Source organism: Python bivittatus, unplaced genomic scaffold, assembly GCF_059951505.1.
Source record: "Python bivittatus isolate LINGU-HERP-01145 unplaced genomic scaffold, Pbiv_v1 ctg000020_np1212, whole genome shotgun sequence".
Taxonomy (NCBI): Eukaryota; Metazoa; Chordata; class Lepidosauria; order Squamata; family Pythonidae; genus Python; species Python bivittatus.
This window is the reverse complement of record NW_028277030.1, coordinates 121329378-121455519: the sequence shown is the minus strand read 5'-3', so window position 1 is coordinate 121455519 and position 126142 is coordinate 121329378. Positions and strand designations below refer to the sequence as shown.

The window sequence follows — 126142 nt, the reverse complement described above, 5'->3', positions numbered from 1 at the left end:
CACTGCCTCCCTGAGTTTGCTCAGTTTCATGCTCATTGCTTCAGTGATGCTATCTAACCATCTCATCCTCTGCCGTCCTCTTCTCCTTTTGCCTTCAATCTTTCCCAGCATCAGGGTCTTCTCCAAAGAGATCTCTCTTCGCATTAGGTGACCAAAATATCTGAGCTTGAGCTTCATTATCGATCCTTCCAATGATGATCCCAATAACTTTTTCCTATCTATTTAAAGAAAGTGCCAACCTCATCAACAGACTTTAAAAATCCAAACATAAAATATTGTTATAAAATATCACCTCCATTTACATGCTAATTGACACTCTCAAAAAAATTAGTTGTTTTGTGTGGCAGGGTTTACTTTGATGGAATCCTTGCTGATTTTTTTTTTTTTTTTAATCAAGGCATGGTCTTGTGTGTGTGCAGTAATTTTTTTCTTTGATTACTGTTTCTACCAATGTGCCTGAAACAGATACAGTGTTAATTAGCCTATGATTTCCTGGATTTCTCACCAAGCTGTTTTTAAAAAATTGTGTCATACTGGCTGTTTTTCACTCTCCTGGCACTGCACCTAGTGTAAAGGACAAGTTACCTATTTTTACAAGGAAGTCATTAATTTCTTTATATATATATTTTAAAAAATCCCCTCTTGCCTCTATGGGTGGTATGTGTCTTCCTCAATCTCGGGTCCTGGGAGTTTGAGGGTTCTGCACAGTATCTTAGCTATTCCTAGCACTGCACTCTTCTGGACAGAGAGCTCTGATGTTGTTCCTAGGATCTGTTGGAGCCACTCTCCCAGCTTAGGAGACACAGCCCCGAGTGCTCCTACCACCATTGGGACCACTTTGGCCTTTACTTTCCACATCCTCTCTAGTTCCTCCTTCAGGCCCTGGTACTTCTCCAGCTTCTCATACTCCTTCCTGATGTTGCTGTCACTTGGCACCACCACTGGATTCTGGTCCTTGTCTAGTACCATGAGGTATCGTTGATTGGCCAGTTCATGCCTGTCTGGATCTGGAAGTCCAACAGGATCTTAGCCCTATTATTCTCCACAACCTTCTGTGAAATCTCCCATCTGGACTTGGGAGGGTCTAGCCCATACACTGTGCAGATGTTCATGTACACAATGCCAGCTGTTTGGTTGTGCCGTTCAATGTATGCTGTTCCTGCCTGCACCTTACACCCTGCCACTATGTGTTGGACTGTCTGGGAGGCCTCTCTGCACAGTCTGCACCTTGGGTCCTGTCTAGTGTGGATCTGATGCTTAGTGCCTGTTCTTGTGCTGCTATGATTAGTGCCTCAGTGCTGTCTTTTAGTCCAGCCCTTTCCAGCCACTGGTAGGATTTCCCAGTGTGTGTGTGTGTGCGCGCATGTGTATATTTCCATATATATAATTTTTATTAGAGATTTTAACATAATAAAAGATAAACATGAAAATAGATAAAGAAATAGATAAAAGAAAAAGTGCAGGAAACAGTATAGATAGAAAAAGAAAAAAATATATAAAGAAGTAACTTCTGAGTTGCTCAGAAGCCTTCCAAACAGTTGTGAGAAGGGCGCGCACAATTTGGAGAACTGCATGTGCAGCCTTGGGAAGAAGGCCTGGCGTGGCCAGTGGCTGTCTCACATAGGGCCAGGCCAGGTGCACCTTGTCAGCAGCGGGTGAAAGAAGATGGCGAAGGTCAGCTGGGAGCGGCGGGGCCTGTGGACTGCAGGGCAGTGAGGGCAGCTGGGGCTTTGTGCTGGGGTGGCTGGCCGCAGAGTGGGCTTGAAGCAGCACTCCTCAGCAGTTATGGTGGCACCAGGGCTGAAGTAGAGGCCTGGGTAAGCCAGCAGCTGTCTAAGACTGCAGAAGGCCCCGAGCCTCTACCTGAGTCCCAGTATTGGCACTGTGACTGCTGCTGAGGAATGCCACTGTACAGGACAGCCAAAAGGGCAGAGATGTGGGGGAGATAGGCAGGTGGGAGGAGTTCAAGAGGAGGCAGTCCCTTACCGAGGCTTGGGGCTGGGAGGGACGAAACCAGGAATGGCTTGGATTGCGGTGTGTCCTCGCCTAATGACCGATGGGATTCAGTTAATAATGGCAATGGAGACTTCCGGGATTTCTTGATGATTAACAAGAACACTAGCATTCAAAATACGCTATTGAAAATATAAATCGGGGAAAAAAAGAAGGCAAACTATGATTTTCTTGATGCAGAGAAAGCTTTTGATAATTTGGAATGGCTTTTCATAGTTATAATTGTGAACTGTGATGAACTGTGGCCTGAATTTCTGTATATGATTACCAAGGATTTATAAGGAACAAGAAGCCAATGTAATAGTATAGGATCTACTATCACAAAAATGTACTATAATGAAGAGAACAAAACAAGGTTGCCCCGCTCTCCTTCCTTGTTTGTACTGGTATTAAAACCATTGGTAAAAAAGATACAAGAAGAAAATAAGATTTCAGGAATTAAATTAGAAAACCAAGAACATAAATTTAAATGATATCCTGATTGTGTTATACTTACAGTTACTCATTCAAAGGACTCTTTAGAATTGATAATGGAACAAATACAGGAGTATGGTTGAGAATCAGAATATTGGATTAATAAGAATAAGATTCAAATGTTAACATGGAAGTTATCTGAAGAAGAAAAGCAGTATCTGCAACAAATAATGGGGTTTAATATTGTTACTAAATAGTTAAATCCCTGGGGACATACTTGGCAAAAAAATAAAAATAAAAATAATTATTCACCAATTTAGACAAATAGAATAGTAGATACCCTAAGGTGGAGAAAGCTAAATTAATCTTGGCTAGAAAGAATCACAGCCATAAAAATTAATATTCTGCCAAGGCTCAAATTTCTGTTTCAAATTATTCCAATAAAAATTGAAGACATGGTATTAAACAACTGGCAGAGATAAATAACTAACTTTATATGGTCCAATAAAAGACCAAGGATTACCCAGCTGGTTGTCTTACATGGATAACAGACTGGATTGTATCACTTTATGGTTGGGTTACTTCTGCTAGGGAGGAGGCTTTCCAGATGATTTACACAAATACCTTTGGCTTGATGCAAACAGAAATAAACAATTTATAAGAGATTGTTCAATAATAAGCAGCATATTAAAAGTGTGGGATAAACCTAAAAACAATTAGCCCAAATTTATCACCTCTTGCTTCTTTATTAAACATTTATTATCATGACAATGGAATTGCAAAGAAATTTGGTCAATGGAGAGATATAGATTGAAATGTTTAGTTTTTAAGATAAAGTAAAAATCTTTTGAGTTTCTCTTTAGAATAATCAGAACCACCTGACCAGTTTCAATATCTTCAAAGTATGGTTCTAAAGGAATTGTAAAAATAAAATGAAATACTCAGACTCAGACTCTGAAGAATCTGCTCCAGCTGAATCAGTAGAATGTCAGCCTCAGGAGGCATGAAGCCAGGAATCTCCAAGGCTGATCAAACACAGGCACCATCAGAATAGCTACAACAGTCAGATGATGACGTATGGCCTCCAACCCCTCGGAGTTGGTGAGTAGAGCGGAGAGCTGAGCAAAGATGCTCAATGAGGCTCCTTGCCAAGCAAGGGAGTAATTCTCTTAATTAAAGACAGCTGGCTGCAGCCTGATTTAAGAGACAGCCCTGATCCATGTTTCTCTATCAGATCTGTCTGATCTCCTGCTCTGGGGTGTCATTCCTGTGATTCTGCTTATGATTCCTGTAACCATAACCTTTGGACTGGCTGACAAACCTGACTTGGCTCTCTAAACTTTGAACTGGATTTAACTTCTTTACGTTCCTACTGAAAGCAAAACTACCCAGGCAAGCTTTCTTTCCCAGAGACTCTGTTTTGATTTACATTCCTTTCCTTGTCTGCAGTTATCTACTCACTCTTGAGTAAATTGCTATTTTCACCTCGCAACTGAGTGTGTGTGAGTTCAAAACCTGAAACAGGACACTTAGATGTTGAGTGAATTTGAAAACTTTATAATGCAGAACTTGGAGCTGGGTCTTATTTATGAGTTGTTGATGAAACATGAAACTGAAACTGGACAAATTAAAGATAGTATGATTAAATAGATGCAGAATTTAGAAGAGCAATTGAAATGCATTAATGTGGATTTCAATGGAAGACACATACTGTATTAGATTTACAACAAATATCACACTTATAGAAAATTGGTATAAGAGGTTTAACTAATGGTATTTTACTGCAGAGTTGATTGCTAAATTGACAATTCATTTTCTAAAAACCTTTAGAAATGTAATGATCAGGATGGATCATTATTCTATATTTGTTAGCAATTTTGTAAAGCCCAACAGTTTTGGAAAATTATTTGTAATAAAATGGAACAAATTCTAAAAATTGACTTCCCTTTCCAACCTGCCTTTTTTCTGTTACTTGCTACTAAACCTTATATTTCCATAAAGTATAGTGAACTAGTTTTGCACATGCTAACAGCCTCTAGAATACTCTATTCTTCTTTTTGGAAAGCACATCCAATTCCTGTTGGAAAAATGCTGGATCAAGTTGTGTGAGTATGTCTTGATGTCTAAGAGCCTTGTATCTGAAAAATAAATCCAATACAGAATTTAATATGGAAACCATTTTTGGTTTATAATTCTATCCATGGGCTTGTACCACAGCTGAAATTTCATTTTCTTTTAAGACAAACTTTTAACATTCAAGCCTTACTGTAACGTTTTCATTTTGACTTATAATTAATACTGATTTTAAAATGATCTGTAGTTTTAAAGTGACACAGGATAGTCAGACATGTAGAACTCATGTTACTTTGAAAATAAATAATCAGTTTATTCAGTTTTATGGTGCTTGTAAATCTCGTGTGTATGTACATGTACATGTGTGTGTGTGTATATAATATATACAGACATACATACATACAGGTAGTCCTCAATTTACAACCACAGTTGGGACTGGAACTTCTGTCACTAAGTGATGTAGTTGTTAAGTGAGTTGCACCCAATTTTATGACCTTTTTTGCCACAGTTGTTAAGCAAATCACCATGATCATTAAGTGAATCACACAGTTGTTAAGCAAATCCGGCTTCCTCCATTGACTTTGCTTGTTGGAAGCCCCCTGGGAAGATTGCAAATAGCGATCATGTGACCCCAGGATGTTGCAACTGTCATAAATACGTGTTGGTTGCCAAGCACCCAAATTTTGATCATATGACTGTGGGGATGCTACGACAGTTGTAAGTGCAACGACCAGTCATAAGTCACTTTTTTCAGCGCCATTGTCACTTCAAATCGTTAAACAAATGGCTGTAAGCCAAGGATTACCTATCTATATCTATATAGATATATATAAATATTACTATAATATTCTGTACACTAAAACCTTAAGCTTATATATTCATACCAAAAAATGACTCAAAACTTATTAAGGAACTACTGTACATAGGACAGTTTGGCCAAGGAAGACCAAAATGCTATCAGACCTTCAAAATAAAGATGGGGAATTCTCATTGAATGATAGGGGTGATAAACTCTTGAAATCTTGAGCAAATGGTAATAACCAAACTAGCGATGGCTATAGCTCAATAGCTGTGGTAGTAGAGAAGAACATGGACATCATACAAGGAACTAACTTCCTCTACTTTGAAATGTATACTACCTGTCCTTTTTTATTATTATTATAAAAGCTTAAGTGATAATCACAGCTATGTATTACAAATCTTGAGCATCTAAATTAAATAGAGAAAAGTATCATTCTTTGGCTCAAAAGGACTGAGTGCTATCATACTGTACTTTTTTCTCTGCAAGGAGAGTATTGTAATATAAGAGTATTTTTCCACAATCTCATAATTGCAGTATGATTCCAGGAAAATATGTGTTTGGTTTTGAGAAGTTAACAGGTGCTAGGCATGTACCATCTGTACTCCAAGAAGCTATTTTTTTCTTTTGAATCCAAAATGTTGCAAATCCTACTAGTGACTAGCTGTGGTCATCCTTGTTTCTGTGGAAACCTGTTAAAGCAAGGCCAGGAAAATCAGGACACAAAGCAATATTGTAAAAACTTAATCACACAATCAGACTTTCTGGAATGGGGGAATTCTACCCCACTGAAATTATTCTAGTCAACATCAACCCTACAGGATATTCAGCACAGTCCTAAATTATATAATTTAGAAATCAAACTATATTCAAATAAACCAAATATGCTCTGAAATTATATCTTGTTTGTTAAATTGTAAAAACAGCTAATAACAATTTTTAGAAAGTGCACTATTCTGTCATTGTTTTTAATAGCACATATTCTAAATTAATTTTCAGTAACTTGCTGTTCCAGGAAATGGCCAACAAGCAAGCTTCTCAAATTTCAACAAACCAACCGAACCCAGTCCTCATTACTTTCCCAGATACTATGTTATTAGTTCAAGTTGTTTTCAGCCAAACAAATACAAATGCCACAATTATGCAAGTGTTTAATAAGACTCAGCTGTGTAAGAACCCTCTTCCTAGTGACAAGTCCCTGGAGGTCATCCAGCAAGTTAGTATGCCAAGCAATGCCTCCTGCAATCTGTGCTTTGGACTGAGGCATCTCATTCAGAACTTGTGGGATAATTCAATTACTGTAATGCAGCAGCAGTCCCATTCAGTTCCAGAGCACCAGCAATTGTATAACTCTGGCAGACAATGTATAAAAAGATGAACTGATTAAAACCATTTTTCTTCTTCATATCCTCAAGGAGCAGAACTAAATGTACCAATAAATTCACTTTGCACAAATACAAAGACCACATCCAAAAGTTCACACTCTGATGTTCTTTGTTCATTAACCAAGAAGAGAATATAGTTAGCCCTTTATAGGAACGTTGAGACAGTCAGTGTTCACTTGATATCATGTGCAAGTGAAAGGAACTTTAGCTTTTCTTCAGGTATAGCTTGATTACTTTGTTTCAGCAAAAACAGAGATTCTTACCACCTCCAGTGCATTCTTTTTCTTTTTTTGCATGTCACATCCATCTGACTTGTTTTAATTTTTTCCCTCTGCATGTATACATTTGACACTGAAGACAGTTTTTCACATACCTTCTGATGTAAGCTCTACTCCGTTCAAACGTGTTATAATAAATGTGCTGGGTTTTTAAATGTTACAAGATTCCTTACTAGTTGGACTGCTCTGTTTCAAAGAAATTCATGTTTTCATATCAACCTGATCCTAGGAATGACCAATCAGGTTACTAAGCTACAGAATATAACAGCAGTTAATACAATACATGACCCCAAGAGAGGGCTGATCTCAGTTCTTTCATAAGTTTAAAAACTAACAGCTATGGATCAGTATTTTAAATCACTCAATATAAAATAGTAATTTTTAATCATAAGCATAACCTTTTCTCAGAGATGCAGCCCAATAATAACTTCAAAGCAAGATTACTGCACTGTTTTGTTGTTGTTGCTGGAAAGCCCTTGATGACCTTTTGGAAGCTTCAACAGACACACAATTCTGTGACTTTTCTTTTGATAGAGATGGATCACAAGAACATTTCACTACTACTTCAGTGTCTCCACACAATTTATGTTAATAGGCTTGGTTTCTGATGTTGCTTATGACCAATAAATCAAGCTCTAAAGGCCCCGCATTTGAGGCCATTTCCACTCAATTTTCCACCATGATCTTTAAATTTGTACAAGGTGTTTTCTGAAGTACATCACTGTTGCACCAAATTAGTATGTAGAGAAGTATTCTTCAACATGGAAATTATCTTCCCTTGGAAACTGCACTGCTCGAAGCAATGGTGTTTTTATATGCTTTTTTTTTTTTTTTGGTGATTGGGGCAAGAATGGATATGGCATAATTTTTAGTATCCCATTTCCTGTTTTTCCTTTGTTGGATTCATTGAGCCACTAGAAATTCTTGCGCAGTGTATCATCAGCAATGAGTATGTGGCTGTCTTTGTTACATGTCCTGCCATTTTCCTTGGTCGTTAAGGGGTCTTCGGGATACCCATCATTGACCCATAAAAAATGGAAGGAAGCATTCTTCAGAATAAATAATTGTAGGACAATGTTACAAAAAGGCTATGCAAATGCTAATAAAAATCTGAGTCACAGTTTAGTTTCATGTTGCCAGACAGCTAATTTGAAGACTCTTGATTTGAAAGAGCAGGGAATTATAACGTTGGAATTGGTCTTGTAAATCATATAATCCAATCCAAGAAATTCAGAACTAGAGCATCTTTAATAGATGGTTAGTGGCACTGCTGAACTTGTAGGGTGAAACTTTGGAGGTCTCAGACCTCCTCCCAGAAAGCCTCTGATTCTATACACCCTAATACCACCTCCTGCCTTGGTTTAGTACCTATTTTCCATAGGGGTGCCTTTGCCTAGCATTTTGCCCACAACAATGCACATTGCAGAGAGGGGGCTCCTACTTCCTATACACTTTCCTCTTAAAGGAAAGTGAAAGAGAAGAGGAAGTTAAGGAAATAACTTTCAGTAGCACTGAGGTAAATGTCTAGAGAAATCAGTCCCTCTCTTGTTTGTAGGGAGATAAATCAATCTCACAAGAAATAAATAGAATCAAGCTTTATTTTAAATAGGAAAGGAAAAGGTAAAAATAGTTACATGCAAAATATTAAATAATGGAGGAATAGAAATTGAGAACTGCTCAAATCATCTCCCCTCAGTAAGATCCCTCTGGAGACAGGAAAATGTATATCCACTTTGATAATTAGTTCCATTGTTGGACTGCTTTTACAGTTAAAGTTTCTCCTAATGTTCAGCCAAAAGTTCATTTCCTATCACTAACCCACCTTGGTCAGGGTTCTACCCTCAAGAGCAGCAGTTAGTAAATCTTTGTCCTTTTTTATATGCCATTCAAGTATGTCTTCCCTTCTTCCTTCAACCTCTCTTCTCATGGATTGTTTTTCCTATCCCAGTTAATCTTTGTTGCCTTCCTCTGAATCTATTTATATTTTCTGCTTTCTTCTTAAAGTGAGGACTCCAGAACTAGAACACAATTTTCCAAATGACCTCTCTTAAAGAGGAACTATTATTTCTCATGACTTAGATGCTGCTATTCTATTTATGTATTAGGTATTTTGTTGATGTCTTTTTCGGCCACATCATATGACCATGTTCAACAGTGAAAGTGTAATATATTGACAGTGGAAATACAGGAAAGGAGAGCCTCAACAAGCAATTTGTCATTTGCTTCATATAGGGGGTATCAATATCATATTGTCAGTCCCCAGATGAAAAGCATTGACACTCAGAAAAATGACTGCATGTTTGACAAGAGAGCAAGAAAAAACCCTGGAATCTACAAATGATGCTAATTCCAGAGAAAAAATCCAGTGTGAAAACTCCATTAAATAAAATATTAATTCCATTTTTGTCACCAGACTCTTAATCTCTTTTCAGGATGTTAATGAAATTAAATTCTTTGTAGCTCCTGGCAAGTAAGCACATTCCTACTGGTGACTTTGAAAAACTGCAATTTGAAATGAGCAATGAAATAATGAATAGTTAAATGCATCTCCACTAGGTGTCAGGCAACCTTCATCATGTTCTAGGATTTCTTACTACCTGTAAAGGACTTTTATCCTTGATGAACAATTCCTGGTCTGCTTTTCAAAATATATGTGCAGCAACCCATATTCTCCTTCCTGACAAATTTTGTACAGAAGGAAAAACAATAGAAACAATGGTGAGAAAAGAAAGCAAGGTTAATATCAAAGCAGCACTGAATTGGAAGAATCAATCTAAGCTGATGTTTCTTAAAGTGTGGTTCTAGGACCCCTGGGTGTCTCCCACGTCCCACTCAGGGGCCCACAAAGTCAAAATGATCTGCCAGCCTATGTTGAAAAAACAATACAATATTAAAATCCCGTCAATCATGAGCGAATGCATCAATTTTAATTTTTAATATGATAAATATTGATAAATATAACTCATATGAACAAAAGCTCTTTTGGGGCCCTCCATAATTTTAAAAAAGTGGGAAGGGATCCTGAGAGAAAAAGTTTAAGAAGCACTGATCTAAGCCATCCAGTTCAACTTTCTCCTCAGTGCAGGAACCCAAATTAAGCATTCCATCTCACTGGGTAAATGGTTCCACTGTTGAACTGTTCTCGCTAATTTCTATAACATTCAACTTTTTTTTTTCTAATTTAAGACTATTATTCTGTATCATACAGTTGGAATAATGGAGGACATATCTTGTCCTCCTGTGTGATACCTTTTCAAGTACTTGAAAAGTGCTATCAGAGGCATCTTCCATCCTGCTGAGTCTTCTCTTTTCAAGACTAAGCATTCCCAGTTCCTTCAAACTCTCTTCCTAAAATGTAGTTTCTAGTCCCCAGACTGTCTTTGTTGCACTACTTTAAATTTGTTCTGGTTTATTTGAATCCTTTAAAAATGTGGTGCCAAGAATTGGACACAATATTCAATAATGTTGTTGTTGTTCAGTCGTTAAGTCGTGTCCGACTCTTCGTGACCCCATGAACCATATCGTGCCAGGCCTTCCTGTCCTTCACTCCCTCCCTGAGTTTGCTCAGTTTCATGCTTATTGTTTCAGTGATGCTATCTAACCATCTCATCCTCTGCCGTCCCCTTCTCCTTTTGCCTTCAATCTTTCCCAGCATCAGGGTTTTTTCCAGAGTCCTCTCTTCACATTAGGTGACCAAAGTATCTAAGCTTGAGCTTCATTATCGATCCTTCCAATGAGCAATCAGGGTTGATTTCCTTTAAGATTGACTGGTTTGACCTCCTAGCAGTCCAGGGGACTCTTAAAAGTCTTCTCCAGCACCACAGTTCAAAGGCATCAATTCTTCGGCACTCAGCCTTCTTTATGGCCCAGCTCTCACAGCCATACATTACTACCGGAAAAACCATAGCTTTGACTATGCAGATCTTTGTCGGCAAGGTGACATCTCTGCTTTTTAATATGCTATCTAGGCTTGCCATAGCTTTCCTCCCAAGGAGCGTCTTTTAATTTCATGGCTGCAGTCTCCGTCTGCAGTGATCTTGGAGCCCAAATAAATGAAGTCTGTTACTGCTTCCATTTCTACCCCTTCTATTTGCCAGGAATTGATGGGTCCAGATGCCATGATCTTAGTTTTTTTAATGTTGAGTTTCAAGCCAGCTTTCGCACTCTCCTCTTTCACCCTCATCAAGAGGCTCTTTAGTTCTTCTTCACTTTCTGCCATTAGGGTGGTATCGTCTGCATATCTGAGGTTGTTGTTGTTTCTTCCTGCAATCTTAATTCTGGCTTGTGATTCTTCCAGCCTGGCATTTCTCATGATGTACTCTGCATATAGGTTAAATAAGCAGGGTAACAGTATACAGCCTTGTCATACTCCTTTCCCTATTTTGAACCAATCGGTTGTTCCATGACCAGTTCTAACTGTTGCTTCTTGACCCGCATACAGATTTCTCAGGAGACAGGTAAGATGGTCTGGTACCCCCATCTCTTTAAGAATTTGCCACAGTTTGTTGTGATCCACACAATCGAAGCCTTTTGCATAGTCAATGAAGCACAAGTAGATATTTTCTGGAACTCTCGTGCTTTCTCCATGATCCAGCAAATGTTGGCAATTTGATCTCTAGTTCCTCTGCCTCTTTGAAACTCAGCTTGTACATCCGGTAGTTCTTGGTTCACGTACTGCTGAAGCCTAGCTTGTAGGATCTTGAGCATAACTTTGCTAGCATGTGAAATGAGTGCAATTGTGTGATAGTTTGAGCATTCTTTGGCATTGCCCTTCTTTGGAATTGAAACGTAAACTGACCTTTTCCAATCCCGTGGCCACTGTTGCGTTTTCCAAACTTGCTGGCATATTGAGTGCAGCACTTTAACAGCATCATCTTTTAGTATTTTAACTCAGCTGGAATACTGTCATCTCCACTAGCTTTGTTGTTAGCAATGCTTCCTAAGGCCCACTTGACTTCACTCTCTAGGATGTCTGGCTCAAGGTCAGTGATCACACCAGCATGGACATCAGGGACTTTAAGATCTTTCTTGTATAGTTCTTCTGTGTATTCTTGCCACCTCTTCTTAATCTCTTCTGCTTCTGTTAGGTCCCTGCCTTTTTTGTCCTTTATCATGCCCAACTTTGCACTAAACATTCCTTTGATATCTCCAATTTTCTTGAAGAGATCTCTAGTCTTCCCCATTCTATTGTTTTCCTCGATTTCTTTGCATTGTTCATTTAAGAAGGCCTTCTTATCTCTCCTTGCTATTCTCTGGAAATCTGCATTCAGTTGCTTATTTCTTTCCCTTTCACCCTTGCTTTTCGCATTCCTTCTTTCCAAGCTATTTGTAAAGCCTCATCAGACAGCCATTTTGCTTTCTTGCATTTCTTTTTCTTTGGGATGTTTTAGTTGCTGCCTCTTGTACAATGTTACGGACCTCCGTCCATAGTTCTTCAGGCACTCTGTCTACCAAATCTAATCCTCTAAATCTATTCATCACCTTCACTGAGTACTCACAAGGAATATGATCTAAGTCATGCCTGAGTGGTCTAGTGGTTTTCCCTACGTTCTTCAATTTAAGCCTAAATTTTGCAGTAAGAAGCTCATGATCTGAGCCACAGTCAGCTCCTGGTCTTCTTTTTGCTGTCTGTATAGAGCTTCTCCATCTTTGGCTGCAAAGTATATAATCAATCTGGTTTCGGTATTGACCATCTGGTGATGTCCATGTGTAGAGTCGTCTCTTGTGTTGTTGGAAAAGAGTGTTTGCTATGACTAGCTTGTTCTCTTGACAGAACTCTATTAGCCTTTGCCCTGCTTCATTTTGTGCTCCAAGGCCAAACTTGCCTGTCATTCCGATTACTCCTTGACTTCCTACTTTAGCATTCCAATCCCCTATGATGAAAAGGACATCTTTTTTTGGTGCTAGTTCTAGAAGGTGTTGTAGGTCTTCATAGAACTGGTCAACTTCAGCTTCTTTGGCATCAGTGGTTGGGGCATAAACTTGGATTACTGTGATGTTGGTTAGCCTTGGATTCGCACTGAGACCATTCTGTCGTTTTTGAGGTTGTACCCCATTACTGCCTTTCCCACTCTCTTATTGACTATGAGTGCAACTCCATTTCTTCTAAGGGTTTCTTGTCCACAGTAGTAGATATAATGGTCACCTGAATTAAATTCACCCATTCCTGTCCATTTCAATTCGCTGATTCCCAAGATGTCGATGTTATTCAATGTAGTGTCTGACAAACTCAGAATGAAGTGGTATTTTCCCCCTTGATTTAGAAATCTCTATGTTGGTGCAGCCTAAAATTATATTTGTCTTTAAAAGAAAAAAAAACTACATCATACTGCTCATTCATACAATATTCAGTTTATAATACAGTACTATTTCAATATCCATGGACTGTTATGTCACTAGGTATCCTCCATTCTGGGCTTTTGATTTCTGGGTAAAGTGCATAACTTGTATGTGTTTCTGTTGAGTACTTTTCTGTTATTTTCATCTCCTTCTTTAGCCTATCAAGATCATTTTGAAGTTTAGTTCTGCTTTCTAGGGTATAGTTTTAACTATCCCACCCAATTCTATATAATCTTCAAATCTGGTAAGATTTCCCTCCATCTCCTAATCTAAGATATTAATAAAAACATTGAAAAGTATGAGCCCAGATCTAAATCTTGTGGAACCCCTCTTAATATGTGACATGGTGTAAATGGCCTTGGGGTGTTTTTAATTTATTTTACTTTTACCACTTTCATGGAGGATATTGTTGTATGTGTGCTAAGGAAAGACAGAGATAGCAGATTCCATCCTAAGCAGATTTCCTTATGTTTTGGTCTAAAGTCCTCTAGTTTATTTTCTATCTATGTAGGTTAGGGATTCATGCTTCTTTCCACATGGCATGAATATTGCATAGCAATATTAACTATTCCAAATTAATTCTTTCTCTGCCTCCCTGCAAGTAAACCAGAGTTTTCAAACTGTGTTGTAATAAATTGAGCAGGACCCTCAGAAACTTTATAGGAATTCTTTCAGGCAGAAAATCTGTAATGGCAGAGTATCTTTACTGATGTGGGGTTCCAAATTTTCAAGAGGAAGAATTTCATTATTTTTCATATAACGTGTAGACAAGAACACACTTGAAAATCATCTGCAACATGGAATAGAAATTCACTGGCAATTGTGCAGAGTAGGTAGATACAGAAGCAGTATCAGATGTTTATAAAATATTCAATCTTTAGTTTTCTATCATAAGATCCAGGAGGAATTGCAGTTTACTTTCCACACTGTTAAAACTATTGTACTTTCCCTATGGGTTCATCCTATGTTCTGTTTCCAGTTGGAGTAACGTACATGGACAAACCCAAAACTGAACAGATACTCCATAATATCTTTAACAGTGGGCATTGTTTTATAAAAAAAGATGTCTGCTTGGACCCTAGATCTGTCTAAAAATGCCACTCTTTTATTTGAAATCTCTTCCCCCATCCTGTGATGTGTGGAAGAAACAAGCTGCAAATGGTGTTAAAGAGAAAGCTCCAAATTTTCATTTTGTTCTGGAAAAAGCCAAGTTTAAAAGACTTGTGGAACTGCAAGGAACAAAAGCCACAGTACTTTACAAGAGGTGAATTATGATTATTCAAACTGTGTGCTTCTTCCGTTAACTAGGTTAAAAGGAACATTTCAAGGAAGATTCCAGTATCTGACAATGTGTATCCAATTGCAAGCATCCACTCTGCCATAAACTCCCTAAAGGCAACCTTTGAATTTGTCAGTCCTCAGCCCTGAGAGGAAAGTAGCCCAGCCCTGAAACTTTAAGACTAACATCCCACACCTAGCAGGTCATGAAGCTCAAAGTCTCAATAGAATCCTTTTACTGTTTACAGTGAGCCACTTTTATATTTTGAATGTGAAATTCAGCAAACTCAGGGAGGCAGTGAAGGACAGGAAGGCCTGGTGCGATATGGTTCATGGGGTCACGAAGAGTCGGACACGACTTAACAACTGAACAACTTTTATATTTAGCAAACTGTGTTATGTTATTTAAATTAAAATACAGTAAAGAAACATATAGCCTCTCTCCATATTTTTTCCACTTTCCAGGTTTCATCTATTGCTTTCTTTGCCTTTTCCCAAGTACCCTCAAACCACTGAGGCCTTTGAAGATTTTGTCCAAAATTGTATACTTATAGATTCTCTGTGTCTTGGCTTGGCACAGTATTAATCCAGGGAGACTATTTGGTCTCACCCGTTGGTCCTAGTGGTTCTTACTTGGCATTATCTTCACTCTATTATAGGGTTCCTCAACCTTGGCAACTTTAAGAAGGGTGGACTTCAACTCCCAGAATTCCCCAGCCAGCCTTGCTGGCTGGGGAATTCTGGAAGTTGAAATCTGCTCTATTACCTCACCCCACTTTGAAGGCTTCTTTTTTTCTTTTTACCATGCTATGGCCTCAGATACCTACAGGGAGAAGTTTGCCTTAAAAACACAGAGTAATCTGAGTTTTAGGGGATGGGCATTCTAAGTAGCCCATTTTGCTCTTTTGCCTTTGTATGCGTCGGTGAGTTTCTAAAGCCTATTCATCTACAAAATGGGAATGCTAATTATGTGGTAATCATTTGCCAAAGACTGTGAATCTGATTAAATATTTGAACTAACTCCTCAAAATGTTCAAAAAATAAGTGCATTATTGAATAAACCTGTTATGTACATGTTGTACTTTTGTGAAAAGCTCTCACATTCCAGCATCAGTCCATACACCTGCACATACAGATGTGACTGTGAGAAGAGGGTGCCTGCTAATGGGAAATATCCAAATGCATATGGCTTGCGCACAAAAGCTGATTAAGTTTGGTTTCCTGTAAAAAGGATCATATTATCCCCAAGATGATTTGATAAAGAGCTGCTTGCTGATAGTGTAGATTATTTCAAGCCAGATGGATGAATAATCTGACCCAGTAGAAGGCAATTTCTTATCTACTTCTGATATGCACATTTCTTCAACCTTAAGACGTCCAGGGTTGGTGTGTTCTTTGATAATGTTATCATTATTATCATCATCAACAGCAGCAACAATAAACCGGTTGGCTTTTAGGGTTTTTCCAGACTCCAATACGAATACTTGAGAATTATAAAAGCACAGCAAAACAGAGAACCTAAACTGAAAAGAAAAGAGAAAGGTCATCATAGTTTTTCCAATTATTTTGTTAACTAGCTTCTCATCTGTGAGGGCCAGCATGTCAATGTTTTGTCACTACATAATTTCCTACAAAGCAGGGGGGAGGGGGGTTAAAACGCAAGAGTGGGTGCTCAGTTACCCCTTCCCCAGCCGCCTTTTTCTGGTTGAAACTGCTTTTCCCAAGTTGTGCATTTCCCTCCTTATGGTATAGATTAGCTCACTGAGAGAAAAACAGCTGGGATTGGGGGGAAGAAATTCTGAGGAGGATCAGTAGCCCCCCTCCATCCCTGGGTTCTGTGCTTTATATTTATTTTCCCCTCCCTCTGTTTCAGAGGAACCTGGCAGCAACCCATGGCTGCTGCCACCACGTCTACTGTAGCTTGGCCCTTCCTTGCTAGCGGCGGCTCGTGCCTTTTCTGTGCTGCTGATTACTTCAAGATGTTAAACTTTTGCTAGGGCCAAAGGAGAGAAGCAGAAACTCAATACATTGCCAGTAGTACAGCTTGGAATATATACTGAATTTAGCATTTTTCAAAAGTTAAAAGGAAGAATGTACTAGTTTCCTTTCCCCATTTTTATTTGTTTGCTTTTGAAACCCACTTTGTAAGGCCCTACGGCCTTGATATTCCCTCTGTTTTTAGAGAGAAAGGTGTGTTAATCCATTGCAGCAATTATAACAAAAGAGTCTTGGAACCCCTAAAAGACTAATAAATTTATTACTAAATGGAGTGTCAAGGATACCTAACCTAATGCTAATCTATCAAAATTATAGAAAATCTTTCCCATCTAAAAATAAACATTTCAGATCCTATCAAAGTTCAGATCAGCGTTAAATTATATGTACCATTAATAAACATGTGATTATGTCTCTCACTCTCCCCTCCTCTGCTCCTCCTCCCCCCCCCCCCCATTTTACAGAAAATTAAGCATTGGGGATTTCATGCAGATTGGGTCTTTAATGTGAAAGCTGAGAGAGGGCTTTTAACCATTTACTCCCTGCTGGGTTTTCATTCCTGATTTATAATTTAGATTTGAAAAACCTCAAGTCGTCTTCAGGGGACCTTTTAGAAAGAGGACTGTTAGACCTCAAGAATTAGGTTCAGGACAGCATTGATTTGTATAATGAGTCCCATTTGAATCATTTTATAGTTCTCTGGAAAACTTTTTTTAAGATGATAGCTAAACTCCAGATCATTTATAGGGCCAGGGTTGTAGCTCAGTGGAGAGGCACATGCTTTTTATGATATCATGCGTTAGGAAGTATTATTATCCAGACTTCTTGTTTGGACTCTTTCAAAAAGTCTTTCTTTTTAATTACAAAGACCATTGCATGCTTCAGTTATGCCTCTTCTGAATTTCACAAGTACAGTATTAAATGTTCTGTAGAATTTCATATTAAAAACTTGTTTCATAAATTCTAGAGAATTTAGAATACCATATAGCTCTTTAGAAAGGTAATCTTTTACTCAGGTTATTGGAGGAACAGTAGAGGGAATCTGAATAAAGCTTATTAAGTCCCACCAGTAACTCCCCACAATTTTACATCCAAGACTATGAAAATAATTGTTGAGATTCAAGGGTTCTTTCCAATGCATAGTCTTTCAGCTGATGGTAAAATGCCCACACACAAACCTGCATACAGGAGGAGGATTTTAAAAACCTTGGGAAATACAGTGAACATTTTAGTGTTCATTTCTATAACAAGCTCAAGGGGATACAAAGATTTAAGCTTGGTGATATCAGGAGCTTGCACTTCACGGTTAGTGCTGTCTGCAGTCTTCTGCAATCACAGCCTCAAGATCATCAGGACGCTTATCCTCCTCCCCCAGCAGCCCAACTTTTGGCTGTGCCAGCTGGAAACGATGGGCAATACAAGGCACCAGGTGGTCACAGTTCCCCCAATTCATATTCTTTCTCTCTCTCCCTCCCCCTCTCCCTCCCCCCAGATGGCTTGGACTCCATGTCGGACTTTTGGATGCCACTTCCCTTTATTGGATCAGGCCCCGCGATCCCTGTGCAGGAATCCCACCCCCCAGCCCTTTCCTCCCCCATCTGCTCTCAGCCACAGGCCCGTCCTACTCCGCGTAACCCACCTCTCGCCACCAGCACCGAGCTGGAGGCGGGGCTTCCTCCTTGGCTCCGCCTCCCCGTGAGTTGCCCGAGAACTTTTGTTTTGGGCCGGCGATCTGGCCGGAGGGAAGTTTCGTGGCGGCGGCTCGGCGCCCGGGCACTGCTTGCCCTGGCGGCACCAAGACAACCGCGGCTCTGGGGGTCGGCCGGTGAGAAAGAAGAGGGGAGCCCCAGAGTGCACGGATCCGACTCTGAAGAGCTCTGTCTCGCCGCTATGGAAGGGGCTCGGGGGCTGCTGCTGTTACTGCTGCTGATGTCGGCCTCCTCCGCCGAAGGTAAGGCGTCCCTGCCGCCTGCTTGGCTCCCGCAGGCGGGGCGGGAGCAATTCTTCGGTTCCCCCCGGGCGGAGGTGGCGGAGGGACAACCTGATCTCTCGGCTCTCCGGCTCCCGCCTCTCAGCACAGGTGGCAGAAAGGCGCTGTGCCTCATCGGGGGCGATCCTAAACTTCGGGGGCCTCCCAAGAGACTGGCCGAAGCGGGGGTGGAGGGCTGGTGGGTCGCGAACCTGCCACCTGCAATTGTATAAGCAGCAAGGCTACTAGCTGGTCTCCCCCGAGGAAGTGCGTCTTCTCTCTCCGTAGAGGCTGGTGGACAGAGTACAGCCCTTCAAGGCAGGATTTTCAAAAACACCTGCATTGAACGCTGTTCTCCGTTTCCCACATACCGAGTATTCCTGGCTAGTTTCTGTCGCGGGGGCAGGACTCTGCCAGAGCCAGAAAGTAAGACGTGGGTTTCTTTTGAACGCACCGAGTTCTCAAATGTTTCCTAGTACGCGGCGCAAAGTCCAAACGCAGACCTCCTGTGGAGGGGCGCGATATGCTTCAGGGGATACCCGGGGAGACAGCTGCCTGCCTGGCGCCTTTTTTCCTTCCTCATTCAGGACGAGGCTCTAATCTTCAGGCTGCACTACTCTGCGAGGCGGTATGGAGTCCAGCGGGGAGCTGGGAAGTTGCGCCCTCGGTGAGGTTGCAGAGAGGAAACTGACATCTACAGAATAAGCCCCTCTGCTCTGCAGCCTGTCCCAATGGATAGGACTGAAGCTGGTTACTTATTTCTTCCACTTCCTTATTCGTGTGAATGTCCAAAAGACAGCTGAATCAGTAAAGGATAGTGGTTGATTGGCTGTTTATACCTATTTTGAGTGAGACAAACTTGTGCTGCGATAAGCCGAGTTCTGTGTTTAGAGCATCATTTAGTCAGGGTGAGATGTGTACAAAGATATTTTTATTATATTCAATTATCTTCCATGAAGGGCAGAATGTCCTAATTACAGAGATATGATTTAGATTAGTTTTATGATTAATTTTAGGTTTTACACACAAATACATTCTATAGACTGGGTTTATATTGATTTTACTGGCTAGCTGTTCTTATGAAAATAAAGAACTGGGATTAAGTTACCAACTTCAGCCTTTTTTTCCCAATGGACAGTGTGTCCCACAATACACTTTTATGTGGTGTGATGTGTTAAATGGTGTATAATGTGAGAACTCCAGTTTTAAATCCTGGTTAATCCATAAACCTCATAAGGTTATCTCCTCTCAGCTTTACCTACCTCACAGAATTATTCTCACAAAGCTTTGTTCTCAATTTCTTGGATTCAAATGTGATGAACTAGAATGGTAAAACATACAAAGAAATGTAGGTTTGGTGTACATAAACCAAACCAACATTTAACAATATATGTATGCAAGAAGGCTGAGATCCAGTACTGTGTTGTTGTAGCATATTTTAATTTATTCATTTTACCGTAAACTGCCCAGAGTTGCTCTGCAGTGAGATGGGCGGTGGCAAATTTAAAATATAAATAAATAAATATAAATAGATAAATAAATGTGAGCTGGTAATATGTTTCTTCCCATATCTGAATAAAAATGTGCCAAAGAAAAATAGAGCATTAAAAGGCTAATTTAACCTATTCTGGGGATAGCAGGGAGCTATCCCCAGAGACCAAACTAATTTATTCCTTTGGTGCATGCTTAAAAAAATCCTCTGAAACACCAAAACTATTTTTTTTTAATTTATATATCAAATTTGTCACCACGAATCACATTAAAACAACTCTGGGCGGTTTACAAAGTGGTTAAAATCAATTAAAATTACAGTATACAATAATCCTAAATAAATAGAAGATAAATAAATCCAAGGATAGATGTTAAAATTGGCAGTCACTCGGGGAGTGTCATTAAGACGCCAGCCACCCCCAGGATTGGGTAAGATTCTTGTCACCCCACACAAGCTAGCAGAGCCAGATATTTAATCCTTTCCGGAAAGCTGGAAGGGTAGGGGTCTACCTCACTTCTCGGGGGAGAATATTCCAAAGGGTGAGACAACTATCATATTACACTCTGGATATGTGCTTTTGGAAGTTTTGGGGCAAAGCTGGAACATGTGCTTCTTCATAATCTTTAGTTTTTTCCAAATCATAGTAATCCATAGTTCCCATGCAGTTAGTTGTCTTCTTCACAAAGGGTAGATTTGCCAGAAATGTTTTGTCCATTCATCCTCCCTAAAGGGAAACTGCCTGCTAGTTCTCCTCTGAAGACATCTTCAACCAATGTCTGTCTCCCTTTAAAGTAGAGTCACACAATCTATCTTCTCCAGATATTTTTGACTATATCTTCAATCATTCCTGACCATTAGCCATGCTAGCTGAACTGATTAGAGTGGGGGCCCAGAACTATGTGGAGGTTCGTGACTTGCCCATCTTTGATAAAATGTGCTTATTCTGCTGCTGTTGCTTCAGAAAAGGAGAACAGCTTCCCCCTTTTAACTAGAATATTCCATCTACTCCTGTTTCTAAGAAAAACTTTTCAAGATTTTCTGTCTTGTCAATTTCTGTTGCAACTCCATAAGGAAGATAAACTATTACCAGTTTTGTCAGTTTCACCTCCTTTTCTTTTTGTTCTGAAACTGTCAGCAATAGTGTTATGCCAGTTTCATTTTTCTTTAAATCAAAAGTGGTAAAAATGCAATGGCACTGAAAAGAAGCAGGCTATATATAGATACCTTTTTTAATTTGAATAAGGTGACGTGATAAAGTTTCCTCTTCATCTGTCCCATCAATTTCACCTTCTTTTTCTTTGAAACTCTAAAGGAACCCCTCCATTTCCAAAAATGGACTCTCCCAAATCCAGAAGGTAGCCTTGGAGTAGGGCAAAATAGTAATGGAGATAGGTGGGATTAGTTTATGCGCTATGCATGCAGTTAATCTCACTTATTATTGAATGAGTCACATGTCATATCTCCAAAACAAGATGAAATATTAACTATACTCCAGAACTCAACTGAAAGTACAGTCAAGTTGTGACAGAAACTTTTAAAATCTCTACCAACAGTTTCTTAAAAAATAAGATACCTGGGGCAAATTCTGGGAATACAACAGTTCAGAAGATCATGGATTCTGAGGAATAAATAAGTGAAGAAATGCAATTAATGCCAAAGGAAAAGGCTAGTGTAGACACCCCTCTCTAGCACCTATCTGGCTTCTCTGCGTTCTGGTAACGTAGATTATGGAAAGTTCAATTAACTGTTTTTATGGATGAAGTTTGCAAATATTCAGGGATTAATTAATCACAATGTTTGTGTTTAAAACAGTGAGTTAAAGATTTCTATAGATTCTATAGAATATAGACATGTGATTGGATTTGCAAAATAAACCAATGCAGAAATCTTAAGGTTTTTTAAATGCTATTTTTTTTCAGACCAGTGGGAATATGAAATCTGTGTGTCCCTGTCACAAATGCAAAAACAGTTCTAGTTTGGGGAAAAGAAACTCTGGCTATTCATTAGACAAGCAGCCATTAATAAACTCTTTCTGAAAGTAGTCTCTGGATTATTTAGCAGCTCTTTCTATATCAAAAAGGATTGTTAAACAGAAAAGGCTCTGAATACCTTGATCCAGTGTTTCTCAACCTCAGCAACTTTAAGACGTGTGGACTTCGACTCCCAGAATTCCCTAGCCAGTCATACTGGCTGGGGAATTCTGGGAGTTGAAGTCCACACGTCTTAAAATTGCTGAGATTGAGAAACACTGCCTTAATCAAAGGTCCAAAAAGATAAGCTAATAGCTAAATAGAACTGTGGAAAGAGATAAATTAACAAACAAAATGGTCATGTTGACCATTTATTGAGCAAAATTAGAGCTATAGAAATCAGGATCCACTTCATACTTAAAAAAAAACAAAACCTTTCTGCTGCCCCTCCCCTAGTTACAAAAAGGTTGCCCGGACCTACATTAACACACAGAAGTTAAAGTTCCCAGAAGCCACGTTTTACACCTGCCCTCACAGTCACTAGGTCTTTGGTACTGGATGTAATCTTACTGTATAGATCCAACCCTGCTATTGTTTTTAATCAGGATTGTAAAGGGATCAGGAGATGGAAAGTGTGAGTGGGATTAGATCAACTTCCCCATTCCTAACTTCTCTTAATTCAATAAGGTGCACATAAAATGTGGCTCTACATGCATGATTAGGCACACTACCTTTGCAGGATTCCTGATCACATAGATGTGATCTCTGCACATTCCATTTGTTCAGCCTCAGCCTTCACATCTTCTTAGGAATGAGCAGAGACAATTAATGAGTTCCCCTTTTTATTTTAATAGTGTATGTGTAAAAAACTCAATAGAACAATAAAACTGTACATTAGTTTTGGTGCCTTTCATTCAACATTCACATATGATTTTCTTTTGGCTGTTTAATGATTGCTGTTTTTGGTTTGTTAGAAATGGTGACTCTTCTGTCAAAACATATTTCTGTGTTGGTGTGTGTATGTGCTTTCGAGTCAGCCTTGACTCCTGGCGGCTGCCTGGACAAGTCCCTGCAGGTTTCTTGGCAAGATTTCAAAAGTGGCTTGCCATTGCCTGCTTCCTAGGGCTGAGAGAAAGAGAGTGCCTCAAGGTCACCAAGCTGGTTTGTGCTTTAGGTGGGACTAGAACTCATGGTCTCCTGCTTTCTAGCCTGATGCCTTAACCACTACACCAAACTGGCTCATTTCTTTGTTGGACCCCAGGCTGCTCAGTAATAATTTTTCAGATCAGAAAATGATCAGGAAAAACAATACAGAAAAAAGAATACTTACAAAACTATTGTAAAAGAGTTTTTATAAAGAACTGTTATAAAAGGTATTGTTAAGAATCTAGCACACATATGGAGAGCCAAAACTATTTGGCTGAAATATGGTGAGGGCAATAAGAAACTTTGAAGAGAATATGGGCGGCAATGTTTTCTGAAATTAAACACAAAACAAAACACATTGATAAAATCATAACTCTTAATTTACAGGTCTTGCTAGTGGAAAACAAGAAGCAAAGAAATCTGGCTTGTCAACATCTACAAAGTCATATTCACATGTGATGGACTCAGTAGGTATGCAACAGGTAGCCCAGTCCTTCCTGGCCCAGTTAAATTATACTTCTCCAGTCAGTGCATTTTCACCTCCCACGGATTCCAGTCTTGTAAAGATCAATAAGCTCACCTCATCAGAAGATCACGCAGATCACTTTCTCCAGTCAATTAAATTTAATCCTACAGTAGGAACTATACTAAGCGCTGAACATATGGACATCAGATTTAATTGCTCTATCAACGTTCCCAAGTCACTGGTCAACCAAGACTTCCCACTTATTTCCTTGTGGAAGAATGGGAAGGAAATTTTTGATACTGGCAAGATAGCCATCCACTCTTACCAGTTTGATTACAATGAAGTAACCACTATGAAATCTGCTTTCAGGTAATTAATGTTTATTCCCTTTAATTTTGATATTTAAAACTTTCTGGAGTTAAGAATATATGGAATGTTAGAATCCTAAGATTACAGATCATTTTCACATTATTTATTTATTTGTTTGCTTGTTTAGTCTCCCCTGGGGGACAGTTTTTCATAACCTGTTGCCTTCCATCTTCTGCCTTTTGTAATCATGAGTCTTCTTCAATGATCCTAAAATCAACTTACGTAGTGCCCTCCAGATACAGTGAGACTATCACACACTTGCTGGCTAGGGATTCTGGGAGTTCAAATACAACACATCTGGAAGGCACCACATTTGATAAATCTAATTTTAGGACTATTGTAAAAGGTTCAAAGATGAAACAAAATAGGAACAATAAGTGAGTTGCTTCATTCTCTCCTTTTCCTGGATTGTGGAACATTTATTTCACTGAACACCCATGAGACAAGATTAAAGAGATTCAGAAGCTACAACAAAGCAGAAAGTGTTCTCTTTCTAAAATATATCTGTACATTATGTGATGAATGTAGTTATTGTATTTGCAAAGAAAAGATTATCTAGAAATGTATTCAGAGAGCTTCTAACCAAACCCAGCATACATTACTTTGAGTTTGGATTGAGTGAGCAGATGTGGGAATGACCTTGGGAAATAGGAGGAAGAGCCATAGCCTAGACAATGGTCTGGTAAATGAAATTTGAGTCTGAAGGAAGAGGAGTAGCAAAAGTGTCTCAGAAGGGACTCTCCCTAGTTTTCAGGAGAGTAAAAGTGAGGGATGGGAGGGGTACTTTCAGACTTGCAAGATTCTGTTAATGTAACCTTACAATAATGATAGAGCTAGTGCTCCTGGGTGTGCTTCTTGTCTGGACTACCTCACAAGGCTAACACCCCTCCCCTATCACTCACACATCTTTTCCTTCTTCATATACCAAGCAAAATGAAATCCCAACCCATAGAGGTAATCTGGCTTGTTACTTCGTCGAGCCCAGGGGGACTTTCTGAAGACCACATCTTTAAAACTCTACCCTGTCCCCAAACCTGCTCCTTTACCACAGCTAATGAGAGCTGCCTTTTCATGTACCCATTTTGGGACTATGAAGAATGAGGATACACCCAGGTATTTCCAGTACTTGGGAACATTTTTAAGTGCTGAGAATGCTCTTTAAAAAGAAAATCCCAGGGTTATTTCCCTTGTGGATTGCCTTCCTATCCTATTTATTTTTAATGAACCTTAAAATACTGCAACATTTATTTCAATATGAATAAGGAATTCCAGAGCCTTGGCTAAGTGACAGAGTGAACATTGATGGCCTTATAAGTCTTTTTTCTTTTCTCCCACAGAATAACCAATGCTCAGCGTTCTGATAATGGGTCTTATAGCTGTAAACTGAAAGTTAAGAATAATGAAATTGAATCAGATCCTATTTTGGTTTTGTTAGAAGGTAAGTTTAAATTTGAAATAAATACTTGCTGGCTAAAGTGTGGGGTGATTTTGCAGAATAATATGACAGTGATAATTCCTAGAGAACTGGAGCTACTGGAGAAATGGATTACACTAAGACTGGGAAATTATTTATAGAATAAGTAAGGAGGTACATGGTTGAGGTGTTTCTCATCATGTTGATTCCTTGAAGTTGTTGAAGGAAATCTTTCTTTCTCTCTCCCTTTCAATCAACTTCTAGAAATAAGTGGGAAATTGAGTCCCCCCCCCGCCCTCCCCCACACACTTGGTACTTACTACAACTTCCAGCATCCCTCATTTTAGCCCCTGCTGTCTAGAGAACTGTAATTCAGTAACACCTGGGAAAAACCTGGGCTTTCCTTTCTCACATCAGGTCTAGGGGGGGAAAAACAGGCAGGCACTATTGTTTTTAAATGCAAGATAGTAGCACTGTCTACGTTCCCATATTCTCCTTTGCCAGGGAAGAGATGTCTTAGAAGTATGGTGGTGTTACCTGAATGATGCTTTGGTTTTCCCTGTAGCCTTTTTTACTGTCTCTTAGACAATATCGTTGCTTACATACTGGCCAAGAGAATGGAGATCAGTCTCTTCCCACTTCAGTGAGCAAGTAGTTAATACATTCGGTGTGATAGTTTGGATTATTCAGAGTACACTTCAGGCTCTCTTCTGATACAAACTTGGAAATCACTGGTTTGTTAGCTTAAAGTAACTTACCTCAGGCTGCAGGTGTGTTTACTGGCTGGGAATACTGGGAATTGTAGTTCCTAATGCACCAGTTTGAAGCTGTTGGAGAGCCTCAAACTGGACATCAGGGTATGGCATTTGATGATTTGCTCCCAATGGGGGGCAGGAAGATTTACCACCAATCCACGAACTTCCCACTTCAGATCTGCTATTGTAAGAAGCCGAGAGCTAGTACTTGATGCCTGATCCATGAGACTGTTGCCTTGAACCACAAGGCACCTGACTGTGACACATTTGGACTGAGTCAAAAAGGCTTTTGGGAATCACTGTGGCCCTGTTCCTTAATGCACAGTTTCCCATGTAAGTAGACTGGATTTAAGAGAACCCCCATGGCATGAAAACAGAATAGAGTATGGACTGCAATGTGAGCCAGAACAGCACCATGTAGAAAGAGCAGGTTAAAGGAGATCCTTGACAGACCATCAGATTGATCTTTATAATCACTTATGTTATCTATTAATTAAATAATTAAAAAGGCAAGGAGGAGATGGTCTAAAGTCATGCACAGCTTTCAGGTTTTGTACAGGATAAGTCCTATTTCAAATAGCTGTGGAAAGAAGGAATGCGAAAAGCAAGGGTGAAAGGGAAAGATATAAGCAACTGAATGCAGATTTCCAGAGAATAGCAAGGAGAGATAAGAAGGCTTTCTTAAATGAACAATGCAAAGAAATCGAGGAAAACAATAGAATGGGGAAGACTAGAGATCTCTTCAAGAAAATTGGAGATATGAAAGGAACATTTAGTGCAAAGATGGGCATGATAAAGGACAAAAAAGGCAGGGACCTAACAGAAGCAGAAGAGATTAAGAAGAGGTGGCAAGAATACACAGAAGAACTATATAAGAAAGATCTTAATGTCCCTGATGTCCACGCTGGTGTGATCACTGACCTTGAGCCAGACATCCTAGAGAGTGAAGTCAAGTGGGCCTTAGGAAGCATTGCTAACAACAAAGCTAGTGGAGATGACAGTATTTCAGCTGAGTTATTTAAAATACTAAAAGACGATGGTGTTAAAGTGCTGCACTCAATATGCCAGCAAGTTTGGAAAACGCAACAGTGGCCACGGGATTGGAAAAGGTCAGTTTATGTTCCAATTCCAAAGAAGGGCAATGCCAAAGAATGCTCAAACTATCGCACAATTGCACTCATTTCACATGCTAGCAAGGTTATGCTCAAGATCCTACAAGCTAGGCTTCAGCAATACATGAACCGAGAACTACCAGATGTACAAGCTGGGTTTCGAAGAGGCAGAGGAACTAGAGATCAAATTGCCAACATTTGCTGGATCATGGAGAAAGCACGAGAGTTCCAGAAAATATCTACTTGTGCTTCATTGACTATGCAAAAGGCTTCGATTGTGTGGATCACAACAAACTGTGGCAAATTCTTAAAGAGATGGGGGTACCAGACCATCTTACCTGTCTCCTGAGAAATCTGTATGCGGGTCAAGAAGCAACAGTTAGAACTGGTCATGGAACAACCGATTGGTTCAAAATAGGGAAAGGAGTATGACAAGGCTGTATACTGTTACCCTGCTTATTTAACCTATATGCAGAGTACATCATGAGAAATGCCAGGCTGGAAGAATCACAAGCCGGAATTAAGATTGCAGGGAGAATCATCAACAACCTCAGATATGCAGATGATACCACTCTAATGGCAGAAAGTGAAGAAGAACTAAAGAGCCTCTTGATGAGGGTGAAAGAGGAGAGTGCGAAAGCTGGCTTGAAACTCAACATTAAAAAAACTAAGATCATGGCATCTGGACCCATCAATTCCTGGCAAATAGAAGGGGTAGAAATGGAAGCAGTAACAGACTTCATTTATTTGGGCTCCAAGATCACCGCAGACGGAGACTGCAGCCATGAAATTAAAAGACGCTTGCTCCTTGGGAGGAAAGCTATGGCAAGCCTAGATAGCATATTAAAAAGCAGAGACGTCACCTTGCCGACAAAGATCTGCATAGTCAAAGCTATGGTTCTTCCGGTAGTAATGTATGGCTGTGAGAGCTGGACCATAAAGAAGGCTGAGCGCCGAAGAATTGATGCCTTTGAACTGTGGTGCTGGAGAAGACTCTTAAGAGTCCCCTGGACTGCTAGGAGGTCAAACCAGTCAATCTTAAAGGAAATCAACCCTGATTGCTCATTGGAAGGATCGATAATGAAGCTCAAGCTCAGATACTTTGGTCACCTAATGCGAAGAGAGATCACTTTGGAGAAGACCCTGATGCTGGGAAAGATTGAAGGCAAAAGAGAAGAGGATGGCAGAGGATGAGATGGTTAGATAGCATCACTGAAGCAATGAGCATGAAACTGAGCAAACTCAGGGAGGCAGTGAAGGACAGGAAGGCCTGGCGCAATATGGTTCATGGGGTCACGAAGAGTCGGACACGACTTAACGACTAAACAACAAGCAAGATTACTACTACATCTTGCTCAATTGTGTAAAGAAACGTGTTCTACACAATGAAGACCAGCAGAAGTTACTTTGAAAGTACTATTTTTAGGCTTATGTTTCAAGTGCTCCTATATGTTTTGGCTGGTGCACTTAAGTTTCTTGTAGGATAACCCCAGCGCGTTGTTGGTCACTGTGCTGAGTACCAGGAAACTTTCCTCACCCTGTTGTATGGTTGTCACACTGCAATATCACTTTTTAAAATAAGTTCACTGGTGGATTGCTGAAATCCATACCCTCATCCACAATGAATTGGTTCAGTGATCATTTATATGTATGTATGTATGTATTTCTAATGTGATTTTAAAAAATAATTTTTAAAAAATACCACAATGGAAGATTCCTCTATGACATATCAAAAGAAGCTACAGCCTCCTGGACTATTGCCTGTTTTAACATTGCATGCAGGGAAAGTAATGAAATTAATAAAAGGTTTTCTTAGGCATGCATTCCCAGTCACAGGGAGAGCAAGAAGGAGGAGGGACAGGCGTGTAAACTGTAGCAGGGAAATCATTCCATAGTAGCCTGCAGTCTGAACTGAATCCTCTTCAAGTTGTTGCCAAACTGACGCACTCCAGATAGATTTTTTTTTTTAAGCTGACTTAGCTTAAGCTGCTATGAGCACAGGACTGAACTGATTATGTGTTCCAAAATAAAAGCAAGTTTACTACTGTTTAAAATATTTTTATATGCCACAAATTCACTGACACAGCAGCCATCATCTTCTTTCATTTTTCTATTGTTTGAGATCTTGAGTATTCTGAGGATCAAACGTAATGGTTTGGATTGCTGATAATACTAAGTTGTCTTCTTCCGCATACGTCTTGTTCCACAAATATATACCCGAAGCTATGTAGTGAAGCTCCATGTGCCCCTTAAATCGTTTTTTGCTACCTCAGAATACCATCTGGTTGCACCACCATTTGGTACCAACAGCAGCATAATTTTTCTGCTATTTTAATAAAATAATATGAACATTTTAAGCATTTAAAATGATAACTTCTTGTACCTCCTCTACCCTCACCGAAAATGATCAGGTAAAAGAGCAGAAAAATGCAAGTCTCATCCACTTGCATTGTGTGGCCTTGCCCACTGCAACCCTCACCGCTGGAGAAAAAAAATGTAGCCAGTGTTTCTCAACCTCGGCAACTTTAAGTTGTGTGGACTTCAACTCCCAGAATTCTGGGAGTTGAAGTCCACACTGTGAGATTTGCCCCGTTCGACAGAGAAACTCTCGTGACACGTGTGGTTCACAAAGAAGGTTTACTCATGCGTAACGTAGTAGTCACAAGCAAAGCCAGGACTGGCTTGGTACAATTGCATCACTTGTTATATTCCCCCCTTCCCGCGCTTTTTTCCCGCCCCGCGATCACGTTGCAGCTGCGGATTATTGGCCCCCAATAATCCCCCTTGATTGTTCATGATGGCAGGATCGGTCAGGGTCCATTGTCCTTGATTGCCAGTCCCCCTCCGGCTGGGTTGGTTCCTCCCCGTTACGTGCAAGCCCGTGGGTTCTGTGCTGCGTTGCGATCTTGTTTCGCTGCCCTGCGGCCCCGTTCCTTGCATGCTCGCGCCGTTATCAGTTCATAGTTAAAAGCTTCCGCTGCGGTTTTCCTGTTTAGCTGGCCGCAGGTGGCTCGTTAATTAGCGGCGCTTTCGGTTCCTCTTTTCCCCGCTAGCTACCGCCGGTGGATTCCGCGTGGTCTGGCTGCGAGCTTCCCTGCAACCCCGTGCTTCCCTGAAGCCTCGTGCTGACCGAACCTGACATGCCGCCCCCCTGACGACAACTCCCCCCCCTCGGTCCTATTTCGGCTTCCCGGGGTATTTACTGTAAAAGTCCCGCACTAGGTCCGGCGCCCTTATGTGGGTTTTACTCACCCATTCGCTGTGGGACTTGGGGAAATGTTTCCATTGCACTAGGAGCTGGGTCTGCCCCTTGTGCCTCCGGGCGTCCAGTATCCGGTTGATTTCGAAATGCTGCTCCCCCCCGACCATGATGGGTGGTGGTACTCCCTCCGCCTTGTGCCAGGCGTTCCCCGGCTGGTGCAACTTTAGCAGGCTGCAATGGAACACCGGGTGGATCTTCCCGAGGCTTTTCGGGAGCGTCAGCCTGACGGTCACCGGATTGATGACCTCCGAAATGGGGAACGGCCCCACAAACCTCGGGCTGAGTTTTTTCGATGCCTGGTGCGTCTTTAGGTTTTTGGTTGACAGATACACCTGGTCCCCCACTTTCCACTTTTCCTCGGGGAGCCTCTTGCGGTCCGCGTGCTTCTTGTAGTCGGCTTTGGCTCTTTGCAATGCCGCGTGCGCCGCTCGCCGGGTCTCGTCGATTTGGGCGAACCAGGCGTCCAGGGAGTTGATCTGGGATTCCGGCTGAGGCAGCTCCGGCATGGGGACGAAATCTCTCCCGGTGGCTACTTTGAACGGAGAGAACCCGGTGCTCTTGTGGACGGCGTTGTTGTATGCCACCTCCGCGAATGGTAGTAGCTCTGCCCAATCGTCCTGTTGGTGCCCCACGTAGCAGCGCAGGTACTGTTCGAGCCCCCCGTTCAGGCGTTCCGTGGCTCCGTCCGTCTGCGGGTGCGCCGCGGAGGATAGGGCTTGTTTCGTCCCCACCCGCTTCAGGAACTCCCGCCAGAACCGCGCGATGAAGTTGCCGCCCCGATCGCTGACGATACGTCGAGGTGCGCCGTGGAGTCGGTAGACATGTTGCACGAACAGTCTCGCCAGCCCCTCGGCCGTGGGGACTCGCCGGCACGCTACAAAGTGCGCTTGTTTGGAGAATAAGTCCGTGACCACCCAAATGGCGGTCTTCCCTTTACTCTCCGGGAGCTCCACTATGAAGTCCATGGCGACCTCTTGCCAAGGGCCGTCGGGTTCCGCTACCGGCTGGAGTAGGCCTCTAGGTTTGCCTTTGGCTCCTTTCGCCGTTGCGCACACCGGGCAACCCCCCGAGTACGCCTCCACGTCCTTCCGGAGCGTGGGCCACCAAAACTGCCGTCGGATTAAGTGGAGTGTCTTTACGAAGCCGTAATGCCCCGCGCTCCGGCTGTCGTGGGCTCTCTCCATGACCTCCCGTCGGCAACCCTCGGGCACGTACAGCTTTCCTTCGTGCCACCACAACCCCTCTTGGCCGGTTAGCGCCTCTCAGTTCTGCTTGAGCCAATCGTCCCGCTCCGCCGCCTCCGCGAACCCTTGCCTTACTTCAGACGCCGCGTCCCGTCGCTCCCCCTTGGTCTGGCTTCGGGTCACCGCTTTTGCAGCCAGCCTGCTGGCGGGGATGACGGAGTCCACGATCTCCTCCCGTAGGCTGGCGTGTTGGGGCATGCGAGACAGTCCATCCGCTAAGAAGTTGCGCTTCCCGGGGATGTGTTTCAGTGTGAACCTGAACCTCCCGAAGTATTGGGACCACCGCGCCTGTTTGGGGGATAGCTTACGCGGGGTCTTCAGGGCCTCGAGGTTCTTATGGTCCGTCCACACCTCGAACGGTTCAGTTGCCCCCTCCAGTAGATGCCTCCACGTGGCCAGCGCCCACTTGACCGCGTACGCCTCTTTCTCCCACACCATCCACCTCCTCTCCGTCTCGGTGAATTTGCGGGAGGCGTAGGCGCACGGGTGGATGGCCCCCTCCGGGCTGGGTTGGAGCAGGACTGCTCCCGTTGCCACGTCTGATGCATCCACTTGGATTATAAACCGCCGGTCTGGGTCGGGATGGCGCAGGATCGGCTCCGCGGTGAATCGCTGTTTTAGTTCCTCAAACGCCCCCTGGCATTCTGCAGTCCACGCGAGTGCCATGCTGGGCTTGGGGGGTTTCCCAGTGCCCTTGGTTTTTAGCAGGTCGGTTAGGGGAAGGGCGATTTGGGCGAAGTTCGGGATGAACTGACGATAGAAGTTCGCAAACCCTAGGAAGCTTTGGAGTTGCCTCCGGGTTCGCGGCGCTTCCCAGCCCAGGACATCCCTTACTTTCGCCGGGTCCATCTCAATTCCCCGGCTGGATATTCGGTAGCCGAGGTAGTCTAGTTGCTCTCGATGGAACTCGCATTTCGAGAGCTTTGCGTACAGCTGTGCCTTCAGCAGTCTCTGGAGCACCGTGCGCACCAGGCTCACGTGCTCCGCCAGGGTCTCGGTGTAGATGAGGATGTCGTCCAGGTAGACCAGGACGCCCCGGTAGAGTAGGTCGTGCAGCACCTCATTTATTAGCTGCATAAATACCCCCGGGGCCCCTTTTAATCCGAACGGCATCACGGAAAGCTGGTAGCTTCCGAGCGGGGTGTTGAACGCCGTCTTCCACTCATCTTTTGCACGGATCCTAACTCTGAAGTAGGCTTCGCGCAAGTCCAGTTTTGTGAACACCCTCCCCTTCGACAGATGCGACATCAAGTCCTTCATCAGGGGGAGGGGGTATTTGTACTCCGTGCTGATTGCGTTCAGCCCCCGGTAGTCTACGCACATACGGAGCGAGCCGTCCTTCTTCTCCCGGAATAACACCGGGGCCGCTAATGGTGACTTCGCGGGTTGGATGAATCCCCGCGCTAGGTTCTTGTCTATGAACTCGCGCAGGGCCCCCATCTCCCTCCTCGACAGGGAGTACATTTTCGGCTTAAGCAGGGTCGCTCCTGGCTCTAGCTCGATGGCGCAATCACTGGGCCGGTGTGGTGGGAGTTGGTCGGACTCCTTTTCCCCGAACGCTGCCGCCAGGTCTCGATACTGCCTCGGGATTCCGCCGCCCGTCGGGGGTTCCCCGGGTCCGGCTCCTCGCTTTGCGGTCGCCTCGCCAGTCGCCGCTGCCTCCCCTCGCCTCGGGATCGTGGCGGGTCTCCGGGGTCCCGGCGCTGCTGCTGCTGCTGTTGCTGCCCGGGTCTCGGGCCCCATCTGCTCTCGCCCCGTCTCCCGGTGTCCCGGACCCTCCGCTTGTCCGCCGGTGGTTGCGGCTGCCTCCGTCTCCACGGCTCGGTCCCCTCTGCTCTCGCCCCTCGCCGGTCTGTCGACCCCGAACCGCACTGCCTCCGCCGTCCAGTCAACCCGTGGGTTCCGCCGCCGCAGCCACGCCAAGCCGAGTACCACCGCGTAGTCGGCCACCGGGACCACCACGAACCTCAGTTCTTCCCGGTGACTCCCGATCGTCATCTGGACCGGCTCGGTGTAATACTGAGCTGGCCCCCCCCCTGCCAGCGTGCCATCTAACTGGCTGAATGAAATGGGCTCCCGGAGGCGCCTCAGCTGTAGCCCGAGCCCCGAGACCACCGCTGGGTGCATCAAGCAGTGGGTACAGCCCGAGTCCAGTAGCGCCCGTAGCTGCGCCTCCCCTCCGGATCTCACCCCCCGGACGTGTATCCTCACCCGGACAGTGGGCAGTCCTCGTCTCTTATTGGGTCCGCGCGCCTCGACTCCCCTGCTCGCACTGGGACGCCGTTCAGTGCGAGCGCGCCTCGTTTCCCGCCGGCTCCGAGTCCTCTCCGGAGGATGCTGTCTCCGGGGTCGACCACCCCCCGCGTTCTTTCTCGGTCACCGCCGCCACTGCCCCCTTCCGCGGTCGGTCGCCGGTCCTTTTCCCGTTCGCACGCGGGGTTTTGACTTCGGGCCGTGGTGGGGCGCCTTCCCGCTCCGTCGGGCACTGCGCCGCTCGGTGGCCTCTGCCTCCGCATCGGAAGCACAGATTCGGGGCTCTGGTCGCCTCTCGCCTCCCGGTGGACTGCCGTCGACCGCTCCGTCTCTCCTCGGGGGTCCTCTCCCTCGGCCGGTCCCTCGTCTGGTCCCGTCGTCTTGTGCTCTGTTGGATCTGCCGCCACGCCGATTCCGCCGTTCCGGCCAGCCAGATCCAATCCTTCACTGTGGACGGGTCGTCCCGCCCCAGTGCCCGTTCCAGGATCTCTGGGTTGAGTCCCCTCTTAAAATACTTCACCTTCAGGGACTCCGGCCAGTCCGCGAGCTTCTCGGCCAACCTCCGGAACTCCAGGGCATATTCCGATACCGATTTGCCCCGCTGTCTGAACTGTAGGATGTCGTCCTCCGCCCGCTTGGCGCTCAGTGTGTCCTCGAATCTGTCCCGGAGCGCCTGCATGAAGTCCGGGAAACTCCGTAGTTCCGCCGCGTTGGCATCGTACAGCCCGATCACCCAGCTGGCTGCTTGGCCATCTAGCAGCTCGGCCACGTAGGATACCCTGTCCTCGTCTCTAGCGAATAGGTGACCACCCCTCTGCATGAACCCCCTGACGTGCGTCAGAAAGTGCGGCAGCTGTTCGGGGTCCCCTGAGAACTTCCCAGTGATACCTCGAAGTCTCAGGGCGTCTGCCGCCCGTTGGTCCTCCGACCGGGGCGCCGTGGGTGGTGCCGGCGGGGGTGTCGGACCGCCCCCCCGTCGCTCGCCTCCTCGTTCACCGCCGGTGGCCCCACTCTCTGTAGTAGGGTCTGGAGCATCGCCTCCACGGCGTCTAGGCGTCGCTCGACTCTCTCCTCTAGTCGGGCGAATTCCTCGCTCCACTCACGGTTCCGGAACCCCGAACCCCGGGTCATCGTAACGCCTGAATCGTCTGGTCCTTGGTTCACGCCCATCGACCACCGCTCGGATGGAGTGCGCCCGGCCCTGGCCGCTGCCCCGTCGCTCCCGGGCGGCTCCGACCGCCCTTCCGCGAGCCTGGATCCCTCGCGCTCCAGCTGACCCACGGATTCCTCGTCGCTGGTCATGCCTGTATTGAGAAAGAAAACGCTCCTCGGTGGTACCGGGTAGCGCTGACGGTGAGTCCTGGCTTTATGTGAGATTTGCCCCGTTCGACAGAGAAACTCTCGTGACATGTGTGGTTCACAAAGAAGGTTTACTCATGCGTAACGTAGTAGTCACAAGCAAAGCCAGGACTGGCTTGGTACAATTGCATCACTTGTTATATTCCCCCCTTCCCGCGCTTTTTTCCCGCCCCGCGATCACGTTGCAGCTGCGGATTATTGGCCCCCAATAATCCCCCTTGATTGTTCATGATGGCAGGATCGGTCAGGGTCCATTGTCCTTGATTGCCAGTCCCCCTCCGGCTGGGTTGGTTCCTCCCCGTTACGTGCAAGCCCGTGGGTTCTGTGCTGCGTTGCGATCTTGTTTCGCTGCCCTGCGGCCCCGTTCCTTGCATGCTCGCGCCGTTATCAGTTCATAGTTAAAAGCTTCCGCTGCGGTTTTCCTGTTTAGCTGGCCGCAGGTGGCTCGTTAATTAGCGGCGCTTTCGGTTCCTCTTTTCCCCGCTAGCTACCGCCGGTGGATTCCGCGTGGTCTGGCTGCGAGCTTCCCTGCAACCCCATGCTTCCCTGAAGCCTCGTGCTGACCGAACCTGACACACACAACTTAAAGTTGCCGAGGTTGAGAAACACTGAACCCTTGTATTTGTCTCTTGACCACATTAAGGTTGCCTATCTCTGCTCCGAGGCTGGAGAGCTATTAAATATGGATTCACAATCTCAAGTTCAAGACCTCTGAATGACACTGCAGTGAGGAATGCTACTGGGTGTAAAAATCATTATTAGTCCAGGCTTTCCAATCCAAGGAACTCCAGATGTTATGGCTTACAACTCCTGTCACCCTCAGTCCCATGATGGAGAGATGATCATGGGTTGGAGAGGCCACTATAGTTCTGCATGTCTCTTGTTTTCAACTTCCTAGTAGTGCTTTTACTTCTGTTGCATGCAGGACTGCCACATTTCATTAAGCAGCCCCAGGGGCTGAATGTTACCCGAAACGAACCATTCAATCTCATGTGTCATGCTGTGGGGCCCCCTGAGCCTGTTGAGATTCGCTGGCATTGGAACAGCAGCCAAATCCCCAAGAAAACTGACCATTCTCCATCTGTGCTGACCATGCCAGGTAAGTTAAATCCATTTGTCCTGACACAAATCTAGCATGAATGATTTGCTATTCCGCATTGGAACAGGGGAACGTTAAATATAACTGAAGTGTGTAATTGATCATATAGTTGAATCCTGGACATTCTGGCTTGCTTTTATAAAAAGGAAAAATTAATGATATATTTATTTTAAAGGGTTTAGCTCAAATGGAATAAAAGAATTTTAAACCTTTTTTTTTTCACCTACTGCTTTATGGGACGATTTATTGACAGAAAACACTGTGTCTGTGTGTGTGTGAGAGAGAGAGTATACACACATGCATGCAGTTAGATATTTTACATGAAGATGATCCTAGATTTAATTAGTGATGTCTCATAGTAAAAAGACAAGTAGGATATTTACTATTGTGTCAGATTAAAGAGTTGTTTTAAGATGGAGGGCTGTACAAATGTTGTCAATAAATCAATCAACCAAGCCTTTAGGCTTTAATAGTTGAATCCCTTAGTAGATAACATACTTTAAAATAACTAGTGATGCTACTACTAACAGAGTGGGCATTAGTAGATTGATATTTAACCTCACCATTTGCCATGCCACTTCAGTGTTTGACATAATTTGTACCTTGTATCTATTAAAGATGCATTTAAGAGAGAGCCAGTACAGAGTGCTGGTTCAGGTATTGGACCTGGAGATCTGTTCAAATCTATTCTCAGCTCTGGAAACTCAGTGATTTTGGGTCAGTAAGCCTGACAGGATTGTTATTGTGGAGTAAAATGAAGGGAGAACTCCATGTAAAACAGTGAGAGTTCCTGGAAAAAAGGCAGAATATAAATCTAAGAAAGAAACAATAAACATATATTGTGTGAAATGATCTTAGAACCCTAAAAAAACACACCTTCAAGCTGAGTTGTCAGTAACTGGAGGAACTGGGAAATGTGTAGTTCCATACTTGAGGTTCCTCAGGGCTATTGCTAAAAGCTTTTATGTGGAGTTTGAGGTATTTTTAAATAATTTCAGAGAATCATACAATTTCCTTGGTTTGGCGGATTCTTTTAAAGGGTGTTATCCTTCCAAGTGGTTTTCTGATTTTTTTTAACCAAAACCTTTGTGAAAGTTGTTTCAGTATTACATAATGTACTAAGCATTTCCTCAGCCAACCAATTTTTTTTTAAAAAAATTAGTTTCTTAATAAATTATTACCTGATTCAAAGGTTGGACAGGCACCAGGGATTGCCTTTGTAGGGTTTCTTCAGAAGATGGATATTGTAATTAATTTAATGCCATGTCTAATACTTACTTAAATGTCAGTAATTTTAAATGAAGTATAATATACATACATACAGTGCATATACATATATATGTGTAATGCAATGTATTTGTGGAAAATGCAGTCTACAGATACCTTAGTTATACTAAATTCTCTCTTCCACATATGAAAGTCTAAGTTATTACATGGCTATACATTTGTTTGTATTTCCTGAAATGATACTTATGGGTTATGCCAACCTTTGAAAGCTATATTCAGTCTGCGGTCAGGGAGGGAAGAAAAACACGGTCATGCTATCAGCTCTGCTGAGAGGCCAACCATTTTTATTTCTTCCTCTTCTCGAACCATCAATATTGTTTTAGGAATTTTGCAGTCAGTCCCTTTTTTTCCATTGTGTGTTTTAAGTTGTAAATCTCAGTCAGAGCCTGATATATGTCACTCATATAAGTTTCATTTTGGGATGAAGAATAAGCTAAATGTCTTCATAGAAATATTTATATTAATCATGTCATTAATAATCAGCTCATTGACCCCAATCATAATGACCAATCCTTGGAGCTGACAAAAATTGAAAACCAACAACTCTGGGAAAAACCACAGATTTTTCACCATGGTATAAGGTAATGGAGGACAGGATTCTTCAAATGATAGCTAGCTCACCAACACTGATCTTTCCGTGCAATGGGCTAGCAGGTACATTTTGGGGATATCCAGTTTTTTCAGGGATACTCATTATTTCCTGCTCTCCAGCCTTAGAAAATCTCAGTCCTTGTTTTGTCCCCATTTGTTCATTGTTAGCATATACTGTACAATGCATGCAAATAGATTTTACTCACTTCCCTCCGTCTCTAGCCATCACACTGCCTACTGAAATAAGAAATGTTGCTAAAGACATTCCAAAGCTGAGAGTACATATTGTTGAAGTTGCATATTTGGAGTTCCTAACATAAGTTTACATGCCTGTATTTGTTGTGCTGAAATTATGTGTTATTGTATGAATTTAATATCATAATTATGGCACATAATTACAATTTAAAATGTTGTAAGATCAGCCACAAGGCTCCTTGATATGAATTGAGTGTGGTTGGTTCTTCTCAACCTAAATCATTCTATAGAAAAACAAAAAAATCATTTTATAAAAGCAAAAATGTGTTAGAGGTCTCATCAAATCTAAGAAAGCAGAAGTATTCAGCAACAGTATGAAGGACTATCAATATCTGGGCTGCAAAGATCTGGATAATCCTTAGATGATATCAAAGAGCTGAGTTTTCTGTGATTTGTAGTTGCCATCTAGAGCTCATATGGGGGTTTTCAGCCCAGATATAGTAGCCCTGCAATAAGGCTCATTCTAGATGTTGGTTGAAAAAGCCTTGGTGGTTCTGTCATCAACTACAGCTAAGCTAAAATGGGGGTTGATGCATGAGTAAATGCTTTCATTACTAAAACCCAGAAAATAGTTCCCTCCCTTTATGTGATTTTCATGAGCGAGGTTACAAACTGGGACATGGTTTTTCACTATCTTAGTCCTATGAAAAGGCTGGTTCTTCTTCCTTGGAGAAATTCCCTAGAAATTATGAAATGGCCTGATCATCTCAACACTGAACTTGTTGGGGACTAAAGAGGGGGAATGGAGAGCTTTATCCTTCCTTTGGGTGGTCACTTGGATTTTTTTTTGCTGAGCATGTAGACCTCTGTGCCATTTCTTGTCACTACAGGCTATCAGGCGTGTGCCTGAGTAGAAGGCTGCTGCCCTGCCAGATTTTGTGTTCCAAAGAAACACGCCTAAAATAGTTTATGCAGCACTTGCATTTTTGCCCTTTTCAATTACTATGAGCATAGAGTTCTGATAATGTGGAAGTTATCTTAGGAAGACACTGATAAATAGTTGGGTAGTTTATTAAAATATATGGTCATAGACCAAACACACAATAAAAAAAAAATACATAACACAGATGTTTGTTAAAAGCTTGTCCCTAACATATTTTGGCAAAACTTACAGAACAGTGTTTCCTTACCTTGGACTCCAAAGGTAGTTGGAGTACAACTGTGAGCACCCCTGTCCATTGAATAACTTAAGTTATGAAAGTTGAAGTCCAGCAACATCTGGTAACCCAAGGTTGGGAACCACTGTAGTAGTCTTAAAACAGCACGATATTTTTAAAACTGCTGTTTAAGAATGGCATTTCTTTTAAGGAAGTTGTTATGTGAAAAACCCAGTCCTCCCGTAGTCGACAGATAGCTTTTTTCACCCATCAACCAGGGTGAACATGCCTGGCATTTCCCACCAGTGCAAAACCACAGGATAGATAGTACTAAGAGCTGCTGCTGTGTAGTTTCCATTTATTTCAGTGAGGCAGGAATATTATAATGTGCCAGCAAAGTAAATAGAAGAGGAGGACAATGACTCAGGGTAAGTCACATGGTTTCTGCTAAGGAAAAGATGTAGTCCAGAAAAAAGATAAGAGGTGGGAAAGTAGCCACAAAGCAGAGCTGTCTGCAGCAGGGTTTCTGCTGCTCTGTTTTTGTTTGTCAGTTACCTGTGCACACCTTTTGAGAAACTAAGAGATTCAGGGACAGATTAGCACAAGCATGGTGGATTTAATTCTGATCAGGCCACAGGTTGGTTGGTTTCTTTTACAAATGATAATACAGGTAGTTCTCAGGTTACGACCAGTGACTTCATCCAGTGACCATTCAAACTTACGACTATACTGAATGAAGGGGATTTATGACCAGTCTGCAAAGTTGCAGTCACGGTGTCCCTGAAGTCATGTGATCACAATTCGGGCACTTGACAACTGGCTCACAATGATGATGGTTGCAGTGTCCCACAGTCATGTGATTGCCATTTGCAACCTTCCCTGCCAGCTTCCCACAAAGTCAATGGGGAAGCTGGCAGGAGGTCACAACTCACTCCTGCCACTTTTTCACTCATCCAAGACACCCACCCAGCCGCCCATACTCCATAGCGCCTACCCACAGCACCTGCCTGCCTGACTGCAGCACCCACCTGCCCTTGGTACCCACCCACCTGCCCGCATTCTGTAGAGCCTGCCCATGGCACCTGTGCACCCGCCTGCACTCCATAGCACACTCTTGCAGCACCCGCCCACCCCCCTGCACTCTGTAGTACCCTCCTGCGGCACCCGCCTACTGCTCCACACTCCGTAGTGCCTGCCCGCAGCACCCACTTGCACTCTGTAGCCCCTGCCCATGGCCCCCACTCACAGCAACCATGCACCCAACTGTGTTCTATAGCTCCTGCTCGCGATACTCACTGGCCCACCCATAACTCACCTGCAGCTCTTACCCACCAGCCTCCTTGTCTGGAACTCCCGCCTTTTCCCACGTTGCAGTCACATGAGGTCCTCACTTAACAACCCATGCGTTCCTGGGATTACGATGGCAACTGGGACTGCCGGGATTGCTGTCGCTAAATGATGCAGTCACATGACATTGTGCTTTACGACCGCATCACTTAGCGATGGAAATCCCAGTCCCAATTGCTGTAGTAACCCAAGAACTACCTGTAAAACCAAAGCCAGCCAGCTGGGTGACCTTGGGCCAGTCACTCTCTCTCAGCTCTAGGAAGAAGGCCAGGGCAAACCACTTCCAAAATCTTGCCAAGGAAACTGCTCTCGCCAGGAGTCAACATTAATTCGAAAGAAAAAAACCCAAAACCAAAACAAGAAATATTAATGCTGCAGTAAAGATAGAGGCTGATTTGTTGTTCTTTTGTTTGTGGTGCAATTGGCAGCTTAATCTCCCAAATGTGGTAACCCAAAGCAAAGTGTAAGACATTGTGTGACCATAACCGGCAACTGATAGCGGGTTGTCAGGGGTCTTTCCTAGCTCTGTCTGGATCTACAAGGTTTTGAACCCAAAACCTTTTGTACGCAAGGCATTGCCCTCTTTCTGAGCAGTAATTCTGGGAAAAAGCAGGGATTATTTTGTTGTTGTTGTTGTTGTTGTTCAATATAATTGGAGATCTATGGTTTTAGACTGAACAGACAAGAAGGAGAATGATATTTGGGATGAAAAAGGTACACCTGGAAAACCTAGATTGTCCCCCATTAGATCATCCTTGGGTTAAAATATACTTCAGCAGTTACATTGTATGAAAACATACTCTGTGCCTTGATTGTTACATATATACACAGAGCCTACAACTGTACTTTAATTCATGACACAAGTAAAACTGTTGTAATTTTTCAGAGCGCAACTGTAGCCCAGTTCTGAGTAACCTTCTGACAACTGAGAAGCATGCTGTAGTTCCAACTGAGTGGTAAACAGCCACCTAAGAGAGGCAGGGCTGGAATGTCAAAGGTCAAGTTTTGGCAGTTGGGAAAGTGTTTGTGTGGTTTTAATACATTTAGTATATTAATTATTAACCTCAACACACAAATCTCTTCTTGTCAAAAACTAGCAGGAAAACTGCACTTCTGTTTCTCACCAGTTTGCTGCTGAAATTTCTGTGGTTCAAAAAAGGTTCATGGCATTGTGTGCACAACGGGTCAGCTATCTCTGTTGCGTAGGTTTCTTTTTGAACTCTTCAGTACAATTGGGCTGCTGAACTTGACATTGCTGTTGTGGCCCAGAGCTGTAGAACAAGGCATTAAAATAGCTCTGTCAAAGAATTCAGATACATTTTTGGTAAAGGAAAGTCTCTCTTTTTAAAAAAGCAAAAAACCCAAAGAAGTCAGGCGTTCCCATAAATGCTGCTCTTGTGGTCAGAAAAATGCTGTACTTCAAGAGAGATTTGCTCAAAATGTAAAATAACACTTGGAAGTTTATTCATGGTCTTTGTTCAGGAAAGAAGCCAGGCTAAGTCTTAAATTATTTCACTGTGTGCCATTATCATGTTTTCCCACTTTGCTGCATTCTCAGTTTGTATGTTTATTTTAATTTGGATTTGCAGGTATTAATGAAACCGCTGTTTTCCACTGTGAAGCTCATAACAAGAAAGGATTAGCAACATCGTCTGAAGCCCGAATCAATATAAAGGGTCAGTCTTATGTGTGAGATGATCTTTATTATTCTAGTTAAAGTCTTGTTAATACACATTTTGGAAAGACCAAGTTGCATTTCTTCCTGAGTTCAACTATGGTCCATCACTCCTAACCATACTTGTTTCATAATTAAGTATTTAAAACACCTTTTAAATTTATATCTATCTTCCAATGTTTTGATGGGGAAGGGAGACATGTGTATTTTCTGTGAGGGGGGTTCTGTAAGTGTGGGAACAGTACTGAAAAAGCCTTGTCTCCTTAAATGCTTTGCATTTCCCTAGGGAATGCCCTCTACCTGAAAGGCACAAGTCAAACTCAGGAAGTACAGAAGAAGTCAGTAAATACTAGCAGTGGATTCATGAAATGTGTTAAGCTGGCAAGTGGTTTGTGGCTTAGTTTATTGCGTGAATTAATCCTAGACCAGCTTTTCCTGAAATGTTGCCTTTCAGATGCATTGGAAAAAGAAAGCATGGCTGTTGAATAAGTGGCTGGAAAACCTTAGATGAATGTTTGATGTTGCAAGAATTGGTTGCAGGCCTACTTGTTGGATTATATTTCCCAGTTAGATTTTATTCTTCCTCAGTACTATATACTTGCTGGGTGAGCCACACTGAAGTTTTGCCTGGATGTTCAGTGATACTGTTAGGAGCATGAATGAGTACATAGACTTGGCTGGTTGAGAAAGACTCTGGATATTAAATGAATTGATTTAGTCTAGCCTCCTCTGACCTAGTATACTGTACTCTGGATGAGTTGGGCCTCTAACTCCCAAAATTCCTAACCAGCGGGCCTAGATGCTAAGAATTTTGTAGCCCTAAAATATGACAAAAAGGTGATAGGTTGGAGAAGGCTAAGATAGATATTTTCCAAATTTAATTGGCCAAAAGTGGATGAAAGTAGATCATCCCACTCCAGGTCCTAATTCCAACACTACACAGGAGACAGTCCCTTTTTTCTTTGCTGCATCATTAAGATGCACTCAGATTTGTTACAGTAGACTAAACAGATTTCTTTTCCCTTTATTTCTCCATCTTCTATCTTAATAAAGGTTAAGAAATAACTTGATCTTACGGTAAATTGTTCTTTTTGGACATATTAGTGTATAAATTCTATTTTGCTATGCAAATAGCAGCATGTACTTTGTAAGCCGCCCAGTGTGTGTGAGTTGGGTGGACATGCAAATGTTCTAAATAAATAAATAAATAATTCATTATGCTGTGATTCCCAAAATAATCCATCCTAATGGGTTTTTTTCTGTTATTTCTTTCTGATTTATTTTGCAAGCCTGTACCAATACCATTAAAAAACTGATAAAATCACCAGAAGGTGTTAATGCAATAATGTTGAGTCCTATGCATGTCTGTGCAGAAGCGACTTCCATGGAATTAAGTGGAACTTAACCAAGAATCTATGATCTTGTAAACCTGTTAGCCTCTTCCTCTTCCTCTTCCCTTCCTCCTCCCCGTCCCCCTCCCCCTCCTCCTTTTTGCCTGAACCAACCCTCCCAACCCCTTGTCCTACAAATGCATCAGGACTTCAGCTATACTAGTTGGGAATTTTGGGACTGTAATCCTGCTATCAGGAAGGCATCATTTTGGGAATGGTTTATCTGAAGGATAAATGGCAAACTATTTGAACTCTGTGACTAGCTAATAAGCATTCCATTTTCTTTCAGTGTTTGCTTTATAAGGAGCCACTTTTGGCTTGGAAAGAACAGCTTTCATGATTTTACTTGTTAAGCCTGGCTTTTCTGGCCTTCTCCGGAAAGTAACAAAAATGTAAAAAAAAAAACACCAGGTTGTGAGATATTCAATATCAATGTGTGACAGTGTAATAGTTGGCTTGGTGGACTCTCAGAATGCCTTATTTGATCTAGTCATATAGAAGAGATCTTCAGTTTACAACCCTACTCTGCTAATCAGGAGGAAACCTGATTAAACTCAGAATAGCTTTCTTTTCAGTAGACCTGTACAGGACTGCACTGTTCAATATTTGTTTTAATTTTTTAGTTGGATGGTTTCTCCTGCTCACCACAGGAGAAAAGTCTAAGATAAAAATCAAAGCCCCAGGTAGGGGCACAGTTCAGATTTGGTGCTCAAACAGTGGTGTGAACTTCCCATTTTTTCCTGCCTGGGCTATCTGGTAGGGTTGCTGGAGTAGCTTTCTTAAACCTGGTTCTCATCAGATGTGTTGCGCATTATAATTCCCATCATCCCCAGATAGCATGAGGGTTATAGTCTAAGACAACTGGGAAGTGCTTGCTTGGGAAAGGCTGGGCTAGGATGTTGCATTTTTGTCTGATAAGCTTAGGTTCAGATTCTCACAAAGCTTACTATATAAGTTTGGGCATTCAGCCAAACCCACCTCACATGTTTGTTGTAAAATAACAGTGAATGAGAAAGCTGTATTCATCACCTTGAGCTCCTTGAAGAAAAGCCAGGAGAAAAATAAATGTATAGTAAAATAGTATTGTCAGCCAATTTGGTGTAGTGGTTAAGGCATCAGGCTAGGAACCAGGAGTCAGTGAGTTCTAGTCTTGCCTTAGGCATAAAGCCTGGCGGGTGACCTTGGGCCAGTTACTCTCCCTCAGCCCTAGGAAGCAGGCAATGGCAAACCACCCCCCAAATCTTGCCAAGAAAACTGCAGGGACTTGTCCAGACAGTCACTAGGAGTCAAAGGCACCAAAAGGGAGGGAGGGAGGGAGGGAGGGAGGGAGGGAGGAAGGAAGGAAGGAAGGAAGGAAGGAAGGAAGGAAGGAAGGAAGGAAGGAAGGAAGGAAGGAAGGAAGGAAGGAAGGAAGGAAGGAAGGAAGGAAGGAAGATTACAATTTGCAAAGGTACAGTAAATACTTTGATAAGAAATTAAGATCTTCTGAACACAATAAGCTTTCAAATAAAGCTGTTAAGTTGGCAAATATCCATCCCAATGGCTCCAAAACACAATTTGGACAAGCTGACAACTTAGCTTGCCTCAGTCTCATTTCTTTTTCCCCTGTACAGTCCTACTGATTTTGCACTGTGTTTAAAATGTCTTTCAGTGTCATGTTTCTGAGTATGTTTTTGTTTCTAACGCAGGAATTCCATCCCCACCTATGAAGGTGCAGATGCTGACTGCAAGGGCCCACACAGTGGTGGTATCCTGGGTCCCAGGGTTTGATGGTTATTCACCTTTCAGCTTCTGCAGTGTTTGGGTAAATAGCAAATTGTATTTAACATTTTTGTAGTGCTTTTTTACAGGATGTTTTGTATAATACTTAGTAGCAAGGCTGTAGAATAAAGGATGGGTGAGGTGCTGATTCCCCTGAGTGCATGACTGAACTTTGGGATTGTGCTCTTCTTTTTGCTAACCCACCCTCCCGATCCCACCATCCCCAGTCGGTGAAACCAGTGGCTATATTGTTTTGGAATGGTGCAAGTTGTGAACCAGTGAGAAAGAAGGTGGGGAAGGTTGTTTTAAAGCCTAAAACCCCCAATTTGATAGCTGCCTTTTCTCATAAGGAAGCTTGAAAATAATAAGTTATGAAAAAAGGAAAATGTTCCCTTTTGTCATGTGTTGTTGCCAGCGTGGCTTGCCTTGGGGCAAAGAGTGATCTTAATACCCTGAATGGGAAGAAAAAGCCTCAGTCACACCTTAGGAAGCAGAGGTGATCCCGTTCAGAGGGGAAGAGAAACTTTGCCTGCACAGAGCTGGGAGTCCTATACTTGACCAATCCTTTCTGTTTCTCCAGGATGGTGCATCTATTGTAGACAGAAGTCCTTGAGCAGAGGAACAAAAGTGCTCCCAACTCCATTTCTTTATGCTTCCATAATCAATAGTTCATAATGTTTGTAAAACATTAACACTTGGTTACGTTAAAAACCTGTTAAAATATGTTTTAAGACTTGGCAAATGTCAGCAACTCCTCATCCTGAAGGTTTGAGATAAACATGAATAATGACGACAACAACATCATCAACAATAACAAAATCTTAGCAAAAAGAATGAAATTCCCTGACAGGCTTACTTCTCTTATCCTTTCTGTCAAATGGAGATGACTTCATTTGTCTGCTTCTGCTTGCAGAAGGGAATGGGAGAAAGTGCCTTTATTATGTATACCGCCAATCTGTAGAACTGCCCCCAAACCCAGAACTATCTCTTGAATATGGTGGAAGATTCTGCTAGGTGTAGTGGCTCTGGGACACAGGAGGTAGGCTTAAGGAGAAATGAAGAAATTGTGGAAAATTCTAGCAGGGGCATTTTCTGTGCCTCCATGTTTTAGGGAGTGCTTGACAAGATATGACCACGTCCAGCTCTTTGCTCCTGTTGCATACTACAGTACCTATTTGCTTGCCTCTTCTTTGTCATCCACTCAGCACCATTCCGCAAAGTGTGTGAGAGAGGACAAGTATATAGTGACACCCCCCCCCAATGAAATGTGGGCCTTCAAATGTTGGCCTTGAATCATATCTACCCTAAAGAGTCCATGCAGATTTATAGATGTGGGTTCCACTGAAAATCACAGCTGAAGCCATGAAAGTCAAGCAGCTGTCATAATCCTGATCCATCTCTCTTAGATCCAGTCTACTTGCAGTGAGCATTTTAATAGGATGCTGGATGTCAACATTCATGCAGTCTCTATATTTCTTTGGAACTGTGCCCCATTCTAACTCAGGAGATCAATTTTCCTTCTTTCCCTTTAAATGCTTTGGCTTGTTGCCAGAATCCGTATTTACCACATTGTCTGTGAGGGCACGTTGTATATGCTGGCTTTGGAATGCCATGCCTTTTTTCCACTGCTATTGTGTTTATTAGGCCGGTTTTAACTGCATTCCACATTCTGACTGATTGCTGGAACGTTTGCTGCATAAGCTCCTCAGCAAATGAATTAGTGACCTTTTTGAACATGTATCCATTTTGCTTTTGTATTCTGTCCCACAGGATTCCTCTAATCAGCAAGGAAAAAAACCATAGAAATAATCAAACGTTGCGTAAAGTTAGGCAGTGGCCACCTAACATTTAAATATCTCACAGCATTGCTGCATACATTTTTGTTTTCAGTCCAGCCATATCGGATGAAGAACTGTGTAAATGTTCTGTGTAAATGAGTGCTGACCAATCATTTTCATTTCTAAAATTCTAAGAAATTTTCTTCTTTTTTCTTTTCTCTTGGCTTCTCTGAAACTTCTGGCTTCACAGTAACTTTTCCTAGGTATGACATTCTTGGAGCTGAGGACTGCCAGCCTTTGCGCAGTTAACTCCTTGAATTCCATTGACTTCTGGAGGATTTAGCCTAATTGTAGATTGCACAGGACTGCAGCCATAGAGTTAGGTTCAGACTTAATTCTACTGTAGTGCAGCAGACCCATAGAAATTAATTCCATAATTTCACTGGGCCTACTGTCAGGATGACCTAGTCTGTCTATAGTTCATGAATGGTTAAGAAGGAAGATATTGCTTATATATTTTGCCTGAAAGGAAGCAATAAGAAGAGCAACTCTGAAAATGTAAAAACACTATAGCTATGTATTTGTTACTATTCTAACCTCTCCCTGCCCTTATAGGGCTGTGCCGGGAGATACCCTTACTTTTACAACATCTATTTGGGTTGAGGATGGTGAGAGGGAATGACTGTCCAGGGTCACCCAGCACAGCAGAGGTATTTATGGAGATTAGAATCCAAACTCTGGTTGTGATCCATCCAACCTTCTAGCTTTTACACTGCAATAGTGGTAATATTTGGCAAACCGCATTCCCTAGCATACTCAGAAATTACTAGCTTTTAGAGAAGACGATTTTGTGCACCGTGTGGCAAAGAACAACAGTGGTTACCTATATAGAATCTAATTAGACTAGGAATTGAGTCTTATGTCCTAACATTCAAGTTACCTTGGGGGTTTGGTTACACATATTTACAAGTAATATGTAACTGAGTCTTTAACTCCGGATGCATCCTTTTGGAATTGGAATTGGGTTTTCCTTTTGGGACTCATCTGATGACATTTGCTGTGTTTTAAAAGAATTTTATTTCTGTATATAATTTTTATAAAAAAAGTTTTCCCACAGAGTTAAAACAATACAAACTTTAAGTTAAAGATAAGAGAAATGAAGAAAAGTAATAGCAAAGGGAAAAAGAAATATAGAAAAAGAAGGAGAAAAGGAGGAGAAAGAAAGAAAGAAAGAAAGAAAAAGAAAGAAAGAAAGAAAGAAAGAAAGAAAGAAAGAAAGAAAGAAAGAAAGAAAGAAGGAAGGAAGGAAGGAAGGAAGGAAGGAAGGAAGGAAGGAAGGAAGGAAGGAAAGAAAGAAAGAAAGAAAGAAAGAAAGAAAGAAAGAAAGAAAGAAAGAAAGAAAGAAAGAAAGAAAGAAAGAAAGAAAGAAGCGGCTTCCAGTCTTCTTAACAGCAGTTATAAGTACATTTATATTTTACCGTCTCTCTCTAAGATTATATCAAAGTTTCCTTCTTTCCATAATCTACCCTTTCTAATCATCAGTTCATTTTTTTCTTTTTTCAGCAAAAAGTCCATAAGGGGTTGCCAGTCACTAATAAATGTATCTTTCTCTAAACAAACAAGTTAATTTTGCCATTTCTGCTAAATCCGTCATCTTCACCAACCATTCCTCCATTGTGGGTATTTCAGAATCTTTCAGTTTTTGCCCAGCTGTGTTTTAAAAGAATTGAGAGTCTTGAGCTTTTTGACAAGATGATAACAGGTTTTTTTCCATAGTATTCAGCATATCTTTGAGTCTCTTTTATGTTAATTGAATTAGCATAAATTAAAAATGGGAAAGAGGCATCTTTAAAAATGGAAAGTATATTCCAGACAAGGTAGATTTTTTAAAAAATATTTCTTTTATGATTATTGTGATTGAGAGAGGTGCATTAAGGTTAGCTTAATTTTTTACCACCAGAAAAGACAGTGGCAAATAGAAAATAAACCAATACTTCCTAAAATGTGCAGTCATAATGTATGACTAATGTTTATTAAAATACTATGCATTGAGAGTCAGCTATTGCTGGGTATACTAAACTAGTGAATTCAATCCCTAACTTCTTCCAATATAGCTGAGAAAGACTTATCTGAAAGCCTGAATTGCTGCTGACCAGTTGGATTAGCAGTCTAATCCACTATATTGTAAGATGGCTTCCCCTGTCTCCTGGGTTATCAGCTGAGCAGTATCTCCAACCTCTTGACATTGGTTATGTTGTAGGAAGTGAAATCTAAAACCTCTGGAGGTTTACTGCAATTGAATAGGTTGGACTGGAGCCTTAAGACCATTGCTCCTTATTCCTTTTGTGATTGTTTCTTGACAAATGGAAAACCCCAGAGAGGTTTTATATGCAAAATAAAGATTGCATATAAACAGAAAGCCAAAGTCCTGAAAAAATGCAAGGGTGCAGAGTCACTTCCGCATAGCAAGTTTGGAGTCTTCACCCTTTGAGATCATACTATGGTTTTAAATAATTGTTTCATGCTGCCAAGGAAATGTCTTTCCTTGTCAAAAGCCAGGCAGCATCAGGATTTCCTGAAGCTTGATTCATCCCATAGAAAGGTCAGGGCAAACGTTTTACCTCTTCTTTCAGTACAGACATCTTTTCCTTTTAGCACCTAAATGAAACCTAAGGAAAGCGCTCCTGGCAAATTTACGGGCAAGTGAACTTGGGTTGTCAGTTTCCTACAATACAGGCACAAAGTCCATTTAAGCCATCCTCACTATTTTTTAACCATTCTGAATAAGCAGCTTTTAGGGACCATAATAGCGGGTGGAAAATGCCTTTCTTTTCCGGATGATGTCATGTTGATGGTATTCATAACTGCATTCTTACTGAGGCTCTGGAAATAGAGTTTAAAAAAATCAGCATCGTTCTAAATGTTCATATTCTGTATTAACTATTACATGCATAAATGAAAACTGTAGGAATAGATTTATGACCCAGAAAGTATCAAACTTCCAAAGTTAATCTGTTTTTAAATCAGTATATGTGAGACACTCAAAGACTGGGCTAAAATTACTGAAATGTCATGTTTTAAAAGATATCATGCTTTGGTTACTATGCTTAAATCAAATAGCCTCTCCCACCTCTGTTTTAGTATGTGGGGGACATTAAAAGCCAGAGATGTATTTATGACTCTTATAAATGAAACAATCCAAAAAAATAGGAACAGCTGGTTATAATTACCCCTCCATTCATTTGCCAAAGCATCTTGTAGCATTATTGAATGTTTATTATGCTTTTCTTTACAGAAGGTACAATAGTATTTAATGCTATTATTTATTGAATGCTGCAAAGGCTGAAATGAGACTGAACTGAAACGATGCTTGTTTTTGTGCATGCTTAAATGCATGTGTGTGTGTGTGTGTGTGTGTGTGTGTGTGTATGCCAGTGTTTCTCAACCGTGCTGGCTGGGGAATTCTGGGAGTTGAAGTCCACACATCTTAAAGTTGCCAAGGTTGAGAAACACTGGGGTATGCTAAGGAGTGGGATTGGGAACCCTGTGAAATGTATCATTCCCTGAGACATTGAAAAGCTGATAAAATGGGGCAAAGCTGTTTTCCACTGCAAGTGGGAGTATAAGGCAGTGCCATCCTTTTGTTCTCTGATGACATCACACAGTCAAATCTGGTTGGCTAAACAGTGATATTACCTTGCCTCACTGGCTACGTTATCCCTGATGGCCTTGATGTGTAGCCTGAGACAAGGGCTTCCTTCACAATCTAATTCTATAAAACCAATTGCCAAAACCTGCAACAGAATAGAGTAAAATAGCAAGTTAAAGGCAATGAGTTTTGTGGGAGTCATAGTCAGAGACCATGAATATATGAACATTTGGGCCACTTAGAACTCTTACTAAAAAAAACAAAAATCTGGTCATAAACTCAATCCCACACGAGTCTCTTTGACTTTAGTTCTCATCAACTTTTGCAAAAAATAAGCAACGCTTATGTTAACAGCATTGCTTTCAGCTACTAGCTAACTTCTACATAACAGCAGCACTCCAGATAGGGCCAGGTCATTCTTTAATCCATACAATGCTCATCATGGAGGAATACCATTTGCTGCTCTTAATCATCAAAATGCTTTCTGTCAACCCTGGCAAAGAAGGACCTCTCAGTCATCTTCTTCAATCTGAAAATTAAGCATGAATATTGACAGACATACTTTCAGGGGCATTCCTTCATTAACCATCTTTGCTTAACATTTTTTTTAAAACCAGGTGAAGGATGTTGCTGTACCAAATAACACTTCTATGATGATTTTTAACACTTCTGTGCCACCGCATCAGTATCATATTCAGAATCTATCAGCCATGAAGGATTATAACATCAGTGTTTCTTGTATGAATGAAGTAGGTTGGTCTAGCTTCAGCCCCTGGATTATGGCCAGTACAACTGAAGGAGGTAAGAATGATGAACAATGTAGCATGACAGTGGTGGGTAGAGGGATGGAAAGCCAGTCTCCAGATTTGCTGCAGGTCAGCTAAAGTTTCTGATGCTTTATGGTTTAGCAATATGTCCTTTCCTTCCTTAAATTTGTCTACTGAAATCAAGAAAGGTAGGGGCAAACAAGAATAAATGTGTGTGAAATGAGATAGATGCATGCTCTGATACAAACAAATCCCTGGGCTGATTGAATGCTCAGAGGCAGTGTCCCATAGATCAATATATGCCTTCCTAAGCCACAATTTTACATCTGACTACAGTTGGTGGTTCATGCCAGTGACATCACTGGCAATGAGTAATGAGCCTCTCCTATTCCCATGCCTGTGCCATTTTGTTAATGTATGACTATCTGTACAGTGTATCATGCAAGCAGCATATATAACTCTTTAAAAACATTTTCTAAAATAAAAAGCACTAATAAGACTATGGACTCAGGAAGATAATGATCTGCAAGTAATTATCTTGTCATTCACTGGCTTTTCCTCTTTGAATGATATATACTCCATTCCCCCAGATCTTTAGTACAAATCATTCTTAATCTAAATATATGTTATGATTCTGCTATTATTCATAGAGCTATAATTTAGGGAGGAATGAACATATGGAAAGGGACATGGGAAAATGCCTTCTTTGTAAAGGTAACCTGCTAAAATTTGAACTCTTGTCATTCCCAACCAGGATGTCATTCCCCACATCCAGAGAACCAAGCCAGTAAAGATGGTTTTTGTTTCTGTTGTTTGTTTGTTTGTTTGTTTTCTTCCTGTTTCCACCCAAAAGATTAGTCAGTCATTTTGTTTGTATCTGTATTCTGTTCTTAAGCTCCATCTGCTCCCCCTTTGAATGTCACAATCTCTATCAATGAATCCAGTTCTTCTGTAATAATCATGTGGATAAAGCCCCCTGATTCACAGATGAATGGTGAACTTCAGAGCTACACGATCTCTCATGTATGGCAGACCTCAGAACTATCTGTAAGTATGAATTAACATGTAAATCCAAAAGAAAGGATTTTTTTAACTTGCACAACTGTCAGCATTTTAGGTAGCATAAGGAATATCATATTATGAACATATGCTTATGAAAGAAGCTGCTTTATCAAGAATCAGGATATGTCCATCTAATTATGCCTTCTATTCTGTGACCAGCAACAGCTTTTCAGAATCTCAGGCCAAGATCTTTTTCCTTCCCCTACAGGTGATCTTAGCCAAAAGGCCGAGAAATAATCAGATGTGGATCACTTTATATGAGTTTTGTTATTTTTTTGTGTCTCATGCTGTATGATATAAAAGAGGAAGTGATCAGTACAAAATTGTGTTTTAATATTAATTGTTCTTCCAGGAAAGTATGATGGACGAGGTTTACTTAGATATATGCTTAAAATATTGCGTTGTTGTTGAACATTAAAGTGCTCTGTGTATATATACACACACATACCCTCGCATACGATTGTGTGGAAGTTCATGTACATGTATGAGATCAGGATTCAGAAGAGCTAGGTGACAGGCTGCTGGTCCAGGACCCGCTATGATTTTGATTTGACTTTGCAAAGATCTATTTTCAGTTTGGAAAACCCAGTGAGAACAGTGCAGATGTAAAAGCTCTGCTTTCTGTCAAGGGATACATAGTGTGCCAATTGTTCACGGGGCTAAAGCAAGTGATAGGGGGCTAGTGTCAAGAACAGTGGGCCATTCTCTTTCTTCCTGGTAACTCCTTTTCTGTTTTTCTCTCTCTCTCTCTGAGATCCTCTTTCCTCACACAGCAAGATGCCTTGAAAAGAACAGGTAGCTCTTATATAGGGTGACCAGACTTCCCGCAAAAGAAGACATGTCCTCCGTTTTGTCTTCATGTCCTCTGTCCAGCAGGCATAGCCTTAAAATCAAATATTGTTCAGCTTTTTGAGTCTCTCTTCCTGAGCAGTTTTTCTTCATGGTGCAGTGCTTCCCTAATAAGTGCTAACTGCAAGTTAACAAACTTAGTTCTGTGATTTAGTCCTTGGGTTATGATGGAAATTGGAACTGGGATTGCCGTCACTGAGTGATGCGGTCATAAAGCAGAACATCACATGACCACATTGCTTAGCAACAGAAATCCCAGCAGTCCCAGTTGCCATGGTAACCCCAGGACGCATGGGCATTAAGCAGGAAGAGTAGAAGTCTCAGGTAGGGAATGCAAGGGGGTGCACAAGTGGTGTGGGTGGGTGCTAGGGAGTGCAAGCAGGCCAGTGGGGGCCGCAGACAGACTGGCAAGGGCTGCAGGCGGACACTGGGGAGTGCAGGCAGGTGGGGGGTGCTGGGAAGTGCAGGTGGGCCGGCTGGGAGCTTGTACTCCATAGCAGGGCTCCTTGGGAGAAAAAGTGACAAGTGACTTACAGGTGCAACTTGCGACCTTCCCTGCTGGCTTCCCCATTGACTTTGCATGTAGGAAGCCAGCAGCGAAGGTCACAAATGGAGATCATGTGATCAGATCGCAATCACATGACCATGGGGATGTTATGACAGTTGCAATTTCATGGAGCAGTCATAACTCCCCCTCATTCAGTGCCATCATAATTTTGAATGGTTGCTGAATGAGTAACTGGAGGACTACCTGTACTTGATTAATACCCTCCCATGGGCTTGTCTGCTGCCTGAAATTGACAAGACTGTAATCACACTGAACACTTTTGCCTCCTAACTGCTGTAGCACATACCTGCTATTGAAAAATCAGTCTTACTGATGCTGGAAAAAGTAATTTCATATACATGTAGGCCTAAGTACTTTGGGGTTTGGTTTTGGTTTTTTTTGACAGTTTTTCACTGTAATCCTTTGAGTTAGGTTGGCCACTCATGTTCCGCAGAGCTGGTATGAACTCTATTTTCTGAAGCAAATTCCTTACCATAAAGGATATCATGGTGAATGGTAACCAATTTCTCTCTTATTCTATTTAGGAAGTGACTGTAGTCCTTGTTTTACAGGGAATTGTTTAGCATTAATCAGATTAAGTTGGTGCTGACCTCTCCTTTAACTATGGTTAAAGGGAAATGAGTCCCTTGGAGGCTTCCAAACTAACTTCAAAGGCAGCCCCATGAAGATCATAATGCAGTAATCCAAACACAGGATGATAAGGGCATAAGTCACTGTTCACTTTTAGATGTGTTTTGTGGCTGTGCTTTTCAAAGCACTATATAAAGCCAGTTGAACCTGAAGATCTTGCGTAGCTGGAGATCTTCCCTCAAAGACTCTTTGCCTCTGAGTGGACCATCCACAGTGTTGTGTTAAATATATCTTACAACAGAGAAACAACAGCTGTGCTAGTGAAACAAAGTTTTCTGGGTAAGCAGGAAAAAAAGTTGACACTTGCTTTTTTAATTTCCACCTCTCTGCCCCAGATGATTTTATTTATCTTAAATTGACTTTTCTAACTGAAAGTTGTAGCACAGAAGATATATTGTACATTCATTACACATCCTTTGCATATCTGCTCAGAGATTATCACACTGAACTACTTAAATATCTATACATTTTCCATAAATGATTATTTATGCTTGTTTTCTATGAGACTTCAGCTTTCTGTTCCCTTTTTAAGTGGTTTATTTTTAGGATTTAGAAATCACAGCCCAAAGACACTGAAATCAGCACAGTAGTGTTATGGTCTTCTGACTAGTACAGAGCAGAGACGCTAACTCATCAACTTATATTACAGATGGCAAGCTAAAGGTTACTTCCCTGATCCTCGGAACAAGATAAATCTATAGTATGTGTCTAACTTTTCTGATAAAACATGCAGTGCCACAATTTTTTCATATATGGCTTTATCTTTTAATATAGTTCTGCCCCAAATCCTTTTGTGGCCTGACCAACAGCAATACATTAACTGGTAAAGTAGTCAACTGGACTGGCAACTGAAACTGATTTGGACACTAGTGACAATTTAGCCTTCTCTACGGCATTTAAATAAAAGTTTAGGGAATTCTGGGCAACTGTGTGGTTCATAGAGCTTTGGTCACCAATACTTCACCGCTGTTCCCTGCCTGAAGAGGCTGCCCCATTCTCCAATTGATAGGGCTCAGCCAGAAGCACCCACAGGATCCAATGCTTTTGTCAAAAGATAAAAACAAGTATTGCATTGTTGTAACACTCATTTTGTCCTTTGCCCCTCCCTTGACCCATTCTGCGGACACTTCTGGGCTCAGTCTGTTCTCCAGTGTAATAAAGTTATCTCTGTTATTTGTTTTTCATCAGTATATAAGAACGTTAAGTCATGTGTCAAGTGAAGCATTCTTAAGTAAGCCTTTCCAAAGGTTTAGTTGGCTTTTAAGAAGAGGAGGAATGTTTTAGGCAGAAAAATGTTTTAGACAAGATGGAGATGTATGCATTATACATTTGTATATGTACTGCTAATCTTAACATTTTTAAGAGATTGGAAATGGGACATACGGTAGGTGACTCTAACCATTCTAATTTATAAATTATGGTATATGGCTTGTTATGTGCAAAGAGTCCATCATGACGGCTGATGTGGGTCTTCTGGGCTGTGTGGCCGTGTTCTGGAAGTTTTGGTTCCTAACGTTTTGCCAGCATTAACCCACAGAACCTCCCCCCCCCAACAGGCATCCTCGCTGATCTCTATAAATACCCACAAAAGGGTTACATCATCCTGGGCACAGAGAGAACCGCTCCTGTCCTCTGAAGATGCCGGTCACAGATGCTGGCGAAACGTTAGGAACCAAAACTTCCAGAACATGGCCACACAGCCCGGAAGACCCACATCAGCCATCGTATTCCGGCCGTGAAAGTCTTTGACAATACACAGTCCATCATGATTTCTTCAATAACCTGTGGTTTAAATTATAGGTAATGATTAAAATCTCTTCAAGAGAATGAGATGCTGGAGCAGGTACATGACTTGGGGAGGGGGGAACATAAAGTCCAATGATCTACTTTCCATCTATTCTCCTGTTTACAGATTGAGACTTCTACCAGCCTGTTGTATAGTTATGTGATTTCAGGACTACAGTTTTTAATGAGCTAATACTTGCTAATCAACTTGCTAATACTTGACTGAAGCATATTTCTGCAATATAAATGTTCCCATGGTTAAGCCTGAAGGTTCCTTCCTCCTTCAAGGGGCAATGTAGCCTCAGTGCCAGTCTGGGTTCTCCTTCAGGAATTGAAAGTTGTGACATCATAGCACTGCTACCCTGTTAAAGACTGGGAGAGAAAATTCCCTGGTTGGATATGCATGACATATTGGATTGCAAACTAGCCAACCATATTTTACCCTAGATATTGTGTGAGCCAAACCCATGCAGTTAATTTATGTTTCAGTGTGTCATATGGAGTCAGAAAACTGGGTTAATTAAGTCAACTGTGGTTCAATTAATTGTGGATAAGTGTAGGGGTAGAATATAGTCATTTTGCAGCAAGAAAGATTATGTATGCTGCCCAGAGTCACTATGTGAGATGGGTGGCTATATAAATGTGATTAAATAAATAAATAAGAAAAAGACAGCAGGACAATGCTTGGCTACAAAACTCATTCCCTATTATATAGCACTGATAGTTGGAGAAAGCTTGCCCTGAAGCCCCCAGATGAATTTTGATACAGTTTTAGTTGTTCATTGTCCATGATTGTTAACAGTTGGGACGAGGAGGTAATATAATGGACACAATATTTCTGAATTTGATGGGATTACATATCGTTGAATCAGAGTCACCTCCAAAGAACAAAATCAGCCTGTCGGGAAAAAATCCAGATGCTATTGCTTTCCTGCTAATTACATGTTTCCAATTAGGTTTATTTTTTCTTAATGTAGACAACATTTAAAAACAGCATCCCCCCATCTGCATAAACACTTTTTGTGATATATTCTATGGCAACTTTAAGAATGGGCTGCAGGCACTTCCCATAAGAGGCTTTTGTCCTGCAGTAGGGACTTAGAGTTCATCAGCCAGGTTACAGATGATTGGGTTGCTCTTGTGTTAATAATGCCCTTTGTCACTTACCTGCTAGAAGTTTGGAGTGGTAGTGGTTCCTAATTTAAGGCAACACCTACACAACAACAGAACAGACTGTTGATTCATCATTTTGCAACTCCTAAACGTCATTCAGTTTTAGGGTTGCCATATCTGAATTTCATCCAGCATAGCAAAATGAATTCTGACAATTACTGGATCACACCTCACAGTAAGCCATAGTTTACTTAATCATAATTTATGAATAAGACACAATTGGCTTGGTTCATACATCATGCTAAGTCATAAATCAGTGATCTGCACTTTTTTTTAGTGTTTGCTTGGTACATTCACAACTTTGAGATTATGTTGTGAATACTCTCACAGTACGGTTGTCCTGTTCTATGTGGCTGGTCACAAAACACCCATTTATCAGAAGGCAAACTGGTGAAGTTGCTCCCTGCTGTCCACCCACTCTAGCCCCTCAGGAGCCTCTCTCTAACACTTAAGTCGTCTTTAAACTATGCTTTAAAGCAGTCCAGCTTTTCTCAGCCTTCAATGCGAAACTGAAAAAAAAAGTGCTGCTGCTTTAAGGAGTCGGTACTTCCTGTGACTGTTGAAACAGCAGCACCTTCTTTCAGGCTACTAGTATGGAAGAATTCATGTGAACTCTGAAGCGCTTCTTCCAAATCATTTCTGAAGCGTGCGCAACAACCCTTTCAGTTTCCCATTGTGTTCTGGACAGATGGATAAGTTCCAAATAGAGCTCTGAACTGCAGCCACTGTTTCTAAGAAATAAACCAAACCCAAAGAGATCACACGATGGTTTAGAGCAGTGTTTCTCAACCTTGGCAACTTTAAGATGCGTGGACTTCAACTCCTGGAATTCTGGGAATTGAAGTCCATGCATCTTAAAGTTGCCAAGGTTGAGAAACACTGGTTTAGAGTGATGTGGGAATCCAGCCACAGAATAAAGGTATTTACTGTACTGTAACGACAGTGAGACTTGGGTAAAATGGAAAAGTCTGCACATCCATTTTAATTAAAAAATTATACCAAATTATTGGTCAAGGAATGATCTATAGCATATACTTTATTTTGCAGTCTTACCCACAAAGGGGTATGTCCCACTGAACACAGCAGAACTTAATTTTGAACATTCACCATAAAAGGATATTTTATCACAATATCTTATGAAGTTATTCTGGATGCATTAAATAAAGATGCAATTATTTAAGCTGACATAACCTAACTACTCCTATTTTGTTATACTTTTCCTAGTAATGGCCAGCCTCTCCTTTTGTTACAGGTTTTTTGTTGTTTTTTTTTACTTATGCCCCTTTTTGAAATATCTCTGACAAATTCACTCTGTCAGGGCTGCAGCCTTAGTCATGTTTTGCCTAGTTCCTGTTTACAGAGAAATTTATACCAGTTTAATCCGTATCGGCTCTGCCCCTTGAGCTTGTTGCCAGGCTAAGCTACTGACATGCTAGTCTGTCAGCTGCGTTGTGAGTCACAGAAAATGTGGAGGGTGGGAACTAGGTGACAATTTACTTGGAGGTGGTGCCTATTGTTTGGTGTTTTTTTCCCTCCAGCTCTTCAGCTGATTCATAAGCTCTACAGGAAATTATAGTGAATTTACAGGAACAGAAATCTCTTATTTGAATTGGGCATGCTAATGCTATCAGATGGAACCCGCATCCAGCTGGGAGGATGATGTGCCAGTTTGCACGGCTTCTGTTTGATGCTATTATAACTGCAAGTAGATGAAATCTCCAAATGCCCATTTCATCACAAAAGGCGTTCCGTAAGGGTGACATTTAAGGCAGAAAAAGGATATAACTTAAATATTTCTTTGATTCCTTTGTGTATACTAAAATCCCAATTTAGGAGCTAGTAGTAATTGAAATAATATTCTCATTGACTATATGCTACAGTAGTGCTTCTCAGCCTTAGCAACCTTAAGATAGGTGGACTTCAACTCCCAGAATTCCCTAGCCAGCCATGCTGACTGGGGAATTCTGGGAGTTGAAGTCCACATATCTTAAGGTTGCTAAGGTTGAGAAACACTGCTATACAGTATTAAGTATTTGACATTTTCAGATCATTAATAAGTGCTCTTGCCAGGTTCATCTTGTGCATGTTTATATAGGAATAAGTCCTATTTTGCTCAATTGGACTTTCTCTCAAGTAAGTAGGCAGAGGTTGCACACCAGCACAGGATATTTATCAAATGAACATGGGCAAATATCTTTATTATGATATTAGGCTGTCTTAAGGCTCTGTCCATTTTCTTTTTCTTTTTTTCCCCTTCTCTTCCCTTCTCTTCTCTTCTCTTCTCTTCTCTTCTCTTCTCTTCTCTTCTCTCCTCTCCTCTCCTCTCCTCTCCTCTCCTCTCCTCTCCTCTCCTCTCCTCTCCTCTCCTCTCCTCTCCTCTCCTCTCCTCTCCTCTCCTCTCCCCTCCCCTCCCCTCCTCTTTTCTCTGGCCTGTTTTCCTATTTTGTAGAAATTGGGTCTGTTACTTTTTGCTTCTTTTTTAAATAACACACCAGGGATCGGTTTAAATGACACATCAGTCCAACCATCAGGGATCACAGCATTAGCATGATGGAAGCAAACAAGAGATTTTCTGTCTTTGTAAAGGCAGGGTAGGGTAGGGAGGAAAGAAAACTGAACATGGAAAAAGAAAAAAAGCAATTGTACAAGCTGTTTTCCACAACATGTTTTGTTTGTTTTTGTTATTAAGTTATACTGTCTTAATATTTTGTCTTTGACAGTCAGATGACAGATTTGTAATGAGTTGGTGCACAGCTATTTAGTCTGTTACAATGGGGAAAAATTTAGCTCGAGTTCCAAACAGCAATTATATGGATTTAAATAAATTATTGTCAGCTTTTTCATTTTTCCCATCTGGTGCTTGAAGTACTGTATTTACCAAGGCACTTACTGTACATAAATATATAGTTACTATATTGGCATTAGCAAGTATCTGTTAAAGTAAGCAAATAAGGACAAACATTTTATGTGCAAATCTGTCAGGTTCCTGTGAAATTTATCCATTAGGTAGAATGAGAATTTCTTTTCTCTTTGCAGATGAATTTCTCTTCCCATTCCAGTAAGGATATGAATGCTATCCATATTCCATTTGTGGCCACAAATGCCACCTGTGTAGTGCAAGTCGCTGCTGTTACTAATGGAGGAGTTGGGCCTTTCAGCGACTCGGTAGCCCTTTTCATTCCAGGCAATGGTAAGTCTGATTAATGCCACAATATGAGTTAACTTTGAGAACAGAAGTAGTGCAAAATAACACTTTTGGAGCACAACCAATCCAAATTCTAGTCATGTGGCCACAGTTTAACAATAGAGCACTAGCTTTTTATATGAAAAGCTTCAAATTCAGTATGAATTCAAGTCCTCAGCATCTATACTGCTGTCAGTGATCTGTTTTACATGAGAGATTCCAAGAAGACACAAGTTAGAGAAGCCATATAGGTTAACTCCAGGAAATGAGAGAGTGCCTGGAAATTGCCCTGAATTTTATGGGGAAAAATGTGTGTGTGTGTGTGTGTATGTGCGCGTGCGCCTTTGAGTCAGTGTTGACTCCTGGCACCAGCCTGGACAGGTCCCTGCAATTTTCTTGGCAAGATTTCAGAAGTGGCTTGCCATTGCTTTCTTCCTAGGGCTGAGAGGGAATGACTGACCAGGTCACTCAGCTGGCTTCAAGGCTAAGGCAGGACTAGAACTCCTGGTCTCCTGCTTTCTAGCCTGGTGCCTTAACCACTATACCAAACTGGCTCTCATAGAAGAAAAGTAGGGGATAAATATTAAGAACAATAACAACAACTTGGAACTCCACAGGAGAAAAAGGTTGCTGTGAGAGAGCAGCTCTCTCTATACAGATATTGTGGCTAAGAAATGTGATAATGCACATCTGTGCAGTTTTAAACTGAACCATATATGGCTCAAGTATCTCTTCAAGTCCTTTTTTCAAGATGGAATCATGAACTCTCTTCTTTCTTCTGCTCAGAAGAGAGTCCTGTTACAATAAAAGTAAAATGGATGGATGTCAATTCTACTGTCTCCTTCTGTGGTTTCCTGGATATTTTGGTAATGAAATTTTGGAATGTTACATGTTACTATAAAATATTCCAATTATGTGAGGACAAAAGGAGCTTTCTTCAAAGAAGACAGTCAAAGACAGTAGTTTATGCACATTCCAGAAATCCAAACAGGAAGGACAGTAGAAGGCAAAATACATCAGTGCCACTCTGGAATCAGGGTGAAATAAAACAGAATAATTATTATGGGTGGGTGGGTGGGTGGGTGGGTGGAAGGAAAGGAAGGAAGGAAGGAAGGAAGGAAGGAAGGAAGGAAGGAAGGAAGGAAGGAAGGAAGGAAGGAAGGAAGGAAGGAAAACGTGGACATTCTAGAACTCAATGTTGCAGCATTCTTTGCTAATGGATGTGTTTGATAATAAATGTGGCTTATGATTTAGCTGAGTCTTTTTAAGCAAGAATACATTATATTGCATAGCAACGTAAATTAAAACTTATGTGAAGAAAATTAATAGCTTTCTGAGCTAAATCAAAATGTTCTTCTGTTGCATACATCCATTTTGCTTAAAATTCAGCATAGCTCTAAAAATAGGGACTCTTCTGTATTTCTCCATCTTGGCAGAGAGACAGTGAGAGACATACTTCATCAGCTGATTAATTCTTGAACATCAGGACTGGAGCCAGCCTTTCTTACCAGAAAAAGGCTTTTAGATGAGACTTCAGAGGAGTAAATTAGCATTTTTTTTCATGAACAACGTAAACCCCTATAAATATGTTGCCAGACATCAGAGATTTTTATATTAGGCAGCACAGATGAACTGTGACCCTCCAGATGTTGCTGGTTGGGACTTTCAGGAGGTGGATTAATGGAACTTTCTCCTAGGCCGTGGGTATAAGATCATGGCCTCAGGTAGCAAATTTGATATAAGTTTCTATTCTGTTTAGTAAGACTTACTTTTAGTAAACATGCATAGGACTGTGGTGCTAGTAACTCAATATTGTTAGAAACAGATGTGTCTTATAAGAACAATTGTTCTGAATCCAGAAACACTTTTTATAGTTAATATATTTCTTAAATATATTCCTTAAATTAATATTTAGCCTCTTTAATACTCTATCAAATTTAAAGCCTTAATAGGGATGGTATTCTTGAAATATCATCCTGAGCCAGGAAGAATCTTGAGTGGGAGACCAAATATGTAGAATCTGGGCAGAAAATAGCCAATGTTTCTTAAATAGACATTTTTGCTCCATGCACTCCCATGTACATCAACCCATTTATAGATCTATCACAAGTAACACTGCATTAACAATCTGTTTTCATAAGCAGAAGTTGGAACAACTCTTTCATAAGAGGTGAAATCTACATGAGCAGCATGTTTAACTTATCGCTGCTCTGTCTTCCTGGGTGTCACCACTTGCCACAATTTAAAAATCTGCGTGAGCATTTGGGGGCTGGGGGAATTAGCTCTCTAATAGAATGTATGAACTGGCTCATAAGAAACCATATATGTGTGCATACTTATATATGTAGGTATGTATGTATGTCACATTATTAAATCAATGTCTGCTCTAGGTTGTTTTTAGTAAACAATATATAAATTATTTTAAATGCAGTTAAGTAATACAAAAATATAAAAATATTGAAAGCAGAGCCATTTTGTCCTAACTAAAATGCTTCTGAAATAATACCGTCTGAAATAAGTGGTAAGGAAATGAGGTACATCTGTATCTGTGGGAAGGAAGTCTGGCATCCCGACTGAGTCTCTTCTCTTGATTGGTTGAAACATACTTCAGGAATAATTACTGAATCAAGAGAGGTGTTCTGTTGTGTTAACCCAGTTGCTCCTTGAAACATTAATCCAACTAGCTCAGAGTATGTAAATCTAATGAATTAACCTAGCTGTGTCAATTCTGTGTCAACCCCCAGTATTGCTGAGAGTCAGGCAGCATAGTAACAACAGCGACAGCAATTCAAGGTGTGTAAAAATTGTTTATGAGAATCTGCTGACCCCTTCCCTGAGTAACCTGTTCATTAATTCCATGACTGAATCAGCAAAAAACTCTGACAGTCACGTCCCCAAATTAGCAGGCTGCAAAATCTCAATATTGCTGTATGCAGACAATGCAGTCCTTATTTCTCATTCTCCCATAAGGCTTAAAAAGGTAGTGAATGCTATAGTACAATATTTTAAGGAAAATAGGTTGGTGTTAAACTTCCAAAAGTCTAACATTACAGCCTTTTCCAAAAGAGTCAAAATTCAAAGATGGAACATAGAGGGGAAGCCAAATGAACAAGTTCACATCTTCAAATACCTGGGAGTGGGTTTCCACTCCAAGGGAACATGGAGGGCCCATCACCATTATGTCTCTTACTTGGTATTAAGATCTGCAAATGCCAGCAAATTATTCTATTTTATTATAGGAGGCGAATTAATATTGGCTGCTTTGAAGCTTTGCAAGCTAAAATCTTAGCCCAAGTATTGTATGGAGCCCAGGTGGGCCTTTATGCTAGGAATAATGCCCGCAAGGTCCTCCAAGCTAAATTTCTAAGATCTGTACTTGCAGCATCCAAAGGGGTTGCCAATGCCCTCTTTGGGTTAGAAATAGAGGTGCCTAATATTGAGGTTAGGGCGTGGAGATTGATGTTAAACCACTGGCTGAAGGTCCAATTTCTCCTCTCAGGACTGCTCTAATTAATAATGACTGATGACTGCCCCTTAAGCTGGAACAATGTCATAGAACAAAACTTGTGGGTTATTGTCAGAATTTCTGTGAACCTTGGGCTATGACCATACCAAACACACACTTCTCCAAAAATTTAACAACCTCAAATTTTAAGCAGCAATAAATAGTTTGTCGCAGGATTTCGTTGACAAAGGGCTTTTGGGAAACAACCAATCACCTCTCCTCATTGATATTCCCCAAACTAAGGAGAGCTTTTTTCTGGGCAAGGCACAATGTTTTGCCTTCAACATAACTACAGAGAAGATATTCTAAAATCCCATTTGAGAAATGTGTTTGCCCATGTGGAATTAGAGATGTTGAAACCATCCAATCCGTGTTATGTTATTGTACTATCTATATTCTGCCTTTTTTACATCAGAACCCTGGGCAACCTGACCATACTTATATGTTTAACCTTTTTTCAGATTGTAAATCATTTATAACTCAAACCATAGCAAAATACTGTGCAGCAGCCATGAAAATCAGGCATCAGTTACTGAAATGTCTCCCACAGTTGTAACATACTTTTCATATCAACTATCACAATTACCTGTAGTGCTCTACTTTTCACTGTTTTTAGCTGTTTTCAGTTGCACCTTTTATCTCTGACCTTTGGCTATAATAAAGATTTGTTCATTCATTCATCCACTCATTCATGTGAATCCACAAATAATGCCCTCCCCCCAACTATAACAAGATGGCAGTCTCCTTTTCTCTGTAACTTGTCTTATTCTTATAGGTCTGATATCTGTTGCACCTTCTACAACGCTAGCATCTAGAAATACAGATTCACTTACAATAATCCTTGGATTTATATGTGGAGTTGTCATCATTGGGCTAATCCTGTACATATCTGTGATTATCAGGAAAAAAATTACAGAGGAGACCAAATTTGGGTAAGTGCCTAAACAAAAACATAAGATTAGTAACTCAATCCTTGAAATGTGGTTTCTAAAATTTTATTCCCATGTTAATCTGCAGTTTTTTGATGGGTGATGGAGCACTAGTTACAGAAACACTCCTCCATATAGCTGACATTCATGTCCACCTTCCATGATCAAATGGATCCATTCCATGTAGCATTGCATTTCCTAGCCAGAGATTACGGGAATTGAAATCCAATACATTTAGAGAGTGAGAGTTAGAAAGTGGCTGATCCTCAGTGTTTGCAATTCCCTATGGCGAAAGCTACTTCTGAACTCTACACTAAACAGGATCTTTGAATAAAGGACACCGGGAAATGAATTATTATATTGAATTTGGTTTAAAATCCAGGTTTGGCCCAAGACTAAATATTGGGCTGCAGTCCAGTGTAAGTTCTGTTTTGAATATAGTGGAACTTACTTCTGAATAATCACACGTAAGAGTGCTATGCTAATGCCCTTAATTCCTCATCTTTGTATTGGAAATAACAATTACACAGCTAACCAAGCTGAACAACCTAACTCAAAGGTTGTTCGTGTAGGGCCAAAGTTCTTCGAATGTTAAGTGTGGTAAAAAAAATCCGATTTAGCCAAAGTGAGATGCTGTTAAAATGGAAGATGTCAGCATGTCTGTTTAAAAATACATTCCAGATTAGTATACTAACAACTGCAAGTTGTGAGCACTGATTTTCTTTTCTTTTACTAAAATCATTAAAATTAGAATAAGATAAATGTTGCTTTAATGATATTTGAAAAAGTAATAAGAGAAAATACAGGGGGAATTCATATAATCAGCAGGTTTAGATAACAGAGGTCCTACTGTACAGAATGTTTGGGAAGCATGATTCATTTGTGCATGGGATTAGAAACAGCTTTGTACACACTAAGTGACTTAATCTCTCGTTGGTACTTTCACTGCAAAATACTCCATATCGGTAAACTCTTGACCTTTCTATTCCATTTTCTCAAACTGATGTCCCCTCCAATAAATTGGTAAGATGTATATTTGCCTTTGAGACCCAGCTTGGTGTAGTGGTTAAGGCACCAAACTAGGAACCAGGAAACTCTGAGTTCTAGTCCTGCCTTGGACATGAAGCCAGCTGGGTGACTTTAGGTCAGTCACTCTCTCTCAGCCGTAGGAAGGAGGCAATAGCAAATCACTTCCGAAAACTTTGCCAAGAAAACTGCAGGGACTAGTCCAGGCAGTCACGAGGAGTCAAGAATGACTTAAAGGCACAAGAAAGAAAGGTTGCCATTGCAGTCCTAGAAAAGGATTGCTACATTGCAATCCACAAATCCAACTGTACTTTTAAATGTACTTCCATGCATCAGGAAGCAAGGCAGTTCCAAAATTGCCTGTAGTTCTTCTTCTGCTCCTCCAGTCATCCACTCCTTTTCCTACTATCTCCGTCCCATGAGAGTTCTTATTTCAGAAAGCAAGGACTGAGTGATAGTACAGAGAAGAAAGGAGTGGGAGATCCTGCTGCTACGTCATCTCTTGCTATTTGTAGCCAGATTTTGCAAGTTGACAGTCCTAGGTCTTGTGGGTTTTTCTATACAACATTCCATGAAAGAAATCAAAAGATGACGTAAAGGAAGGAGTTCTCTAGCTTGTTGAGATTGTTTCTTTTTCTGACTTGACATATGGAAAGTTCTGGGGAAATTCTTTATTATATAGCTGCTAAAATTCTAAGATAGTTAAGTGTTTTTAACATGGTAACATTTTAAGATTTATAGAGTTTTGTGGGTTTTGGAATATTGTTTCTAACTGAATTTGTGAAAGAAATTCTTTTAAATGAGGGTCAGATACAGATTGAAGCAACAAAGCCAAATGTGCATACCATGCTAAGGTATGCTTTTTAAAACCATGGTTTGTTGAATGAGCCTGAGTTACTGAATTCACAGATTGTGCTAAACTATACAGGTAGTCCTTGACTTACAACCACAATTGGGACTGGAACTTCCAGTGCTAAGTGATTCAGTTGTTAAGTGAGTTGCGCCCAACTTTACAACCTTTTTTGCTGCAGTCTTTAAGCAAATCATGTGGTTGTTAAGCGAGTCCAGCTTCCCCCACTCACTTTGCTTGTTGGAAGCCCCCTGGCAAGGTTGCAAATGGTGATCATGTGGCCCCAGGATGCTGCAACCATCATAAATAAGTTGCCAAGCGCCCACATTTTGATCACATGACCGCAGGGACACTGTGATGGTTGTAAGTATGAGGCCTGGTCATAGGTCACTTTTTTCAGCACTGTCCTAACTTCAGATGGTCATAAACAAATGCTCGTAAGTCAAGGACTACCTATAAAGTAATTTGTCTGCATTTAGCTTAGCCAAACAAAGAGACTTGTGCTACCTTCATAATTTATTTTGGCATTACCTTTATTGCACCTGATTCTGCTGCTTCAAGTACATCTGTATTTTCAGGGCAATGTACACATAGATGTAAGAAGTATCAGCACTGAGATCAGGATGCATTACATAAAATACAGAAGGTGATAATTTCAGTAAAACTTAGATGTATGTAAAGTAATTACAGAGGTCACTCAAAAAATAATCCTTGACAAACTTCCTGGCATTGATAAGCTAATGTGGTGCATCAGCTTAAAAATATGATGGTTATATCCTGTTTCCAGCACATAAGTTTTTGATCTCTAATCTTTTCCAAACTGGGAGGGAGCCACTTTCAGTTATATTATGTGAAGATTGTTTTATATGACCAACAAAGACTTATTGTACTCTCAGTTCACAAACCTTGTGATCAGCTCTTGCCCTTTTCTTTTTAAACTTTTTGAAATAACTAGCTGCTCTAAATGTACCAACAATATTTTTTCATAGCATGCTTCTGGGAATTCAGCTCTGCTGAAATCTTACTGCAAACCATTTTTATTTCTTTAGAGTTATGGAACAGACTGTAGCTACTTCTTCCTTTGTTAGAAAACGGTACATTGTCATATTTTAAATCCTGCTGTAGGTTACCTTATTTAACTGTAGCTCTTTTTAGCAGCATGATACTCTAATAAGAAAGGCTGTGGGCACAATCTCATCTCGTGTGAGCAAACTTTCATTCATGCAGCTGACCTTTCCTTTTCCTTCCTCTCTCATCCCAGAGCATTTTGCTTCCCAAATGGTGACCCGAAGAAGATTTGAGGGCAATGGCAGTAAATGTAGGTGGAGGAAACGGCTCTCCCTCCCTGTCCCAGTGCTGAAGCTGTTCTGTTGACAGAAGGCACTAAGGGGATATAACCTACTGAAATGCTATCTCTTTGTTAGATAAAGATTTCTCTTCCAGTTAGTAAATTGAAATTGTGAAATGAGGGTGTTTTTAAGTTCTGTTTGCTGGACTAAGCTTTCTTCTTAGTATATCAAAGGAAGTTCTTTTGAGTTGACTGGATATGCTGACCCAGTGGATGGTGATCTCAGCTTATATGGGCATTTCCTTCATGGGGCTAATAGTAGCTGGGGAGGGGGTGCGTTTAATGGGACTGTGGATAGAGGAGGAAGGAAGGAGACTCTGCTTTTTGTGAGCTGTAGTCCTGAAACTACTTCTCCACTGGCAGTTTTTAAAACAGAATCTTAATTGCGTACATGTTAATTGTCTTGGCCTCTTTATCTTTCAGAAATTTTTATTTCTTTTTAACATGTTGCAACTGTAAGTCATGAGAGGGAAGTTAGGTAATATATGAAAATGAAAGTTTTAGGTAATACATTGCTATTAATGAACACCATTTTCTAAATGAGTATTTAGAATAGTTTCCCTTCTCACCAAAATAGTTGAATGACTCAGCCTTTCTTTTATATGGTAGTTAAGCTTAATTACTGAGTGTTTATAGAGATAAACGAATGGAAACGAGTGCATTATATAACTCAGTCAGGGGAAAAAATGAAACATGACAGGGAAGGCTGGAATTTCCTTTCCTTTTTCATTGTTTTGATTCAACATGAGCCAAACACCTGCCCATAACAATCCCAAAGGGGGACAATTATTTGCTTTTAATGCAGCTGCAATTCCCTTACTTCCCAAAGAATTCACAGGAATAAAGCGATGGTGGCATTAACATGTTGTATTTCTTTGCCCCACCAGGTATGCTTTTAGCAGGGAAGAGACAGAACTGGCTGTAAATTACAGACCCAAGAAATCTTACTGCCGCAGAGCTGTAGAACTGACGTGTAAGTTTTAGACTGGTATTACAATCTTCTCTTTGATGGGGAGGGAGGGAGGGAGACCACTTACAAAACAGCACTTCTAGGATGATAGGAAGATTATGGACAGATGCATATTCATACACACACACTATATACACATATAAAATCATCAGCTGAATGACCTGCTAACTCAGCCATTCAGCAATGTAAGTAGGTTTCTTGGATCAAACTGAATGACAGGGGAAGTTTTCTCTTCTGGAGAGTTGTCAGACAGAACTTTGAAAAAGCCGAGAACTAATAAAAGCTTATTTCTCAGACAAAGGATGGATACACATCTGCATTAAGCTATAATGTGATCTATTTCATTTTGGCTAGCAGTCATAGATATCTGTTAGAAACCATGATAACAAAATGATGTTGTATGTGTCATGACCTCATGATGCAAATTACATATTTGTGCGATTTTGTAAATGACATCACAACTCACTCATCACTTGCCTCAGCTTTCCCCCTGCAGAGACCCGTATGTGTAAATCAGCCACTTGTAGTACAGTGTATAAATAAACCCAGTCACTGTCTGGGTTTGTACCTCATACTAAACCATGAGTAATTATTAAATAAACCACAATTAGATGGATTTATAGGACTGTAATTATATCTCCTACCTGACAAGGAAAGCCTGTGGCTAGTCACGATGGGTAGAATATTCCAGTACTCAGAATTTTTTTTACTTAAGAAAACATTTCAGCCTGTAACTGAAGAACTGACAGTTTTTGATAGACTCTTTTGGTATGATGTGAAGCATCCTGAAGATGATTGCCCTCTGCACAGAGACAGTCCTCTTTAACCTATTTACCCTCCTGATATTTGGACTTTAAATCTTAGAATGGCAGAGGAATTCTAGGAGTTATACACATCTGAAGGGTGCCCAGGTTGGAGAAGACTGCTTTTAGGCTCTCCCTTGATAACAGAGAGGAGAATTGAATGCCACATTGTAGGACAGAATAATATACAAAAGTCATTGCTTGCAATCTATTTTCTAAACATGAGGAAATTCAGAACTTCCTTTCTCTCCCTCCTGGATCAGGCATTTTCTGTGACATTTGTATGGACTCATATCCCTAACTCATGCTGTTAAAGAGGAAGCCTACACATGCTATATAATTACAAAATTTCCCATCCCAGGAATAAAGTATTCTAAGAAACACCAGAACATTCCATTTCTTTTCTTGATCCAATTTTTCTGGAGATGATCCAACAGTTTTCTAGAAGTAAATCTCTCCCCCCCAAAAAAGGAAATAGTTCATGATGTTCCAGATGTGGTCTTCTCCACCAAAATAGACCATAGCTAGAGAGACCATATCTCTTCACAATGCAGGTGGGAAAAGCCTCTTCTTTGAATGAATTGCCACAGGAAAATTTACCACACATAACACATTGGAGAGAATTGTTCTACATTAATAATTAGGCTTTCTATAAGAAGAAAAGCTTCCCATCCTCTAAAGATAAATATTTAGTTCACAGGTAATCTAAAGTGATACAAAGAAAACCTGTACAGTACTGGGTGCATTTGTGCCCATATGTTGAATAGCTTTAAAACATAAAAGAACAGTTTTCTTCTGCATGATTTGCACTAAACTTTCTATCTTATTTGTACATCATTTTCCTAGTGGGTAGCCTAGGAGTAAGTGAAGAACTTCAGGAGAAACTCCAGGATGTTATGATTGTCCGGAACAACTTGGCACTGGGAAAAATCTTGGGAGAAGGTGAGTAGCATCCATCTGTGCAGCTGTCACAAATGCCAAGCAAGAGATCTCTCCTCACTCTGCATAAGCTGGGTCAAGCAAACTGAAATTCAGTTGGAAAAAGCATTTCAGTTGCAAATTAACTCCTCTAGACCATTACTGACCAGATATGCTCCAAAGAGCTACAGCTTGTGTTAAACAAAATATGTGAGTGCCTTATAAATTAACAAATTAACTTTTATTATATGACTTAGCTTGCTAGTTTGTTACAATCACGGCCAGAGCAACTTAAAAATAAAATAAAAATAATAAAACTTCAAAATTGGAACATTACTGAAAAAATATGGCAGAACGCAGAAAATTATCTTGACATAAAACAATATTCAGACTTTTCCCATTTGAAACAATCATTTATGTTCCATTGTAGCCAGTATTCAGAATCTGGCTACACTACCTGAGTTCTTCACTGCTTGATCAGCTGACAGGAGGTTGATATAGTCATTTGCAGTCCCACCCAAATATCTCTATAGAAGACGCAGTGCAGCCGTACATGAACTACAGTTTCAATTTCCTTTTTATCACATGGTAGATAGAGATGGTGTTCTTTAGAAATGTTGTGAAACCTGCCCTCTTGACAAGCAAGGGGAAGGGAATTACTGCAGGCCAATGGAAAATCTCTTCTGGTATCTTTGAAGGGGCTATTAAACAAATAATGGGCAAGTATAGTGCTTTTTTCTGGTCTCACTGGGATAAAGTAAAATGGGGGTTGGTTGAAATTATTTTGGAGGTCAAAATCTCTAGTATGTTGACATGGCCTGTTCAAAACCCGTTGAGATTACGCATTAAGTGAAAGTACACAACACCTTAGGTTGGAATTTAGTGATTTCTACCAAGGAGACTGACATTTATTTTGAACGGTCAAAGCAATCAAACTAAGTAATACAAATTAAGTTATCTGTTGCACTGGATCAAACCCTTATCAGTTTCCAATGCATGCCCAGCATTGCAGCTTAAATTAAATACTTTGTCTATTAACTAAATCCTCAAAAATGTCATAATTATAGCCTTTTTACTAGCCTATTCTGTGGACCTCTTTTTTTTGTCCTCTGGCAGAGGAAATTTCTGGTGGTTTTGTCCAACCATTTCTTTTGTATAAATGCTGTCCATGGAATGTTTTGATTTTTATCCCCAGTTGGGCTCTGAAGCCAGAAATAAGTCCAAAGTGAGGGGGCAGGCAGAGGGAACAGGCTAGGAGTGACTCTGGAGAAAAGAATTAATGGGCGTGGTAGGGGTTAAGCCCATTTATGTCCTTTCTGCCAATGTTCCAGTGCAGATTTCACCTTTCTTTTTCCTATGAATTTATGTAATCTCAGCAAATGTGGGATAGTTTGACAAGGTGAGGTAAGTATGCTTCATGAAGTTCTTCATTGGCCTGAAAGTAGTTCTTCATTGGCCTGAAAAATCTTCTCAGTCTTGCTAACTGAATTTCATAATGGAATTTTGTGGATGGAGACAAACATAGCATTATTTCTTCATTCAGGGGAATTTGGATCAGTCATGGAAGGGAATCTCAGCAATCCTGATGGAACCACTCAGAAAGTTGCTGTGAAAACAATGAAGTGTAAGTATCAGCTGGTCTCTACAGATCTAGAGTTGTTTGTGCTTAATATTCAGGAGCCTTTAAATACTTACATAATCAAACAATGTTGTAGAGCGTCTCTAAAAAGAGTTCTGGGAAATCCTTTCACAAATCTGCTGGCAGTGATCATGACAAGGCTAATTGTTTTGAGGAATTTTTTCAAAAGGCACAGAGGAGGTAACAGGAGGAGATTAAAAATGAAGAATATCTGTTCGATTTCTCTCAATTATTGAACTAAATAATAATATTATGTAATCTGGAATGCCCCTTGGAATCTTGGAGATCTTAGGGGGATGAAACAGATTATAAAACAGCTGGAGCACAAGTGTCAAAAGTATAAAGATAGGTGTGATTGAACAAAAGTAAAAGCATTATATTGTGGTTTCTATGTGGTAGCTCCATTGTCTCCTTGAGGGGCTCCAATAGAATTGTTTCAAGTGTGCTGAAATTTCTGCTGTACCTCCTAAATATGATAGAAATCATAGAATAGATTTTGTTTATTTTTTGTGAAGATATGGAGAATTCACCAGGAAAGGTGATCAATCAAAAACATTTATTGTTTCTCTCCAATAGAACTGCAAGGTCTTGACTCTGCTAAGATACATCTGAGTCTGTGCCCTCTAGTGACTGCAGTATATTATGACACTATTCATGCCAATCTTTTATTAGAACTTCACTAACAGTGTCAATTTTTTCTCTGAGATCACATAAGGAAAACAGAATCAGATCATGAAATTATCTCAGATTCCATCTTGCATTCAATTCTGTAACCTTTTAGTTTCTAAAATAGATGTTTAGATTTGAGAATATAAGCCTTATCCCAATTTAATCATGGTATGAAATGGTGGTGTTTGCTTATAATTTCAGTGAAACCCAGAAACTTGCCTTGAAACTTTCAAAGTTGCCCACTTTCAGAAATGTGATTGAAGTAACAACTTTCATTTGGCTATGCTGCATTCCTTTGCACCAACCTTTGTATAAAATCATAGGGGACAATGCCAGTCTTAATTTTCACCACGATAACGTACTCATTTATCTAATCACAAGGGATACATGTTCTGTTAGCAGATGCTCAGGACAAGCTAATGCTTCCTTTGAACATGCAAAAAGATGCGTTATATTTAAAGTATTAACTTTTTACTAAACCTTTTTATTTGTTGTACTATGTTTTCAGTGGACAACTTTTCCCAACGAGAGATTGAAGAGTTCCTCAGAGAAGCAGCATGTATGAAAGACTTTGATCACCCAAATGTCATCAAACTTCTTGGTGAGTCAACTAAAAACAGTACTTCTCAGGTAAAAGGCTTTTATTAACAGCCCAATAGAAAGTCATTTCCAAACTCACATTAGGCACTCTTCCTACATACAGATTACATACAGAAAAACTGTAGACACAAGATAATTTGAAGTATGCATCTGAAGATAATCTATGAATATTTCAGAAACTTCCTGAGAATGTTTATAATTGCAATTCACAGCTAATTTATTCTTTGAACTATCACTGAAAATGTCCTTATCCACACTGCCAAAATTGTAGATTAATAACACATCTAATGGGAGACTTTCAACAAGATGTTGCACTATTTGCCTAAAAAGAGTGCTCTTGTTTAGGTTTTCAGCCAAACTCATGAATCATTCTCCAAGATTTAATAATGGATGTGCTGGCTGAGGATTACTAAAAGTATATTTCAGTTTATTTGGAGCACACTAGATTGGGGAAGGTGGACTTACAGAATTTGTCACCATAATGTTCTTATGGCCTAGAGAATTAGACAGAATCAAAGATGATCAACTGTTCATAGCTGTAATAGCTAAACAGAACTACTGCAGTCAAAATCAGTATGTCATTAAATATATTTGCTATGTAAGCAAATATTAGAGGAAGGTGGCTGGATATCTACATCATAAAACCAATCTTCTACATGAAATAAGAAGATAAATCAGCTGGGTTTTTAATCTGTTTTTGCATGGCTGTTTTGTTTTTTCCATACAACTGGAATGTTATTGTACATCTTTATAGTGAGATATTCCTGAACCAGTTCCCTGTTTATAATTTGCTTTAATGAATGAAAGAGATGAATTTGAAACTGGCTGATCTTATAAAGGATACTTTTTGAATGGTTGCTACTTATTATTTTTTTAAAAAATTAGATGGGATGATTTGTAAATATTGTTATGTTGTTATTCTATCTGATGTTACTATACATCAGAGGTCGATATGGCTCTCACTGTGATAATGTTCAGAAATTCATTGAAAACTTGGCTGTTCTTCCAGGCCTTGGGGCAGAGGTTGAGCCCCTATAGGATGTTTTATTGTTATTTAGAGTTTGTCTTCCAGATGTTTATGATCTTTTTATTGATCCTTCCTTTTTTTAAGTGTAATCCACCCAGAATCATCTGGAGTCATGTGGCCTCTAAATTTCAATAAATAAATAAATTGTCGAGAGAGGTGTGCAACTTTAAAAAGTGGTATATGATAAAACTAGATAATGCATTAAAAAAAAATCTTTTTCTTTATTCTTTCCAGGCGTGTGCATAGAACCAAGTTCTCAGGTTCCAAAGCCCATGGTGATTCTTCCATTTATGAAATATGGAGATTTGCATAGCTTTCTTCTTCGCTCAAGGCTTGGAATGGGTCCCCAGGTAAGCAACAATTCAATAGAAAATTACTCTGCATAAAAAGTTGGGAAGCTGGTTAAACAAGGCAAAAATTGTCTCATTTCAGACAAGGATTGATTGTGGAATCTCCTTAACACATAATGGTCTTGTGATCAAGAGTCATAAAATGCCCATTTATCAAACAAACCTCACCAGCTTCTTCAATGTCTTCTCTAGCCTTCCAGAATGCTTTCTATCATGTCAGCTTGTTTTGCCTTTTTTGCTGGGCATTAAAATGTACTTCCAAACAAAGCAATGGGTTGTAGGTTTACATCCTCCAATGTGACGCTTAGAGTCATCCTTGGAATTAAGGATGTTGCTGGGGTTTTTGCTTTACCTCTTTATAAAAGTTGAAAGGAATATTTAAAGTCAAATCAAATGGGGTAGGAAGCCTGACAGATGCCAAGAGAGGTGTTGCAAAGCACATTGGCATTTAAGAGTGCCAAACTGGTGACCCAAGATTTAATTGGAAGATAAAGACTCTAAGTTTATTGGCTTTCATCCAATCTAGATGGTTGGTTCAGCCAATCTAGTTGCTAGATTATGTCTGGTTCAAGCACATCATCCATCTTATATAAAAAGAGATGCATAGCCGGATGTCATCCACATATTTGTGACAAGTCAGTCTATGTCTCCTCAACCCCAATTAATAATCTAGGGACCTTGTTATGGACCAGTGGCAGTTTCACAATTTTATAAAGACAGCCCTGTGTACAACATAGTGCAGAGGCCTAAATGAGACATAACCAGAAAATGATTAATTGTGGCCAGACTATCTCCATCCAGATAAAATTGCAGCTGACATATCAGATGAAGCTAATACGAGTAACTTTGAGCCACTAAGGTCCTAGGGGTTGATTTTAATAACCATGCTCGATCAAAAAGCATCCTTAGATTATAAAGCTGATTCCTTATGCCTAAGGTAGACTACCTAGTTCTTTCAGATATTTTAGAGACTTTTCAGAATTGTTATGCTTGGTAGGGTTGATGGGAGTCTGGAAGACACCAGATTATATACTCCCAATGTGGCAGGAGTGGAAACCTGCCTAGAACAGACCATGATAAGTCCATTAGCATTATCAGGTCCTGGTTCAAAATAATCATAGCCTCATCTGTTTCTGATGAAAATGAGAGATGAAGTGGTTGTCATCAGCATGCTGTGATTTTACAGGCTACGTGTACAGTCTACCTTTCATACCAGTTTTTGTGGATTTCAAACAACAGAGGATAAAGAATAAAATTCTGGAGACTCCACAGTTTTCCAAGGGTTCAAATACTCATGTGCCCACATTTCATGTAGCAAAGACCAGCCAAGTAGCACACTGTACCTTTCACATCCAACTGATGTGACCTATCCAGAAGTATACTGAGTATATTGAAAGTTGCTGAGAAGTTCAGGAAATATCCAGGAGTTGATCCCTCTTGTTTTTTTTTTCCCCTCAACAAAAGAGGATCCCAAAGAGTAACAGCTTATTTCCCAGAATAGTCTTAAAACTCATTTGAAATGAACCTAGACAATAGGCTGTATCATATATTGCCTGGAGCTACCCAGCCACAAATCTCCATCATCTGGTCAAGGAAGTGAGTGTTAGCCTCTGGCCTATAGTTATTATTTAAATATTTTGCCTGGCATTTTAAGCATGGGGTTGCCTTGTTTTGAGCAGAAGGCACTGTTGTTTTCCTGACCTTTGTGTTTTGTTTACTGGAATCATGCTGCAAATGCCTTATAAAAGCCACAGTCCTCTTGCCAGAAGGGAACTTGGCTTTTTTTTTTTTCAAAGCCTGTCAGTGTTATCATCCAGTTATGGGCTATATGCCAGTTTTCATGTAATTACAGTTTCCTGTAATTGAAAAGGCTGTGGTCCTGTTTGCTGTGTCATGCATGGACGAGATATTATTCTTGCACTAGAGAGAGTACACAAAGATTTTAATTGTTGGGAAAGCAATGCTTTCCGTATACTTTATGACAAAAGGAGTTGCCTCACTTTGACCCGTTCTTCATATAGAAAGACATTGTAGAATAGGACAGCACATTATACAGCCTCAGCACGTGAACCTGCGTAAATGGCAGATTAGTGGAAAATTAAATGACGTTTTCATACATAATTGGGGTTGCTCAAAGAGAGGCTTTCTCTCCCAGCCGCTGTGTAGGAATAAAAACTGGACAACATTCCTCCCACTTTGTCATCATCCATTACAACTTTTGAAACAGTATGATTTATGAACTGATTGCAAAATGGGTTTTTTATTTTACAGGAAATGCTAAAACTCCTCTAAATATATTTTAATTCCACTTTACCAAAATGCACATACTCATATTTGCCCTAAAGCAGTGATGGGCAATCTTTTCCTTGGTATATGGCCGTGACAAAGAAACATCCCCAGAAAAGCTTAGGCCTGAGTTTTCTGCCTTTTAACATTTTTAAAATAAAATAGGAGCACTGTTCCTAAATAAAGAGTTCCTTGAGATAATTTTGACTCCTTGTAGCTATAAGGTATGTGTAGTTTTCTTGGCAACAAAATATAATTTGCCAATTCCTTTTCTAAGATTTATATATTTTACTTTCCAGTCTATCCTAAGAGTTCCCAATAGACTCCTGTCCAAGTACTAAACTGATCTGATCCTGCTTAAACTTTTAGAGATAAAACAAGGTCAGATAGATCCTGCTATCTGCTGTAAGGCTTAATGCACCCAGGTTACTGCTTTTTTAAGAAGTAAAAAGAAAAAAATCATACTGCAATAATTCAGTGGATTAATGCTAAAGTTTGGCAATGTAATTTCAAGGGGAAGGCAAGAGTTACAAAATTGGGAAGTGGGTCCCATTCCTGCCATAAATAAGAAACTTCACTTTAAAATGAAATACCAGTTAGCTTAAGCATGGTAATGAAGTTTATCTAATGATTCAGAGATTGCTGGTAATATTTCTTCCAAAATGGACCCCCTGTTGTGACATAAAATCTTTACTCCCTGTCTTCTTTCACTGATAATGAGAAATCATTTAAACTTTAGTGAATTATTTATTTTTGTTGTATCAGCTAGCCTTGATCATATTTCATTGAGTTTTCTGGATCTGATTGTTTTAAATTTTCTTTATTTATACCATCTTGAGTTAGAGAGCAGCACCTAGCTGGGGTTTGGGTAGATAGAACCTGGTTGTCTATCTGCCTATCAATCATCTATCATATCAATTTATGTAGCCGCCCAATTCACAACTGCAGCTCTGGGCTTTGCATATAGGATTCAAACCAAATGAAACAACAACAAAAAAATGAAATAATAGCAACTGAGGGCAAAGCCAACTCAAATCATAAAAAGCATAACATCGCATTAACAAGTTCAGCTAACCTCCAGGCCCAATGCCCAAGGGAACATACAGGTCTTCAAGGATTTACCAAATGCTAGCAGGATCAGTTAGTGTTTGGCTAGGAAGCCATCAGGAATGTTACAGCTATAGGCCAGATTGGGAAGTCAAAAAAATCTTCCTGGAAAAAGACTACTTTTGAATTGCTGCCAAGAAAATGGTACAGACTTGTCCTTGAAGTCACCATGGGTTGAGGTCAACTCAAAGAAGACTTTACCTGTTTTTCCCCACCGTCTTGACTGTTTTGGCTATAGAGCAATCAGTTAATGAATTACTATAATCATAGCATACTTAGATATGAAATCACTTTGATATTCACTTAGGCATTTTAGCCTAATCCTCCTTAATCTATCTGAAAGGGTTATGCATTTATTAACGCTATTGGTACAGGAGTATGTGTATTCTAAATTAAGCCAGCAGGGATACACTGCCACCATCTCACTCTCACTCTCATATTAATTAAAGCATTTAACAAGACACAGGGATAGTAGTAGTATATTAAATGAGTTATCTTTGTATCCTAGCCAGTCTTGTTTGTCTTAAATCAAAGGTGTCCTAATCCAATATATGTGATGCTTATTGTTTTCATTTGTTATTGAGTATGATGATTTATCAGTAACGTATATTAAGGAAAATCTGTATCTCATTCTCTTCCCAGTATGTCCCGCAGCAAATTTTATTGAAGTTTATGATCCATATTGCTCTAGGAATGGAATACCTCAGTAGCAGACATTTCCTCCATAGGGACTTGGCTGCACGAAATTGCATGTGAGTTCTGCAGTGTCCTCTCTTCTATTCAGAACAGAATTCAGACCGATCTTCATTCAGAAATTGGAAAAGTAGAAAACAGTCTTTGGGGATGAAAACCAAGGAAATGTAGTTGTAATCAGAAATCAAGGAAAAGTGTTTTTTGAGTATTTCACTGCAATTTGAATGAATACTATTTGAAAACCTAATGCAGAATAACTACACAATATAATTCTATTGAGACTCCTGTACTTCATACTCCAATAGCTGAGTGTTCTTTATGGGTGATAGAGGGATTCCTTAGAAAACTAAAGCATTAGGCAAAAAATACTTTAGAGCCTAGCTTTCTCTGTGGCATGCTAGCTGTATGCTGACCAAGATGTACAGTTGTCGTTCTAAGTATTAGTTTCTGTGAAACATATAGAAAATGTATTGCAGGGATTCTGATGTAATGAAGGAAAGGGTGCTTTGATCTTAGGGTCCCATCCTCCCAACTTTTTTTCTCTGAATCTTTGGAAACAGATATTAAAATTGTTTTAAAATTATTAATTTTACATTAAAATATGTATTGTAAATCTCTTGGAAAATAACTGGAGAGGAGCCTGAAGAAGGGAAAGAATCAAAGACACACATATAACATGCTGCTTATACATGAAACATACAGCAGTAATATTTGTGAAGAGGATCTCAGATTTACTATTGATTTCAAACTGGACATGAGCTAGCAGAGCAAAAACAGAACTATAGTTTCCACATCATCAGAGGCAATGGTTCTACTTTACATTTAAAAGTGTGTGTTATTCTGTGTCTGGTTCCAAGTATTGCACCTTATGAAGGAAATGACAACTTGGAATAGATTCAGACAAAAGCACAAATATGAAGGTATGTAAAACAAGGCCTATGAATTTGGCCTGAGATGACTAGTGGGCAGAAGACTGGGGTTGTGACAGCAACCTTCAGATATTTGAAAGACACACAGAAGAGGCCAAAAACTTGTTCTCTGATCCCAGAAGGGCAGGGTTTGATTTAATAAATTTAAGTTACAGAAGGAGACATAACAGATAAATGTTAAGAGAAAGGTCTTGACAATTATTTAGAAGGGTGGTGAGCTCTCTTTATGAGATTTTCAAGTAGTGGTTAGATAACCATTTTCAAGTAGAAACAGAATCCTGTAGTTTTGGCTTCAAACCCTGAGAAGGGGTTGGACCAAGTGACCTGCAGGGTTACTACAACCTCTGCGATTCTATAAAGCAATAGTAGAGGGGAAAGGCTATTTAAGCATCTTTCCCCATTGCTGCATCTTGTATGTCTTTCTACCATACAAGAAGTTTGGGGTGCACCCATTTAGGGATCTGGAGACTGAAGCAACGGTCATCAGATGCTGATTGAACTGTTCTGATTTAGGCTGTCACATTTACTCTGCTGTGTACTCCACAGTCTGTGCTTTTTCTCATAATAACCCTCCATGGATAACAGAGGAGAATAGTGACAATTAAATATATGAATAACAGTGAGCAAGGACTGAATTGCGTGCTACATGGCAATTTTGTTTAAAAACCCCACCATTTGCTTCTTTAATCTGGGGAACTTTTCTTAAGTGCAAATAGTAGGTGGTTAAACAGTAACTCTGAAGAGAAAGAAAACCATTTTTATCAGGAGGAGGGGAAATAATTAAATTTATCCTATCCTATGTCCATTTTTGATGGCATTATCTCCATATTTTACAAAATGCATATTAAAATCAGAAACAAGTATGAGAGAGGTGGAATTGCAAAACCCACCCTCTGAGACTCACTGATAATTACAAGGACAACCAGGCACTGTAATCTTATGTTCTGCTTGCCTCATCCCCTCCTCCTTTTGTTATTACTTGTCAATGGTAAACTATCAGGTAGAGACAGTCTTGGTTTTTACTGACCTTAAGCTACTCTGGAAGCTTTTTGCCTGAAGAACAAGGGGAAAATGCTTCAAAGCTTTAATACATTCAGTATGCTCTTTAGTTTGATTCTTAATATATGTCACAATCAGAAACAGCTCTAATTTGGATTTTTTTTTTGGTCTGGAGTCTGTGTTAATGATTGATTGATTGATTGATTGATTGATTGATTATGTGTCATCAAGTCAATATCGACTCTTGGCAACCACCTAGATAGATCTTATCCAGGAGGAGTCTATGTAGAAAAACCATTTTGATTCAGATCATCTCTTTCCCAAAGCACATGCATAAAGTAATGCTACATCTCTGAGAAGCCTCTCTCTTTTAATATATATCCATATTCACTTTGTGGCATAAATCAATGGACAGGTTGCGGGATGACATGACTGTGTGCGTAGCAGACTTTGGCTTATCCAAGAAAATTTACAGTGGAGATTATTACCGGCAAGGGCGTATTGCAAAGATGCCTGTTAAGTGGATTGCGATAGAAAGTCTTGCTGATCGAGTCTACACAACAAAAAGTGATGTGGTAAGTAAATGAGGAGATGGTGTTCCAGTTTAACAGATAAATCTGGTTCCAGGAAGAAGGATAGTCAATTTGGATTGACTGAATTCTTATTATAATATATGAAACATACCATATACCCATGCCCCTGTTTTTCACACAGCAGTATCTATACAGAGTAAGCTGGGTTGAGAATAAAAGGCTTATTCCTATGATATTTATATTTAACCTGTTGGTTTTAATAGTGCATAAATTAGTCAAAGAGAACACAAAGGCATTCACAGTGAATTTTATTTCTGCAGATTTTACAAAATACTTTGCTGCTCTGAATCCCCCTTCCGTTTTCTAACCAGGGTTACAAAATGTTAAAGGGAAAAAAACTCAGACTGGTTTACTTTGAATCATTCATAGTAGCTTGATTTTTTTTAAAAAAAAGTGTGGTAAAGCATAGTGATAAAAATGATCGTTTGATAATACAGTATCAATGTATCAAGCTGTTAGTAAAAGACGTGATTACAGAAAAATTGGGGATCCTACCCCTGAGCTTATTAGTCAAATAAGGCCAATGCTGCAGCTCCCTCTGCTGAGTGGGAGACTATTTATCCTGATGTTAAACAAATTCTAGAGCCAGGAATTGTCCTTTTCTGTGATGCTTCTGCAGGTGCAAGTGACCCGTGAAGTTAGATTAAAAAACAATCCTGCCACATGTAAAATTATTTCTATGGAAACCTTTGAAAAGTGGGAAACTCTCTTTGTGCATTGGAGCCTAGACATCTGTGAGAAGAAACTATTTGTAATTCAAACAATTGGTCCATCCTTCCTTTTTCAACAAAGTACAGTCAATTCCAGCTAGCAGTGGTCCTCTACTTCTAAGCCTCACTACTTGAAGAGCTTTCAGTTTGAGATGCCAGAGATTAAATTGGAAGGGTTATGCACACTAACATTCTACCTCTACCACGAAAGCGTGCTTTTCATCAAAGAATTATGAGTTAAAATTGCAGTCTTAAAACATACTGGAACTGGAAAGTACATATCTTTGCCAGTTTCAATATTTACTATTAGCTCTTTTTTATGTAGTAAAAAGATGTAATTTGCAATAATGTGAAGTTACTGGGAACACAGTATCACAAATGAGATTTTCAGCAATGTATGAGAACAGGCAGCACAGTTCCTTTTAATGGATGTAAAATCTCACTATGCTCAGTGTGACTTATTCCCAAAAAAAGCATACATAGGAAATTATCATTATCAGTAAATTAAGTTCTTCTGAAATGCTGTTTAAGTAAGTTTTTCCTCTGTTTTCTTTTCTTGTAGTGGGCTTTTGGTGTTACAATGTGGGAGATAGCAACCCGAGGAATGACTCCATACCCAGGAGTGCAGAACCACGAAATCTATGATTACTTACTTCATGGGCAGAGGCTAAAGCAGCCAGAGGACTGTTTATCTGATTTGTAAGTATGTTATAACTGTGATAATAACGAAGTAACATCGTAGCAATTGAATACATGGCTTGCTTATGGCAGTGGTTGTATTTGCAGCTTGGAAATCTGGAAGCTAAGAGCTCTAGTGGGTTTTCTTTGCTTTAAATAGGATGTTTTTTTTTTCCTTATGCCTTTAAGCTATGAACTATTGCTTTATGATAAAACCAACCAGCCAACCAAAAATTTCTTAATGTAGCCACTGTGTTAAAGGAGAGGTTGTCCTGGGTTTGAGAAACTGGTCTCCCTGAAAGATTTCTGACTGGACTTTCTCCAGCATTTTTTTGCAATTCACTTTAAACAAACACAGTGCTGTGTCTCATTCCCACCCCACTCCTGGGAAATCCAGAGGGGGAAAAAGCATTGGTTATGAAAAATAGTAGTTTAACTGTCATAAGTAAGAAACAGCATACAGATACAGGTAGCTGTCATTTAAGCAACTGCCTTGGATAGTAAATATGATGGTAATAAACGGTAATAGAGGTAGTCCACAGTTTACGACCACTAGTTCAGCAACTGTTCAAAGTTATGATAGTATTGAACGAGTAGCAATTACAACTGGTCCTCACGATCGCAATCTGGGCACTTGGCAACCGGCTCGCACATACAACGGTTGCAATGTCCCATGGTCACATGATTGTGATTTGCAAACTTCCCTGCTGGCTTCCCACAGACAAGGTCAATTGGGAAGCCAGAAGGGGAGGTCACAAGTTGCTTGGGCAAGCCTCCCCCACTCACACACCCTCCTCCAGCCCCTCTGTGCTCACGTCACACCTTGCTGGCCACCTGTACACCCTCCCCTGCCGCTCATGCATACTCGCACACCCTCCCTGAGCCTCGTGCTTGCACTGTGCCTGTCCTGCCACCCGTGCACTCTTGTCCACCATCCCCGAGCCTTGCTGGGATCATGCCACACACACCCCGGCCACCCGCATACCCTCCCCAGCCACTTGCGCAGCCTCCCCCACCCAGCAGCAGCCACCCCAAGTCCCGCCACACTTGCACCACACCTCTAGAGACAGCATTCCATAAATGAGATGTCAAACTCTTCTTCCCGTAGCTGCCTGCTTCATCTCATCTGGCAGTGACACCTGGATTATGACTATAAGTTCTAACAGACAGATATGGAAAGAGATGCCCCAAATCATTTAAAGATTAGCTTTCAATTGGACCTAAACACTGACTGCTTATGTAGATAACAAAGCAGTTGTAGCACCCAGTCCCTATTAATAATCTAGCTGCTGTGTTTTGGATTAACCATATTTCCAGATTGTTTTTAAAGGCAGCCTTACATATAGCTCATTGCAATATGCTGAACTGATTAGTATTTTTAAAACTAGGCTAAGAAGCTATGATTCAAAATAATCCATGTTTGTCATTATTGGCATGTTTAATTAGAAATGGATTTTAAAAAACTATACTATTATCCATTCAATTGCAATATACTTTACCTGTCCTCACAGGATTAACTTTGTCATCTTTTGGTAGCTGCTTCTAACATCCCAGGTATCCAAACACAGAATCAACCCAACTTTTAATGGGACATTCACAAATGAGTGTCCGCCTTTCTCTTCCTTTATTAATTGTCTAACTTCCTTCATCACGGCATATTTCTCCTTATTTCAGGTATGAAATCATGTGCTCCTGTTGGAGGGCAGATCCTGTGGATCGACCTACCTTCTCAGAACTTAAGCTTCACCTGGAGAAACTATTGGAAAGCTTACCTGCTCTGAGTGAACCAGACAGTGTGATTTATATTAACACCAACTTGCTGGAGGAGAATGCAGAAGGGCTGATAGAAGATGATGAATTTCCCCAAATAGACACGGTCCTTGATCCAAATGATATCATAGAATCTTGTTCCCAGAGACCAGAGCCTACAGTAGTCACTGTGGATATCCATGAGAGCAATGAAATGGGGGATAGATACATATTAAGTGGAGTTAGTGAAGAGCACCTAGCCAGTCTGGCAAGAGCAGAGGAGGAAGATATGCCATTGCTTCAGCACACTCACTTGCAGAATGGGATGCAGTGGTCTCAAGCCAGCACACTTCCTGTAGGAGGCACGTTGGCTAATGAACTACTCTATGCAGACGATTCTTTGGAGGACTCTGAAATTCTGCTGTGAAAGAAGAACTAGCATTCTCTTATGAACTGCAGATCAGAGACTCTTCTTGGCCAGAAGTGCTCTAGGTAGCCATTGGACATTTTCATCGTGGAGAGCCACTCCTGTGTAGCATGCTTTCCAAGCCTTGAACAGCAGATGACTTTAGAAGAAACGTTTGGTATCGTTATAGAAATTATATTTTAATAAACAAATATGATGATGTTCTGTTTTATTTATTCTGAACACAAGTTTAATTTTTTTGGTCTCTTTCCTATAGCAGGTTCTTTAATGGATGCTTAGTCAACAGATATTTATTATTTATTTTCTACCTCCTTCACAACTTGTCTCTGTGTTACAGTAGATATTGTGTTTTATATATGTGTGTGTGTGTGTATACACACATATATACATACATACATACATAATTTATGACAATTTATTTCTTTCATTAAAAAAATGCCTATTCTCTTTTCTCTGCACCATATACAATACACAACACACACACACACAATTTCCTGCTGAAAACTCCTCCCAGAACTGCTGTGTGGCCTTTCTTGCATCCCCATAGCAAAGAAGGCTTAGTGGTCATTTGAGAGAAGAGAATTTCCTGATTGTGGGTGGGGCGGGGAGACTGAGAGAACAGTTTGGGGGTGGGGGTGGTTAAATCTCTTCTATTTGTGCTGCCACCCATTTCTGAATCTCTACACAGTGCAGATTTTTTAAAAGATGTGTTTATTCATACTGTAACTAGCTTGGCCCTCTGTACCTACTACACAAAAGAGACAAGAAACATATTTTCCTATAAAAATATATCTGAGCTCACATTGGGAGAGTACTAAATGGTGGATTTTTTCTTTCCCTATTCTATTTTGGAACTTTTCCTAAATATCTGGCCCACCCATCTAGCAGAGAATTCAACATTCTGCACCATCCTGGTTGGCTCAGGAGTAGTGCAACACTTCTCATCTTTTCTTCTCAGTTAAAATTAAACCATAATATTTTCTAATAGTGAGGTATACCAGCCATTCTCAACTTGGCACCTTAGTCTGGCTGAGTAGGCATGATGCAAGTTATAAGTGAACACCTCTGGATTACAATTCCTATCACTGATTGGGGAAGACTAACGTCAAGAAGCGTATATGTCACATTCAAATCAGCGAGTCTTCAAGCGGCTTTATATAGAAATGAATTCACCTTTCATTCAAAGCATGGAGAGAGACTCCATTCCATAGTAACTGTTTTTACTGATTTTTCCACCAAGAAGGGAAGACCAAATCAGCCAATCATTTTGCCAATTTCTCTGTCCCGGGGATTTTCAGATCATGAGCCCCAGTTTCATGATAAGTCTTCAATTTTATTTTATTTTTTTGGTGGCTTTGAGTCAGTTTTTTACCCCTGGGTATTGCCTGGATTAGTCCCTGCAGTTTTCTTGGCAAGGTTTTTCAGAAGTGGTTTGCCCTTGCCTCCTTCCTAGGGCTGAGAGACAGTGACTGACCCAAGGTTTTGTGTCTAAGGCACAAAGCTGGTTTTGTGCCTAAGGCAAAACTAGAATTCATGGTCTCCTGGTTTCTAGCCTGATGCCTTAATCACTACACCAAACTGACTCTCTTAATTTCTCTTGATCTCCATTCAGACATTTACAAAAAAGTTGTGAGGCATTTCTGCTGATTTTATTTCTCCTGCCAAAGATGACATCAAGGTCATGTGAACCAAGGGAAGAACATCAAATAGACTAATCAGGCCCTGGGCTAGGAGCTATCAGTTTCATAATACGCACATCTATTCCTTCTTCCCTAAAAATGTACTATTTAATAAGGCCTTTTTCCAACAGCTAGTCCTAGGACAGGATATTCACAATGCAGTGCTAGGCTTTGACAGTGATGTTAATGCCAAAGAAGTTATTAAAATGGTCTTCTGGGGGAGGTGTGGTGAACTGAAAATGGCTCCACAAAAACAGAGCCGATGACCATGGCAAAGACCAAGGAATTGGTGAGTAGACCAATTCCTTGTTACCTCTCCGGATAAGGGAAGGAGGGAGATCTCCCACATGTGCTCCAGACAGCTGCTCCTCACAAGGAGACCACAGGACAGCAGGTTTCTATGGGTTTGAGCACCAGGAGGCGATAGGATCAGCCATCTTCCATGCAACCACGGCGGCGCCTTTTAAAGGACACTAAGTTCACAAACTTCACTTCTTATCACTTTCAGAAATTGCCTATTAACCATCTTAAAGCTATTAGAGATCTTCGGAACAACAAATTTGAAAACTCTTCATTGGGTGAGTTTATCTTTACTCTGAACAAAAGAAAAATTAATTATAAGCTTAAGAACTTAAAGAATGTGAAATAAAAGCAAAAAAGCTAAATAAGACTTTCATCTAAGAAAGTTAAAATGGATTAAGGGTCCAGATAAATTTGGAATATTGATTTTGGAATTAACTATAAAAATAAACAGCTTCTCATGGGAAACAGATTTATTTTGGCTATCCTGGCTAATCTAACAAAGATAAGTGATGATTTTAGAAACTGGACACTAGAAGGGACTAAAGATTTTAAGCAGAAGAAAAAAGCCTGTTCTTGATGTCAGTTAATACTGGGACTTACAAAATGACACAAAACATTATAACGTCGGAAATATTAAAGCAGATTATTGAAGAATGGAGCCAGAAATTAGTAACTACAATATCAATGCTGTCAGTAATAATGCCTGCTTCTATGGATAGACTATGTCTAAAAGAGAATGATTTGGAAAAGGATGTTTTACTGGATATACAAAAGAAACTGGCTACAGTTTTAAAAATTAAAAGGGAAATACAAATGATAAACCAAGAGAATGACCTGCAAAATGTTTTCGTATTGGATCTACAAAAGACACTTGTTAAAGCCTTGAAGAAATCTGTGTGATAGGAGAAAGAAAAAATGAAGAGAAATCAAATCCTACGGCAATATTTGACTGAATTAAAGATTAAGAAGTAAAGATTAAAGATTGAGAAGTAAAAGGAAGGAATATAAAGTTGGTTTATTTGATCAGGGTTAAAATAGGACACTTTTTTGCAAAGTTCTGGTAACCCTTCATTGACTTTTTGCTGATACTAGGATTGAAAAGTTGATGTTTTATGGATTTGCTTATAAATAAGGGATGGGATATGGGATGAAGAGATACCTGTTTGTAATCTTATAGGGGGTGAAGAGTCATGAAATTTGTTTATACTTGTGATGAAGGTTGGAAGTCACTTCTTTATATATTTCTTTTCATTATATTCTTTCTTTTCTTTTTCTTCTTATTTTTCTTTTTACCTGCACTTGTTATTCTTTTTTTCCATTCTCTTCTCTTTCTCTAAGTTTAGTTTGTATTAGTTTTTACTATTGTAGTTATGCATCTCTAGTTTCTCTACTAACTCTTTGCATGGAGTAAAGTAATTGCACAGCAGATGGTGCTAATGTTCAGGATAAATCTGTACTGTTTGTATTGCATAAGAGAGTACTGGTATGCTCTTAAAATCTGGAATGTAGGATCTGCTATTTGAGGGAATCCTGTTATTTTACAGAAGCAAATTATCCACACAGCTAAATGTTGTTTTGATTTTAATACTAGACTAGTCTTTTGTTGAACTAGAAGGTAAATATGTTGTATGAGAATCACAGAGAGCACTTCTGGGGGGGTGGGGTCTTTTCAGCTCTCCATAAACATTCCACCATTGTGGAATATAGCAATAAAATGCTCAGGATTGAATATGAACCTGAACAATTTATTATTGTATCACTGTAAAATCAGGGCCAGCATGAAGTTTTTTCAACTTGAGGGGATTGTTAAGGGCAATTTTTTCCTCCTTCCAGTTTCCTTTGTTTTCCTTTCTAGCAGACACCTGCAACATTCTTGGACTCAGCCACCAATCAACCTAGTTTTAATTTCTACCCATTCATTTCTTTTATACCTGGGGGTGGGGGGTGGAGAAGAGACCTGTTGCCTTTCAGATGTGATATCAGCAGACTTATGGGACCTCACAAAACTGCAGAACATTACTTTGACAAAGAAACTAAAACTTGAGGAGGCAAGGAATGGGACCCCACAAAACAGCATAGCACTGAGCATGTCCAGGAACCACAAAATGCTGCAGGGATGTGTGTGTCTGTGGGGGGGGGGGGAACAGGAAATAAAAAATGTCAAGATGGTTACCACAACCATGTGATCAAAGCCCTGCCCTGTGATGCACATTGAAAAGGGATGGGGCTTCAATCACATAGTTGTGGTGGCCATCTTGACTTTTTTGACCAACCTCCTGTGTACACCCTTGGAATGCTGGCTGGCTGGTTGTGGGCATGTGTGGAAGTGGAATAGTGATTTCTGGAAATAGGTCTGTGGACATAATGGGAAGTAGGAATTACCTTGAGAAACAGGAGGAAGATCCACAACCAAGGCAAAGGCCAGATAAAAGAAATTTGAGTCCAGGGCAAAAATGTAATTTCAGAAAGTGTCTCAGACATGATCCTCCCTAGTTCTCATGAAGATATGGTAAAGGAAGGGAGGGGGGAAGCACATTCAGACTTGCAAGATTCTGTTACTGCAACCTTATAATAAAGACGTATTAGCATTCACAACTCTGGCATCCTAATCTGGTCCACCCTGAAGGGTTGACAGTGGGGCATGAACTCCAAACAGAAGCCGTCTTTTTTTCTTGCTAGCCTGCACTGCTTTACTGCATTCTGCACAAATTGTATTTGGATCTGCTTTTCGTTCAGTTGTCTCCTACAGTAGTATATTCTCCGTTTCTTCCAGCCAATTTCTTCCAGCATGTAACTTCTCTTTTGTGGTTTTACCAATTGCAGATCCACGTATATGTGCAGTTCAAAGTGCTGAACAAGTCCTTTAAAAATCATGAGCAGAAGGATAGTTTTCAGCCGTCCTCTCCCATTCCAGTCTCCCAAGCCATTGCATCTCTGCCCCTCTCTGTCTCTCTCTCTCTGTCATATAACAATGTGTCTTACACTTGAGGGGATTGTCCTTATTTTATCCTCACATCTTTCTGAAGAAGATAAGGCAGAGAGAGAGAGAGAGAGAGAATAGGAAGAAAGGTTAATAGGCAAGTGAAAATTTAAACAAATCTCAAACACTTTCACACCATCTTCTGGGGCAAATAGGTTATGTGAGGAGAGACATTTGGGGCTGGAAAGGTTCGCACACCTCTTAAACAAAAGTCACCAGCTGAAGCGTGCTTGTATGCAGTTGTTTTCCGCTTTGTTTTGCTTTTTTAAAGAATCAGTAACTTTTCCTTTGAGCCATTCTGCTGAAATAACAGAAAGCTCTACGGGAAAGAGTTACTGTCAAGAGCAAAGTCACTGTACAGTAACGACTTATCTTGCCAGGCTGTTCGTTTTTACTGAGTTAATCGTTTGGAATCACGTACAAACGCCCAGCACCGTTACCCTTCTCCCTTCTGTCTCCTGGCTTGCCCCAACAGATTATTACAGCGGATCCTTGGCTAGAGAGGAATGTCAAAACTCCGAAGCATACTGTGCTCCTAGATGCCGAGCAGGTTGCGCGGGAGATTCGCGCGCTCGCCCTGGCCTGGATGTGCTGCTGGGGAGAAGAGCAGCAGTTACAGCAAGCCAGCCTCCCCCCGCCCCCCCGCCCAAAAGAGCCAGCGACCGCAGGTATTCTTTTAGAAGATGGGGAGCGAGAACAACTCCCTCCCCCCCGAGGGATCCGTTCTGCAGCCAAGGCCGGCGTCTCCGAGGAGCGGCGGAAACCGAGGAGCGGGGCGCTTCTCGCTCGAGAAAGCTGCCGCGCGCCAGAGCTGTCGCTCCTGCGCCTGCTGCCGCTCTCCTCTCGTCAGCCTCCGCCGCTGCGGGCGTCTGCAGGCTGGCAAGCGGCAGCTCGCGCGGAGGAGGCGCTCACTCCAGCTTTGCCCGGGCAGCGCAATACTCGCCCCGCACAGCCATGATTTCTGGACCGCGCTACAGCCTCAGCAGCCTCGTCCTCTTCTTGTGCCTAGCCTCGGGTCAGGAGCTTCAGGCTTCCCAGGTGAGTGCTGCGCCGGGGCCCTTCTCTTCGACCCGCTCCCACTTCGCGTGGGTGACGCGTTTCCCACCAGGCATTTCTGCTACGATAACTTGTTTCGTGCAGGGCATGCATGGGACAGTGAGAGGCGCGAAGGGAGTTCTTGTGCCTGCTTTTTCTTTTAAAGGGTTTTAACCTGCCTCGCCTTTCTCTTCCCTGCCCTCTGTCTCTTTTGGCAGTCAGGCCAATGTAGAAAGTGATTTGCTAGCCTCACTTCAGGTTAAGAGGGAGGGAGCCAGGATGCTTCCAGACAAGAGGAGCCTTGCTCTAGCCACTCAAAGCATGGCACAGGGCAGGGGGAAATGAAAGAGCCAGGAAGATGTTCTTCTCCCATCAAAATCCATATTCAACGCGAGGTCCTTTAAGAAGTGCACAGAACAGCAGCATTGGTAGAATATGCAATGCTAGACTAACATCCAAAGGAGTGAGTCATAAACTCGATCAATAATATTGATACAAGCAGTAATTTTTATTTTATCAAGGAATATCTTAGTTCCATGAATGCTAGCCTATAGGAAGAAATGTGCGCAGCTCCATACATGCTGGGTTTACAATTACTTTTGCAGCTAAATTGGCCTTCTCGGGCAGCTGGTTGCAGAGTTAATTGCATTTTTTGAATATTATTTGTTCAATGTGCAACTGCAACCCCTTGTTAGACTAGAAAATAAATTCAAATTTTCCTCCACTAATGCCTAAATAAACTAATCAATCAAGTTACCACATATCTAGTGATTTTAAATCACCTTGCTGGGATGCTAAAAGCAAGCTGCTTAGTGCAACCGAGTTTACTGTGTTTAAGTATATCACAACAGTTCAAGTTAAACATAACCCTTCCACAAAAAGTTGTTATAAAAGTATCCAGCTTGGCTTGCCTTTTTCGCACTCTGCTGCATACCACACACAATAAGCATCTTGGACAGGAAAAACCTCACTACCCACTTCCTAACCCTGGCTTAAATGTAATTCTGCAATTTTCAAAAAGAAAAGTCACATAGAATGTCTGATTCCAGTTCCCAATATTAGCACTGACTTTGAGTAATGGTAAAACTGTGCAATTCATGAGTCCGTGTTATAGCATTTGTGTCTGTATCTTACTGTCTAGATCACTTTACACAGGCTCATGGATGCATGGATGCAGTTGTGTGCACACATGAATATATTTGTTGACTTGACAAACATGCAGAGATAGATCGATATACACCAATACAGTAGATCAGTGTTTCTCAATCTCAGCAACTTTAAGATCTGTGGACTTCAACTCCCAGAATTCCCCAGCCAGCCATGCTGGCTGGGGAATTCTGGGAGCTGAAGTCCACACATCTTAAAGTTGTGGAGGTTGAAAAACACTGCTGTAGATGGATGGGTAGAACTACAGTTATAAATGTGATCAGGGCTATTGGTACAGATGTAACACTTCTGTGCCACAGTTAACAATGCAGCATCTTAACATGAAAGGGCTTTCTTGGTTGCTAGTTCTGTGCACATACCTCAGGGCAAAGGTACATAGGAGTGAGCATCTTGGTCCAGGACAGAAATCCAAAGCTGTGCAGGGATAGTAGATGTTCAGTGGAACCTGGCCTTGTGTCCTTGCATTTAATTGGCTGGACAGCCATTGATGATGAGTTTTCTCAAATGTCACCAAAAGGGGCTTTGAACTTTCCTGCTGATCATTATGACATCCAAAGCAGAAGTCTGCTCAGTCATAAAGCCCATTCCTATTTCTTCATGAGGCTCTCAGGATTCAGTGGATCCTGATTTTGACCTGAATTGTCCTGAAAGCCCAACCAAAGCTTCAGCTTCCTGGTTGTCCTACTCCAGTGTTGTCCAAAGTTGGCCACTTTAAGATGAGTGGACTTCAACTCCCAGAATTCCCCAGCCAGCCATGGGGCTGGGGAATTCTGGGAGTTGAAGTCCACTCATCTTAAAGTGGCCAACTTTGGACAACACCGTCCTACTCCTTTCTTCAGGAGTCAACACAATGGCAGCTTCCCCAGCCTGATCTCCACTGTAGATTGCAACTCCTAGAATTCCCACTGCATTTTTACTGGTTCTGTGGCAGAACATTCTGGGAGTCGTCTCAACACAGCTGGAGAGAGCACCAAGTTGAGACAGGCTGCCTTAGGGACAAGACAGACATCTTGAGGACAAGATGGTTCCAAGGATCCATTATCCTCTGTCTGGGATGTTAATGAGAATAGAAGCCGAACAAAACTTTATTTGCTATATTTAGAAATTACAGTTCTACCTTGTCTATCCTATTGGTTCTTGGCAGTTCCAGCTATAGCAAGTTACAATCTCATACATGACATCAGAGAAATTGTCTAGAATGTATCCTTGTAGGGGAGTTGGGCAGTGATATAAATTTGACATATAAATAAATAAATAAATAGATGTATAAAGGCACTTCAAATTTATGTTGGAAATGTGAACAACAAAAAGGGACATTTTATCATGTTTGGTGGATGTGTAAAAAAAACTAGAAAATTCTGGATTCAAATACATACACTGATTCAGAGGATTTTAAAGATTAATATACAGTTGAGACCAGAAGTCTTTCTCTTGGGACTGATGGACAAACAGATGGAAAAAAATCATGAAACTTTGTTTTTGTATATGATAACACAGTGAGATTATTGTATGCATGAAGATGGAAGGATTTGGCAGTACCTACAATGGAGGAATGGTTGGTGAAGATGATGGAACTTGCTGAGATGGCCACATTAACTTCTTTGATTAGAGAAAAGAAAATATCTACACTTATTGCTGACTGGAAACCCCTTCTGGATTTTTGTGTAAAACAAAAAAAAAAAGAACTTATAATTTATGGCTTTGATGATTAGACAGGATAGATTATAGAAAGAAAAAAGTCATGATTTAACTTTAGAGAAAAGGTAAATTTATAACAGTACTTATAACTGCTCTAAAGAAGATTGGAAGCCACATCTTTGTATCTTTTTTCTTTCTTTTCTATTTTTCTTTTACTTTATCTTTCTTTCTTGCACTTTTAGCTTTCTTCTTGATTTCTTTCTTTTTCTTTTTTCTTCCTTACTTTATATTAGTTTGTATTAGTTTTTACCTTTGTTTTTAAAACTTTTAATAAAATCATATAAAACACCAAATTACAATCTAATATTAGGTAGAGCCAAACTATTCTATAATACTGATAAAGAAACAATATTATAATACATTCAGGTGTACAGTGGCATTATGCATATTCATTTGACACAATGAATATCTTACAGGTTGGCGAGTACACTAACTGTTCTGTGCGCGTTCATTAAAAAAATGCATCATATTACTTTTTCAGGTTGATATCATTGCTCACCTATGGTTTTCCTAGGGTAGCACTGGGCAAGTCACAACTTGTCCTGCTTGACAAGAGATGAAAAGGCTATTTTTGTCCCTTTAAGGAAATGAAGGATATAAATAATTTGGAGAAAACATTGGAATAAATTATTTTCAATATGCATAGAATGCCATAGTTTGCAAATGTGACATGTTTAAATGCGCCAGTCGGCTCCTGTTTTTCTACCTTTTCCATAGAACTGCATGACGAAGCAGCAGCTCCTCGCCACCATCCGCCAAATGCAGCAGTTTCTCAAAGGGCAGGAAACACGGTTTATTGAGGGGCTACGTGTCATGAAACACCGGCTCACAACTCTGCAGAACACAGTGACTAAAGCCACCCCAGACCCGCAAACTGGTAAAAAGAATATAGAACTTCAGAGGGTGGGACAGGAATAGTCTACATCTGGACAACATTGTGCAGGCTGAAATCATGGACCAAAATGAAATTATAGAATGAGGAAGGACCCTCTTGGCACCCTACATCCATGACTCATGCTTTCCTAGCAGCAGCCATCTCATACTTTGTCTGGCTACACACAACACAAAAACATAATTAGCTAACGTGCGGGTCAGTGTGTTGTGCAAACTCAGATAGTGGGGTTTGTTTATGGTTCAGCAGGTTGCACAAATCAAGACAGGTTAATTCTGGACTAGTGTGGGATGCAATTGCAGCTTTCCAGTATTTGCAATGATAGTGCAGAAGACAGTGCCCACTCCTCTAGTGCAGCCTTCTCACTGGCTGTGCTGGGTGGGAACTGTAGTTTAACTTGTTCAAAAGGCATCAGACTGGACAATGCTGCTCTATGACCACTTTGGACTTGCTATCAGAGCCTTCTATGTGAGATCTCCACATGTATGGAAACAGATTTCAGGGGAAAGAAGGGATATAAGCAATTAATCAAAAAGAATTTGTGGTAGGGCAAAGCTTATAATCCCTTCACTCTTGCCAAGTGACACCACCCTCCCGCTTTACTGTAAGTTTTGCTCATCCGTAGAGATAGGTAGCAATAGGAAGAGAAGACCGTTTTGCTTCCTCAGCAATATTGATCTGTCCTGAGCCATCTCAGAACATTCTTGAAAGGCATTTCTCAGTCATATGAGATTATACAAAGCCACATTCTTCTGAGAACAGAATGGGGTGTGTTGCTGCGGTGTCTGTTTCTTTGTACTATATACACTGAGTAAGGGAAAAACAGGCACCCACCACCACCACCACCACCACAACCCCATTCCTGTGCAAGCAGCAGACCATTGGAACCCCTCCCAGAGCCTGCAAGATGATCCTTTTCAGTGGCCGAGTCCCACAACTAAAATGGTTTTCACCCAAAAAACTAGCCAACCAGCTTCCCCCAAACAAATACAGTGTAACAAGAGCTAGTAGCCACCCACCAGACAACCATCCCTTTTAAGCAAGCACTTTTATCCTTCAGTGTAGGGCAGGCAAGAGTGCCAGATACCTCTGACCACTATCAGGGGTGGGACTTTTGGCTGAACCCTTGATGGAGCCTTTAAAGCAGCAGAAATGTTCCAAGGTATGAGAAAACCTCTTATCTCTATCCACACACAATGTTCACTCCTAGTTAACTGAACCATGATTTATTCCAGACTTCTCCAATCTGGACAGCCTACAGATATGTGATGTCAGCTTCCAATATTCCCCGGACTACACAATCATTCAGGAAGGCAACATAATGGGAGGCCACTCAGGGCAGGGAAGGCTCATTTATTGAATTAATCCAATGTTATAAGTTTGCAAAACACTGAACCACTACAGACGAATCTCATGGCCTGGGTTCATGCAACACACTACACTAAAATGTGACTCTTTATTTCAGAGCTGAATATATCATGCAAACTCATGCATAATATAGGGATCCTGAAACATCAGAACCAGAAATCATTTGCTTTTTTAAATTTATTTTTTAAATTTTTTAATTACAAAAAGAGGGAAGAAACATAAAAAGTACTTTAACAAAAAAGTGAAAGAAATACAACAAAGAGGAAAAAAGTGTTAATATGTCATAACAATAAACAATTACAATTCTATATATGCTTATCTAATGCAAATATTATTCAAGTACATATATATGTCTAATAGATTTATATGACTCCCATATTTTTAACCTACTGTAAGTGGGTCCCATATTTCATCATACTTGTGCATAAAAAGTCTACATCTATAGGCAGAATCAGAAATCATTGATAAGAAAAATTGGAAGAATTGAAGGTGAAGGTTAGCAAAACCTGTTAAGCAGGAATGGCAACCTGAAGCCCTAGAACTGCATGTGGCTCCCCAAATTCCTTTTTAAATCATCAGTGACCACAATGATTGAAAAACAGTTGTACAGATTCTGCCTTGTTTGACCCTACCTGCAGATGTTGCTTCCACTGATTTTAAAAACTCTGGGAAGCTCTGGAATAAACAGTAGGTATTTCTCTCAACTCACCGAGCCAAGAAATAGACGTTTTTGGCTTTTCAAGTAGCCTCTACAATAAGGATGCACATTTTGCAGCTCCATGGTCTCATACAGCCCCAGGAGCCTCCTTAGAACAAGTTAGGGATGCAAATTCTATCTTTTGTGGAAACATATGAAAACTGCACTGAAGCTCTGAAATAGGCTTAATGTAATTGAAAAAAACGGAATGCTCTCTCCCCAAAAAACTCTTTATCAAGCCTTTTATGCCACACAAAGACAAATGCAAGCTTTCCCAATAGATTCTATTCAAATATCTTGTTGTTTTTATTAATATCTCTAATTCACCAAATAATTGAATTATTGCCAGTTATCCATGATGTTTGGAAATTATGAGTAGAAGTTCAATCCTTCTAGAAGATGCACAGTTTAATTGGTTCATAACTGAATTATGCAAAGTTTTAATGATATGGACAATTTGAGCATCCATAAAATCATCAATTTACAGTAAATGAATTTAAGGTTAGGAAAGATATATATACAGTATATATATATATATATTGTATATGCTGGTATGACTTGTGAGAAAGGTGATGCTTGAGTTTCATTTTGAGATTAGGAAGTCTCATGTACACACAGTAACTCATGTGGTTAGAAGAGATCTATGAATGTTTGTCTTATTCCTTCTGGGACCTACTAACCATCTGTCTTCTGCCAAACTGTGCATGCAGTGTTCTGTCCTACATTAGAAGCCCCAGTGAATGGCAAAAGATTTGGCACCAAGAATTTGATGGATCATGAAGTCCATTTTACCTGTGATCCTGGATTTCAGCTTGTTGGTTCCAGTTCTCGAGTGTGCCAGCCAAATGGCAGCTGGACTGGAGAAGTTCCGCACTGCAAAGGTACTGCCTTGTTATTCATTGGCCTGGGTACAGAAACCTCCCATCTATTTGTCAAAACAAATCTGCACATATACAGCTAGAAGAATGCCATCAAAACAGTCATGCCTATATAAAAAGTTGTCCTAGAAGAATATGCTAAGTTAAGGTCAATCTAGATAAGATCTGAGCTGTGTAGAAGCAATTGATGCAACGCTGTACACATTCATCTTATGTTAATAGTAGCCTGGCAGGGGGTGGGGGGAAATTAACTCTGCAGCTTTAGTGCTAGTGGGAGCAGGAGAGTTGAGTTCTAGAGGGGGAAAAGAGCAGCTTACTGAAGCTGCTATTTTAATTTCAAAGCAAGGAATAGCTCATTGGCATCATTGGAAGCATCATGAAAATGCAAGCAGCAATTTCAGAGAGAAATTGGGGATGGGAAAGACATTGTCAAAAATGTGGAATTTATCTTGACTTTAGCATTTGTGATGATCCTGAAGGAGGAGCTAAGGAATTTGGAGCTCTATTCCCCAGTTCCTTAAAGTGTGTGTATTAGCATGTACTTAAAAGAGATCTGGAAGGCCCCAACCCTCTTAGCCTTCTGGAAGGCTGTGAAGACCTGGCTCTTCCCCAGCTGCTGGATCAAGGTATTAGTTGAACCCAATATATGTGCAGCTGGTTTGTGAGCTTGTGATGGTGCCTCCACTATTATATTATGGTTATTTTTAACTCTGTATTTGTGTTACAAGGTTTTGTTTTATTTTTGTGGAATATTATCAGCTGCCCAGGATTATGTATTCAAGATGGGCAGACATACATTCTCTGAACAAATAATAAAATGACTTTACATAGGCAGTTTATCAATTAAGGTACTTGTATCCCCCTTTTGTACATCTGCTTAAAGCAGCATTCCTCTACATGTTGTGATGTGAACTCCAGGGCTGGCTATGAAGTATGAGAATTGAAGGCCAGTACATCTGGTGGGAATCAAGTTGGGGAAGGCTTTCTTAAAGCAGTAAAAGAGTGTTCTTCATTGGGGATGTCTGCGGTGGTGTGTGTGTGTGAAAAAGTCAAGATGATGTCTGTGACTATGGGATCAAAGCCTTGCCCCTTCAGTATGCCATGTGTGATGTACATAAAAGAGGTGTGTCTTCAACTGCATGCCCGCCATCTTGATTTTTTAAACTCTCCTCACAGATGCCCCAGAAGAAATCTGATCAGTCTGCTCTGTTTTTTGTGTTTCCTGCTTATGTGCGAAAGGTGCTTTTTGCATAATTTGCCTGATCATAGTTCTCTTTACCAAAATCCACGCCAGTCCAACTGGGGAGGTGGCATGGTGCTTGTATTAGCTGACTTTATTCTTTATCTTTTATGGTTTATGTATTTTAATCTTCTGTGTGGCCAGGGCTCTCTTTGATCTCTCTACCCTGTTTTGGCTGATCCAACAACATATGTTGCATGAGCTATTCCATACGTTCCCCTGGGTAATTCTACTAGTTTATCTTTCCTGCTGGCAACACTGTTCAGCTTCAACCAGCATTTTTTTTTTTTTTTTGCCAAATCCTACAGCCCATCAGCTAGGAGAACATCCGTATAATATTTCACCCTAACTTGTGTAATTCAGACATGAGAAAGTGTGATTTATGCAGGTGTTTGGCTTGAACACAATCTGCTTCATCCCAAAGCATGGCTTGAAAAGGGCAAGTAATTATGAATGAAAAAAGACAGTAAATCCTTTTGTTCTGAACTTGCAGAATAAGGATATTGTAACTGCTATAGTTGCTTTTGCCAGTCCAACTTAATACCAGGCATAAGTGCATTGCTAATTACATGTTGGGATACCACTTATTTAAATAAATTAGCATTGCATAAACTCTAGAGCCCCAATTATGAAACTCCTGAACTGATCAGTAATTTCTCACTAATTTAATGTATATTTATACTTAAAGCCTACTGTTCCTTGTCTTCTGTTTATAAAATGTAATTAAGGGGAATAAACTACTATAACCTTTGGTTTCTAAATGCTTTCTTCTTTCTGTCCTTGCTCCTTAGCTTTTAACAGCAGTCTGACAAACAGCTATTACCCAGCTGAAGCTTTTTCCTGTCTTTTGTCTCCAAGCCAGAAAAAAAAAGTAACTTGTTAAGTTTCTGTCTGTCAGACTGCCACTAAAATGCAGGTGTATAAAAAGGAAAACTGAATCTTTAGAATGGTTTTAAAAATGTTCTTTGAAACCCCCGGAATCTGGTGGTTTTTCTATCAAATCTTTTAAGATGGGCACAAAATCAGATAAAGTTTCACAGCAAAGAATGAAGTGTTTTAGCAAAGTCATGTGAAACAATTTAAAAAGGAAAGGAAGGAGTACCAGGTTTTTTGCAGGTGCATAATAGGAAAGAGGAGGGAGCGAGGCTTAGACTGTAATCATCAGCAACCTTCTGAGCTGCTGCCCAATTGTCTCCCCTAGAGGGGTTTTTTTCTTGGAATGTTTTTCTCTGCAACCCCCAGCCTGATCTGGCCCCTTTCTGACTCAATCTTTCTTATGCCACCTTCTCCTCCCACACTAAATTTGGTCCAGTTCTATTTTGTGTTGGAGCTACAGGATCCTGAGCCGTATTGTGTAATTTTCTTCCCATGTTCCATTGGGTGGGAAAGAATAGTACAGATACCTTGCTAGTACAGGTAGTCCCCTGTTTAAGAACGAGTTCCATTCCCAAGGTCTGTCCTTAAGTTGAATTTGTATGTAAGCTGGTACAGTGTTATTGTATAATACTGTATAAGTAGCATTGTGTAATTAACTTGGACCATTGTGTATTTAACTTGAATCATTGTGTATTTAACTCGACTTTTGCTACAGTAGGCTCCATTCTTAACTATGGGTCGTCCGTAAACCAGGCATTCTTAACCCAGGGACTACCTGTATTGGCATTTTTCCCTTCCCGACAGCCTGGGAAAGCTCTTGCTTCTCTACCTAAAATGATACCGCCTCTGAACCAAATGGAAGAATTTGGAGAATTCTGAGAGTTGGGAAAAGTACAAAAATCCTTAGAAAAAATCCAGAAGGGAAGGAAGTTGTTTATTTATTTGCTTTGTTTGTTTCTCTGAAACAAGCTTTACCCTTTTTTCAAGTGAAAAGACTTCCAAGTGCTAATTGTACATGATCAGTAAAATAAGACAGGCCCTGTCTACCACCTCAAAAACTAAAACTAAAGAAAACCAAAAAGCGAGGGGGAGGAAAGGGGGGAAACAATTATAGGCATCCATTCTTGAAAGTTAAATATCTTTTTGGAATGACCAGGGGAACTGAAATTGTTTTCAGACCGGAAGAGCCAGATGCAGCCAGCTTTTCAGTTTAGCTGATTGAATGGCCCTGCTTAGGTCTCATCCAGAGTTAGTCCACAGGTCTCTCTCAGCACTTCCAGCTGCCACAGAATGCTGTCAGGCTGTTTTGAGAGTCCGGTCAATACTGGAGGAGAAGGACTGGAATCACAAACGGGAGTTGGGATGGAAAGGCATTCCCCAGTGCAGTGTTTTGAGACAAGCCCCTCTTCTGTCCTTTGAAACATGGTCTTTTCTTCCTTTCGTCTCAAGCACTGTCCTAGTTTAAAGTGTGTGTCAGGTTAAGGTTGGATGAGATGAACTTGCATATACATCCATACATGTGCCCAGTAAGAGTGGGGCGGGGGGGAGGAGAAGGAGGAGCAATTAGCCTGATGCCTATTTTTTTGTTCTGGTCTGTTTCGTTTAAATTTTCACACGCCCCTTCTTAGTGAGATTAGATTTTTCAGGCCCCTGCACACAGTTTGCACAGCCCAGGCTGTTTGTTTAAAGGAATTCCCATCTCATTGTGCAAAATGCTAATGCGCCATTGAACCTGTGCCTGAGTACTGTGAGAAGGCTTCTTGCAGCCCTCCATTGTGGCTGAAAATATGGAAATGTTGTCTTTAAACAGATGCGACCCACAGTGTTAGCCACTTACCTCTATTCAGAAGAGAGGGAGGAATGAAGACAGCGCTCCATACAGTCTACATAGAATCTTTTTTCATGGTGACTGTTGAGTTATGCAAAAAGGGGTCGGCAGCTGGTTGTGGGCAAGAAATGTTGCCTTTGAAACACCTTAGAGCATTTCTTATAAAGCAGTCCACAGTACCTGCTTCCCCAGGGGGTCAGATGAGAATTTCAACTCAGTGGAAGTTTCAGTGGTATGTGTGGAACCAGAGGGGGGAGTTAAACCCCTTTGAGTGCTTATTCAATAACTTCATGGTTTGGTGACCTCTGATTATTTAGAATATTCTATTAATAGCAGGAGAGTTGACTTTTGGCAGATGCAAAGCTACAGCAAGCCCAGAAGGTATTGATGGCCTCAAGAAATTCCACACCACGCTAATTATTTCAATGCATAACAAGCCCAGGAGAGGTGAAAGGGGGCCTTGGATCAATAGGAACTGAGCAGCCATCTGGCCTGTTCTTTCACAGAAAGGAATTCTGTGGGACTCTGCTCTTTCTTGTAAGATGGTGCCTTCAAGAACTAAATGCAGGCTTTTCGGTCCCCATCTCTTCTCTGCAATTACAGAAGAGCACGAGGGATCACATCTGCAGATGTGTTGTGGTTCCGGGGATCTTTCAGCCCTTTAGAAAAACACCACCACTGTGGAGATGATCCCTGATCCCAGTTACTATGTCGAGAGGGAGATTGAAGCTTCCACTTTGAGTGATGCCAGCAGGACAGGAGTTTGGGTTATAAGCTGAGAGCAAAGGCTCATCTTAGCAGAATGACCAGGAGCTTCCCCCTTGTCCATGTTACAGAATTGGCCTTGATAATTCTGAGGTAAAGTAATAAATATTGCCATTTAAAGCACAGAATCCTCGGTAAGTCCTTGAAGTTCAAGATCCAGAATGATTTAATGTGTACCACTCTTTGCTTCTAAGATGCTTAAAGGGATACTCTGCCCCTTCCCAGTTCCTCAGTGAAGAGAAAGGCTATAACTTCCTACTCTTGCCAGAGGCTGGTGGAACATTCACTCTGCTGAAGATGGTAAGAAGTACGAGTTCCTGAAACTACACCTCACTCCTTCACCTTTTGTGGATTTGTTCAAAAGTACTTGCAGTACACGTGATGATGCACAAAAGCCAATAGAGGGACTACATCACCCCTTCATACCAAATGATTTTGCTTGTGTCTTCCAAGGACAAGTGAAGGTTTTCTATTGGCAACGTTTTATATGCTTACACAATGCAGCTTGTGGAAGAAGCAAATTTTCTAAGTATTTGATTTCCTTCTTTAATCAGATATTAGTATGTGCACAAATCATCTGTGCCAGAATGGAGGAACGTGTACAGAGACAGGTGACCAGTTTCAATGCATTTGTTCACAGGGATGGACCGGTCCCAACTGCCAGTATCGAACCCAGACAGGTTTGTGTTTTGCTGGGGGAGTGAAGGATGGTGGGAATGAAGATTGTGCAAGGCTAAATCAGAGAGATTTGCAGTTCTCAGGATGAACAGACCTGACTGTGTCTCACTTCTCCTTTTATGCACCAGGGAAGATTAGTTATGTGGCAAACAATGGTCAACTCAGATCATAATTAGATGTTTAAATTAGGATTTGCTGCAAAGGGCGTGCTTGTGCTTTCTTCCATTTTTGCAAAAGGAGGAAGGAGTGCGTGGTATGTCTTAGAAGCAAACCTCTCTTTGCATAAATATTGAAACAATTATAAGGAAAAGAAAAGAAGAATAGAAAAATGGTATAAATAGAAACAATGTCAGAAGGAGGAAGAGTTTTTATTTATTATATCCCACTTTTCCTCAAGGCAGCAAAGTGTAGCATTTCCTTCTCAAGTTTTTCTCCACAACAACCCTCCGAAGTTGGATGATGTGAGAATGATTGGCCCAAATTCCCCCAGCAAGCTTCCATCATGGTCTCCCCAGTGCTAGTCCAACACCTTAACCACTACACCACACTGGACCTGATTCACTTTTAAAAAATTGATTCTTACTGAAGAATTTTACACAATAATAAAAGCAGTACAAATTTAAGAAAGAGAAAAAGCATAAAGAAAAATAGTGAATAGATAAAAAAAGGCAAAAGAAAGAAAAAAAGAAAAGTATAAAGAAACAGTTTCCAATCTTTACAGTAGTTACAAATACATTTGTCATCTGTATTCCCTTTTTAAGGTTACATCATAATTCCCTTCTCATATTTTACCCTTTCTAATCATCAAATCCATAAATCAGCAGGTTTTTTTCCCCCATTTTCAGCAAAAAGTCCATAAAGGGTTGTCACTAATGTACTTACTGACTTCTCCCTAATCAACAAATCAATTTTGCCATCTTTGCAAATTCTGTCATCTTCACCAACCATTCCTCCATTGTGGGTATTTCAGAATCTTTCCATCTTTGTGCATATAATAGCCTCACTGCAGTTTCCATGTACAATCTTCCATGAATCTTTTCTAGCTGACTTTCCATAAGTCTAAACAAGAAAAATTCTAGTTTCAACTGTATGTTAATCTTTAAAATTCTTTGTATCACTGTACATATTTGGATCCAGAATTCCAATTCTCAGGTTTCCAAAAAAGAACGCTAGCTGGGGAATTCTGGGAGTTGAAGTCCACACATCTTAAAGCTGCTGAGGTTGAGACACACTGCCCTACTCAGATGTTCTAGAGATAATTTCTTCCTTCTTGTCTTTTAGTACCCCCAGCATGGAGCATAACAAATGACCCAGCTTTCAGTCGCAAGCCACGCTGTGCCCAATTAGATCGAATGCAACACTGCAGTTGTGAAGCAGGCTTCCATATGAGTGGCACTGCAGAAAACAGCATTTGCCAGGGTAAGAGACTGTTTAAACGATACACCTGCACAGTCAAAGTGATGAGTTGTTTCTCCTTCCAGATCAGTTTAACACATTTCAGTGTCAAAATGTAGCTTTGGTGACACTAGTATTTCACCTCTGTATTTCACACTTTGAGATAGTCCTGATTAGGAAACCAAAATCATGAATGCTAATACTACTTTTATTATAAGGTTACAGTAACAGAAACTTGCAAGTCTGAATGAGCCTCTCCCCTTGCTATGTACTGAGCAGACTAGCTTCTGGAAGAAGGAGCATCTTCAGAAAGGCTTCTACTGCTGATTTGACTTATTGGACACATTTGTAGCAGGCAAGATAGTTCTGTAGATAATCAGGCCCTAAGTTATTTTGGATTTTAAGGGTCAATACCAGCACCTTAAACTGAGCTCCAAACTCTTTGAGTAGCCAGTGCAGATCTTTTAGTACAGGCAATTATGTAATCCTTGTATGTGCATTGGGCAGAAGCCTGCCACCATGTTTTTGCACCAAAACTTTGCAATTTTAGGAGACTTTTCACAAGTAGCCTCAAGTAAAGCTCATTGCAGTAGTCAAGACAAGTGTGGATATCTGTCAGTAAGTCCAGCCACCTTAAGAAAGGTCACATTGGTTGTACTGTTCTTAATTGTGTGAACACACTGCTCATCACTCCTCCTAACTACCTGCAATTGCAGTGACAGTGGAAGGTCAAGGTTCATTCCCAAACTGCAAATCTGCTCTTTCTGAGGAACGCAAACCCATCTAGAACAGATTACACCTTAGCCCCAAAATCCAGATTTCATATTATCAACAACACCTCTGTCTTGTCTGGATTTAACTTCAGTTTTTTCTTCCTCATCCAGTCTATTATCAAGATTAGGCAGCATGAAAAAGTCTTGACTGCTTCCTTGAAATTAGAAGATAGGGAGCAGTAAAGCTGGATGACATCAGGATACTTATAGCATCCCACTCCAAAGCTCCAAATAACCACCCCCATTAGTATCATGTAGATATTAAACTGCATAGGAAACAAGATAGAACCACAAGTAATACTACAGGTAAAAGAATGACTTACATGTTGAACTATAGTCCTCCAATACTATTTTCTAGGCACATCCCAACTGGAAAGACCAGAAGCAATGCAAAACAGTGTCCCCAAGGTCCAGCTCTGCCAGATGGCCTAGAAGGATACTATGCTTGATGGTATCAAAAACCACTAAGAGACCCAAAGGAATTAGCTGTACCGCATTCCTGCCATCTAATATCCAGTATAGGGTATCTACCAAGGTAACCCAAATAGTCTCAATATCAAATTCCAGATGAAACTCCCAATAGAAATGGGTCCAGAAAATCAGTTTCATCCAATGCATCACCACTTTCTCAACCATCCAAAAAAAGGAATATTTGAGACTGCTGATTGTTAGAAAGGTCTTCCAGTCAAGGAAATGCTTTATCAATAAAGGTCTTATAACTGCCTCTTTTAAGTTTACAGGAATAAGTCTCATGCTCCAGAATGTATAAAATCTTGCTGCCATGTTAAAATATAATTCATATGAGCTTAATACAAGTTCAGCGACTGCTTCCCTCCCAACCCAGATCAATGATTGTCAAACAAAAGCAAAGATTGTTTTAATCTGACCTTTTGATTTGAATTAAGTGAGAGTGTGAACTGGGAATGAGAAAACATCTCATAATTTGAATTTGCAAACAGAGCCTACCTGACGATTTGTCAAAAGTATTCTGGGCAATGATATCTGCAGCCAGTTGTGATGATACCAAAATGACAACAGGCATGTGGTTACATCATCACACAAATGTCATCATTATACACATGCGTCCTGAAGTTTGATACAAATATGTTAGCTGTGGCATTTGCATGATGACATAATCAGGTTCATGTCATCATTTACCTCCCCTTGCTCCTCTTTGCAGATGCCCATAATCCTGGGCATCCAGAAAATAAATTCACATCTGCATTGAAATCTCCTACTTAATCCAATGTCTGTCTGGCTGAAGTCAGTAACGTAAATCTTCCATGATTGACAGGCAGCTCATAAGCCCCTTATTGTGGGCCCCCAAACATCCTAAAATTATGCTGCAAAAATTTGGTGGTGAATTGCTGAATAACAGGCTTAATTTTTCTACTGTTTTCCCACAAAAGAACAGATGAAATAGATGTAATAAGTCTATCCCAACTATCTTAATTTTTTAAAAACCTAATTCCATAAAAATGATTGTTAAAAGGCATGAACTTTGGGCTCTTGCATCCAGTGATGCTCTTTGGTCAAAATTATTACCCTGAAGCTCTTACAAATAATGCTTACCTCAACATTATTTTTTTTAAAAAGGCAGCTATAAAAAGGTTGCCTGTCCTGAATCATGCGGGTTGATGAACCAAGCCCAGATCCCTAGAGCTGCAGATGCACTCCAGCCATCATAAGGTAGGGACGGCAATGAGAGCAGTTTGCTGGGTTTTCAAGGCATCCTCAAGCCTTGAAAGTTTTCATGCTCTTTTTCATGGTTTGAGAGTTTGTCCCAACAGACTCACATTCTAGGGTCTGCTGTGAACATTCCTGTCCATTCTAGTCTCTAAGAGTATAGAATAAGGTATTGTTTATTTGGTTACTTCAAGTTTGCACTTGGTCATACTCAGTCCTTCTGCTCTTTTTCTTACTGCACATTTTTCTTCCCAGCTCCAGCTTTCAGTGAGTGGTCATACAAGCAAATATTCCTTTAAAAAAATCAAGGTTTACCGACACAACATGTCATTTGGATTGTTAACATCAGGGCCTGGTTACTTCCACAATTTCCATCTTTACTCAGTTTTGCTCTAATTTTTAAAAGCAATAGCTAATGGCTAAATCATGGCTTCACTTATCTCTCCTCCCCCCCCAACACACACACACAAGAGAAATCCAAGAACCATTTTTTTAAAAAATCAATCCACATTGTACATATATTTAGAGCAATATAAATTGCATAACCTGGTATCAGTAGCAGTTATATTCCAGAAACACTTCTCACTCCCCTTGCTAGCCCAGCCATGCAATGATGTTTTTGTTCCTGCAGGAATGTCATGTCAGTTTCTTTCCTGGCAGATGTGAATGAATGTGAAATTTACAAGCTGGAGGGAGCCTCTCGCCTGTGTATGCATGCTTGCATCAACACTCCTGGCTCATACCACTGCTCCTGCCCCCCTGGATACAGGCTCTTCAATGATGGGAAAAGCTGTGAAGGTGAGAGCTTTCCTTTTACTAAGCATGGAACAGATGACATTTTACAGAAGCTAAGTAACTTTTCTTCCTGGGTGTAGGCTTCATGCAGCATTTCATGTCACAAAGAACATGAAATATGTGTGCTAGGATTTGCACCCATAGAAGCTTATCATCATCGCTTTATTTTGCTTTGGCTTAGAACGTTATATGACTTCAGCTACAGTGGCTTGCAAATCATGCTTTATAGTTTAGCATATCATAGGACCCAAGCTAGTAATAGCTTGAGGAACAAATCCTAATTAAAACAAACTTGATGTAATGTTCGTGTGAACCCATCAGTAGGCTTCTTTGCAGTCAGGCTTAAACTATAAACATGTTCCTGGGACTAGGTTCCCTTGAGCTCAATAGGACTTAGTCTAAGTAGACACAGCTAGAATGATGCTGTGAATTGGGTCTATCTTAAGGTCTATGACTTAGGAGAAGAACATAGGAAGAGAAGCATGTTTCTGCTGCTAGTTCTGCTATGACAATACTTGCTTCAACAATACTTACCATTTGAAATACTTCCCCTGATGCCCCCATACTGTAAGGTCTCCAGAATTATTAGCATCATTCTTCAAATAGGGGCTGAAAACCATGTTAGTATGCCTAACATCACTAAGTGAATTGATGATCAAATGAATATGCATGCCAGATATGTTACTTTGATGAATATGTCTCTTTCCTACTGCAATGGAGAACAGTTGGGGGCATTTGTAGAATAATATTTTTAGCAGGACAATCACAAAGAACATATATTCATAAACCTTCTAAAGACACCACACACAGAGACACAAAATAAGAATAAAGACAGCAGCTACCCTACTACTTACAGAGCTAGTAAGAATGGTTTCAGAAGCTGTGGATGGAACTGAGACCCTCTTATATTATGCATTTGGTACCAGTAGAAGAGAATATCTGTAGCTCAGGGTTGAACTGTGAAGTCCTTGATGCTCTCTGAGCTTGGTTGTTTGACTACAGACGTTTCATTACCTGGCTATCATCAAAGCTTGTGAGTGTGGGGTTTTCTCCCTTTTCTATACAGTAGCTATATATAAACAGGGAACAAATGCCACATTTACAAGCCCTGATGATGTTACCTACCCAGATAATGAGAGCACCAAGGACTCCACAATTACGCATTTGGTAGGAATTGTGTCTTCTCCTGTAAGTGTAGTTTGGCTGGAGAGATCAGTGCTTCTGAAAAAAGGCTGAGTGAATGTGCCCCAGCCCTTCTGTTTAAATGTGGGTTGTGACAATATATTGTAACATGTTGGTGCCCAGGTGGGATATAAACCACATCAAGGGTGGGTGAGAGGAGGGTTGCATCGCCCATGAAAACCTTTGATCACACTGAAGCAGCTGCCATCTTGTCTTATTCTTTATCATACTTTGCAGACACCCCTGTACTCCTGCATTTTGATGCTGAATCCATTTTATGTCTAATTAAAATACGAACAGTCTGGGCACCAGATTTCCCACAGATGAGACTGTTTTTTTGCTATCATGTATGTTGTGCCATAATGTGCAATACTAGCTGTGAAAGCTGACAGAAGGATTCCCCTAAACAAAATATTCATTGTAATGCAGTTGAGATATGTGGGAAGGTAAAAAGTAACACTGGGGGTGGTTAGTGACTTGAGGACACTCTCTCTGTCTTTTAACTTTGTATATTTTTGTAAGATTTTTACTGTTTTTTATTGTTTTTATTTGTGAGCCACCTAGAGTCACTTATATAGTGAGATGGGCGGCGTATATATTTGATTCATAAATAAATAAATAGGGTATGGAGGTGAAGTGCCAAGAGCTGCCTCAGCCTGAATAGGGACATTGTGCCCTGAAGTGTGTGCTCTGTGCTCTTGGGCTGCTGTAGAAAATTGCCTTCGAATGATGATAGAAAAAGAATTAATCTTCAGTGTTGATTCAGTTTCTTCACTTAAACGAGTCTTAGAAGAATGGCCTGAATTTAACCAGCTTTAAGTTCGTACCAATCACTTGAGAAAACCATTTTAATTTATATCCTCCTTTCCTTTGTCAAGCATTTTTAGAGCAGGAGCAAAAGATGCCAAATGGACACAGACTGCTAAAAATTGAATTGTGATATGATATATTTTCTGGCACAGAAGTACCTTCAGCTTATGATAAAATAGAGTTTGTTGAGAGATCAGTAAAATGACCCACCGGGTAGAAAAATGAAGAGGGAAAATTTCTTCCCTTTTTATTGTAACACTATACAAGTGCTTGAAATCATCTCATGAAATTGTACAATAAAAGATTCAAGATGGATAAAGGAAATACATATATACATACAAATCAATAAAATGAAGACATTCTCTGCTATAAATCGGTGGTTTAGTATGTTACTTGAGTAACAGAAGCTATGTACATCTGAATATCACTTTCTGGATAACATGAAAAGAAGTGTGTTCCTATGCTGATGTCCTCCAGAAGACATCAGGCTGGCTATTGTGTGAACAAAATGCCAGACTGGCTCTTGTTGTATTCATTCTCTTATGTGTGGAAGATCATCTCATGGTATATTTACATTTTGCATCTTTGATACATAAGATCCAACTGTCTCAATTTACTCTTTTTCCTATGTACATGTATGCATACATGTATACTAAGATTGTGCATGCTTTGAACATTGATTGAGAAGTGCTTCAGACTTCACACCAAGGGAGACTGTGGTAGGTTAAAAAAGTGAAGATGGAATCTGTGACCACACAAAGACCCAACCTTTTTTCATATACATCATGTAGATGACATATGTAAAAATGAGCCAGGCTGCCATCTTGACTGTTTTGATGTGTTCTGCAGATGCCCTTGCTCCACACAAGTTTGAACGTAGCTTCTGCATGAGCTCAGGCTTCTGCATGAGATTAAAAACAACAACAACGCCGTTCTGTATCAGTTCTTAGGAATTCACTTGTTAAACTGTATGTGACTTTTATGGGAGCATTTCCTTTTGTTCAAGCTTGCCCAGAACCCTGAACAAGGGTGCAAGGTCCAAATGACTTCATCCAAATAATTTCTGAAATAGTCACACCCCACATTCATGCACGCACATGTGCACACAATTTTTTGTTGCAGGTACCTTACAGGAAATAGTTAGTCCAAAGGAAATGGTGGATTAAATAAACAAAGAAGATTTTTTAAATGTTAGGTGACTACTCTAGAAAATAAGTCCAGAAAATAGATTGCAAGGCTCAGGTTAGTATCTGTGGACATCAGTGTACCTCCACACAGCACTCTCGGCTTCTACCTCATCTGAATATTTTTACAAGTTATTTTAATTTTAAACCCCATTAAAGAGGAAGCTGGCCTGCTGCAGTGCAAAGCATAGCCGCTGGCACCATCTTTATTCCCAAGAATGTCTTGAATCCATAGCCATTCAACCTAGAATCACCACCCTTTCTGTATTCCCATGACTTCTGATAGATGCTAGTCAGCAGGGCTGTCCTATTAGGCAAAATAGCCTACGGAGAGTTAGGCCTAGGAAAGATCCATTCTTTTGTTTCATGCAGTGCCCATCCTCACTGACTCAACCACCATTCGTAACATCAACTTATATCCAGGAATCAGATGGACTTTGGTGTCTATTTTAAAATGAATTATCTAAACATTTGCATTCATTCACTGACTGACTTTATAATCAGCATGTGGAAGCTACTTCTACATGAAACCAATTCTGCGTGTGGCAGTTGCTCCACACAGTGGTTGAGAATGGCTCCCCAGATGGATTACTTTCACGAGGTAGGGAGAGTTTCCAGTGATACGATTCCTTTGACACTCTTAGGAACATCTGGTGGTTTTGAGACTCTCTCTGGCAATATATAGCTGGCATATGGAAAAGCTATCAAACAGATGTTCCTTCAATCTCTTCTCCCCCCCCCTTTTTTGCAAACAGCACTCTTTGTACATATTTTAAGAAATGAAAACAAGTCAGAGAAAGCCAGTTACTTTGATGATATGCAGCACACTTCAGTAAAAGACTTCAGCAGTTGAACAAGTAGAGGAAGAGACTGTCTAGAGCCTCTCCCCTTCAACTACAGGGAATCTGCGCATACATGCGCATTCCAGACTCCTCTCTTGAACGTAGCTGCTCCTTAGGCATTGGCAGCTGCTTGAAGGCTCTGCTCCAGAGAATTTGCTGTCTAACACTCTGTACTGGCGAGAGGAGAGGAGATTAGCTGCTTGTCCATTCACTCAGAACATGCCCTTCTTTAGGTTTGGGGATGGCAGCCAGTTCTCGGTTTAAAAGCCATAGTCCAGTAGCAGGTCACATGCTTTGCATCCAAAAGGTCTCAGGTTTAGTCTTTGGCAGCTCCAAATAGGACAGTGCAAGAATCCTGCCTGGAATCCAGCCGGTCAGTGTGGATCATGCTGAAATTGATGGACCATTAATTTAACTCTGTATAAGGCAGCTTCTCTGTTTCTGTTTGAATTGACTGTCTGCCAACCCCAAAAGAGTTGAATCCATTCCTCCATCACTCCCTCTTCTGTTGGTCTTGCAGATATAGATGAATGTGCACTCTCACTGCACAGCTGCACTAGGGGAACGACGTGCATTAACACAGGAGGAGGCTTTCAGTGTGTCAAGCCAGAATGTCCCAAGTCCGGTGAAAATGTCAGCTATGTGAAAACATCACCATTGTAAGTATAAAGAGAAATGAGCTTTCCCCAACGTGGTGCCCTTCAGATGAGTTAGATTGCAACTCCAATTGTTCCCAGCAGTATGCGGGAAAAGCTGCTTCCACAACAGAAATTTGCATTAAGCCATGTTTTTTTTTTAAGTGTATATTTTCTGTAAAAACTGACTACCATTATAAAGATACAACAATCTTATGCCCTCTCCCAGTTAATTAATTCAAAGTACCATTATTAAATAGAGGCTTTTAAATGGCGGCTAACCACTTGAAGCTTCTCCACTGGTTGATTTTTCACTGAAGATTTAGCATGAAACTGGCATCATTTATAATTTCCAGTGTGATTTCATGATGTCATAGGTATGTGATTTTGGGGTCTGTAGGTACATTTGGCATTTTTAAAGTGTGACAAAGTAGCTCTCATGCATATGCAGATAATAACAAAAAGTTGCTATTTATTCCACTTTTTAAAGATATGATTTGATTTCACTTTCAGCAGTTCTTCTGAGATTTGTCAGGGCTACAGTTCCTTGAATTAGAAGCTTCCTCCTAATTCATTTCTTTTGAATTAGCTCATTAAACTCAGGGAGGCAGTGAAGGACAGGAAGGCCTGGCGCAATATGGTTCATGGGGTCACGAAGAGTCGGACACGACTTAACGACTGAACAACAACATTAAATAAGAGAAAAATAATTAAAGCAGCCACTTCTCCAGTATCACACAAACATACACAACACATTCAGAACTGATCAGTTAGTCAAAATTCAGGAATATGGCAGTCACAAGTGAACACCTAATAATTATCCAGCCATTTTAAAAGAAAGTAGAAAGAAAGAATGTATGGCTGGATCTCCATGCACTGCATCACTGTATGAACATTCATTTCATTACCTGCCATATCATGATGACCTCTCGTTGTCAGCTGGGTTCTTCAATAACTGAAGAGATAAGGAGGAAATCATTACTGGTCAGAAAATCCACAGAGATTGTGGATTCTGAAATGCCTTGTAAAGCTGAGATCAAAATGAATAACTTGACAGTTAAGCTATTTGTGTTTGTTTGATCATAGACCAGAAAACTTTACAACTTGCATCTCGCATTATTCAGTACAAATATTTTCCCTCCAGTCAGTAAGATTTCTTGTTGTGTTTTCTTTGATATGTGGCCAAAACATATCATGCCTTAATTAGTTATCCTAGCCATGTGGAGAAAATGCAGCTTTGTTTAAGTTTAGACAACATTCTGGGTACAATCCAGCCAGTGCAAAGTACCTTTAAGCCTCATTGATTTTGGTGGGAGAGCTAACCTTATCATTAAACCTTTTGCTTTGGAATCAGTTGGATTTAAAATGACCTAACTCTGACTTCATTTTCCTCTTTTACTTTAATATGTCTGGATAAATCATTACTATCTTAGGAATTCTGTGTTATTAGGCCAGAAACATAATTGTTAATATAACAAGAATTCAAATTTCATGTAATATTGTGGAGGTTGTATTAAATGATTTCAGACAATTTTACTCTGATCTCCTGAAGGAAATCCATGTTTTAGATGGTGCCAGAGAGAAGTGCAAAAGATAGGGAGATGTGTAGCACCCCAGCAGCCATACTAAGATCCTCCAAATTTAGAACCACACAAAAAGGGGGTATTAGAGAGAATTTCCCTGTCTCCATTGCTGTAGTCTTGGTGAATTTGGTAAGCTTCCTAATTCTAAATAGAAAATATTTGAAAGAGGGGAGAACCTTGTGTTCCTTTCAGATAAATACAGAAGTTTGTCCAGCTACTGGTACCCATGTGTCCTTGAAGGAAAGGCCCAATCATATGTTCAAATCTTACCCAAATATAATATATATTACTATATTTTTTATCCCCATCTCAATATTTTATTCTGGTACTGCTGCCACTCCACAGATGGAAATAGTTTTGCACGCATAAATTCCTTCGCTGGATTGGAAACTTTGTAAACAAAGTCTGCTTTTATGCATGCTAATCCAAAGATATAACATCTGGCATAAGTATATTCCCTATTTGCAAAGATCCACATAAAGAGGACTGCGTTTCTATTTTGCTAATATGGGGGGAATGTTATCCCCATTTGTTATTTCCAATGACTAGCTAAATGCAGTGCCCAGTTGCAATAAGACCTTTGACACGTCCATCTATTATGCAACTTTCTGCTCCCCATATGTAACTCTAAAGGAATGTGGAAGCTCTCAGGGGCTACAGAACTCACCATCAAACAAAGCTAGATGAAAAGGAGGGGATAAGGGAAGGAGCAGAAAAAGTTTTAAAAACTATTTTAATTCCTGAACTTTCCTCCTCCTTTTCTGTTTCTCAGCTTTTACGTCCATTTGGGTGGTCCTAATAAAGGTATAAGAGAACCAGTTTGGTGTAGCAGTTAAGGCACTGGGCTAAAAACCAGAAGTCTGAGTTCTAGTCCTGCTTTAGGCACAAAGCCAGCTGGGTGTCTTTGGGCCAGTCACTCTCTCTCAGCTTTAAGAAACAGGCAATGGCAAACCACTTCCAAAATCTTAACTGCAGGAATTAGTCCAGGCAGTCACCAGGAGTCAATAATGACTCGAAGGCACCCCCCCACCCAAATGAGAGCCAGTTTGGTGTAGTGGTTAAGGCACCAGGCTAGAAACCAAGAGACTGTGAGTTCTAGTCCTGCTTTAGGCATGAAGCCAGTTGGGTGACCTTGGGCCAGTCATTCTCTCTCAGCCCTAGGAAGGAGATAATGGCAAATAACTTCTGAAATCTTGCCAAGAAAACTGCAAGGATGTATCTAGCCAGTCACCAGGGTCAAAACTGACTCAAAGGCACCAAAATAATAAAGGTATTATCAAATTATGCATTTTGGATATTTCTTCTTCTTAACCAATATGACTTTTAAAATATAATTGTAGAAGTATCTAATTAACCTCAAGGAATGAAAGGAAATAGAAGTGTTGGGTTCTCTGTATCTTTCCAGGGATCCAAATCTTGTTTTTTTTGTTGACTTTTCTTTCCTTCATAGTCAGTGCGAACGGAACCCATGTCCCATGGACAGCAGATCATGCCATCAAGCCCCCAAGACAATCTCCTTCCATTATCTCCCTCTGCCATCCAATCTCATCACTCCCACTCCTCTCTTCCGCATGGCTACTGCTTCAGCCCCTGGACGGCCTGGTCCTGACAGCCTGCGGTTTGGGATTATAGGAGGCAACAGCCGAGGACATTTTGTGATGCAGCGCTCGGACAGGCAGACAGGGGAACTCATGCTGGTTCAAAGGCTACAAGGGCCTCAGACCATTACGGTGGAGGTTGAGATGTCCGAGTACCTGGACCGCATCTTCCAAGCTAAGCATGTTTCCAAGATTACCATCTTTGTGTCAGTTTATGAGTTTTAAAGGAAGTTGGTTCAGAATGGGAGGAAAAAAAAGTATTCCCAGGCTTTTCATCAGGAACTGTTTCTTTTGTTTAACTGTTGGCTCCCATGCCACAGTCTCCAGAACCAAGAGTGATATCAAGCATGGCTTGGCTTTCTGGGTACTCACCTGCATTAATGTCATCCACTTCTTCTTAGCACTGCTAGCATGTAGCCTTTCTGCTTCTATCCTAACACATCTTTAGATGGCCTGAACTCCTTAGAGGAAGGGGAGAACAGCAGTATAACTTAGTACCAATTATTGTTGCTCCAGCCACACTCTGTAGCCCGTCTAGCTTTGACCCGCCCTTTGTAAGCCAACACAGCATGTTGCACATGTAGACAGCCTGTCCTTAACAAGGCTACCTGCATCCCAGAAGACTTCAACAAAAGGGAATACATGATCCCTCCCTGGACAATGTACATAAGCTACAATATTATTACTGTAGGAGATGTCATTCCCATTTTGTAACATTGCTGTATAGTGTTAAGCATTGACTAGTCTTGGAAAACAGATGCCTATCAATGGAATGAGTATTGACTTGGAGGTAAATCTGATTTTTATCAGACTTCTTTCCTAATAAATTCATGTTGGACTAGACCAGTATTTCTCAACCTTGGCAATTTTAAGAAGTCTGGACTTCAACTCCCAGAATTCCCCAGCCAGCATGTTGAAGTTGAAGTCCAGACATCTCAAAGTTGCCAAGATTGAGAAATACTGGTCTAGACTGCACATTTCTCTAACAGAAGTATTGTACTTCAGGCTCTTAAAGCTTCAAAGAAATGAACATTTACCACAAATTCAATACTTCAGAACTCAAGTTGAATGTTTCCTTTTCTGTCTCTGAAGTACAACTTTCAGCAAGGCTATGAGGAAGCCAATTTTTCAGCCTGGATGATGTACGTCATTTAATACCATATAATACTATAACATTACCAAAATTAGTATTTTTTCACACTACTTTTTGTAATCTAGTAACATGAACTTAGCATGAGTTTGGAAAATACTCGTTTACTTTTATTTGTTAGCCAAGAAAATTAGCAGTATCAGAATGTGTTTGTGACTCCCCCAGTAATTTGTTTCTGCTCCACTATAATGAAAATATTATTTCAAGTATTTTATTTGGGCAAAAAAATGTAGGGGAAAACGCACTTATTAAACACATCTTTGTATTTTTCAATGAATGTTTTAAATTTTCTTTTTTATCTTTAGATATGCCTCTTGGAACTTGTTCACAGAAATGGAGATTTAATAGACAAATTTGTCCATTCAGTCAAATTTATCTTGTTTATTTAGTCTCCAGGCTGGCTTTTCTCTTGCACAAATAAATAAAAAATACTCTCCATAACTACCAAAACCAATTTCAGTAAACTTTTAGAAGTCTGTCTCTCACAGTGTTCCACATTTATCAAACACCAACTTCTAGGATGATTTTCCATCCAGACTGTTGTCCACATAGGAGATCTGGAGGTAGAGTTAACAGTGTGGTTCCCATATACTGTAGAATTTTAGGCTCTGAGTGGCTTTTAGTTTAAATTTCTGATTGGCTGGGAACATATTTTTGCAAGTCAGCTGAGATGGACTGAGAATAAATAAAGTTTAACTCTAAACAAGCAGTAAGTTGCTCAGATAGAAGAGTCAGTGGGACCCTTGCTGGCTCCATGATTGGTGCTGGACTCCAGACTGCATTATCAACTTTTGTCCAAATGCATTGGTGATACCCCAGAGTGAGAAAACTCAGAAGTAGTCCCCTGTGGCTATGCAATGTGAGAGATGTCTGGACCTGTTTGCCAAAATTGCCTGTTTGTGATCACTGACATTTTAATAACTGCAACTGGTTGCCAGATGATCCCTGTTGCCTAGAGTTATTAATCTTTCATTTTGTCTTTGGCTGTTGCTTCTCTTATTTTCTGCTGCAGGCTTTTTCACTGAAGATTTCTAATTCTAACTTAGAATAATGGGTACCCTACTCATATTTCAAAAGCCTCCCTCTCCCCAAAAAACCCACTTACATGATCCCATCTTGCCATCAATCCCTCCTAAAATAACATGATGAAAATCTATAGAAAAGGTTTCTTTCTCAGTTGCCTGGCATATAAATATATAATCAGCTTTGAAGTTACAACTGAAATGGCAGGCTGCTGAAAATAAAGTCACAACAGAGCTACCAGTCAGGACTAGATGGAAAAGTAAATCTGGGCCAACAATACAAAAGGTTTTTTTTTTTTTAAATAAATTGATGTTAGTTCTAGCTCTTTTATCTTCATCCAGCTCCTTTATGGAAAGCTATCTCAAAACATTTACATCACTGAGGTGACTAAGGCATTGGCTAAGAAACCTGAACTAGTGAAGTCACTGGCCCAGAGGACCAAAGGAAACAGAATGTTCCCGCTGGTGATAGACCTGTCTGTATAAGCTTCCCACACATCAGTGGTTCCCATCACAGTCCAGGCCAAATTTTACAAATGGGCCATCATTTCTTTCCAAAGGATTGGCTTAAGATGGTGGCATTTGAAGGTTTACTAGCTAGCTAATTTCCTACACAAGTCAAATCCTAATGCCATACGTGTGTGTGTGTGTGACTCATAAAGGCAGACATAGAAGTGCAAAGTGAGTTGCCCCTGCATGTGTGTGGCCATGAACACAAAGATCTGCTTCTACTCCTTACCACCACTGAAAGGCAGAGGTCCCAAGCCGCCTCTGTTCAAAACCCTCTGGGTCTTCACATCCTAATCCTAATTCTAATCCTACTTCCTGCTTTGTTAGTTCCTACTGCCACCACCTGTTTTCCAGAAGCATGTCACCTGGTATCCATTTGGTACGATTCTCACAATCTGCTGCCTTTCTGGTGATTAAAAAATCAAAATGCAAAAGTTGGAATAATTTATATACTGTTACTTCCTGGCCATATAGCATAGAGAAATGGTGACTGGAAGATTCAGCCCTCCTTCCACCATCCCCAACAACCTTGGGAGAGACACCAATTTCACAGGAGATAAACAAAACAAAATAAAATGAAGTGTTTAAAAACAATGGCATGTAAAACATCTTTTCTAACTTTAAAGATGAATGCAAACATTCCGTATGGAAGAAGCTAAATTACAGAACTGATCAGAACACAATCATACATCACCTTACAAATTAATTAAAAGATAAAGCTAAAAAGGAAATTACAAAAGAAAATATCACTCTATGGACAGACCACCAGGCACTGATTTGCTACAAAAACTGCACTTTCTTCAAGAATCTTTGAGAAACTTCTGGCAAGGTTTCAAGTTACTGTTACACATTACAAGACAGAGAAATATCTCTTCATGAGCATAGCCTGAGATTTGACTGAAAACTGAGATTAAACACACAGTTCTATAACTGATTTAGAAACATAACCTGAGATTTAGCACAACCCAGCAAACAGAGATGAAAGAAGTTAATGCAATTTCCTGGCTCTGTGTTTTATATATTTCTACAAAATAGAAGTCCCCTGAAGCAAATGTTCCTCTGCTTTGATTACTTGGACTTCTCCAGCTTCTTGAAAATTCTAATACATTAATCAGAGGCTTCTGGGGAGATAGAAAATCCTGCTCTTTACCAGCATCTCCCCCTGAGCTTCTGCTGAATTTGACTTTGTTTTAAAACAACCAAATACTTTCTATGTCTAGCAGAGGAAGGGAGTAGTCTGAGTCTGTATATGATAAAGAACCACATCTCACTTGTGGAAACGTGGATTGTCAGTCTATCATATAAACTACATTCGCAGCACGGGTCTTCTCCCAAGCTATAGCTCTTTATCAGCTTCTCTCTCTTTCTCTCTCTGCCTCTTCACCTTTCTCATAGCGAAAAAAAATACCCACCTTTCTGGGCCATTAGTGTCCACTAGTGCACACTCACTCCAAAGCTGGAACAGATTCAGCTTTCATTTAGTTGTATACCCATGTTTGCATGATACCCAGAGAACATTACTCTGAAGATATTAGTCATGATAAAATCAAGTCCACTCAACCTAGGTATCAGCAAACAGACTTGGCCCACATATTGTTCTTGGTCTTCATGTAGTTTGTTGGTTTGGATCAAGCATGTTGTGTAAATCCAAAAACCAATTGAGGTTTATTCAATATATCTTGCTCAAGCAAAACATGATACTTAAGTGAGCTCAGGCCCATTTTTGCAGCCTCCAAAGGCACTAAATATCAGCAAAACTCAGTGACAAATTACAATTTTCAGTGACATGATTTTGCAAGCATCATTTTGTAATAAGCCTTAAAATAAGTATTCTAATCCTTTTGTGGTTTACTGTACATAAATACCTCCATCATTTTAAAAAAGGCAGAAAATTAAGGCTCATTTTTCTGGTGAATTCATTATAACATTGTCATTTACCCACAATCCTTGGAATACTAAAAGTACTTTAAAAATGCTGTTCCCAGTTGCAGAAAGTATCCTGCACTTAGATTAAAGTGAACTGTGATCCCAACAACTATCTCAGTCTTGCGAATGTTCAAATGCATTTCAATCTCCTTCTCCAACTCCTCAGCCATTGTGAATCAAGTATACAACTTTCATTTTGAGAAACAAAATCTGAGAATCAGGCAACTGATGTACTTAATATACATTCACTCTCAGAAATAAAGTGTGAAAGAACATGGTATCGTTGGAATTTCAGATCCTGAAAGTTTGAGTTTCTTTAAATTAGTGAACTTATGCCAGCCCACACCTAGGAAGTGTGCATACATTTGGTATGTTTTTTAATATGTAGGTCACATGAAATATTTATTAAATACTTTATCTGGCTTATCTCCTGTTCTAACATGAGCTATCATGTTAAAATGGAATGCAACCAGTGTAAAGGCAGCCTTTGATCAGTGCTCCATTTATGGAACCATACATTTCTTTAAGGAAATTCCACAAGATGTGGCGTTGGCTACCAGCTTGGCTGGCTTCAAAAAAGGGTTGGACCAATTCATGTAAGTAATGGGGATCAATAGTTATTAACCCTGATGTCAGTGTGACTGTCCCTGAAGGCAAACTGCTGGGAGAATAGTGGGCTTCCTTGTGCAGTCGGCTGGCCACTCTGAGAACGGACTGCTGAACTAGATGGGCCAGAGCTCTGATCCAGCAGGGATTGCTTATAATTTCATTTACAAAAGAATTCACTGTTCTAGCCATCATGGATCAAAAATCATATCACATGATTCACAGATGTGGAGAACAGGCAGAAAAAATATGTTCTCCGGCCCCAAGCATCAATTTTCCTTAGTTCTTCTTTGCCATCTTCCATCTTAAGCCTTTCCAAGATGATATTTCTAACAAGAAAAGCGGAAACTACATAATGATGCTCAGGGTTTGAAAGCCAAGTTTTATAAAGAACAGTTGAAAGAGCTGTATCTGAAGAAAAAAAGATTAAACTGTCCTCAAATATCTAAAGAACTATCATTCAGAAAAGGGAGCAGACTTGTTTTCTGTCACTCCAGAGAATAGAAAATGAGCCAATAATCCTTATTTACAAAGAATAAACAATAAAACTCTCATGCAGAATTCCGATCCATCTGGAGGGACAAAATATTTACATTTATTAATTGCCTCCTTCCTTTTATTGTCTGTTAGATTTTATTGGTGTGTCCCTTTGAGAGGAATTCAAGAGAAGAACAAAAAAGAAAGAATAATAACTCAGTTATGTTTAGGCTTTACATCTTTAAAAAGTCTAAATAAACCATTTATTCTCATTCTTCTTGAATGCTTGCTTAATATTTAGCTTCGGAATGTAATTTCATAATTCATCAGCTTATAGCAAAAGGCCACCACAGCATTCTATTTGTCATGATCCAGCAGGGCCAAGTCATGCATGGAAACAAATTTTCACACCAAATCATTTCATTGCAGGACTCCAGCAATGCATATCCATCGCTAAACAATCGTTCTTGAGAGAGCTAAGGATCTAAAGAAGCTGAATCTAGGCAACTTTATTTGTCCTCCCCACCCACTTTGGGCATAGGTTACAAGCATTAGAGACATGCAGCACTTTGGACGCAATTCCAAAGAGGTGCTTTTAATGAACAAAAGCATGTCTGCAACTCTTAAGGAACCATGTCTTTTCCTGAGATTATACAGCTGCCTCTTCAGTTGCCACATGAAAAGATTTTGCTCTTTAAAGAGTTGAAAATAGGTACTGTATGTTCTGATGTATTTTTCTGGAAGCTTTGGCCTCCAAAACAATGTTAAATCCTATTGAGTATTATATGTGGTGTTTTAAGAATAAGATTCTTATGTCAAGCACCTGGCCCACAATTTTCTCCTGAGCAGAAGGATCAAGGATTCACTTTATGGAGAAATAAACATTCAAGATTACAGGCAACATTGTCTGCTTTCTTCTGGCTTCAAGGGAGGGGGGTCTCTTAAAGGAAGAGCTCTGTATTGTTGTTTAGTTTATATAACATGAGTTGCCTTTTTGCTATCCTTGGTCCTGAAAACTTGTAAAATGTACATCACTTAAATTGCTGACTCAGGTAACCCCATTCTGAGATCAGGCACATATCTGTATAAACCCATACTTGACATTGACACTCAGTTGGCTTTCTCCTTGAAAGCACTTCCCTCCCAGATTGCCTTTGCCTTTAGTAGGAAAGTGATTAAAAGTTGATACTGATATGCAGATTCTAGAAAACTTGCTGCAGAACAGTCCTTCAGGTCACCAGAGGTCTATCCTAAAGCAAATTCTGTGGCTTGCTTGCACTAAAATTATGTGCTCCATCTTCTAGCACTTGTTCCTTGTTTCAGTTATAAGTTGCTGAATTTTGTTACGTTAGGATGCTACCCATATATTGCATTATACTTGTTCTTACGACAGTAATCCTATTCCAATGGTCTGGGGAGAAGTATCATTGAACTTAAATGGGGTTTATTTCTCAGTAGACATATACAGAATGCATTTTGAAAAATGAAGCATCAGGTCATTTCACAATGAGGGCAGCCTTGCTTGAACATCCCTTCACTCTCATTACAGTTGATGTGGGAATTCTACTTTAAGAATTATGGTTTCCCCTCTGATAGACTTCACTATATTATAGGCTAGAACTTCTATGGCTATAGTAGCCTTCTTCAACCTGTCACTGAGAGAATTCTAGGAACACATTCTAGGGAATTCTAGTCCCAACCCATCTGGATGATGCCAGACTGGGTAATTTTGGACCATAGCAAAAAACCCAACCAAACCAAAAGTACCTGGAAGTACAGTGAGTCTGATGTTTGTCACCACTGGAGAGAAGGCAGCTGAATGCTCAAATAAAAATGTTATCAGAAGCCAACTAAATAAGATTTAATACAGCCAGATCTATAGCATCATTAATACTCATAATTCTGGGTTGGGTTCACACTTTGTGCTAAGTCATTGCATAAGTAATATTTTTTACATAAAATATCGTTGGCAAGGGTCATGGCACAGCTATAAAGTATGATTTACGCACTATAAAATTCTTGGTGTACACAACACACTAATCCAGAATATGTTGCTTGTTTGTAACTTAACACAATGTTTGACAGTCCTGATCTAAAAAGGAAGAACTACAACCAAAACACTGGTAGAGACAACATAATATTTCTAAGGAGAAAATAGTAGGGACTGAGGTGTAAGCAGCAGAAACTGGAGAGCACAGCATCAGAATTTGAGTTCCAGACTGGGCAGATCATTGCTTAGGCCAAGTGATCAGGATCTACTGTGATGCTTGGGAAATGGAGCTATGCTTGGATTTGAGGAGAACAATACTACCCTTTTTTCTCCTATGCTGCTGTCCTAAACACCTCACTAACAAGTAAATTGAGAGACTCCTGATCCCAATCCAGACAGCACTCAAGAAATGAACAAAACTGCAGGTACAATACTCTTTTCAGCACAATACCAATGTAAAAATCTTAATTGGGTCATATTCTCTTGCAGGAAACCAGAATATTGCAAGGCTATCAATAACTCTGACTCTCTGCATTCTAATAATATCACTTTTTCTTTCATTTGGAATGAAAAGGGGAAATTTCTGTTGCTTCCAAGTATAGATATACCATCATCAATATAATAAAGAATGTAAACACACTTTCTACATCTTATACTACATAGCAGAAGCTGTTTTAAAGAAAGAACCCTACAGGTAGTCCTTGCTTAATGACCACAATAGGGACTGGAAAATTTATTGTTAAGTAGGGCAGTTGTTAAGCGAGTTGTACCTGATTTTGTGACCTTTTTTGCAGTGGTCATTAAGCTGTTAAGTGAATCATGTGGTTCCCCATTGATTTTGCTTGCCAGAAGCTGGCTGGGAAGGTTGCAAATGGCAATCACATGACCCCAGGATGCTGCAACCATTGTAAGTGCGAACTGGTTGCCAAGTGCCCAGGTTGTGATCACATGCCTTCAGGGTTGCTCTGATGGTTGTAAGTGCGAGGACTGGTTGTAAGTCCCTTTGTTCAGCACCGTTGTAACTTCAAACGATCACTAAACGAATGGTTGTTAAGTGAAGACTACCTATACTGCATTCAGTTACATACAGAAGTATGCCTTTTGTACAATTCCCCCAAGCAATATATTTAAAGTTGGAAGAAACTGATCAGAAAGTAGCAGACACATGCTTTTATGTGCATCTTAAAGTTTCATTTTTTCTAATTTGCCAAAAAAAAAGAAGTCATTTTTGGCTTCACAGCCCCTAATATCTGAGAATTTCTGTTCATTTAAATAATTTATATGGACACCCATTTCACAGCTGTGACTCTGGGTGGTGTACAAAGATTAAAACCCAACAATTAAAACCCATGGTGACCCAGATACATGACCCCTTCGAATCCTAAAAATACATGAACATCAGGGATAGCCTAAACACCTGGTCCAAATACCTGGGGAAACACCCAGGTCTTCAGAGCATTACGAAAGGCCAGGAGAGTCAGGGTCATCTCTGGATGTCCAGGGGGATGCTACTTCACAAGGCAGGCACTGTCACAGAGAAGGCATTTGATTCAAGCTCCTGCATGTCAAAACAAAATATTAAATTCACATGTTATGGTATACAATAATTTAGTTAAACATGATTTCTTGACTAATCCACTTAACAGTTTGGCTTACGTTTCATACTTCAACCATGATTTATAAACCACGGTAGCAAATCCAAATTTGATATAAATCAAATTCATGCCAACTATATTGTGGCTTAGTGTGATCTGCA

At 40.4% G+C, this 126142-nt stretch overlaps 2 protein-coding genes across 4 annotated transcripts; both read left to right on the top strand.

Moving 5' to 3' along the window:
• The first annotated feature begins 18279 nt into the window (after positions 1-18279).
• MERTK (MER proto-oncogene, tyrosine kinase) lies at positions 18280-86337 on the top strand. 2 transcript variants are annotated; one of them, XM_088148422.1, is made up of 19 exons: positions 18280-18525; positions 23539-23986; positions 25324-25424; positions 36311-36484; positions 42651-42737; positions 45816-45931; positions 51933-52116; positions 52978-53129; positions 61186-61339; positions 65614-65770; positions 69879-69964; positions 71611-71706; positions 73226-73306; positions 74499-74591; positions 75852-75967; positions 80003-80112; positions 82397-82556; positions 83847-83983; positions 85637-86337. In XM_088148422.1, exons 1-19 carry the CDS (start codon positions 18465-18467, stop codon positions 86136-86138), a joined length of 3015 nt encoding a protein of 1004 aa, XP_088004548.1. In that variant the 5' UTR covers positions 18280-18464; the 3' UTR covers positions 86139-86337. The 2 variants fall into 2 exon arrangements, with proteins under 2 accessions (XP_088004548.1, XP_088004545.1); XM_088148419.1 differs by having other exon boundaries at positions 18334-18525; positions 65647-65770.
• Positions 86338-91785: 5448 nt separating this feature from the next.
• FBLN7 (fibulin 7) lies at positions 91786-123290 on the top strand. 2 transcript variants are annotated; one of them, XM_007426622.3, is made up of 8 exons: positions 91786-92138; positions 95718-95877; positions 98668-98838; positions 104099-104224; positions 105504-105641; positions 108737-108874; positions 113410-113548; positions 116558-123290. In XM_007426622.3, exons 1-8 carry the CDS (start codon positions 92055-92057, stop codon positions 116928-116930), a joined length of 1329 nt encoding a protein of 442 aa, XP_007426684.1. In that variant the 5' UTR covers positions 91786-92054; the 3' UTR covers positions 116931-123290. The 2 variants fall into 2 exon arrangements, with proteins under 2 accessions (XP_007426684.1, XP_007426685.1); XM_007426623.3 differs by lacking the exon at positions 104099-104224.
• Positions 123291-126142: the final 2852 nt, after the last annotated feature.

What these genes read in the sequence shown, in the direction of transcription:
- MERTK (XM_088148422.1), top strand. Translation starts at nt 18,465, where the DNA reads ATGGAAGGGGCTCGGGGGCTGCTGCTGTTACTGCTGCTGATGTCGGCC. An exon ending in TCAGCTTCTGCAGTGTTTGG is followed by an intron (nt 45,932 to 51,932) that starts GTAAATAGCAAA and finishes TTTTAAAACCAG; the next exon opens with GTGAAGGATGTTGCTGTACC. An exon ending in ACAGAGGAGACCAAATTTGG is followed by an intron (nt 65,771 to 69,878) that starts GTAAGTGCCTAA and finishes TTGCCCCACCAG; the next exon opens with GTATGCTTTTAGCAGGGAAG.
- FBLN7 (XM_007426622.3), top strand. Translation starts at nt 92,055, where the DNA reads ATGATTTCTGGACCGCGCTACAGCCTCAGCAGCCTCGTCCTCTTCTTG. An exon ending in CCAGTATCGAACCCAGACAG is followed by an intron (nt 104,225 to 105,503) that starts GTTTGTGTTTTG and finishes CTTGTCTTTTAG; the next exon opens with TACCCCCAGCATGGAGCATA. An exon ending in AGAAAACAGCATTTGCCAGG is followed by an intron (nt 105,642 to 108,736) that starts GTAAGAGACTGT and finishes CTTTCCTGGCAG; the next exon opens with ATGTGAATGAATGTGAAATT.